Genomic DNA, 144,179 nt, shown 5'->3' on the forward strand with positions numbered 1-144,179 from the left:
TGCAACATCGAGGGCCAAAGGGCCTGTACTGCGCTGTATCATTCTATGATACAGAGGGACATAGATAAGCTGCAGAGCTGGGCTGAGAGGTGGCAGATGGAGTTTAATGCGGAAAAGTGTGAGGTGGTTCACTTTGGAAGGAGTAACAGGAATGCAGAGTACTGGGCGAATGGCAAGATTCTTGGTAGTGTAGATGAACAGAGAGATCTCGGCATCCAGGTACATAAATCCCTGAAAGTTGCCACCCAGGTTAATGGGGCTGTTAAGAAGGCATATGGTGTGCTAGCCTTTATAAGCAGGGGGATTGAGTTTCGGAACCACAAGGTCATGCTGCAGCTGTACATAACTCTGGTGCGGCCGCACCTGGAGTACTGCGTGCAGTTCTGGTCACCACATTATAGGAAGGATGTGGAAGCTTTGGAAAGGGTTCAGAGGAGATTTACTAGGATGTTGCCTGGTATGGAGGGAAGGTCTTACGAGGAAAGGCTCAGGGAATTGAGGTTGTTTTCGTTAGAGAGGAGAAGGCTGAGAGGTGACTTAATAGAGACATATAAGATAGTCAGAGGGTTAGATAGGGTGGACAGTGAGAGTCTTTTTCCTCGTGTGGTGATGACCAACACGAGGGGACATAGCTTTAAATTGAGGGGTGATAGATATAGGACAGATGTCAGAGGCAGTTTCTTTACTCAGAGAGTAGTAGGGGTGTGGAACGCCCTGCCTGCAACAGTAGTAGACTCGCCAACTTTAAGGGCATTTAAGTGGTCACTGGATAGACATATGGATGAAAATGGAATAGTGTAGGTCAGATAGGCTTCAGATGGTTTCACAGGTCAGCGCAACATCGAGGGCCGAAGGGCCCGTACTGCGCTGTAGTGTTCTATGTTCTATGTTCTATGTTGTGTGATTTTAAGAAACAGGTAGATACAGCTCTTGGGGCTAAAAGGATCAAGCGATATGGAGGGAAGGCGGGATCAGGGTATTGAACTTGATGATCAGCCATGATCATGATAAATGGCGGAGCGGGCTCGAAGTGCTGAATGGCCCGCTCCTGCTTCTATTTTCTATGTATGTTTCTATGTTTGTCTCATGCAACTTGGATCACAGTGAGCACTGAAAGTTTACAGCACTCTAACTTTGCTGATCACATTTGTCGCATTGACTGCTGTTGGATTCCTTAGTGGTGACGACCAAGACAACCCAAAAGAGTACCTAGCCCAACAGAAAGCTTACTTAGGTACAGATGAGACTTTGGAATCGCAGTGGTATATTTGACACAATTCCCAGAGGATTCCAGGAAAGCTGCAACACATGAAATTGGGAGAACATATGGGGCTGAAATCTCCATTTCTGAGGCTAAGTGCCGGCGTGAACAGAGAATCTGCAGGAGGTTCACGACAGGAAAGTCGGCACGAACGCCTCACCGGTTCCGGTACCGGTGAGGGGTTAGCACTGGCGCCACGTGAAACCCCCACAGATCACACCTAAAACGACCGGAGAATGGCCGGGTCCCGGGCTGCGCATGCGCAGGGCTGACAACCTGCACTGCTTGCTCCGTAATACATGGCACCGGCCATGCGCGAATCCTAACCCGCCAAACATGAACCCACAACCCACCCCCTGGCCAACCCCCACCAGCCCCTGCAGCCCGAGCAGAAGCCTCGCCAGACAGCGACACGGATCCCTGCAGAGTATGGAGGGGCGAGACACTGTTTTCAGCCAGCACACTGGGTTCCCTACCGTTGGGACCACACATGGACCGCGCTGTCGGGAACTCGCGCTATCGGGGGTGGAGCATCGTGGGTGGGCTGGCCGATGATGCAGCAACGGCGTTAAAACAGTGCATGGCGCGCATCATGATGATGCCGTATTACAGTGGTTGGAGCATGGCGGACTGGCATCAAACCAGCACCGGCCCTAATTCCGGTGTTGGATTCCATTCTCCGCCCAATCGCTGATCACGATTTCGGCGTCGGGCTATGGATAATTCAGCCCATGGAATTTCAGGGCTACTGATATAATTAACTCATTAACTAATTTCCTTAAGGGACTCTACAGGGGGTTTTGAGAAAAGGTGGGGGATGTTTGTGACTGTATTTGAAGAACTGTTCGTAGCGAGGGGAGGGGAGGAGTGGTTGAAAACAGGAAAAGATCTGTACAGCCTGTATAGTTGATTGCTGGGAAGTATGCTTCCCGGGGTGGTAATTTGCTGCAACCCATTTTGATACATGTTTGTAATAAAATACATTAAAAATAATCATTAACTCATTCCAGAAGTGATGGAAACAAAGGTTTATTGGACATAATTTGATCTTTGCACTGGAATGTCCATTGTGATTGTGCAGGATACGGGAGAACCAGGGTAGAGGAAACACAGAAGATAGTTGTTGCTGAGTTTTTTGGGAACTTTATTTTGTACATGTGGACTGCAAGGTCATTAAAAACAAGAAGAACAGCTTGTATGAAATGAGTTTAATGCAATAAAACATTCCAAGGTTTGGCATGAGCACCATTGAGCAGAATTTGATGCCGAACCACACATGAGATAAGATTCACAAGTCAACAAGATAGGTTTTAAGGAACATCTTAAAGGACAAAAGGGAGGTTGAGGTGTAGAAAGTTTAGAGAGGAAATTCCAGTGGTTGGAGCCTTGGCAGCTGAGGTCAACATGGTGTAGCAACTAAAATTGGGGATGCTCAAGATACCAAAGTGAGGTATCTTGGAGGGTTGTGGGTCTGGAGGAACTAAAAGAGATAGGGAGTGGCAGGGCCATGGATGGACAACAGCGAGAATTGTCATATCATGGCATTGCTTAATTGGTGTACGATGCAGGTCAGCGAGCATAGGGTAAAGGGTGAATGGGACTTGATGATAGTATGAAAATGGGCATCAGATCCTATGGATAACCTCAAGTTTAAAGAATGTCATGTGTTGAAGTTGTTGGATAGCCATGTCTAGGATGTAACAAACGCATGGATGAGGGTTTCAATAGTAAATGAACTGAGGCAGGAACATGCTACATTGGTGGAAATCAGCTTTCTTTGTAATGGCAGGGATATCATAGATATCATAGAATTTAAAGTGTACAAGGAGACCATTTGGCCCATTGAGTCTGCGCCAGCCCTCAGAAAGAGCACCCTACTAAAGCTAACGCCTCCACCCTATCCCCGTAAATTAGTAACCCCACCTCACCTTTTGGACACTAAGGGACAATCTAGCATGGTCAATCCACCTAACCTGCACATCTTTGGACTGTGGGAGGAAACCGAAGCACCCGAAGGAAACCCATGAAAACACGGCCGGAATTGAACCCAGGACCCTGGAGCTGTGAGGTAGCAGTGCTCACCACTATGCCACCATGCCGCTCTGCACATACACAAAGGATACACAGATGGAATCTCATTTTGGGAAACCAAGTTTTGCAAACTGCCTGTTTTAAACCTAGGCTATTTCCAGGGAGGTGGGTAGTCAGTGGCTCGGAAATGAAGTTCTTATTGAGGACTGGTGACAGCAGCTTGAACTGTCTTAATATTTAGTTGGTGAAAATTTGAGCCCCTCCAATTTTGGCTGTAAGATAAGCAGCATGATACGTTGGAGGCAATGGAGGAGTCAAGAGAGGTGATAGTGGATTACGCCTAGATGTTTAGATGTTGTCTGTATACATGTGAAAACAGAGACAACATGTAGATGAGAAATAAGACGGGGGGGGGGGGATCCTTGACAAAAAACAGATTTAACAGTGTGGGAGTTTGAAAAGGAATCATTCCAGATTATACACTGGCTCCAATAAGAAAGGAACAGGGCAAGTGCTATTCAGCCAGCTAGTCATGGAGAAGCTTGCATAGTGTGTTCAACTATGCCAAAAGTGGCAGGCGGATTGAGAAGGATGAAGAGGGGTAGTTTAATACTGTCACCATCACACAGGATGTCGCTTGTGACTTTTGAAAAATAACATCCTGGTACTGTGGCAGGGGCAGGGAGGGATTCAAAAATGCAGTTCGGGAAACATGGTTACAGAAAGGAACAATGAAGGATTTGCTAAATGTGTCTTACTAACTGTCTGCCGCATTAGTCTTTCGGGCTACAATGGTGTTTCAGCAACAATGTTCTCACAGCGTACGTTTTCCCTCAGCTCCGGTCTCCTTCTCCTCCCCGGTTGGGGATTTAATAAAATGAAGAAGCATTCAGCAGATACCAATGATCCTAATTTCCTTGCGTCGACGTCTGCTCATGTAGTATTCACCAATGCCGAATAATTACTTTTTGTCATATCGTGAAAAGTGGGAACCGCTTCAAACACATCAAGTTCACACTAGCAACAGTGGGATATTACGACTGCAGATGTTGGGAAATTGAAATAAGAACAGAAAATTCCAGGAATACTCAGTATGTTCAGCAGCATCTGTGAAGAGAGAAACAGAGTTAAAGGGTGAGAAACGAACGCACTCAAAAGCCATTCACTGAGGGCAGCACAGTGGTTAGCACTGCTGCCTCACGGCGACGAGGACCCGGGTTCGATCCTGGCCCTGGATCACTGTCTGTGTGGAGTTTGCACATTCTCCCGGTGTCTGAGTGGATCTCACCCCCACAACCCAAAAGATGTACAGGGTAGGTAGATTGGCCACGCTAAATTGCCCCTCAATTGGAACAATTAAAAAAAAACATTCACTTCCACAGCGTTAAAACTGGCCTCAACATTTCAAACGGATGACCGGACACCAGAACTAGTAAAGGTTAGAGATGTCACAGGTACATAGGCAGGCAATAAGGGAGGGAAGTTTAAAGCAAAATGGAACGTTTGCGATTAAATGACAAAAGGGATAATTGTGCAAGACAAAAGAGAGTTTTAATGGGACAAGTAAAGAAACAAAAGAAACAAGAGCTAAAAATGTCAAAAAGACAATTATTAGCACCAACTGCTGTCCATGAAAAACGGGAGCAGTAGTCATGATTTGAAACTGTTGATCTCAGTGTTGGGTCAGAAAGGCTATAAAATGCCTCATCAAAAGGTGAGATTCTTCTGCTGATCTTCACTGGAACAGCACAGGAAGTTAAGATAAGGGTGGTTAGAATGGAGCAGAGGATGCAACACATCAATGCAGCCCATTCTCCGTCTTCTAATGACGTATCACCCAAGATTGTGTGTTAAAATCCTGCAGTGGAAAACTATGGCTGAACCAGGAGTCACCGAGATGTGTCTACACACCTTAAGTACTCTATCCAGCTATGAATGCTACACTCATTAATGATCATGAGGGTTGCATCATTGTGTCGGCACTTAGTTTGAGCTAAAAAGTTACTTGGTCTCACTGCAGCCTTTCACCTTCCATCTCCTTTTCTTCAAATAACTCTGACATAGGTTAGTGATGCAAAGTGAAAATATCTACACAGTTGGAGCTTAAAAATCAGGGGCGGGCTGACACGGTGGAAAAGTGGTTAGCACTGCTGCCTCACAGTGCCAGGGACTTGGATTCAATTCCGACCTCGGGTGACTGTCTGTGTGGAGTTTGCACTTTCTCCCTGTGTCTGCATGGGTTTACCCTGGGTGCTCCAGTTTCCTCCCACAGTCCAAAAATGTGCAGGTTAGGTGGATTTGCCATGCTAAATTGCCTCATAGTGTCCAGGGATGTGCACGTTAGGTGAGGTTGTGGGGATAGGCCGGGGGAGTGGGCCTAGCTTTGTAGGGTGCTCTTTCAGAGGGTCAGTGTAGACTTGTTGGGCCAAATGGCCACTTTCTGGATTGTAGGAATTCTATGGTTCTATGGAGTGTGCTTTTTAAAAAAAAATAATTTGCAGGATATGGGCATTGATGGGTAGGCCAGGATTTAATGCCCATCCCTTGTTGCCCTTCAGGAGGTGGTGGTGAGTTGCCTTCTTAGACAGGTTCAGTCCTTGAGGATATAGGTATACCCACTGTGCTGTTAGGGAGGGAGTTCCAGGATGTTGTCCCAGCGACAGTTGAAGGAACAGCGATATATTTCCAAGTCAGGGTGGTGAGTGACTTGAGGGGAACCTCCAGGTGGTGAGGTTCCCAGGTATCTGCTGCTCTTGTCTTTCTAGATGGTAGTGGTCATGGGTTTGGCAGGCGCTGCCTCAGGAATCTCAGTAAGTTACTGCAGTGCATCATGTAGATGGTACACACGGCTGCCGCTGTTCATCGGTGGTCGAGGGCCTAAATGTTTGTGGAAGGGGGATCAATCAAGCGGGCTGCTTTGTCCTGGATGGTGTTGAGCTTCTTGACTGTTGTTGGAGTTGCACTCATCCAGGCAAGTGGAGAGTAATCCATTGCACTCCTGCCTTATAGATGGTGGACAGGCTTTGGGGAGTCAGGAGGTGAGTTACTCGCCATAGGATTCCTAGCCTTTGACCTGCCCTGGTAGCCACAGTATTAATATGGCTAGTCAAGTTCAGTTTGTGATCAATGGTAACCCCCAGGACTTGGGAGATTATTGTTTGTGGGAGATTCAGCGATTGTACTTCCATTGAATGTCAAGGGGTGGTGGTTAGATCCTCTCTCGTAGGTGATGTTCATTGCCTGGCACTTGTATGGCACGAATGTAACTTGCCACTTGTCAGCCCGAGCCTGGATATTACCCAGGCCATGCTGCATCTGGACATGGACTGCTTCATTATCTGAGGATATAGAAGATATCTGAGACTATACAACCATTTAGGTTTATTCATTCATTTAATACGACCATGGCTGGTATTCTACCTCAAGTCACACTCTTGTGTCTGTAGCCACCTGGGGTGACCACTGCGCAACACAAAATGGAAGATTGCAAGGAATGCAGGGAAAATGGACATGTTGCAAAAGCAAGCAGCTTGCAAAGCGCTTGTGTATCTGGCTACTGCAGAAACCAGTTCTGAATGCTGCAGAAACCAGACAGCACTGTGAAAGAAAACAAGCTGGCATACTAATGAGGCGATACCGGGCGATCCCCTGGTACAATGGAAACAAGTTAAACACAAATCGATACATTAAATGGAAGGCCAGACTTTTCGGTGCCAAAAGAAGTCCAAAACAATAAGTCCCAAGAACCGCCCAGGGATAGAGGAACTGCCCCGTTATTGGGGAATTCAAATCAATCGACTGGGAAGAGACCCAATCGATTGCGAGTGAATAGAGGGTCCGCCCAGACCCTGAGAGAGGTATAAAACAGAGACCTCGACCCCAGCTCTCTCTCTCTGCCAGCCTCTCCTTGACCAGCCAGCCCTCCCAGCAGAACACCATTGCAGCAGACGAACCTTGAGGAGGAGAGGCCTGGACAGCAGCCGCCATCACATAAGTGTCATACAACGCACGCTACGAGAGTAGACACTCCTGACCCCCCTTTAGTCCATAACTACTGGAAGCCTGCGGAACCAGGACAAAGCGAGAGGCCGTTGTTCCCTGATCCGGCAGTCCCCTTATCCAGATAAGTATTTGGCCTATTAGTGGTAGGATTAGCCTAGTCTTATAGTTTTATATGCATGATTAGTAGATTACTGTAATATAATAAACGTGTCTTGTTTGAACTTACTAACTGGTGTATGGATTTATTGCTTTGAACTTGAACTTGAAACTTGTTGCGGTATCTTAACGATACCTGGCGACTCCAAAGCTAAGGAATGAAACAGAGCCAAATTGAGTGTTAAGCACACTCACCCAGAACGAGCAACATGTCCTATACTCATATCCCTGGATTCCCTTTTAAGGTCAACTCCACTGTAATGGACTATATCGGCCTTCTGTTCACATAAATCATTGAATTTGGAATAGTTGTATGGGCAACAGCAATCACCTCTTATTGTCAAAGGAGGACAACAGTCTAGTAGAATTCATAGAATCATAGAATTTACAGTGCAGAAGGAGGCCATTCGGCCCATCGAGTAGCAATGTCATACTGCTGTTATTGGTCAACAAGAAACAATAAAAATATGTTGGCTGTCAATGAAACAGCAGTCACTTATTTGATTCATTGATGGCCATTAGCTGATGGTAGCTGCACTCCCATGAAAGAACTAGAGTCATCAAAGTCAAGGACCATGGTCACCCTGCCAGCTAATAATGGAGGTCGTCTGCACATATCCCTGAACAAGGCAGTGCTGTACAACCACCTCACTAATGAGCATCAATCCTGGTTGTTTCCACAAATGTATGCTTGAATCTATTTTGCAATGAGCTGCAGGAGTACACACAATGGCCAGAATTTCAACAGGGTCAGAAAGGCTCCATGACTTGTGGAGGGTGGACAGTGAGAGTCTTTTTCCTGGGATGGGGATGACCAACACGAGGGGACATAGCTTGAAATTGAGGGGTGGTAGATATAGGACAGATGTCAGAGGCAGTTTCTTTACTCAGAGAGTAGTAGGGGTGTGGAACGCCCTGCCTGCAACAGTAGTAGACTCGCCAACTTTAAGGGCATTTAAGTGGTCACTGGATAGACATATGGATGAAAATGGAATAGTGTAGGTCAGATAGGCTTCAGGTGGTTTCACAGGTCGGCGCAACATCGAGGGCTGAAGGGCCCGTACTGCGCTGTAATGTTCTATGTTCTATGACTTAGTCAAAATGGAAACAGAGCTCCAATTTCAGAGGTCCTGCCCTCAAACCCAGCACCCACTATTTTTGCCAGTGTGATGGGAGTCGGGGAAATTAGAAGCAGGTTGGGATTTGCACATTTGTGGTTCATGGAGGCAGCTGCACATGCAAGAGTGCAGCTGCCTTCAAACAGATCAACTTTATTTATTTTCTTATTTTATAAATTTAGAGTACCCAATTATATTTTCCCAATTAAGGGGCAATTTAGCATGGCCAATCCACCTACCCTGCACATCTTTGGGTTGTGGGGGCGAAACACACGCAAACACGGGGAGAATGTGCAAACTCCACATGGCCAGTGACCCAGAGCTGGGATCGAACCTGGGAACTCGGTGCCGTTAGGCAGCACTGCTAATCACTGCATCACCATGCTGCCCAAAGATCAACTTTCATTAGTGAGATATCCAAAATATTACATATGGACCTTAGACATTTGAGAAAAAGGGCTAACACTGTCAGAATCATTTGGAGAGCTAGGGTATCTTTGGTGAGGTCCGGGTACTCCTTTAGGAAAGGCAATGTGGTCAGGTGGAGGTCAGGTAGTTTTCAGATTGTCAAAAGTAGACATGAATGCACGTAAAAATAGATTCAGTGGAACTGTTAAGCTGCCAAAGCATTTAAATCCCCAAGCTCTTTAAATTAAACAAAAATGCAATTGAAAATAAAATCAATGTTTGTAATTTTATAAGCTGACCTTTGAGACTGATCATTGCAGGATCAATGCTTCATGACTGATTCTCAACCAATCATTATCATAGCCAACAACTTGTTAATTCTGAGTTTGATTAACTGTTCCAAGTCTTTGGGGTGGGGCTAGGAATACAAATGTGTGTTTTCATGAAGGATTAAGTACTTGAATAAAATGTTTCTTTTCACAAGGGATTAAATACTTGAAGGGATTTAAATGTCTGGAATATTTTTTATCAATTACGTCTGGAATAGACACATAGAAATGTATTTTATTTTATCTCAGTGGTCTGGCTATGGTGGATACTGGGTGAAACGTTCGCTCACCTTATTACATTGCTTTCAGTGCTTCAATAACACTGAGCAGTAGCAAAAGGCAAAAGAATAGTCAGCGACATGAGTTTGTATTAAATTGGCATGGGGCTATAATTAGCAATGGGGATGGGAAAATGTTGGCATGAAAGGTCATGGGGATGGGTGAGGGTCATGCATTATCATGGATGGGGCAAGAGGAGCCTGTGGGCTGTGAAGGAAAATGACGAGTGAGGGCAACAGGGCTGTTTTTGGCTTTATTAATTTTTTTTTACAGCTGGGATGAAGTCACAGACCACTGAAGCAAGTCCTTTGCGCAGCTCTCCTGCCTCTAGCAGCTGCCTCAAAACTCTTTCCGGATGAGGATCTGGCATCTGGCATTGACTGGAAATACTATAGTTCGAGTACTATAGATGGGTCAGTTTTTGTGCAGTGTGTGCAGGAGGGTTTTCTGACACAGTATGTAGACAGGCCAACAAGGGGCGAGGCCACATTGGATTTGGTACTGGGTAATGAACCCGGCCAGGTGTTAGATTTAGATGTAGGTGAGCACTTTGGTGATAGTGATCACAACTCGGTTATGTTTACTTTAGCAATAGGCAGGGATAGGTATATACCGCAAGGCAAGAATTATAGCTGGGGAAAGGCAATTATGAAGCTATTCGGCAAGATTTAGGATGTATAGGATGGGGAAGGAAACTGCAGGGGATGGGTACAATCAAAATGTGGAGCTTTTTCAAGGAACAGCTCTGCGTGTCCTTGATAAGCATGTACCTGTCAGGCAGGGAGGAAGTTGTCGAGCAAGGGAACCGTGGTTTACTAAGGAAGTTGAAGCAGTTGTCAAGAGGAAGAAGAAGGCTTATGTTAGGATGAGACATGAAGGCTCAGTTAGGGCACTTGAGAGTTACAAGTCAGCCAGGAAGGACCTAAAGGGAGAGTTAAGAAGAGCGAGGAGAGGACACAAAAAGTCGTTGGCGGATAGGATCAAGGAAAACCCTAAGGCTTTCTATAGGTATATCAGGAACAAAAGAATGACTAGAGTAAGATTAGGGCCAATCAAGGATAGTAGTGGAAAGTTGTGTGTGGAATCAGAGGAGATAGGGGAAGCATTAAATGGATATTTTTCGTCAGTGTTTACACTGGAGAAAGACAATGTTGTCAAGGAGAACACTTAGGTTCAGTCGACCAGGCTAGATGGAATTGAGGTTCAAAAGGAGGAGGTGTTAGCAATTTTAGAAAATGTCAAAATATATAAGTCCCCTGGGCCAGATGGGATTTATCCTAGGATTCTCTGGGAAGCCAGGGAGGAGATTGCAGAGCCTTTGTCCTTGATCTTTATGTCATCTTTGTCGACAGGAATAGTGCCGGAAGACTGGAGGATAGCAAATGTTGTCCCCTTGTTCAAGAAGGGGAGTAGAGACAACCCTGGTAATTATAGACCTGTGAGCCTTACTTCGGTTGTGGGTAAAATGTTGGAAAAGGTTATAAGAGATAGGGGGCGAAATTCTCCGCACCCGCGGAAAGTCGGCAAACGGTCGTAAAAATCGGGACCGTTTTACGATGGTCGCGAAGGCTTCATTTCCCGACCGATTCACTTCCTGGAAATGGGCTAGCAGCGCGGCCGCGTCAATTACGTGCGTGATGACGACGGAACGCGACGACGACACGAACCCGCCCATGTGACGCCGCCCGACGCCGTAAAAAGGCGCGGGCGACCACAGAATCTGTCGGGCAGGATGTCGGAGCCTAGGCGAGCTGCTCCTCGCTTTATTGATGCAGACGTCGAGGCGCTGCTCGATGCCGTGGAGCAGAGGAGGGGCATCATCCGCCCGCGGAGAGGGCATCGCCAACCTGCCAGCACGGTACGCCAGGCCTGGCGTGACGTGGCTGCTGCCGTCAGTGCTGTGGGGCAGACCCCTCGCTCAGCAGAGCAGTGCCGAAAGAAGCTACACAACCTCACCAGGTCTGCCAGGGTAAGTGCCATGAGGGTGCCCCCTAGTCACAACCATCCCTCCCCCTTAACTGCCCGGGGGGGGGGGGGGGGGGGGGGGAGAGGGATTGGGGCAGAGTTATTTGAGGGTGGTTCACAAAGTTGTCACAGACCCAGCGATCTGGCCCCGAGGAGAGATGCAATCATCTGATGACAACTTGCCCCCCCCAAACTGTGCCAGTATCAGAACGGACTTCTGATACCTACCGTTTTGTAATGATCTACCTATGTTTCCTCCCCCAACAGGCCAAGGCCGCTCATAACCACCAGGAGCGGCACAAGACTGGAGGGGGCTCGCCCAACATGCACCCCCTCAGCACCTTTGAACAGAGGGCACTGGACCTTGTTGGGGGGTCTGCCACCCGCGATATCGCGCAATGCGAGGTTGGCGGAACTGCAGCAAGTGAGACAACCCTCCCTGACAAACACCCCCCCCCCACCCTCTGTCCCTTCACACACCCTGCCCACTGGGACACCTCCCCATCCTCTGTCCCTTCACACACCCTGCCCACTGGGACCGTCCAGCGGCCTGCCGAGCAAATCGAAATAACCCGTCTCATTCTCTTCCCTAGGACGTGATGCCGAACGACCAGGGCCGTCTGGCTGCAGACGGAGACAGGAATCTGCCGCCACCTCACCCGGGGCCTCACAACAGAGGGTGCCCGATCAGCGGGCAGCCCTATCTGCCCCAACCCAATCTGCGGACCAGGACGCACAGAGGGTTCGAAGTCCACCACCACCACCAGAAATGGCCAGGGACAACCCTCCTGTCGCTGAGCAGCCCCACACCCTGGACGAGGACCTAACCATTGAGAGCGTCGGGCTTGCGGCACTGCTTTCTCCCACCACTTCCATCATCCCAGAGATACACACCCCGGCGGGCCTATTTAGTGATGAGTCTCCTGGGGCACAGTCTGGTTGGCACATCACAGATGAGCAGGTACAGCAGGTGGAGGTCGGAGCAACAGAGGGCCCGGACTCGCGGAGGCCAGACCAGGCCCAGGATGCAGCTGGCTCCCAGACGTTTTCGGAGTTCCTGGAGTTTCTCAACCCACCCGCACAGCCGATGCCTCAGGAAACCCAGGGAAACAATGACGGGATGAGGGCTTCCTTCCAGACTCTGCAGACGCTGTTAGAGGAGTCGATCCACGTCCAAGAGCAGGGAGTGGTGCCGCTCATGGCAGAGACCCAGTCCGACACCGCACGGGTGGCATCCGCGGTGGAGGCAATGGGTCAGGTTATGCAAGACGTTGGGATTAATGTGCACGCGTCATCCTCGACCCTGGACAGGGTTGCCCTCTCACAGGCAGCAATGTGCCAGAGCCAAACCGACATTGCCGGCGCCCTGCGGGCCATGGCCGAGTCTCAGCAGGTCATTGGCCAGTCGCAGCAGTCAGTCGCCGAGAGCATCAACCGCCTGACACATGTGCTGGATGGCGTCGTGCACAATCAGGTTGAGATCGCACAGTCCCTGGCGGGAATGTCTAACTCCCTGGACTCCGTCTCTGCAAACCTTCGGATCCTGGTGGATACCGTTGCAGGCCTCCAGGACTGGCAGCGCCAGGTGTCGGTGGTGCGACGGGGAACCTCCCCGCTCGCACCTCTGTCCCAAAGTGAGGCCCGGGGGCCACCGGGCTCCCCGAGGGAGGAGGAGGTTTCGGGGCCCGTCCCATTAACTCCATCACGGGACGTCCCGGAATTCTCGGCCTCCCCCCGTCCCATCCCTGGTGCATCGGGTGGGCAGCAGGCAGAGCAGGGTGGCACAATGTCACCCGAGACGCCCGCAGAGCAGCCTGGCCCATCAAGGCCGGGTCGCCCTAGGAAACGCTTGGCCAAGGAGAAACGAGTCGAGGGGGGCGATTCGCAGCAATCCTCCTCCACTCCTGCTGTATCATCTGGGGATTCACTTAGACGTAGTGGTAGGGCCCGTAAGGCAACTAAGATAGACACTGAGTAAGTTGGCACGGGTGAAGGGCACAGTTTAGTTGTAGGGGCTAGGGCACCTGTAAATAATTGTTAATATTAAACGCACTGTTCCACCTTACTTGTAATACCGTGTGATTGTTCCACAGCCACAGGAATCGTGATGGTGACCGAGTGTCGCTGGGGGTGACGGGTGGTGAAACCTCGGTGCCGGGGGTGCAGTCCCTGCCCCTACCCCCCTCCCACAGCTAGCCCACGCGGGCACGTGATGGAGTGTCAGTGACGAACTCAGCGGCCACCAAGGTTGATGGTTCAGCTATTGCCATGGGTCAGACTCTCTCTAACGATTCTGAGCTCACAGCTCTTCGCAGAGCGGGCTGTCATCATTCCACATGGCACTGATCACACCCGCTGACACAGCCATCAATGTTGTGCCATTCCGTCTGCACCCAGTGATAAGCGTCATGTCGAAGTGGAGCAGTGTACACTGAGAGGGGGTGGGGGGGTTGTGGTGGTGGCAGTTGTGTGGTGACCCTCTGCATGACTAGCAATGCAGGTGGTGGTTTGGTGTTCATCGGGGACGTCACATGCAATGCGTGAACCGTGCTGCCACCATGGCGTCGCGTGCCCGCCGTCCTTGCCGGGTAGGTCGTGCCGCCTCCTGGACATCACCAGCACCTGGGTCGTGTCTGCGTGCTGCGCCCGCCACTCCGCCAGCGTCCTCCTCCTCCTCTGTGCTGGCACCACTGCCACTAGCTTCTCCCTCCGCCTCCTGCAACAGGTCATCTCCCCTCTGCATCGCGATGTTGTGCAGCGCACAGCAGACCACTACAATGCGAGCGACCCTGTCGGCCTGGTACTGCAGGGCCCCTCCGGAGCGGTCCAGGCACCTGAATCTCATCTTCAGGAGGCCAAGGCAGCGCTCCACCACACCCCTGGTTGCTGCATGGGCCTCGTTGTATCGTGTTTCCGCATTGGTCTGAGGCCTCCGTATCGGCGTCATCAGCCAAGACCTCAGCGGATAACCCCTGTCACCTAGCAACCAGCCCCTCAGCCGGGGGGGACGTCCCTCAAACATCGCAGGGATGAACGACTGCGCTAGTATGTAGGAGTCATGCACACTCCCTGGGAACCTTGCACAGACGTTCATGAAACTCATGTGGGGGTCGCATACCACCTGGACATTAATGGAGTATGTCCCCCTCCTGTTTGTGAACACTTCCTTGTCCACAGCAGGCGGGCGCATGGGGACGTGAACACAGTCGATTGACCCCTGAACCCTCGGTATCCCGGCCACACTGGCAAATCCACGGGCTTGTGAGTCTTGACTTGCTTGGTCCTCGGGGAAGGTGATGTAGCGGTCCGCGATGGCATAGAGGGCGTCGGTCACATCCCGGATGCACCTGTGCACCGATGACTGGGAGATCCCAGAGATGTCCCCGCTCGGAGACTGGAAGGAGCCGGTAGCATAGAAGTTCAGAGCGACCGTCACCTTGATGGCTACCGGGATCGCGTGTCCTCCCCCCGTTCCACGTGGGGCGAGGTGCGACAGGAGTTCGCAGATATGTATCACCGTCTGCCTACTCAGCCGGAATCTTCTCCTGCAGGTGATGTCCGGCATTGTTAGGAAAGAGACCCGGACACGGTACACCCTCGGCTTTGGTCGTCGCCTCTGACGCCGTGGCTGCACCCTCACTCTCTCCTCTTCCTCTTCCTCCTCCTCCTCCTCCCCCTCCTCCTCCTCCCCATGCTGCTGGACGACTGGCAACTCCTCGGCCCTTCCCTCTGCTGCTGCAGCTGGCCCTGCAGCCACTCCGGGTTGTGGGTGTGGATGCTGCTGCATCTCCAAATCCAGTAGAGCGGCCCCAACCACTGCGCAGAACATAGGCGTTCTGTTCACAGACATTGTGCTAACCTACAGAAGGGTGGTGGGAGGCAGAGAAACGGAACATGTTAGACGGACGTTAGTCGACACCTCGGCAGCCGCCAGCCATGGGATACCAGTGTGTCCCGGTGGCCTGGTCGCGCTGCTGACACGCGGTCAGCCTAACCCCTGGTCACTTTCTGCATCCAACGGCCAGTAAACTATGGCCTCCTCACGGGTGCGTCAGTGGCCTGTGGCCGGAAGCCACAGGGGAACCAGCGGCCGTGTCCTCGTCACCTGCACACCATGGCATGCTGGCAGACATATTGTTACGGGGTTGGACGGCTCACTCTCTACCTAACCCCGCCCCCTCCGTCGCCCCCCACTGCCCCCTCCGTCTCCCCCACTGCCCCCTCCGTCTCCCCCACTGCCCCCTCCGTCGCCCCCACTGCCCCCTCCGTCTCCCCCCACTGCCCCCTCCGTCCCCCCCACTGCCCCCTCCGTCCCCCCCACTGCCCCCTCCGTCCCCCCCCACTGCCCCCTCCGTCCCCCCCACTGCCCCCTCCGTCCCCCCCCACTGCCCCCTCCGTCCCCCCCACTGCCCCCTCCGTCCCCCCCACTGCCCCCGTTCTGGACCCCCTCCCGTTCCCAGGGATGCCTTCCCCGTTGTGGCCAGTCTCGAGCGGTGCGCTGAACGGTGCGCTGAGCGGTGCGCTGAGTGGTGCCCTGACCTCCTCCAAGCAGTCGTCAGCCAGGCCGACTGGTTGACGAATTTAAAAAGCAGGTGTGTTTCACGACGTCCAAACAGGGCGCCATGACGTCGGGACTTCGGCCCATCCGGGCCGGTGAATAGCGGGGGGGCTCTCAGTGGCGATTCTGGTCGTGTCAGGGGCGGGAAGGAGGCGTTTGTCGGGAAACGCGACTCCGACAATTTGCGGGGTTCGGAGAATAGCGGGAGGGCGTCGGAACAGCGTCGCCGTAAAAATTTCCGACGCCCGCTATTCTCCGAACCGTCGTGAGTCCGGAGAATCGCGCCCAGGGTTTATAATCATCTTGAAAAGAACAAGTTGATTAGCGATAGTCAACACGGTTTTGTGAAGGATAGGTCATGCCTCACAAACCTTATTGAGTTTTTTGAGAAGGTGACCAAACAGGTGGATCAGGGTAAAGCTGTTGATGTGGTGTATATGGATTTCAGTAAGGCGTTTGATAAGGTTCCCCACGGTAGGCTATTGCAGAAAATAAGGAAGTATGGAATTGAAGGTGATTTAGCGGTTTGGATCAGTAATTGGCTAGCTGAAAGAAGACAGAGGGTGGTGGTTGATGGCAAATGTTCATCCTGGAGTTCAGTTACTAGTGGTGTACCGCAAGGATCTGTTTTGGGGCCACTGCTGTTTGTCATTTTTATAAATGACCTGGAAGAAGGTGTAGAAGGATGGGTTAGTAAATTTGCAGATGACACGAAGGCCGGTGGAGTTGTGGATAGTGCTGAAGGATGTTATAGGATACAGAGGGACATAGATAAGCTGAAGAGCTGGGCTGAGAGGTGGCAGATGGAGTTTAATGCGGAAAAGTGTGAGGTGGTTCACTTTGGAAGGAGTAACAGGAATGCAGAGTACTGGGCTAATGGCAAGATTCTTGGTAGTGTAAATGAACAGAGAGATCTCGGCATCCAGGTATATAAATCCCTGAAAGTTGCCACCCAGGTTAATAGGGCTGTTAAGAAGGCATATGGTGTGCTAGCCTTTATAAGCAGGGGGTTGGGTTTCGGAACCACAAGGTCATGCTGCAGCTGTACATAACTCTGGTGCGGCCGTATCGGGAATACTGCGTGCAGTTCTGGTCACCACATTATAGGAAGGATGTGGAAGCTTTGGAAAGGGTTCAGAGGAGATTTACTAGGATGTTGCCTGGTATGGAGGGAAGGTCTTACGAGGAAAGGCTCAGGGAATTGAGGTTGTTTTCGTTAGAGAGGAGAAGGCTGAGAGGTGACTTAATAGAGACATATAAGATAGTCAGAGGGTTAGATAGGGTGGACAGTGAGAGTCTTTTTCCTCGGATGGTGATGACCAACACGAGGGGACATAGCTTTAAATTGAGGGGTGAGAGATATAGGACAGATGTCAGAGGCAGTTTCTTTACTCAGAGAGTAGTAGGGGTGTGGAACGCCCTGCCTGCAACAGTAGTAGACTCGCCAACTTTAAGGGCATTTAAGTGGTCACTGGATAGACATATGGATGAAAATGGAGTAGTGTAGGTCAGATAGGCTTCAGATGGTTTCACAGGTCGGCGCAACGTCGAGGGCCGAAGGGCCCGTACTGCGCTGTAGTGTTCTATGTTCTATGTTCTATCTGTTAATGTCCCTCTGGGATGAAAATCATGTTCTGGGCCACTTACCCTGAGTTGGTTTTGTGGAGTCTGGGAAATTCCACAACTCTACGCTATTGAATTCAGTCCCCTGCCTTTGGAATTTTGGACTTTTCAGGGTGAGGCCTTCTACACTCATCCAACTGCTACTGCTCAGTGTTATTGAGGCACTGAAAGCAATGTAATAAGGTGAGCGAATGTTTATGTCTGAACCTTGACCTCTTAGCTGAGAACTTGGCTCACTGCAACACCTGGACACAGGGACACATTGATATGATGGATGAAGAGTGATGAGCTAGTTCCATAATGAGCCAGTAATAACACGGGTAACATCTCGCACAATAAGATTAATACATGCAGCAGATGACATCCTCAGCAGCAGAAAGCAAGCACTGCACCATGCTGCCCATTTGCTACCAACATAACAGTTTATGCTGATAGGAATTTCTAGGCCTGTACTCTAACAATTAAGATAAAAGAGGCAAAGATTCTGAGGGATTCTACTCAACAATGTACACAGAAAATTCGGCCTGCTGAGAGTCTGTTGCCTGTGTGCAAATAAACAAAATCATGAACAAATTATGGTTTACTGCATCCTTAGGCCAACCGTGATAAATTACTGGAATGAGTAAATCAGCATGATAGCTGGGCCGTTCAGTAATCCTTTTTCTTAAAGACTGATTAAATATTACCAAGAATAGTGATTCTTACTCTTAAATGGCGATTAAAGAATTAAATTTAATTACGCGAGCTGCCCGTCGCTTTTTCAGTCTAAACTTTAAATTGCATCTCAGGGAACAGCATATCTTGAAACAGTGCATCTTCCTGTATATGTGCTTGCGGATTTTGTGATGTTGGAAAACGCTCTGCTTCAGTAACCCGAGCAAATTAGAAGTAACTTTTACCTGCACATTAAAGCTGCGAGCTGTACATATATAAAAAAATAATAGTTCATTGCAAACTGCCGGAACGGGTCTCCAAGCTGGAAATTCTCTCGATAAATCAAACTGATAGCCGGTCCACTTAATCCTCCACCCGGTTGGTTGCTTGCAAAGCGGATCTGAGGTTCCCACAGTGCTGCTGTGATGCCACTGCTATACAATTAGTGCAAAGACTGGAGTCCAAACGCTATTCAGCAGCATGCTAGAACATTTTTGTAATATGATTTCTCATTATATTTCATAGATTCCTCCACGACACCCTGCTGCAAGAGTCCGTGCAATCGCTATTTTTGCTTCTGATAATGCCAGTTTTGTCTATTGGTCTCAGATTTGCACCATTCATAATGACACTAAGTGTCAGGGTAGCAGGCGCCCTACCCCTACACTGCCAATTTACTTTGCTATAAATATTTAATAAGGAAAGCAACATTTTACCATTGTGCAATGTATATTCATTAAATTATTTCTTGCACCTCCTTGGAGATAATCTAATAGGTTGATATAATGCCAACTGAATTGCAAGTGCTCTCACAACCTTCTCAAGTCTCTTGCAATTTAAAATTAGAACTCTGTGATTGTGCAGGACATTTCATGCATGCCTTGTTGTGGAGTAGGTGACCACCGCATAGAAATGAATTAGATGTTGAAGTTCTGTCAAAAAATAAATTTGTAATGTTAATGATAATGGGCAGCAGGGTGGCACAGTGGTAGCACAGCTGCCTCACAGCGCCAGGGACCCGGGTTCGATTCCAAACTTGGGTGGCTATCCGTGTGGAGTTTGTATGCTCTCCCCATGTCTACATGTCGCTTCTGGGTGCTCCGGTATCCTCCCCCAGTTCAAAAATGTGCAGGTGGATTGGTCATGCTAAACTGCCCTTTAGTGTCCAAAAGGCAAAGGTTATGGAAATGGGGTGGAGGATTTTGCCTATGTAGGGTGCTCCTTCGGAGGGTCGGTGCAGACTTGATGGGCTGAATGGCCTGCTTCTCCACTGTAGGGTTTCTATGATAAGAAATCATTTGAAAAACACAAACTCAGCTAGTCCCAGTGGGTTAATGCATGGCATGGTCTGGCTGTCATCAATATAAGATCACCTCCCCCAGGTGGACTGCTACAGATGCATAATTTTTGAAATCTCGGATGTGTTCAGATGGTTGTATTGCTGTGACAACAATTATGTAGTGTAGTGTGGTCATTCGGCAAACCTATAGCACCTTTGCAGTGTATGTTGCACAACTATCTGTGTTGGTGACAAAACAAGGAGCACACTTGAAGTCTTGTAAATTAAGCCAATGAGTAGTGGTCTCAATGTATTGAAAGCCAGCAACTGTCCTCCTTCAGGTTCTGCCTGGCAGGGGTCCTGACAGAAAGTCATTGACTTAAAACGTTAACCACAGCTTTTTCTCTCCACAGGTGCTGCCTGGTCTACTGAGCGTTACAAGCATTTTTATTCTGTATTGAGTCTGTCAGATTAAGCCATGGTGCAGCCTATTGATTGAAACTCAAGTGAGAAAAAAAACATCTATTGAAGCAGCCCTCCAGATAATAGATGCAGTCTAGTATGTAAACACATCCCACCATACTGCTGTTCAATGTCAACACAAAATCTCTAATCTCAGTTCAGTCACCACACCAGCAGCCCCCATCTCCTTTATATCTAACTCCCAACCTACACTGCTCACACCCCAATGACAAAAAAATAATTCTGTCACGATTTCAATCTGCTGCATTTCCCAACGTCTGCATCCATCCCAATTTTATCTGTGCCATGTCTGACATTCAACCTAGGGAGCTTTGTTTGGTTTCCTGGGATATTATTCCGATGAAGATGAACTATTCTGGGTGACCCAGAGCCAGGAATGAACCTAGGACCGCAGCGCTGTGAGGCAGCAGTGCTATCCACTGGGCCATCCTGCTGCCCTCGGGCTGTCCTTTTCTTTTATTACGAATCGAATAAGAGCCTTGGAAACAAATGTGGACATCTCAAATTAGTGACATCCGGGTCATAGAATCATAGAATTTATAGTGCATTCATAACGTGGTCAAACATAGAACATAGAACACTACAGCGCAGTACGAGCCCTTCGGCCCTCGATGTTGTGCCGACCTGTGAAACCATCTGAAGCCTATCTGACCTACACTATTCCATTTTCATCCATATGTCTATCCAGTGACCACTTAAATGCCCTTAAAGTTGGCGACCTGTTGGTGTGCCAACCTGGAAATCCTTCCAAACAATAGCTGGTGGTAAGAATGGGGAGACACCTGGTCAGCCACGCATGATGTTGAGTGATGCCCCTCAACTTCTGAGCTTCTGGTGACAGACTAGTGTTCTCCAGTAATTACTAGCTATGGAAACAGACCGAAATCTGCCTTAGTGCACCACTATGTGTGGGAAGAGAATTGAAATTGAAAGTATTGCATTGGTTTTATGAATCAAACAATTCCTACTGTGACTCAATTATCCAGCAGTGAAAGCCGATGTATGTTGCAACAATAAACACACCCTCAGCTGAATGTTCTGAATGAAGATTCCAGCCAAATTCGTTTAATTGCTTCCATCGGTAGCACAGTGGTTAGCACTGTTGCTTCACAGTTCCAGGGTCCCAGGTTCAATTCCCGACTTGGGTTACTGTTTGTGTGAAGTCTGCATGTTCTCCTCCTGTCTGCGTGGGTTTCCTCCGGGTGCTCCGGTTTCCTCCCACAGTCCAAAGATATGTAGGTGAGGTGAATTGGATATTCTGAATTTTCCCTCTGTGAACCCAAACAGACGTTGGAGTGTTTTTCACAGTAACTTCATTGCAGTGTTAATGTAAGCCTACTTGTGACAGTAATAAACATTGTTATTATCTGGTCGCAATTCAAAGGGTATCATGGTTTTCACACCTTTGCTCATTAGTTACAATTCTGAGTTTGTTTCTGATATTGGGCGAAATTCTCCGACCCCACGCAGGGTTGGAGAATCGGCCGGCAGCGGCGTTAATCCCGCTCCCGCCGGGTTTTTTAATCTCCGACCGGCCAAAAACCGGCGTTGTGCAAATCCCGCCGGCAGCCTCTGAAAACAGCTGGCGCCGGCGGGATTTCATTATATTTTTCTTTCACCAAATCTCCGGCCCGGATGGGCCGAAGTCCCGCCGACGTGGCCATGGGTCGCGTCGGCGAAAAACAGAGTAGCTTTAAAACGGCGTCAACCAGTGTCCGAAGGCGAGTGCGGGGGGGGGGGGGGGGGGGGTTGCGGCGTTGGGGGTGGGGGGGGGGTTGCGGCGTTGGGGGGGGGGGGGTTGCGGCGTTGGGGGTGGGGGGGGTTGCGGCGTTGGGGGGGGGGGGGGTTGCGGCATTGGGGGGGGTGGTTCCGGCGTTGGGGGGGGGGGTTGCGGCGTTGAGAGAGGGGCTGTACCGGCGTTGAGGGGGGGTTTGCGGCGTTGAGGGAGGGGGGGTACCGGCGTTGAGAGAGAGGGGCGGCGTTGGAGGGGGGTAGGGGTGGTGGGGAGGGGGTAGGGGTGGGTGGGGAAGGGGAGAGGGGGGGTAGGGGTGGGGAGGGAGGTAGGGGCATTGGAGGGGGTAGGGGTGGTGTGGGGGTAGGGGTTGGTGAGGGGGGTAGGGGCGTTGGAGGGGGTAGGGGTGGTGAGGGGGGGTTGGGGTAGGGGGGCAGCGCGTGCAGAGGGGGCGACGGTGCATTGGCCCCGGCCATCCGTCGCCCCCCCTTCTGCACGCCGCTGCCCCCTAACCCCAACCCCCCTCACCACCCCTACCCCCTCCAACGCCGCCCCTCCCTCTCTCAACGCCGGTACCCCCCCTTTCCTCTCAACGCAGGTAACCCCCCCCTCCTCTCAACTTAACGCCGCAACCCCCTCCCTCCCTCCTCTCAACTCAACGCTGCAACCCCCTCCCTCCTCTCAACTCAATGCCGCAACCCCCTCCCCCCTCTCCTCTCAACGCAGGTAACCCCCTTCTCCCCTCTCCTCTCAACTCAACACCGCAACGCCCCCTCTCCTCTCCTCTCAACTCAACGCCGTAACCCCCTCTCCTCTCAACGCAGGTAACCCCCCTCTCCCCTCTCCTCTCCTCTCAACGCCGCAACCGCCCCCTCCCTCCCTCCCTCCCTCTCCCCCTCTCCCTCCCTCTCCCCATCTCCCTCCCTCTCCCCCTCTCCCTCCCTCTCCCCCTCTCCCTCCCTCCCTCTCCCCCTCAACTCCCTCCCTCTCCCCCTCTCAACTCCCTCCCTCTCCCCCTCTCAACTCCGCAACCCCCCCCCCACAAACGCCGGGTCTCTCCCTTCTCCTCCCCCCCTCCCCCCAAACGACGGATCTCTCTTCCTCCCCCCCCCCCCCCAATGCCGGGTCTCTCTTCCTCCCTCCCCCCCCCCCCCCCCCAACGCCGGGTCTCTCTTCCTCCCCCCCCCCCAATGCCGGTCTCTCTTCCTCCCCCCCCCCCAATGCCGGGTCTCTCTTCCTCCCTCCCCCCCCCCCCCCCCAACGCCGGGTCTCTCTTCCTCCCTCCCCCCCCCCCCCCCCCCCCCCCAATGCCGGGTCTCTCTTCCTCCCTCCCCCCCCCCCCCCCCAACGCCGGGTCTCTCTTCCTCCCCCCCCCCAACGCCGGGTCTCTCTTCCTCCCTCCCCCCCCCCCCCCCCCCAACGCCGGGTCTCTCTTCCTCCCCCCCCCCCCCAATGCCGGGTCTCTCTTCCTCCCTCCCCCCCCCCCCAATGCCGGGTCTCTCTTCCTCCCTCCCCCCCCCCCCCCCAACGCCGGGTCTCTCTTCCTCCCCCCCCCCAATGCCAGGTCTCTCTTCCTCCCTCCCCCCCCCCACCCCAATGCCGGGTCTCTCTTCCTCCCTCCCCCTCCCCCCCCAAACGCCGGGTCTCTCTTCCTCCCTCCCCCTCCCCCCCCAAACGCCGGGTCTCTCTTCCTCCCTCCCCCTCCCCCCCCAACGCCAGGTCTCTCTTCCTCCCTCCCCCCCCCCCCCAATGCCGGGTCTCTCTTCCTCCCTCCCCCCAAACGCCGGGTCTCTCTTCCTCCCTCCCCCCCCCCCCCCAATGCCGGGTCTCTCTTCCTCCCTCCCCCCAAACGCCGGGTCTCTCTTCCTCCCCTCCCCCCCCCCAAACGCCGGGTCTCTCTTCCTCCCCCCCCCCAAACGCCGGGTCTCTCTTCCTCCCCCCCCAAACGCCGGGTCTCTCTTCCTCCCCTCCCCCCCCCCAAACGCCGAGTCTCTCTTCCTCCCTCCCCCCAAACGCCGGGTCTCTCTTCCTCCCCTCCCCCCCCCCAAACGCCGGGTCTCTCTTCCTCCCCCCCCCCCAAACGCCGGGTCTCTCTTCCTCCCCCCCCCAAACGCCGGGTCTCTCTTCCTCCACCCCCCCCAAACGCCGGGTCTCTCTTCCTCCCTCCCCCTCCCCCCCCAATGCCAGGTCTCTCTTCCTCCCTCCCCCTCCCCCCCCAAACGCCGAGTCTCTCTTCCTCCCTCCCCCCAAAACGCCGGGTCTCTCTTCCTCCCCTCCCCCCCCCCAAACGCCGGGTCTCTCTTCCTCCCCTCCCCCCCCCCAAACGCCGAGTCTCTCTTCCTCCCTCCCCCCAAACGCCGGGTCTCTCTTCCTCCCCTCCCCCCCCCCCCAAACGCCGAGTCTCTCTTCCTCCCCCCCCCCAAACGCCGGGTCTCTCTTCCTCCCCTCCCCCCCCCAAAACGCCGGGTCTCTCTTCCTCCCCCCCCCCAAACGCCGGGTCTCTCTTCCTCCCTCCCCCCAAACGCCGGGTCTCTCTTCCTCCCCTCCCCCCCCCAAACGCCGGGTCTCTTTTCCTCCACCCCCCCCAATGCCGGGTCTCTCTTCCTCCACCCCCACAAATGCCGGGTCTCTCCCTTCTCCTCCCCCCTCCCCCCCAAACGCCGGGTCTCTCTTCCTCCTCTCCCCCCCAAACGCCGGGTCTCTCTTCCTCCCCCCCCCCCCAATGCCGGGTCTCTCTTCCTCCTTCCCCCCCCCCCCAATGCCGGGTCTCTCTTCCTCCCCCCCCAATGCCAGGTCTCTCTTCCTCCCCCCCCCCAAACCCGGGTCTCTCTCCCCCCCCCCCCCCAAACGCCGGGTCTCTCTTCCCCCCCCCCCCCCAAACGCCGGGTCTCTCTTCCTCCCCCACCCCCAAACGCCGGGTCTCCTCTTCCTCCCCCCCCCCCAAACGCCGGGTCTCTCTTCCTCCCCCCCCCAAACGCCGGTCTCTCTTCCTCCCCCCCCCCAAACGCCGGGTCTCTCTTCCTCTTCCTCTCCCCCCCCCCCCTCCCCCAACGCCGGTCTCTCTTCCTCCCCCCCCCCCCAAATGCCGGGTCTCTCTTCCTCCCCCCCCCCAAACGCTGGGTCTCTCTTCCTCCTCCCCCCCCCCCCAAACGCCGGGTCTCTCTCTCCCCACAACACAAACGCCGGGACTCGCCACTTCCGCAGCGGGTGAAACTTCCGCTGCTGGCCCTTTCGGGAACGGAGATTACCGGCTTAAAAGAAGGCCCTGACGCCGGAGTCATCCGCACCGCTTTTTCCCGCCGGAAATGGGCGTCACGTCGGTCCGCGGAGAATTTCGCCCATTGTTTGTTTAATCCTAAAGTTTTATTCTTTCCTAATATTTAAGTGCTACAAGCAACATGATCCAGGCTTTCCTGTCCATTTGAATCCCATCTTTACTGAGAAAGATCCCCGAACTTGTATCAGGAACCCAAATCTAATCTTGACAAAGACAATTAATTTTATTGAGTTATTTCCATAATCATTTCAGTTTTCTATCAATCAGTCAGCATTTCCAAATTTACCCAGAGATTGTTGAAATCTTGGTTGGTATTATGGCCTATTTCTGATCTGTAACCTGTTATGCAATTAGGTTTGGCTTGTTAGTCTGTTCATTCGTTTTATCGATTGAGGAGACTGATGGATGTTCTGATCAAAGTGTTTTGAATGCAAAAATAATTTGTTAGCACAGATAGAAAAAAAACTATTTATTCTCACAGGGAAATCAAGAAGAGAAGAAAATCAATGTTCCGTGTGAGTTGTGCAACCATCTGAAAATCCCCACCCTGGCCTCACACAAGTCGGTCTTTTTATGTGCACATGGCTGTGCAAAGAAAATTGAAAGGGATCACATATTTAAATAAGTCACATGCGCACTTGAAGAAAAAAGTATCAGGATAAACTTTCAAAACCATTTTGTTAGATTTGTGTTTCTATCAATTCATTTTTGTTTCTTCCATTGATCCGTTTTACCCTCACTATTGTCTCCCGTCCCCCCAATCCACTTGAGTCATCTGTCCCCTGCTCAGGTTGTCCTTTGACATACTGTTTCCCTTTGTCTGCTATTAACACATTCGGATCTCTTAATGTGCCAGTGTCAGCACCCTTCTTAGCCAAGATCACCACCACTTACATTCCGTTTCTCTTCTTGTCCACGACATCTTTGTCAACTCCCACCTATCGCAGGGCAGCATGGTGACGCAATGGTTAGCACGGCATCCTCATGGCGCCTAGAACCCGGGTTCGTTCCTGGCCCCGGGTCTCTGCCCATGTGGAGTTTGCACATGGGTCTGCGTGGGTCTCACCCCCACAACCCCAAAAAAAAATTTTTATAAATGTTTTTATTCAGTTTTCATATTTTATATTGAACAAATTACAAATTGTTAGGAGAGAGAAAAAAAAAACAAACACGCAAAAATTAACATACATATTTACAGGTAAGCATCTTCGTAGTAGTAACTGCGCCCCCCCCCCCCCCCTCAACATGTTTATTTAGTTTGGTTTTGGGCCTTAGCTAGCCATCGAACCCCCGTACCGAACCTGTAGCCCCCCCCCCTCCCGCTACCTTCCCCCGACTATTCTTCCTCTTGTACATTGGCCACAAATAGGTCCCGGAACAGTTGCATGAATGGCTCCCACGTTCTGTGGAAGCCGTCGTCCGACCCTCGGATGGCAAATTTGATTTTCTCCATTTGGAGAGATTCCGAGAGGTCGGACAGCCAGTCCGCAGCTCTGGGCGGTGCTGCTGACCGCCAGCCAAACAGGATTCTACGGCGGGCGATCAGGGAGGCAAAGGCAAGGGCGTCCGCCCTCCTCCCCAGGAATAGATCTGGCTGTTCTGAAACCCCGAAGACCGCCACTATCGGGCATGGCTCCACCCTCACTCCCACCACTTTGGACATAACCTCGAAGCAGGCTGTCCAGTACTCCACGAGTCTGGGGCAAGATCAGAACATGTGGGCGTGGTTGGCCGGGCCTCTTTGGCACCGTTCACATCTGTCTTCCACCTCCGGGAAGAACCTACTCATACGGGTTCTTGTTAAGTGGGCTCTATGTACCACTTTTAGTTGCGTCAGGCTGAGCCTTGCGCACGTGGAGGTGGAGTTGACCCTATGCAGTGCTTCGCTCCAGAATCCCCACCCTATCTCCATCCCCAGGTCGTCCTCCCATTTCCTTCTTGTTGCGTCCAGTACGGTGTCGTCCCTATCTACCAGTCGGTCATACATGTCACTACAGTTCCCTTTCTCTAGGATACTTGCGTCCAGTAGGTCTTCCAGTAGTGTCTGTCGTGGCGGTTGTGGGTACGTCCTTGTCTCCTTTCGTAGGAAGTTTTTGAGCTGCAGGTACCGTAGCTCGTTCCCCCCAGCTAGCTGAAATTTCTCTGTCAGTTCGTCCAGTGTTGCGATCCTGTCGTCCGTGTATAGGTCCCTGACTGTCAGTGTCCCCCCGTCCTGCCTCCACCTTTTGAAGGTGGCGTCAGTCAGTGCTGGTGTGACCCTATGGTTGTTGCAGATGGGAGCCCTGTTCGACATTTTGGTCAGGCCAAGTTGCTGCCGCAGTTGGTTCCAGGATTGGAGGGTGGCTGTTACCACTGGGGATGGGAGTGCTGCCGTGGCGAGGGCCCGGAGGGAGGTTCCCATGCAGGAGGCCTCCTCCGCACGCACCCACTCAGCTTCTGGCTCCTGGATCCATCCCCTTACTCGCTCGGCTGCTGCTGCCCAGTGGTAGAATTGTAGATTCGGGAGGGCTAGCCCTCCCTGGTTTTTGTTTTTTGTAAGACCTTCTTTGGGATCCTAGCATTTTTACCCCCCCATACGAACGCCATGATGAGTTTGTCCAGCGCTTTGAAAAAGGCCTTGGGGATGTAGATCGGAATGGATCTAAACAGGAAGAGGAACCTGGGCAGTACGTTCATTTTGATCGTCTGAACTCTCCCAGCGAGGGAGAGCGGGAGTGTGTTCCATCTTTGCAGGTCCTTTTTAACTTCCTCCGTCAGGCTGGTGAGGTTCCATTTGTGGATCCCTTTCCAGTCATGGGCTATTTGGATCCCCAGGTAGCGGAATTTATGTCGGGCTTGTTTGAACGGCAGCCCCTTTAGTGCTGCCCCCCCCCCCCCCCCCCCCCCCCCCCCCCCCCTTGCGGGTGTAATGGGAAGATCTCACTTTTGCTCATGTTGAGTTTGTAGCCCGAGAAGGCGCGATGATTCCGTCCATGCTGCTTTGTGGGTCCGAGATATAGAGGAGCAGATCATCCGCATAGAGTGAGACTCTGTGCTCTCTACCTCCCCTTCGGATCCCCCTCCAATTTTTTGCTGCCCTGAGCGCGATTGCTAGCGGTTCAATTGCTAGTGCGAACAGCAGCGGGGACAGTGGGCATCCTTGTCTGGTGCCCCTGTGCAGCTGGAAGTATTGGGAGTTGGTATTGTTGGTCTGTACACTCGCCATGGGAGTGTTGTACAGGAGCTTTACCCAAGCGGTGAACCCTGTTCCAAGCCCGAACCGCTCCAGTACCTCTATGAGGTATTTCCACTCGACTCTGTCGAAGGCCTTTTCTGCGTCCAGGGAGACAATCACCTCTTGTGTTCTCTCCCCGGAGGGGGTCATTATCACGTTCAGCAGGCGCCTGATGTTCGCGGTAAGCTGTCTACCTTTGACAAAGCCCGTCTGGTCCTCTGTGACCACCTCAGGTACACAGTCTTCTAGCCTCTTGGCTAGGATTTTGGCCAGTATTTTGGCGTCTGCATTCAGCAGAGATATGGGTCTGTATGACCCACATTCCGTTGGGTCTTTGTCTTTCTTAGGTATCAGCGAGATTGAGGCCTGTGCTAACGTGGGTGGCAGTGTGCCCCTAGCTAGCGAGTCTGTGAACATCTCCCGCAGGTGCGGGGCCAGCGCTGTCGCAAATTTTTTGTAGAAGTCCGCCGGGAATCCGTCCGGTCCCGGCGCCTTCCCCGCCTGCATGGAGCTAATGCTGTCCATGATCTCTCCCAGTGCTAGTGGTGCTTCCAGATCCCGTTTTCTGCCCTCTCCCACAACTGGTATGTCCAGTCCGTCAAGAAACCGGTTCATCCCAGCCTTCCCCGTTGGGGGCTCTGAGGTGTACAGCTCTTGGTAGAAGGCCTTGAAGGTTTTGTTAATCCTCTCTGGTTCTGTTTCCAACGTGCCTCTGGTATCTCTGATTTGCGCAATTTCTCTGCTGGCTGCCTGCTTTCTCAGCTGGTGGGCCAACAGGCGGCTGGCTTTGTCTCCGTGTTTGTATAGGGCCCCGCGTGCCTGGCGGAGTTGGTGTACTGCTTTCCTGGTGGAGAGCAGGTCAAAGTTCCTTTGTAATTCTTTTCTCTCCGCCAGGAGTTCTACAGTCGGGGCCTCGGAGTATTTATGGTCTACCTCCAGTATGGAGTCGACCAGCTTCTGCCTAGCCACCCTTTCCTCCCTATCTCTTTGCGCTTTGTAGGCTATGATTTCCCCTCTTAGTACGGCCTTAAGCGCTTCCCAGAACGTGGAGGGTGAGACCTCCCCGTTTTGGTTGATCTCAGTGTACTCCGCTATGGCCTGCGCTATCCTTTCGCTGAAGGCCTTGTCAGCTAGTAAGGCACCGTCCAACCTCCATTTGGGGCGCTGGGCCCTTCCCGTCTCTAGCCGCACATCCATGTAGTGTGGAGCGTGGTCTGATATCACAATTGCGGAGTATTCCACCTTGTCTATCTCTGGAAGCACCGTTTTCCCCACCACAAAGAAGTCAATTCTGGTGTACACGTTGTGTACTGGGGAGAAGAAAGAGAATTCTTTCTCCCCCGGGTGGGCGAATCTCCAGGGGTCTACTGCTCCCATCTGCTCCATATAGTGACTGAGTTCCCTTGCCATGTTTGAGGTTTTCCCCGTTCTGGGGTTTGATCTGTCCGTCGTTGGGTCCTGTACACAGTTGAAGTCCCCCCCCATGATTAGTCGGTGCGTCGCTATGTCCGGGATTTCTGCCATGGTCTTTTGGATGAAGCTCGTGTCGTCCCAGTTGGGCGCGTACACGTTAACTAGAACTACCGGCGCCCCATCCAGGGCCCCGCTGACCATGACATACCGTCCCCCTGGGTCCGTAACCGTCTTTGTCGCCCTAAACATTGTCCTCTTGCCAATCAGGATCGCCACCCCCCTGGCCCTTGCCCCATAACAGGAATGATAGGTTTGTCCCACCCAGCCCTTTCTTACCCGCAGTTGGTCCTGCTCCCTCAAGTGCGTCTCTTGGAGGAAGACTATGTCGGCCCTCATGTTTCTAAGGTGGGTGAGGACTCTAGATCTCTTCACTGGGCCGTTAAGTCCCCTTACGTTCCAGGTGACTATTCTGGTGGGGGGCTTCTGCCCCCTTGCTCCTGTGGGGTTAACCATATTTGTCCGGTGGACGCGCCCCTGCCCTCTGGGGTTTCCCTTTGTTAGGGGGCCGTCCAGGATGTCCACTATCACTGCTCTCCCCATGCGGTCGGGTCCCTGCGCTCCGGGGTTCCCCCTTGTCCCGGGGACACCCGCCATGGCCGTCCACTGTGTGTCCGCCACGCGGGTCGTCCCCTGCACTCCGGGGGGCCCCTTCACCCACAGACCGTACTGGGTGGGTGCTTGCAGCAGTTCCCTGTTTCGAGCCCTTGTCTGTGGCACTTTGTGGCCCTATTCCCTTTCTGGCCTCTTTTGTCCCTTCGTCCCTGCATTTCCCCTCCCTGGTCTCTCGCCCCCCGAGTCCCCCCCCCCCCCCCCGCTCTATCCCTTTCGGGGATACCCCTGTATACCCCTCCATTGCCCCTCTCTCCCCCATTCCTGTCCCCATTTGCTCTCCCACCTTTGATGGGTGATCCCCCCCCTCCCCTGCCTGGAGCCTTCCCCCCTGTTGGGGGTGCGCTGCGGCCCTGCTCTGTTGCGCGCCCCCTTCGCTAGCTTTCCTGCTAGCACGGTGGCTCCCCTCTCGGAGGTTGCTGTCCCGCTTCCCCTCTCCCCTCTCCAGTACTCCCGTTCCCTCGTGCCGGGGCCTGGCCTCCCACCTGGAGCGGGCCCTTGGGCATTGGGTTGTTTTTCGTTCTGGGTGTTCCTGCCAGGGAGGAGGGGGCTGGCTTTGCCTCGCCCCTCCCCACCCCCCCGTCGGCATGACGTATCTCCTTGCCATGGGCCCCTCGTCCCTACTTCCCATGGCGTTTTTCCAGCCCGTGCTCCTCGACGAATCTATTCGCCTCGGCAGGGGCTGTAAAGAAATATTCCTTGTGTTGGTATGTGACCCAGAGTTTTGCTGGGTACAGCATACCAAAACGTACTTTGTTCTTATAGAGCGCTGCTTTCGCTCTGTTGAACTCCGCCCGTCTCTTAGCTATGTCCGCTCCAAAATCCTCGTAGATTCGGATGGCGTGCCCGTCCCAATTGCAGGCTCTATTCTCCTTGGCCCAGCGCAGGATTGTCTCCCTATCCCAGTACCGGTGCAGTCTGGCTATAACTGCTCTCGGTTTTTCCCCTTCCTTGGGCTTCGGGCGCAGTGACCGATGAGCTCTGTCCATTTCCGGTGGGGTGGGAAAAGTTTCCCGCCCCACTAAGGAGCCCAGCATCGCAGCCACGAATGTTGTGGGATTTCTACCCTCTATCCCCTCTGGCAGGCCCACTATCTTAATATTTTGCCTTCTCGAGCTGATCTCCTGGTCGTCTACCCTGCCCTTCAGGCTCCCCTGTGTTGCACTCAGTTTCGCCATTTCCCTCTCCAGGGACATGACCCGGTCGCTCACGTCAGTCGCTGCCTTCTCCAGCTCTTTAATGGTTGCCCCCTGGGCTTCCAGTATCTTCCCTTGGGCATCCACTTTCTCCTCCAATCTGGTCAGAGTCTGCTGCACCCCTGACATGGCCCTGGTCACTGCTGCCTGTGCTGCGGCCTCTGCGTCTGCTTTTAACTCTGCCTTGATTGCCTGCAGCTGCTCCCTTACCACCTCGGCAATGGCTTCCTTCCAATTCACGCCCCCCTCTAACCCCAGGGGAGAGGTTGCCCGCCCGTCCAGCTCTTTTGGATGCGGCGATACATCCTTCCCGCTGCTTCGCGTGTTGACTCGTTCGCCCAAGCTGGTTTGCCCTTTGCCCCGTCTACTTCCGGTGCCCCCTTTCTCTTGGCTCCCTTCTGGCATTTTTTTCTCCCCCTTCCCCTTCATCTTCATCTTTTCTTCTCTCCTTGTTCTTCTTTTCCCCCTTTTCCGCACCCTATTTTTATTTTATTTATTATTATATATATATATATATATATATATATATTATTATTTTATTTTTTTTAAATAAAAATTTATTTCCCCCCTTCTTTCCTTTACCCCTTTATTTTACCCCTTTTCTCTTTACCAGTTTTCTTTTGGGGTTTTTTTTTTAAAAATAGAAATATAAGTCTCTTTTTTTTCTTTTGTTTTCTCTCTCCACTCGCCCAGGAGAGAGAGAGAGAGTCCCTTTGTCCTTGCCACGTGGTGGTCACTGCAGTTGGGGGGGGAGGGGCGAGTGGGCCGGTGGTCGCTGCCGGTAAGGGGGGGGGGGGGGTGTCCCCGCTGCTGGTTGGGGGGGGGGTGTCCCCGCTGCTGGTTGGGGGGGGGGGTGTCCCCGCTGGTGGTTGGGGGGGGGGTGTCCCCACTGCTGGTTGGGGGGGGTCCCCGCTGCTGGTTAGGGGGGTCCCCGCTGCTGGTTGGGGGGGGGTGTCCCCGCTGCTGGTTGGGGGGGGGTGTCCCCGCTGCTGGTTGGGGGGGGGGGTCCCCGCTGCTGGTTGGGGGGGGGGTCCCCGCTGCTGGTTGGGGGGGGGGTCCCCGCTGCTGGTTGGGGGGGGGTCCCCGCTGCTGGTTGGGGGGGGGGGGTCCCCGCTGCTGGTTGGGGGGGGGGGTCCCCGCTGCTGGTTGGGGGGGGGGGGGGGGGGGAGAAAAGAGGGCCCGCCGCTGCCGCACTGCTCCCGGCCCGCGTCTGGGGGGGGGGGGGAGAGAGAAGAGGGCCCGCCGCTGCCGCACTGCTCCCGGCCCGCGTCTGGGGGGGGGGGGAGAGAAGAGGGCCCGCCGCTGCCGCACTGCTCCCGGACCGCGTCTGGGGGGGGGGGAGAGGAGAGGGCCCGCCGCTGCCGCACTGCTCCCGGCCCGCGTCTGGGGGAGGGGGGGGGGGAGGGAGAAGAGAAGAGGGCCCGCCGCTGCCGCACCGCTCCTGGCCCGCGTGGGGGGGGGGGAGGGAGAGGGGTTGGACCTGCCGCTGTTGGGCTGGGGGTGTCGCCGCCGCTCCTCTGCGTCGCCTCTCCGCCTCCGCTCGCTTCTCCTCCGCTCGCTTCTTCTCCTCCGCTGCCGCTTCTCCTCGGCTCGCTCCTTCTCCTCCGCTGCCGCTTCTCCTCCGCTCGCTCCTTCTCCTCCGCTGCCGCTTCTCCTCGGCTCGCTCCTTCTCCTCCGCTGCCGCTTCTCCTCCGCTCGCTCCTTCTCCTCCGCTGCCGCTTCTCCTCCGCTCGCTCCTTCTCCTCCGCCGTCCGACCTGTCGGGGGGGTGGGTCCAACCCCAAAAATGACGTGTAGGGTAGGTGAATTGGCCACACTAAAATGCCCCTTAATTGGACAAAAAAAATTGGGTACTCAAATTTTTTTTTAAATTCCAACTATCGCTGACCCTCTGTCCAGTCCCACTGCTCCCTGCCTCCACCTCCCCTATGTCCCCACCACAGTATAAATCTGATCCTATTTCTAGTTCTCTCCAGTTTTGACAAAGAGTCATCCAGAATCGAAACGTTAGCTCCCTTCTCTCTCCACAGAGGCTGTCAGAGCTGCTGAGATTGTCCAGTACTTTCTGTTTTTGTTTCAGATTCCAGCATCTGCAGTAATTTGCTTTTAATTTATTTTATTATATATGCAAATTATGCATTCTACTAAAGACACTGGACAGTTCACCAAGTTGGGGCAGCACGGTAGCATTGTGGCTAGCACAATCGCTTCACAGCTCCAGGGTCCCAGGTTCGATTCCGGCTTGGGTCACTGTCTGTGCGGAGTCTGCACATCCTCCCCGTGAGTGCGTGGGTTTCCTCCGGGTGCTCCGGTTTCCTCCCACAGTCCAAAGATGTGCAGGTTAGGTGGATTGGCCATGATAAATTACCCTTAGTGACCAAAATGGCCCTTAGTGTTGGGTGGGGTTATGGGGATAGGGTGGAGGTGTTGACCTTAGGTAGGATGCTCTTTCCAGGAGCCGGTGCAGACTCGATGGGCCGAATAGCCTCCTTCTGCACTGTAAAGACTTCCTAAATTTTCATCTTGCAACTCCAAAAAGATATTTTAATTCAGGCATTTTGTTTAGATTAAAAAGGTTGCAGCGCATTGGGTAAGACTGTCAAGGGCTAGAGAGCAAAGGTAGGAGACTGAAATTGAGGAACAGATCCACCGTGATCTAAACGAATGGCAGAGCAAGTCCGAGACAGTGAATTTTTAACGTTTAAGAACAACACAACTTTCATTTATGTCATACCTCAAACATAAGGGCAGAATTCTCCACTCCCTACATGGCGTGGGAGAATCGTGGGAGGGCCTCCCGACATTTTGTACGCCCCCCTGGCGCCCCCAGCGATCCCCCCCCCCTCCTCCGCTCGGAAAAATCACCGCTCGCCGTTTTTCACGGCGAACGCCGATTCTCCGAGCCCGATGGGCCGAGCGGCCGGCCCTTCACGCCCGTTTTACCAAGGCAGCAACCACACCTGGTCGCTGCATTCGTGAAACGGGCGCCAGATGCCCCTTTGGGGCATCTAGGGGCCCGATTGGCACGGGAGCACCACGACTGTGCTCGGGAGTGGACAGGCCCACAATCGGTGCCCACCGATCGTCAGGCCAGCGTCCAAAACGGACGCAATCTTTCTCCTCCGCCGCCCGGCAAGATCAAGCCGCCACGTCTTGCCGGGCAGCTGAGGAGAAAGACGGTCACCGCGCATGCGCGGTCCGCGCGATGAAGTCCTCCGCGCATACGTGGGTTGGAACCGGCAACCCGCACATGCGCGGATGACCACACAAATGCGCCGTTTTGCATGTCATTTCCGGCGCGACGAGGTCGCGGCCGGGAAAGACGGAGGCCCGCTCCTGGCCCCCCGGGTGGGGGTGATTTAGGTGCGGGGAGCGGGCCCCGATGCCGTCGTGAACCTCGGCCGATTTCATGACGGCCATCCCGATTTTTATCGGGAGCGGAGAATTCCGCCCAATAAAACTCCCCTTCAAGCCACAAAAGAAGATACCAAGATAATAAGCAAATTCTTGGCCAAAGAGGTAGATCTGAAGGAAGAGGAAGAGATAAAAAGGTGGAGTAGTTTCGGGAAATAATTTCAGAACATAAGGCCTAAGCTAGCTGAGAGTATGATCGCCTATGATGGAGTAATCAAAATCAAGGATGTGCAAGAAGGCAGAATTAAAAGAATGCAGAGATCTCAGGGTTTTTTTCCTGAATGCACAAAACAAATTATTAACCTTCTGTCCCTTATTTTCCAATTGATAGCTGCATGTGCCTGATAGGTTGGCAGTTTTTGAGAGCACAGTTCAAGAAGGCAGGAACTTAGGTTTATTTCCATCAGCCATCCTCTTGTTTCTTTCAATAGATCAGAAATATTGATCACCAAATTTACTTACTATTTTGTTTGCACTGATCCCTCAGTGGTAATTCATCCATATCTGACCTCTATTTAATGCATGAATGATGCAGTACTTTTTCACAGTATGGTAATGTTATTATTCACACACACACAACAGACCTTTATAAAGCATGCTGCACTGGATCAGGCACTGTGGGATAGAGGAGACAGGTGGGAGGAGTAGAGGTATTTTAACCTTGGGAAAAAAAGTGGGTTTGTTAAACACTGAAAAATCTGTTTGCTGACCCACATCCACCTCCTCCATCTTTACTGAGGCTGAAATGTGGGTGGGCCATCAATTCACTCACGGGAGGGGGAGTAGGAACATATCAATGTGAGGATAATAAGCCTTTGAGCTTTGTTACCATTCAAATTTTCAACTTGAACTCTCGTCAAGCTTCAGGAAAACTGCCAACTTCATCAATACATGGGCATGGTGGATTCTGGAGGCTAGTGCCTTTGCAAATACCTCCTGCATCCAGGGGCTTGCCTGAGCACCCTCCATGATTAGGCACCCCTAACAATCTTCCACCCTCAGCCTCTGTTCCCATTATGAGGCCTCTGACCTCCTCCCTCACCTTGAGACTTCTGATTCCCGCCCCGCAAGGTTCCCACCTCCACAGATCCTGACATTCCCACCCTTCAACCTCCAAAAGGTCTCCCACATCCGTGGATCCCTGACCTTCGCCCCTAATTCCCGCCTCCCCCAACCGCGCCTCATATCTGGATTGCCGATTTGCTTGTCCTGGAGCCTCTGGCTCCACCCCACACACAGGAGTTTAAGATTAGCAGCCCATCCAACTGACCCTGCTCTACCCCCAACCCCGTGATTAATCCCCCAGTTGGCCACCTCCCACCCTGCCATACCCCCCAGCCTGATTGACACCCACCTTACTCCCCCTCCTGATTTTACCCATCTGTATCAATTTAATTTTTATATTGTCTGTAGTCACATCGCATTGTTGAGCTCTTTTGAAGATTATGATTTCTTTAACAGATGAATGTATTTTATGTTGGCTATTTGATATATTTTACATGTAAACATGTCCACGATTTGCCAGTCCCGTTTGTGATGGGAATTGTCAAGGGTGGGACAGGAAATTTGACAAACCAGCCAAAGATCCCTTGACTTTGGGTGGGAATTGCTGGTTCCGTGGAGGACCAGATTCATAATGTAACAACCATTCCTTTTTTCAGATCCATTGGTTTGCATTGGTTTCAATGCCTAATTGATTTATATTTCCCATTTACATTACCCCAATTAAGGGATTGAGTGTTAATAATTTGCGACATGCATTTCAGACCGAGGAACTTTCTGAAATCTCTGCACTCCTTCAATTCTGGCTTTGTGCGCATGTTTGATTTTGATGACTCCATCATTGATGACCATGTTCTCGGCGACAGAGATCTTAGGCCCTGAAATTCCTTCCCCGCACTTCTCGACCACTTTACCTCTCCCTGTTCCTTAGAACCGACTTCTTTAAACAATGTTTTTGTTCATTTATATTAATAACTTCTCGGTGTCAAATTATGTTTTAATTTTGTTTATGAACTTTTCAAAGCAACTGAACTCCAACCGGGCCAGTTATATTCAAGCAGGGCCTAAGAAATGCGTTGCTTACTTTTGTCAATTAAAACTTAAACGAACCTTAGCACTGCCCTTAATTAAATGCCAAATAATCACTTAACAAACCTGTGTGCCACCAGGAGCTTGCAATGATGCAGTTTGGTGTGGAGTGGAGAATGTATGAATCAGCACGGCGTTATTTGATGATGTGGCAAGTGGTTAATTTTTTAAAAAGTGCATTAATGGCATTCAATTAACTCCACATCTGAATTTAAAAATTGTGTCTTGTAAAGCAAAAACATAATAAAGTAGACATCGTCTTTTGCATGCCAAATATTAAAGCATCCCACTGCCTATAAATGTAGATCACATCTTATCTATCTTAGCCATTTTAATTAACATGTTAATACATGCTGAGATGGATTTAATTGTATGTGACAGCTCAGTGGTGAGCATGGAAATCAAATCAAGCACTTCAATGTTGTCACTTGCAGGCACATAAAATATTAGCAACTCTTCAGCCAATCCAGAGCAGAAAATAATTCTGCTTGCAGGGAGAAGATTTACACTTCAGGTAGCATATTAAGGAGAATTAATGATCTGTTTGCCTTGGTGCTGTACATTACCTCCACTTTATCCATCTACTGAGTAAACGGTAAACACCGTTTGGTCAATATGATAGATTTGGAAGTGGGTTTGAATATCAGTCAATGTCAGGAGTTGATTAGTTGTGTGTGTCTGTGACAGGCTCTTCCATCTCCGTGAATGAAAGCCCACTGATTGCTCGCACTTCACTTCACATTTATTTCCCCCTCTCCACCTGAATACTCTCGGTGTTATGCTGACTATGGAGCAGGCTCATGGCAACATTTTGGACATTCTTCACTCTTCCGTTCCCCTCTTTTCCAAATTTTTTTTCATTGTCCACTGATTTGAACTTCTTTTCATTTAGTTTAACTCCCTTTTCCTTGATTTGCGTTGTTTTTCTTTCTGATTCCGCCCCCCCCCCCTCCCCCCACCCCGCCCCGTCCACCCCTTATAAAAACTGGAGTATCATAAAATCATAGAATTTGCAGTGCAGAAGGAGGCCATTCGGCCCATCAAGTCTGCACCGGCCCTTGGAAAGTGCCCCCTATCCAAGCCCAAAACCTATTCCTATAAGCCAGTAACCCCACTGCCACAATACATGGATATTGTAAATCACATAAAGGGTTAATGTAATGTTTCTACTCTAGTCACTAGATGGTGCTATAGAGCAACCATATAAATATCACATGCCTCCTTGACATCTGGGAGACAGATGGAGGTAGATGGGGATAGCTGGAGAGAGTTAGAGAGAGGAAGACAGAGTAGTTGTGAGATAGTTGAACTAATAGTATAGTTAATAGTGTAGATGTTTAGTGTAATCTTTACTTAACTAATCCCTTCGTAATATTTTTGAATCTTATTCAGTGTAGTGCAATAAATTAGCTTTGTTTATTAAACAAAGCTCGCTGTTCTTTGTTACAACCTTCACCATCCTGCAAGAACAAAAACAAAGAACACAGCATCCACCTAACCTTTTTTTGGGACACTAAGGGCAATTGAGTATGGCCAATCCACCTAACCTGCACATCTTTAGACTATGGGAGGAAACCGGAGCACCCGGAGGAAACCCACGCAGATACAGGGAGAACATGCAGACTCCGCACAGACAGTGACCCAAGCCGGGAATCGAACCTGGGATCCTGGAGCTGTGAAGCAAAAGTGCTAACCACTGTGCTACTGTGCCACAGAGACAATAAAATCAAGCTCGATCGTTAAACACTTACCTTTGTCATTGCAACACCCAAACAACTGTGTTCACTTATGGAAGATGTGAGTAAAGGAGTTAATGTATCAAACGTTTTCTTACAAAGGAACAGAGAATGGTTTGGTTATCAGAGAATACTGTTCCAATTACACATCATGCCACTAACCCAAATTGGCAGTGGCAGAACAACAGATTTATACATTAGAGTTCCATTTGGTGGAATTGTGTTCATAAAGGAAAAATCCAGTGAGCTGCCATTAACAGTGCAACGGGGCCCATAGGATTACATTTGATCATTTCAGGAATTTCTTTCCTTTTAACTAGAGCTGAAACAACAGGGCAGATGCAGAGGCTCCTGTAAAAATAAAGAGAATACATTTATCAATACCACAATTAAATTAAAATTGTTCTGTTGCACACATGGTTTTAATTTAATGGCAGTCCTCCCCTAGAATTTTCACAGATGGAACATAGCTATATAATCCCATCGGGGTGCTCTCAGAGGGCTATGTTTAAATATGAATAAAATTATCACCAGATGCATTTGAAGCTCTTCTATTAACATTGGCATGTTGGCCGCACAGTTAGAACAGCGCTCGTGGAAAGCAGCAATGTTAATGGGGTGCAGCATACATTCATGTTGAGAACGAATTGATCCATAATAACAGTTACTGGGCGGGATTCTCCGTTGGCTGACGCTGAAATCGGGAAACGCGATTGGGCAGAGTATAGGTTCCGACGGCAAAATCGCGGCGGGCGCCGATTTGACGCCAAGTCGCAATTCTCTGTCACCTCGACAGCGGCATCAATGTGGTTCAGAACGCATATACAGTAAACATCCTTTAGATATTATTAGCGAGCCTAACCTGGTATTCTCTGGGGCCCCCGCGATTCTCCGCCTCCGATGGGCTGAGTTCCGTTTGGCACGGTTCACATGTGCTTTTAAAAATTGTGAAACCGGCGTTGTGGCTGCTGAGGGAGAGAGAGGGGGTTACGGTAAGTGTCCAACATCGCCACAGTTTGCTGACAGCTGTGCCGCTGGCCGGGAGCTTCTGCCAGAGCCGAGGGGAGTAGCGTGGCTGGTCAGGAGGTGAGCTGTGGGGTCGGGATGTGCGGACATGGAAGACCATTGCCGAAGCTGGAAAGGCAGCAATGCAGCTGCACACGCCGCTGACTGTCCACTGTGAACTTAAAGCCCCGGGTCGTATAAGTGTTCCCCCAGGGCACGATTCCCCTTGTGCCCTCTGGCCCCAGCTGACCCATCGGCTGTATGAACGCACTCCAGCACAACCAGCGCAATCTTGTTGGCTGGGATGAGTGTGTGTGGGGAGTGCAATGTGCATATGCAGCTGCAGCTTGTCAGCCTCCCGAGTGTCAATCACGGACCCGGCGAATCCCGCACCTTTTTTCATTGGAATCGATTGTGTTTCACATGGCACCAGTGCTAGCCCATCCAGAGTCGCTCAATCAGTCCAGGTTCAGCGTCAGTTTTGTTGTTGTGAAAGTCCAGGAATTCTGCACCGGTGCCAACACTTAGTCTCAGGAATGGAGAATCTCACACAAGATGAACTAACATATACAAAGCTAACAGCCCTGAGACAACAGTCTCCTTGATTCCTCTTACTCATTTGTTACATGTTGTATTCTTGCAGTTTCTTTCCTGTTCAAAATTTTGTACCTCATATTCCATTGCTCTATCTGACTGTGTCAATATATAAAACATAATGCCAGTATAAATAATCAATGAGGGAAGCCAAATTAGGGTTGTCGTGAAAGAGAAGAGATGTAGAACGATTTGGATAGATCTTTCAAAACCATGGCACAGGTATGATGGGCTGAATGGCCTTCTTCTGTGCTGTATGATTCTAACCAGACTATCTGAAAACAGGACTTACCAGATTTACTGACCACGGATTGTTTTGCATTGCACCTGTTAATTGCTGATTTTCCATCTATTAAACTGAAAGGATGGAACATTGAGGGCGCAATTCTCCGCCCCCTACGACGGGTCGGAGAATAGCGGGAGGGCCTTCCCGACATTTTTCCTGACCTCCCGCTATTCTCCCACCGCCACGCCCGCCCCCCGACATGAATTGCTGCTCGCCGTTTTTTTACGGCGAGCAGCGATTCTCCCCTATCCGATGGGCCGATTTCCCAGGCCTTTACAGCCGTTTTCACGAACGGCAACACACCTGCTCTCACCGTTCGTGAAAACGGCCGCAAAGTGCCGTTCTGGGTAACCATGGCACCGATTGGCACGGCCGCACCACGGCCGTGCCAAGGGTGCCATGGGCCCGCGATCGGTGGGCACCGATCGCGGGCAGAGGGTCCGAACCCCGCGCACTCTTTGTTCCTCTGCCGCCCCGCTGGATCAGTCCGCGGGGCAGCTGAGGGGCATACCGGCCCGCGCATGCACGGGTTTCACGCATATGCGTGATGACGTCATCCGCGCATGCTTGGGTTGGAGCCGTCCAATCCGCGCATGCGTGGCTGACGTCATCGTGCGCGTCAGCCGCCATTACCCTTGGCGCGCGGGCTTAGTGACGGTCGCTAAGCCTGCGATGCCGTGGTTCACGGGGCCCCGCTGCTAGCCCCGACCGGGGAGCAGAATCGGGTCCCGGGAGGGGGCGTGGAGGCTGCCGGGAAACACGGCCGGTTTCACGGCAGCCTTCACGACTCTCCGCATTTGCGGAGAATCGCGCCCTGAGTTCCTGAAAAGTTAACAGCAAAAGCCCAGTTGGTATGTAAAACAGTTTTGAACTTATTCAGTTCTGGGAATAGGCTCCCACAACACCTCAATTACACTTCCTCAGATCCTCCACCTTCCCTGTAAGGACTCCATTCCATTTTTCCAGTTTATTTGTCGATATCTGTTCTGATGATGCTACATTCCAGAATTGTACTTCTGGCACACCTTCCTTCTTCCCCAACAAAGGATTTGCCCCACTGTGCTTGACAAGGCCCACAACTGGGTCTGACCCATTTTGCATATTTCTGCATTCTCCCCTTGCCCTCCCTCCCAGAACCAGGAAAGCTGGCACGGTGACACAGTGGTTGCACTGCTGCCTCACAGCGCCAGGGACCTGGGGCTAGATTCTCCCCTACACAGCGGGGCGGGGGTTCCCAGAGGGATGGAGTGGCGTGAACCACTCTGGCGTCGGGCAGACCCAAAGGTGCGGAGAATCCGCACCTTTAGGGGCCAAGCATTCACCTTGAGGGGCGAGGCCTGCGCCGGAGTGGTTCCCGTCTTGCCGGCTGGCGTGGAAGGCCTTTGGCGCCACGGCAGCCGGGACCGAAGGGACTTCGCCGGCCGGCGGAAGTCCGCGCATGCGCCGGAGCGTCAGTGGCTGCTGACGCATCCCCGTGCATGCGCAGGGGAGGGGGTCACTTCCGCGTCGGCCATCGCTAAGTCTATGGCCAACGCGGAAGGAAAAGAGTGCCCTCACGGCACAGGCCCGCCCGCGGATCGGTGGGCCCCGATCGCGGGCTAGGCCGCCTGGCCCCCCCCCCAGGACCCTGGCGCTCACCCACGCCGCCAGTCCCGCCGGTAAGGGAGGTGGTTTGATTCACGCCGGCGGGAGAGGCATTACAGCAGTGGGACTTCGGCCCATCGCTGGCAGGAGAATCGCTGGGGGGGGGACCGGCGTGGCGCGATTCCCGCCCCCATCGAATATCCGGTGCCGGAGAATTCGGCGGCCGGCGGTGGCGGGATTCACCTGGCCCCCGGCGATTCTCCGACCCAGCAGGGGGTCAGAGAATCCAGCCCCTGGTTTCTATACCAACTCTGGGTGACTGTGTTGAGTTTGTACTTTCTCCCTGTGTCTGTGTGGGTTTCCAGGTGCTCCGGTTTACTTCCACAGTACAAAGATGTGCAGGTTAGGTGGATTGGCCATGATAAAATTGATCCTTCGTGTCCAAAGAAGTGCAGGTTAGGTGAGGTTACGAGGATAGGACGGGGGAGTGCATAAAGTGCTCTTTCAAAGGGTTGGTGCAGACTCAAAGTGTCAAATGGCCTCCTTAATCACTGTACGGATTCTATGATAAGGTTCCCTTGCCCTCATTGCCCAATACACTAGCTTTCACATTCAAAAGATCATCCTCCTCCATTTCTGTACCCCCAACATGATGCACCGCCAAACATATCTTCCCTTCCACTCTCGAGACATCATTCTGAACATCTTAATTCACTCCTGTCTCCCACCACAACACCTTGTCCCCTTCCAGCAACACCTTCCATGCAATCACACAAGGTGCAACACCTGATTTATCTTCCAAGGCCCCAAACACTCCTTTCAGGTGAACCAGTGATTTATTGATTGTACGTCTTGCAATTTATTTTACCATGTTCACTGCTCATAATGTAGTTTTGGAAGATCGCAATCAATGAAGCTACTGACACTGCAATCACTTCTATTAAGACCCTCAGATGAAAGCTTAGGGGACTTGACAACCTTTCCTTCCAGTGATTTCCCAGAATCCTTTGCCTATTGATTGTGATTGTTTTAGTTTCTGTGGGCAGGCGGTGGTACAATGGTATGTTGCTGGACCACTCAACCAGACTCCCAGGGTATTGCTCTGGAGACTTGGGATCGAATCCCACCATGGCAGATCGTGGAATTTGAATTAAATCAATAAAAAATCTGAATTAAAAGTCTAATGATGACCATGAAATAATTGTTGATTGTCATAAAAATTCATCTGGCTCACTAATGTCTTTCAGGGGGGAAATCGGCCAACCTTACCTGATCTGGCCTACATGTGACTCCAGACCCACACAAATGTGGTTGACTCTTAAATGAGCTCTGAAATTCAGTTGTATCAAAGGGATGAAACCGGAGAAACCACCAGGCTATCATTTAGACACTGGAAACGATAAAAGCAAATTTAGCATGATCAACATTGCAAATTCCTCCTAACACCTGGGAACATGTGACAAAATTGAGATAGCTGTCTCACCTACTAGTTAAGCAGCAGCCTGCCATAGCCAAAGCCACGGAATAATGCCTTCCAGAAAATACCCCAGACACTATCCCCGAGTATGCCCCGTCTCACTTCACCCAAATCGATGAATGCTTCCAAATAAGAGGGGGACAAAGGAAGTGCTTTACAGACACCATGAAGGCTTACCTCAAGAAATTCAACATAAACGTCAAAACCTGGGAGACCCTTGCTCAGAGGAGACCTACTTGGAATAACCTGCTCATTGAAGGGACACAATTCTCTGAGGACACCTGACAATAAGAGGCCCGGAAAGGAGCCTTGGAAAGGAATACCAATGATCTAGAATCCAAGGACCAATCCCACATTCTGGAAACACCTGCTAAGTGTGCGGTCGAAGTGCAGCTCTAGAATCGGGCTTGTAAGCCACGCAAGGACCCACAGAACCCAGACCAGTAACATGGAACTTCTTCGACCATAAGATATAGGAGCAGATTAAGGCCATTTGGCCCATCGAATCTGCTGTGCCATTCGATCATGGCTGATATGTTCCTCAGGTGGACAATCATACACATTAGCGAGCAATCGCTGAAGAAGACTTGCAGAAACTATTGCTATTAATGTTTCTAGCTGTTTTCTCTATTTTTTGAGTCTTTCATTGCTAATTTCTTAACTCTGTTCAGCCTTCTAACCTACCATTAATCTTCACAGTATTGTATGTTTTTTCTTTTAATCTGATACTATCCTTAACTTCCTTCGTTAACCACTGATGGTACATCCTTTTCATTCAGTCTTTCTTTCTCATGGGAATATATCTTTGCTGAGAGTTATGCAATATTTCCTTAAATTTCTGCCGCTGTACTCTACTGTCTCACCTTTTAACCTATTTTCCTACTTTGCATTAGCCAACTCTGTCCTCATACCCTTTTAATTGATTTTATTGACGTTCAAGATATTAGTTTATAACTACACTTTTGACCCTCAACTGGATGTGATGTTTTATCATGTTAAGATCACTGTTGCCTTGAGGTTCCTTTATTTTGATGTTGTTACTTGCAGATGACCAGATCTAAAATATCCTGGTCCCTGCTTGGCACCAGAACTGGTCTAAGAGATTGTCCTGAAGACATTAAATCATCTTTGACCCTAGATTTTCCAATCCGATTCATCCAATCTATGTGAAAATTAAAATCACCCATGCTTTTATGGCACCCTTCTTATATGCTCTCATTAATTCTTCCTGTATGCTCTGTCCTGCAGTTTAGCTATTGTTTGAGGGCCTATAAATTATTCTCTAATCTTTGTTTTTCCTTATCTCTTCTACCCAAACTGATTCTACATCTTGATCTTCTGAACTAAGGTCATTCTAAACTAAGGTTATCCTCACTCGTGTACTAATGCCATCCTTAATTATCCGTGCTATCCGCTACCTTTCCCCAGCTTCCTGTCTTTCTGAAATGACAAATATCCTGGAAGGTCCCAGTTCTGCTCACCTTGTAATCATGTATTTGTAATGGCTATCATGTTGTACATGTTTATTTCTATTTATGCTATCAATTATTCTGTTTTGTTATTAATGTTGTGTGCGTTCAGACACAGCCTTTAATTCTGACTTTTTAACCATTTGCGCAAACTCTGGTTTTACCTTTTGGCACACTATTAAGTTTATTTGGTCTGTCTCTTCCAACCAGACCCTGGCTGTCATTACCCATGTCACTACCTTGCTCTATTGTCTTTCCCTTTTTCTTAATTTCATCACATCTCACCTTACATAATCCATCACCCCCAATATTTCTTCCAAAGCCCTCTCAACCGCCCTAATTATCCTACTTGCCAGAACAGTGGTCCCAGCACAATTCAGGTGAAGAACGATCCAATGGTACATCTTCCACTTTTCCAGTACTGGTGCCAAAGCCCCATCAATTGTAACCCATTTCTCCCACATCAATCTGTGAGCCATGCATTCAACTCTGTAGTCTTATTTGGCTGACATCAAATCACTCGTGGCTCATGTGGTAATCCAGTGGTTCTGTTCTTTAGTTTAGCACCTAGCCACTCGTAACGCACAAGCAGAATCTCTTTCCAAGTCATACCTGTGAGGTTAGTACCTACATGGACCACAACAACTGGATCCTCCCTCTCCCACTATAAGTCCATCTCAAGCCCTGAGCAGACATCCTGAACCCTAGGACACAGTCTTCAAGACTTATGCTGGAGGCTGCTGAGAAGTGTGTACATCTCCCCTGATTATTCTGTCCCCTCGCACCATTACATTTCTATTTATTCCCTGCATTTAAACAGCTCCCTGCACCATGGAGCCATGGTAAGTTTGCTCATTCACCTTTCAGCAACTCTCTTATCCATACAGCTGCTAGAACCAGGAGCTTGTTGGACAATTGGAGGGGTTGACGTTCCTCCACTCTGCCTGCTCAGTCCTCATACCTCTCTTACTCGCTGTCACAACCTCCAGTGTTTGACCACTCACCAAATCAGTAGAATCCAGCCGCACAGTATCTTCTACTGCACAGTATCCAGGGAAACTTTATCCCTCTCTGATGCATCGTAGTGTCTGAAGCTCAGCCTCCAACTCATAAACTCTGAGCAGGGATTCATCAAGCTGCAAAGCTGCTGCAGACATGGTTACCAGGATCACACTGGAGTCCATTAGATCCCAGCTGCAGCACATCACCTTCATTACCACCATTTTTGTGTTTACGTTAACTCATTCATGAGTTAATTCCTTCATTTAATGCCTCTCATCCTGGTTATGCTTATATTACTTACCTTGATTAATTTTCAAAATCTCTTTCATGGGATGCAAATGAGCATTTATTGGCGATCCATAATGGCCCCTGAAAAGGTGAGTCACTAGATTAGATAAGAGAAACAGCGAAAATTCTCACCAACTACGTTACATCCTTTGCTGTTACGTCCAACTTCAATTTTCTGTGGAATGCTCTGAATGCACAGACTCACCCCCAAGCTCTTCAGAATCCTACCTCTCTCTTCTGTTTATCCTCCATTTCTGGAATGTAACTTATATCTTTACCAGCTGCTGGGGGATGTAAAAAAGTAAAAAAACAGTAGCACCTCTTTTTCCTTCTGGATCAAATTCCCAACCATCCACTCCGTCTACGTCTCACTGCAGCCTTGTCTCCTCTCTATGCTTCCCATTAATCTGATTACAATTTCCTGATATTCCAACTTTCAATAGTGGAACCTCATTCTCAAAAATGCACAGAAAGAAATTGTTGCCAATTTCCCACCAAATGAAAACATGCAACAATTTCCTGCTTATGAGCTACCAACAAGTGAGGCTGGATATAATAGAAAATGGATTTAAATGATTGCATGGCTTGTTGCATGGCTTAAATTAAGTGGAGCTATCTGGTTTAATTCTTTAACTAATAAACTAGTTCATTTCTAGATCTTTTATATCACTGATCTTGCTGGAGGAATCTGAAGGGTTTTTGTATGAAAATGCAAAATTGGGAGATTCAGAAAGCTATTGCCAAGATCAAGCTTTTCTGCAAACGTCAGATGAGCCATGAAAAGTTTGTCTTAACTGAAAAGGGGCTGGTTTAGCTCACTGGGCTAAATTGCTGGCTTTTAAAGCAGACCAAGCAGGCCAGCAGCATGGTTCGATTCCTGTACCAGCCTCCCCGAACAGGCGCCGGAATGTGGCGACTAGGGGCTTTTCACAGTAACTTCATTGAATTCTACTCGTGACAATAAGCGATTTTCATTCCATTTCATTTCAAAAGCAGACGCAGATTTCGAGTAGTGGAGCCTACATTTGTTATTAATGTTGTATCGCTCACCTACATTTCTGTCCCTCCCCCCAGCAACCTCACGTCTCCCCCCACCCACTTTCATCCCACAGAACACAAAGGTAGAAACCACAAAACCACACAAATATATCACTGCTTTTCCACTCACGCCTCTGAGTAATGGTTGAATTGTTTAAATTCAAACTTACCTCTTGCTTGTCAGAATGATAGTAAAGATGGTGAATATTGCGATGTGTGTCTGGAGGCGGGCAAACAGGGAACCTGCTGATGAGCAACGAGATTGCTGATGATATTTATTGCAGCACAGGCCAGTGCAGGACAGAATGAGCCGCTCCAGTGCAGGTGCAAATCTTCCAATTGGCAAGGTGCATGCGCTGCCATTCAGTATATTTCACAGAGTCTCCTTTAGTTTCAGGAACAAAGATTAATCTCCTTACTTCCTCTCACAAAATCAAAGAAGGTATTGCCGTAAATTCACCTGAGTAGAGTCCAGTGAGTCCAAGTCTGATATCAGGTGGCTCTGTCTGGCAGGATTCTGTTTTGTGTCCTGGAAGAGAGACTTTCTAAAGACATGGCCTTGAGAGTGATGGTGGTTAGAACTACCAGCATGTGACCAACTGCAACCATTATATCAGACCAGCAATGGTCCATTTTGAAAAACAGAATATTAAGATTTTCTTGCTTCATCCCTTGTTGGCACTGCAATTTAGGTAACTTTTTTCTACTCATTTTCTTTACAAACTTATCAATTGCATAATTATAAGTAAAACCACATAAAGGCGCACTTTCAATCATCAATATTGCTGAAGTTGTCAAATGTTCCTGACTCACAGTATTTCACAAATAATTTTCAATACAGAAAAAGAGTGTTTACCGGAAGAATTTATGACAGGTATTGTTAAAAATATTTTCAGAATAATTTCCCCATTTGGAAAGATTGCCTGCAAAACATCATGTACAAGACTGTACAAATCAGCTGGTGATCTCAAAGCACAGAACTCAGTACTGTTGATGAAATGCATGAATTTTTTTACTTCATCCTCAAAAAGATTTCTGCCTATGCCCTCCCGCTAAAATTCACTGAATTTCATACCACAGTGTCTTTTAGCATTTACATCCAAACTTCTGTCCAAAAGCATGTAAAATAAATCATGTTTTCTTCAGAGATTCAATTCTACTCTGCAATTGCAGCATTGTTGTGTCAAAAATAACATTGGCAGACTCAATGATGATTTTCTATTTCCCTTTTAAATCCAATTCATTGTCTCTAGCTTCATTGAAAAATAACTTCCAGCATATTCTTCTCATCAAATATATCACAGGGACCTATATTTTGTGTTAGTTTAGTACCTCCCCTTCCAATGAGCTAGAGTCATATAGAACTTCCATGGCAAAATGTTTAACTAAGGCTAAAAATTGTGCAGTATTCAATACATTTTTATCAACATTTTGCAGCGATTTTCTTCTGGTATTAATTCTTTGAAGTAAACTGTTTTGCAGGACAGTAAAATCAGCAACATTGCACTTTTCAAACTTCTCTACTAAAGATTTTGCTTCTGCTTACACACGTGTTTTTTCCTGAATTTGATGAGGCTATGTCTAATAATGTTCCCTTTACATCAGCAATGTTGATTTTTGTCATCAGAAATTCTTTTGACTGTGTTATGCTTGTATTCGCCTGCTCCAAGCATGACATTCCACCAATGCATGAAAACTGAAAAAAGGGAATACACATTTTGAACAAAGTCACAACAGTGTACAACTTCCTCAAAGGATTGAGCTGCAGCATTATAGTTCAATTTAAGGAGTGATTGGAACTTGAGATGGAGAATACTTCGGGGCTTACTTTGTTCAGTGTTACTTGTGGACCAGAATATTTTCCTGCTATATTTGCAGCATTATGGAGGCTCTACATGACACATTCTGAATGCAAGCTAAATTTGCAATGATTTCCAAAACAGTTGTCTTCAGACACACAGAATTGAGGGATTTTAGCTGGACAAAACAAAGAAGTTGCTCTACAGCTTTATCATCGCTTATCACATATCATAAAACGAATGTTAATTTGTCCACATGACTCACATCTGATGTTGAATCAACTATTATGGAACTGTATTTGAATCTTTTACTTCATTCAAGGATTGGTTAATGATCTGCTCTGCCATTATAGTGATGATCATCGTCAGTTAGGTGTGTTAAAATGTTGGTCTTCTCTGGGTCACAGTATTACAAATGCTCTTTGAGAAGCTCATCAAATTCACTGTGATATTCAAGGCAGGCTGAAAAATGTCCTCCTCGATTTGAAAATGGTGACTCATTATGCCCTCTTCGAGATAGCTCCTCAGAGAAAACCAGTTTGACCATGGCAACAACACGTCTCAGCATTTTCCTCCAATAAGAAAACTCCTTTTGAAACTGAGTCGTTAGCGCAGAATCAATTCTTCCAGATAATTTGCATTTTTGAACAAATGCACACATATATTTGATATGAAGTTTGGAAGTTTCATGATCAGCAATATCATATCGTTCCATTGTCATTTCAGAGTCCATTTCTTGTTCAACTTTTTCAGGTGATGTTGGTACATCCGGAAATCGCAACGCCTAAGTCATCAGATAATTTACTCATACTTTTGGATGAGGATGAGTATGTGCTGTTCAATACTTCAAAATTTTAAGGAAAGTGGGGATACAGCTTCACAGGGATTTCAGGCTTTCCAATGATGCAAGATGCCATTGACTGCGCACGAATTGCTTTGCAGACACTGCAGGCACAATTTAATGGAAACGTTTCTGAGTGTGACAGCGAACAGGAAGTGACACGGGCTTCACAGTGTTTGACCCGGCGAGGCCGTCACTGCTATCAAACATTAATTGATCCACATAACGAAGCCTAACGTCATCAGATAATTTACTCATACTTTTGGATGAGGATGAGTATGTGCTGTTCAATACTTCAAAATTTTACAAATAAAGTGACAAACTGTATTTTTGCCGATGTGCGTCCGATTGCTTTGCTTTCAATTTTATGCATTTTTGACTGCCAGTTTGATAGTGTCGCCTCATATTCGTAAAGAAACTGATCTTGATTTTAAACAGCGAATACAGTGTTTGAAAGAGAAGGCGTTTGCACAGTCAATCCCACATTTTTATCAGGTGCAAGATTTGCAAAAGTGGGCTTCATCTCTTAACTATGGAGCTGTGATTCTGATTATGGATTTCAAACAATACTCACTCTACTCCTGCTTATTTCCTCCTCACAAAACCTCCCTCCCCGTGGGACCCGCAACCCATCACAAACTTCCCTTCCATGCAACCCAGCCCTCACATACTCTCCCTCCCTGCAAGTCTGCAACTCAACCCCCTCCCGCACACTCTTCCCCACACCCCCATTCCCTCACAGTCTCCCCCCACCCCTCACAGTCTTCCGTTCTCGTTCACCTCGCTCGCTGTGTCTTCGACATCATGGATGCTGCACCTCTCTGTCTCCTTGGGCTTATTTGTGTGCCTGTTGCTGGCCTGGGTGTGTCAGCTCTGCTGCTGAAGCAAACCTGCTGCTCCTCATGGTGATTTGGGCATCATTGTGAGCCTGTTGCTTGCCTGGGTGTTGGGGGAGGAGGGGTCTTTTCTGCTCTGCTGCCAGCTCAAACCTGCTCCTCTTCTGCGCGGCTTTGTCTCTTGAGGGTTTGGGGTGTAGCGCTCCCGTTTCTGGCCTGAGGGGGTCAAACCTCAGCAGCTTATGACATGTCTCTCCCTTGCCTTTTGGTCACGTGCACACCTACTACCAAAACCGTTACTTTCCTATTCTCTTTGAGACTCGGCCAATCAAAATTTGAGTTTGCTCTGCATTTACTGGTAATATCAGCAGCAACTGCAGAGTAATCAGCCTCCGGTTGGATGCTCTGCTAACTGTTGACTCTGGCAATGTCGAGCTGATGTTTACCTGGTCCCACACAAGGCCTCCCCCGTTGGTTGAGGCCCTGTACCTAGGCATGGTGTATTTCAGTGCAAATCCCTGTCTGCCTCAGCGCAGTGCTAGGAATGCAGTGTCAGGGGCTGAGAAGATGTCTGTGATGATGAATGTTTGTGCACGTGTGTCCTTCCAGAATTGAACTGGAGACTTTGGCTGCATCTGGCAGTCTTCCATTCACTGCAGAGCAAGGAAGGCCACGGAGGCTGCTGATTCAAACAGAGCTAATTATATTTCATTCTTTGTTACAAGAGAGACACAAGGAAAGTGGGGATACAGCTTCACAGGGATTTCAGGCTTTCCAATGATGCAAGATGCCATTGACTGCGCACGAATTGCTTTGCAGACACTGCAGGCACAATTTAATGGAAACGTTTCTGAGTGTGACAGCGAACAGGAAGTGACACGGGCTTCACAGTGTTTGACCCGGCGAGGCCGTCACCGATATCAAACATGAATTGATCCACATAACGAAGCCCCATGGGCTTCTCGGCTGATTTGCCATTCCGTGTCCACCAGCTCCCCGCTAACAAGGAGGAGCAGCATTTAAACCAATCCCACAGAGGGAACCCCACACAGCTCGCAGCCGTGCCACCGAGGAGACCAGCCCATGAATGAATGAAATGAAATGAAAATCACAAGTAGACTTCAAATGAAGTTACTCTGAAAAGCCCCTAGTCGCCACATTCCGGCGCCTGTTCGGGGAGGCTGGTACGGGAATTGAACCGTGCTGCTGGCCTGCTTGGTCTGCTTTCAAAGCCAGTGATTCGGGGATGCCGACCTGGACAGATTGTTGGACGCGGTCCAGTGCAGATGGGATACCTTGTTCCCTGAGGGGCCCAGAGGGTCAGCTAGAGGTAAGCCAGTGCCATCTGGGAGGAGAGGGCAGCAGCTGCCAGCTTGGGGATCATTACCAGGAGGACCGGCACTCAGTGGCGTAAGTATATCAACAACCTCCACCGGGTCATGCGGATGGGTAGGCATAGACCCCCTGGCACCAGGCAGCCACCATGGCTGACAGAGCCAGATGATTCCGGGGCAGCCGGTGCTCAATTCAGCTACCCCTCCCTCCCAGCACTAATCGGCGCCCACGTGGCCATTTTCTGGGAAAGTGGTTAGATCATACGTTCATTCCCAATCATTGTACGGAGTTTGGCGTTAAGTGATGATTATTGGTTTCTCGCCACAACACGGCTTGATCCTGATTCCGCCAATCGGAGCAGCCTGGTGTGATGACAAATCGATCGGCACCTGGTACAGTTCCTGATTTTGGCCTCTCCCACAATATAATGACCGCGTCGCGTTTCAGCGAGAGTGCGACCCGACCGTAAAATCGTTCGCTACACATCAACTCTGGCTTATACCAGAACTGTAAGAGATTCCATTTAGTCATAGTCAAAGAACTAACAGTGCAGAAGAAGGTAATTCGACCCATCGAGTCTGCACCGGCCCTTGGAAAGAGCACCCTGCCCAAACCTACACATCCACCCTATCCCTGCAACCCAGTAACCCCACCTTTTTTTTGTCCACTAAGGGGAAATTTTAGCATGACCTAACCTGCACATCCACCTAACCTGCACAAAACACAATCAGTAAGAATGAACAACAACACCTCCTCCATAATAGTCCTAGGCTGCGTACTTAGCCCCCTACTCTACTCCCTGTACACACACGACTGCGTGGCAAAATTTGGTTCCAACTCCATCTACAAGTTTGCTGACGATACGACCACAGTGGGCCGGATCTCGAATAATGACGAGTCAGAATACAGGAGGGAGATAGAGAACCTAGTGGAGTGGTGCAGCGACAACAATCTCTCCCTCAATTCCAGCAGAACTAAAGAGCTGGTCATTGACTTCAGGAAGCAAAGTAGTGTACACACCCCTGTCAGCATCAACGGGGCCGAGGTGGAGATGGTTAGTAGTTTCAAATTCCTAGGGGTGCACATCTCCAAAAATCTGTCCTGGTCCGCTCATGTCGACGCTATCACCAAGAAAGCACAACAGCGCCTATACTTCCTCAGGAAACTAAGGAAATTTGGCATGTCCACATTAACCCTCACCAACTTTTACAGATGTACCATAGAAAGCAACCTATCTGGCTGCATCACAGCCTGGTATGGCAACTACTCGGCCCAGGACCGCAAGAAACTTCAGAGGGTTGTGATCACAGCCCGGTCCATCACACGAACCAGCCTCCCATCCATTGACTCCATCTACACCTCCCGCTGCCTGGCGAAAGTGGGCAGCATAATCAAAGGCCCCTCCCACCCGGCTTACTCACTCTTCCAACTTCTTCCATCGGGCAGGAGATACAGAAGTCTGAGAACACGCACGAGCAGATTCACGCGCGAACAGATTCAAAAACAGCTTCTTCCCCGCTGTTACCAGACTCCTAAATTACCCTCTTATGGACTGACTTCATTAACACTACACCCCTGTATGTTTCATCCGATGCCGGTGCTTATGTACTTACATTGTATACCTTGTGTTGCCCTGTTATGTATTTTCTTTTATTCCCTTTTCTTTCATGTACTTAATGATCTGTTGTGCTGCTCGCAGAAAAATACTTTCCACACTACCTCGGTACACGTGACAATAAACAAATCCAAATCCAAATCTTTGGACTGTGGGAGGACACCGGAGCACCCAGAGGAAACCCACGTAGACACGGGAAGAATGTGCAGACTCCGCACAGACAGTGACCCAAGCCGGGAATCGAACCTGGACCCTGGAGCTGTGAAGCAACTGTGATAACCACTGTGCTATCGTGTTGCCCTTTGGTCAACATTCAGCTGGTGTGTGACCACAGGCAGCATTTTCTACAGCAGTATGTTTCCAGCCCAACGTGAAAGGAGGAACTGCTATTCCTAGTCTCCAGCAATGAAGTGGGCATGTAGATCACGTGTCAATAGGGAATAGTGACAATTATAGAATAAGGTTGAGGTTGGTTATGGAAAAGGATAGGGAACAATCCATGGTACGGATAATTAACTGGGGAAAAGCCAACTTCATTGGGGTGAGAATGGATTAGGCTTCGATCAATTACAATCGAAGGTCATCAGGCAAAACAGTCACTGAATATTGGAGAAGAGACAGTTTGAGTACAGACAACGCTGTTCCCGCAAGTGGAAAAATCACAGAATTACACACAAAATGTTGAAATTTAAATAAGGCCTGAGTTCTATTCTTAAAAGTGAGCTCACAAGCTGCTGGCTGAATTGTTGCAGAGGGATTGTCTAAGAGACAATGGAACTCTGCCCTGTTTCCAGATGAGGTACTTTGAAAAGCATTCAGAAAATAATTGCCATCTCCTGCAAAGACCAAAGGGACAAAATAACCACCTCATCTCAGGTCCTGTGAGTAAAGTCTACACAGAATTGTGGATTCACCTTCTCAGATGGAATAGAATGGGTTTAAAGCCAGCTGTAAATCTGCCCCAGTGCCTGTGTGTGTGTGTGTGTGTGTGCTCTATTAGAATAAACAGCTGGCAGTTTTGACACAGAAAAGAATACAGCAAGCATACATTCAGTGTCCCTGTGAATTAGCCATTTTTAAAGCTATATCTCAAATTTCTCTCTCTGACTGTGGAAGTCAGTACAGTCAGCAAAAGACTGGAATTGAAAAGAGAACAGGTCAGGTTCTCTGCCCAACTACAGAGTGCTAGAATCAAATAACCAACTATTCATCTGCCAAAGACAACTCTGTTGGAACCTCAAAAATTTCTATTCGCCTACTGAAGTCGAATCCACTGGAATCTCGAATCGTAACAGCCGTAGTGCTTCATTATCTACTCCTCGCAAGTCTAGGAGTGTTCTGGGTATTTTCTTTTGCTTAATTAATTCTCATTTCTAATCTGTATGAATTCATATGTATGTATTTTACATTTTTCTCTTGTCTTTAGTAATAAATAAACTCTATCTTCAACTCAACTTCAGCAGCAACGAAGGAAGCCAACAGCAACTAAGGAAGCCGATATTCAGGACGCCAAAGCACGTAGTGATGCAGTGGAGAAGGTAACACTGACAAAGGAGAGTAATTGCAGGCAAGGAGATGGGTTGAAGAGTGTATACCTCAATGCAAGAAGCATCAGGAATAAGGTGGGTGAACTTAAGGCATGGATCGGTACTTGGGACTACAATGTGGTGGCCATCACGGAAACGTGGATAGAAGAGGGGCAGAAATGGTTGTTGGAGGTCCCTGGTTATAGATGTTTCAACAAGATTAGGGAGGATGGTAAAAGAGTTGGGGGGGTGGCATTGTTAATTAGAGATAGTATAACAGCTGCAGAAAGGCAGATCGAGGGGGGTCTGCCTACTGAGGTAATATGGGTTGAAGTCAGAAATAGGAAAGGAGCAGTCACCTTGTTGGGAGTTTTCTATAGGCCCCCCAATAGCAGCAGAGATGTAGAGGAACAGATTGGGAAACAGATTTTGGAAAGGTGCAGAAGTCACAGGGTAGTAGTCATGGGTGACTTCAACTTCCCAAAATTGAGTGGAAACTCTTTAGATCAAATAGTTTGGATGGGGTAGTGTTTGTGCAGTGTGTCCAGGAAGCTTTTCTAACACAGTATGTAGATTGTCCGACCAGAGGGGAGGCCATATTGGATTTGGTACTTGGTAATGAACCAGGGCAGGTGATAGATTTGTTAGTGGGGGAGCATTTTGGAGGTAGTGACCACGATTCTGTAACTTTCACTTTAGTAATGGCGAGGGATAGGTGCGTGCAACAGGGCAAGGTTTACAATTGGGGGAAGGGTAAATACAATGCTGTCAGACAAGAATTGAAGTGCATAAGTTGGGAACATAGGCTGTCAGGGAAGGACACAAGTGAAATGTGGAACTTGTTCAAGGAACAGGTACTGTGTGTTTTTGATATGTATGTCCCTGTCAGGCAGGGAAGAGATGGTCGAGTGAGGGAACCATGGTTGACAAGAGAGGTTGAATGTCTTGTTAAGAGGAAGAAGGAGACTTATGTAAGGCTGAGGAAACAAGGTTCAGACAGGGCGCTGGAGGGATGCAAGATAGCCAGGAGGGAACTGAAGAAAGGGATTAGGAGAGCTAAGAGAGGGCATGAAAAATCTTTGGCGGGTAGGATCAAGGAAAACCCCAAGGCCTTTTACACATATGTGAGAAATATGAGAATGACTAGAGCGAGGGTAGGTCCGATCAAGGACAGTAGCGGGAGATTGTGTATTGAGTCTGAAGGGATAGGAGAGGCCTTGAACAAGTATTTTTCTTCAGTATGTACAAACAAGAGGGGCCATATTGTTGGAGAGGACAGTGTGAAACAGATTGGTAAGCTCGAGGAGATACTTGTTAAGAAGGAATATGTGTTAGGCGTTTTGAAAATCTTAAGGATAGACAAGTCCCCCGGGCCTGATGGGATATATCCAAGGATTCTATGGGAAGCAAGAAATGAAATTGCAGAGCCGTTGGTAATGATCTTTTCATCCTCGCTGTCAACAGGGGTGGTACCAAAGGATTGGAGAGTGGCGAATGTCGTGCCCCTGTTCAAAAAAGGGAATTGGGATAACCCTGGGAATTACAGGCCAGTTAGTCTCACTTCGGTGATAGGCAAAGTAATGGAAAGGGTACTGAGGGATAGGATTTCTGAGCATCTGGAAAGACACTGCTTGATTAGGGATAGTCAGCACGGATTTGTGAGGGGTAGGTCTTGCCTTACAAGTCTTATTGACTTCTTTGAGGAGGTGACCAAGCATGTGGATGAAGGTAAAGCAGTGGATGTAGCATACATGGATTTTACTAAGGCATTTGATAAAGTTCCCCATGGTAGGCTTATGCAGAAAGTAAGGAGGCATGGGATAGTGGGAAATTTGGCCAGTTGGATAACGAACTGGCTAACCAATAGAAGACAGAGTGGTGGTGGATGGCAAATATTCAGTCTGGAGCCCAGTTACCAGTGGCGTACCGCAGGGATCAGTTCTGGGTCCTCTACTGTTTGTGATTTTCATCAACGACTTGGATGAGGGAGTTGAAGGGTGGGTCAGTAAATTTGCAGATGATACGAAGATTGGTGGAGTTATGGATAGTGAGGAGGCCTGTTGTCGGCTTTAAAGAGACATAGATAGGATGCAGAGCTGGGCTGAGAAGTGGCAGATGGAGTTTAACCCTGACAAGTGTGAGGTTGTCCATTTTGGAAGGACAAATATGAATGCGGAATACAGGGTTAATGGTAGGGTTCTTGGCAATGTAGAGGAGCAGAGAGATCTTGGTGTCTATGTTCATAGATCTTTGAAAGTTGCCACTCAAGTGGATAGAGCTGTGAAGAAGGCCTATGGTGTGCTAGCGTTCATTAGCAGAGGCATTGAACTTAAGAGCCATGAGGTGATGATGCAGCTGTACAAAACCTTGGTAAGGCCACATTTGGAGTACTGTGTGCAGCTCTGGTCCCCTCATTTTAGGAAGGATGTGGAATCTTTGGAAAAGGTGCAAAGGAGATTTACCAGGATGTTGCCTGGAATGGAGAGTAGGTCGTACGAGGAAAGGTTGAGGGTGCTAGGCCTTTTCTCATTAGAATGGAGAAGGATGAGGGGCGACTTGATAGAGGTTTATAAGATGATCAGGGGAATAGATAGAGTAGACAGTCAGAAACTTTTTTCCCGGTTGGAACAAACCATTACAAGCGGACATAAATTTAATGTAAATGGTGGAAGATATATGGGGAAATAAATGGGGCCAGCATGGTAGCATAGTGGTTAGCATCAATGCTTCACAGCTCCAGGGTCCCAGGTTCGGTTCCCGGCTGGGTCACTGTCTGTGCGGAGTCTGCACGTCCTCCCCGTGTGTGCGTGGGTTTCCTCCGGGTGCTCCGGTTTCCTCCCACAGTCCAAAGATGTGCGGGTTAAGTGGATTGGCCATGCTAAATTGCCCGTAGTGTCCTAAAAAGTAAGGTTAAGGGGGAGTTGTTGGGTTACGGGTATAGGGTGGATACGTGAGTTTGAGTAGGGTGATCATTGCTCGGCACATCGAGGGCCGAAGGGCCTGTTCTGTGCTGTACTGTTCTAAATTCTAAATATAGGGGGATGTCAGAGGTAGGTTCTTTACCCAGAGAGTAGTGGGGGCATGGAATGCACTGCCTGTGGAAGTAGTTGAGTCGGAAACATTAGAGACCTTCAAGCGGCTATTGGATAGGTACATGGATTAGGGTAGAATATTGGAGTGTAGATTAATTTCTTCTTAAGGGCAGCACGGTAGCATTGTGGATAGCACAATTGCTTCACAGCTCCAGGGTCCCAAGTTCGATTTCGACTTGAGTCACTGTCTGTGTGAAGTCTGCACATCCTCCCCGTGAGTGCGTGGGTTTCCTCCGGGTACTCCGGTTTCCTCCCACAGTCCAAAGATGTGCAGGTTGGGTGGATTGGCCATGATAAATTGCCCTTCGTGTCCAAAATTCTATGATTAACCTCGGACAAAAGTTCGGCACAACATCGTGGGCTGACGGGCCTGTTCTGTGCTGTATTTCTCTACCTATCTATCTATCAAGAAAGCCTGATTAAATTGGCTCCTTTTAAAATATAACCATTAGGTCTGGGAAAATGGAATCGATGTTATATTAAATCGTGTTGCCACCAACAGAGGAGCTTGAAAAAAGCTAGCAAGCCAGTTCATCCCTGCTCACCTGGGTTTCTAAATAAATTAATAAATTGAGGGATCAACAACATTGGGGAACTTCAACTGGGGGGCAGGGGAGGGAGTTGGTGATTCTCGCCAATGGAAGTGAAAAACCAAATAAGGGGTACAAAAAGAGAGTCTGAAATGATATGATCAGCTATCAGAAGAGAATCCAAAAGTTTCCGAGAAGTATATAAACATCAAAAGGATGGGATAGAGTGGGACCAGTTCAGGGCCAAAAAGGGATTCATGCATGGATGCGAGGGGGTACAGCTGAGGTAATACATGAATATTTTGCATCTGTCTTTACCACAGAACAAGATATTGATAAGGCCCCAGGAACAGATGGGGTGCATCTAACAGTTATAATATACATTGAAAGGATAGCAGCATAACATTACTTGAGAGAAAGTGTGGCTTGTGATCCAGTCCCAGTTTAACATTTGCCTGTGCACAGAACACAGCGCACACAGCTCTGTTGCTAATGTCTTCGAGCTTTCTATTCATGCATGTATGCCTAGTCTAAATAAATGAATCCATAATGTGTTTCAACAAAACATTATAAGTGATTGGTGCTTTATATTATAATTGAAACACAACACCAACAATACTGAGGGAAGTGAGTGGAAATTGCACTGGCCATAATTTTCCAATCTTCTTTACCTTCAGGTTTGGTGCTCGAGGACTGGAGAATTACAAATGTATGATTCAAAAGTGGGTTGAAGAAAAACTCAGCATCTCCACTCCAATTAGTTTAACTTCAGTCATGGGGAAGTTTCTCAAAACAATAATCTGGGACAAAATTAATAGTCACTTGGTAAAACGTGGGTTACTTAAGAAGCACGCACAGATTTGTTAAGTGCCATTGAACTCCTTTACATATGCCTTCGCAGGATTCTCACAGGGCATGGGATTCACTGGCCATGTGTGGCAGACCTCGCAAGGGCGCCGTTTAGAACTGGTCCATGCAAACGTGGATCAGTTGTAACTGTACATGGAGGGGTGGTTTCCAAAGCCATTGGAGATGCCCCAGGTGGGCAGGCATTGGGCAGTGTAGCACCCTGGTACTCCCTCTGGAACCTGGGTACCTTGGCATTGTCAGCCTGCCACCTTGGCACTGCCACCCGGGCACCCTGGCAATAATACCCAGGCACTGCCAAGGTGCATGGTTTCTCTTTCCAGGCTTGAAGGGGAACCGCCAGGGTTACAGGTTGGCAGTGCCATAGTGCCCAGGTGCCAGGTTGGGGTCTGAGGGGTGCCATGTCCATGAAAGGGGGGTTGAGGGGGTATGAAGATTTGGGGTGGTGAAGGGTAGCAGTAAGGGGCCTCATGAAGATTGGTGGTGAAGGAGGGTCCTGAAGGGGGGTGGAGGGTGGGTGGGGGCCTGAAAAGAAGTGCCCTCAGTGACGCAATAGCGAGATCACCTCAATTAGAATTAGAATTTAGAATTAGAACAGTACAGCACAGAACAGGCTCTTCGGCCCTCAATGTTGTGCCGAGCAATGATCACCCTACTCAAGCCCACGTATCCACCCTATACCAGTAACCCAACAACCCCCATTAACATTATTTCTTTAGGACACTAAGGGCAATTTAGCCTGGCCAATCCACCTAACCCACACATCTTTGGACTGTGGGAGGAAACCGGAGCACCCGGAGGAAACCCACGCACACACGGGGAGGACGTGCAGACTCCGCACAGACAGTGACCCAGCCGGGAATCGAACCTGGGACCCTGGAGCTGTGAAGCATTGATGCTAACCACCATGCTACCGCGCTGCCCTTTTTCTTAGAACATAGAACAGTACAGCACAGAACAGGCCCTTCGGCCCTCGATGTTGTGCTGAGCAATGATCACCCTACTCAAACCCACGTATCCACCCTATACCCGTAACCCAACAACCCCCCTTAACCTTACTTTTTAGGACACTACGGGCAATTTAGCATGGCCAATCCACCTAACCCACACATCTTTGGACTGTGGGAGGAAACCGGAGCACCCGGAGGAAACCCACGCACACACGGGGAGGACGTGCAGACTCCGCACAGACAGTGACCCAGCCGGGAATCGAACCTGGGACCCTGGAGCTGTGAAGCATTTATGCTAACCACTATGCTACCGTGCTGCCCTATGTCTGCTGGTGGAGAGGATAGCACTTTCCGTGGGTGGAGGGTATGAAAGACTCTCAAGCGCACTTCGAGATTGGGGAACTTTTTCAAAATGTCGGCGAGTTCAGATCCCCATTGGTGAAAACATTTTGAAGTGTAGGCTGGACCGGGGAGAAAGTTCCCAAGGCCCGCTAAAAAAAAGAGGGTGGGTGTATACCGGTCTAGATCTCACCCAAAAAGCCAACAGGAAACAGCCCAAAATTTTTGGTTGAATCATCCCGATCATTCTTAAGCATGCTTTAAATCTCCTTTTGTACCTGTCTGACGTTTACAGGTTGTGTCGACATGGATGTTGCTTAATTGGAATAGAATTTCCTACATCTACATCCGTATAATCTCCTTTGTACTTCCTAGTTTGTTCCCACATACAGCTCTATGTGACTGTATTAACTCTTTCAGGTCACTCTGATTTTCCTCTGGAAGGTAATGCAGTAATGTATCCCAATTCCTTATCACTTCCTCATGTCCAACCTAATTTGAGGAATGTCAAATTCAGAATAATCTGGATTCATCACTTCTCTCTGAGTTATAATGACTAACACATCCTCCTTATGCTTTCCTGCCCCATCAAAATATTTTTTGAGCACACTAACATGACACACTCTGAGTTTTTCATCTGTCTGCCGTTCTTATCAAATAATTCACCTCACTCAATTTCCTTTCAATTTGATAAGGCCCACTAAATCTTGCTTTTAATGGTTCACCTACCACTGGTAATAATATTAATACTTTCTTCCCACTCACAAAACTACAATTTTTTTGATTTCTTATCTGTCTCTTTTTTCATTACATGTTGTGAAAATTTCAAATGCTTTCTTCAAGAAGATGCAGGAAGGATGTTCCCGATGGCGGATGTGTCCAGACCCAATCGTCACAGTCTGAGGATACGGGGTCCACCATTTAGGACAAATATAAGGAGAAATTTCTTCATCCAGAGAGTGGTCGGCCTGTGGAATTTGTTACCTCAGAAAGAAGTTGAGGTCAAAACATTGTATGTTTTCAAGAAGCAGTCAGATATAGCACTTAGAGCAAAGGGGATCAAAGGATGTGGGGGGAAAGCAGGATTAGGCTAGTGAGTTGGATGATCAGCTATGATCATACTGAAGGGTGGAGCAGGCTTGAGGGGCCGAATGGCCTCCTCCTGCTCCTATTTTTATGTTTCTAATCAACACAAGTCTAAGTTAACTTCTGAGCGATCACTTGATCACTCTATCTTTCTCACCGCCACAGGTAAAAACAACTGCAGCTTAACCACCAAATGTGATTGTCTACTATGTACGTTCCCTCGGCCGCAGAAAAATACTTTTCACTGTACTTCGGTACATGTGACAATAAATCAAATCAAATCAAATCAAAAAATCAAATCCAAGAGCTTTATACCCTCTTCCACACCCAATAAATTCTTATGAACGGAAAGAGCCATTTTACCAGTTGCTCCCTATTTAAACCAAGAACATCTAAAAGAAAGCAGCAGTTCCTCACACTCACTGTCTTTAAGTTCAACAACCCCAAACCAAACTGGGAATTATACTTTTAAAACTCACAAGAGCCCCTAATTTTGTTAGGATACTTGACCAGACACCCAACCCCAACAAGATTCGATTTGTAAACTGTGAAGAAAGGATACTTCACCCCGAGAGTGATTCCTCTGACAAATAGCAATGTTTTGTATTAAAACAAACATTATTATCAACAGAAGGTGAACCAATGAACATCCAAAACTTTTCAATTAACAGTTAAACATTCTTATAATGCCAATAGAAGGTCTTTGAGTTTACTTGCCCTTCTACTAAAATTTCAGTTGAAGAAAATCCACGCAAAGCTGACACTCAGTGGCTCACAGATTTATTCACAAAGACTGTGGAGAGAAGCTTTCAGAAGTTAGTCTGAGAAACACAGTTCCTTTCCTCAGAAAATAGAGCAGGACTCTGAAATTAAACTAAAGGCAGGGCTGAAAAGCCAAGCTAAAAACAAACCCAGTCCCTCCCACGAATGGCATATAATCCGGACACCTAACCTATTTTATTCCAATAACATTACTGTAACAGACACAGAAAGAACAAAGAACAATACAGCACAGGAACAGGCCCTTCGGCCCTCCAAGCCTGCACCGATTACGTGTCCTATCTAGACCAACCACGTCTATCCTTCTATAGCCCATTTGTTCATGTGCCTATCCAGATAAGTCTTAAAGGTCGCTAACGTATCTGCTTCAACCACCTCACTTGGCAATGCATTCCAGGTCATTACCACCCTCTGTGTAAAAAACATCTCCACTGAACCTTTCCCCCCTCATCTTGAACTTGTGCCCCCTTGTAATTGTCATTTCAGCCATAGGAAAAAGCCTCCAACCGTTCACCCTATCTATACCCCTAATAATTTTATAAACTTCTATCAGGTTGCCCCTTAGACTCCATCTTTCTAGGGAGAACAATCACAGTTTATTCAATCTCTCCTCATAGCTAATACCCTCCACACCAGGCAACAGCCTGACAAATCTCTTCTGTACTCTCTCCAAATCCTCCACGTCCTTATAGTAGTGCGTTGAACAGAATTGGACACAATGGGCAGGATTCTCTGATCCTGAGGCTAAGTGTTGATGCCGACGTAAATGCTGTTGCGTTTCTCGATGCATCAACATGGCCTCAGGAGCAGCACTTCTGACCCCTACATCCACGGCACCTGAGCGACCCACGCCACTCCAGCTGCTGATCCCCGCTGTCATATGGGCACCGCAGGTCTGTGCATGCGCATTGCTCCCCTATCCGCGCCGGCCCCGCCGCAACATGCGTAGGGCTACAGAGGCCGGCGCGGAACAAAAGAAGCCCCCAGCCCGAGAGGCCGACCAGCCGATTGGTAGACCACGATCGTGGGCCAGGCCACAGCGGAGGCCACCCCCCCACCGGGGTCAGACCCCCCCCCCACCCCCCCCCCACCCCCCCCCCACCCCCCCCCCCCCCCACCCCCCCCCCCCCCCCCCACCCCACCGGGGTCGGACCCCCCTCCCCCCCACCAGTCCATCCCCAGATGGACGGTGCCGGAGGGACTCGGCTATTTTAGCATGACCGCTCGGCCCATCCCGGGCTGAGAATTGCCGGGGGGGCCCCATAGAGCGGTCCCCAACCAGCGCCGAGCCGACCGCACCGGCGCCAATGGCACCGGTTCTCCGCCCTCCGGGGGGGTGTGGCGCGATTCACCCCGGTCCCGGCGATTCTCCTGCCCAGTATTTGAAATGTGGCCTAACCAACATAATTTTAGAGCTTTTATACCCAATACCTCATCCTGTGAAGGCAAGCATGCCATATGCTTTCTTTACCACCATTTCCACCTGTGCTGCCACTTTTAAGGATTTGATACGAAATACATATAAATTCCCTACATTCATCACACCAAGGCTCCTCAGACAGCACCTTCCAAACCCACGGCCACTACTATTTGGAAGGATAAGAGCAACTGTGTAAGGAATCTCTGGTAAATTCTTGTCAGTCTCTTGTTTATCTAGTATTTTCTGTTCTTTTGGGCTTTTATAATTTTTGTACCTGGACAATTGCTTCAGCCTTTAAGATGAACTTCACCTTTAATTAAAAAAGAATTCCCCAGCAGGCTGTGCTGTTGCTCTGACATCAGTGAAGACAGCTTTTGATGGACTTAACTGTTAGCCAATAGACTGCTTTACATTTTGGGGTCTCACTCACACTTGATGCTGATTGGTGCTGATTGTTCCAGAATGTTCCTTACTTTGTGAGACTGTGTGTTTGCTTTCAGATTTCATTTTGATCATGAAACAATAGGACCACAGATCTGTTCTCTCTTTAAAGACCCGAAGAAAAGGCCTTTCTCTCTGCATAGCCAGTTTAACCTGCAGGGAAATCCAGTCCAGCATTAGCTGCAGGCAGGGTGCATTGTTTGAAAACCCTTTTTAAAATCTCATGTGGAGTCTTATCTCAGTGATGCTGGTAGTTAATCTGGTGGAGATGGAAGCAAGTCAGAATTAAACAGACCTGGGGCGGTATTCTCCCCTACCCGGCGGGGCGGGGGGTCCTGGCGTAGCGGAGTGTCGGGCCTCCCCAAAGGAGCGGTTGACACCACACCGACTGGCGCCCAAACCGGCTCCAGCGGCCTTTGACGGCCGCCGCCCGGTGCCAGGCTGGCCGAAAGGCCTTCGCCGGTTCGCGCATGCGCCGGTGTGTCAGCTGCCGCTGACGTCACCACCGGCGCATACGCACTAGGGGATTCTCTTCCGCCTCCACCATGGTGGAGGCCGTGGCGGCGGCGGAAGAAAAAGAGTGCCCCACGGCACTGGCCCGCCCGCCGATCGGTGGGCCCCGATCACGGGTCTGGCCACCGTGGGGGCACCCCCCCGGGGTCCGATTGCCCCGCGCCACCCCAGGACCCCGGGGGCCCGCTCGTGCCACCACCAGAGGTGGTTCAAACCACGGCGGCGGGAGAGGCCTCCCAGCGGCGGGACTTCGGCCCATCGTGGGCCAGAGAATCGCCGCACGGGCCTCGTCGATCGGAGGGGCGTGATTCCCGCCCCCGCCAATTCCCAGGTGGCGGAGAATTCCGACCACGGCGGGGGTGTGATTTACTCTGACCCTGCGGGGGGTCGGAAAATTTTGCCCCTAATGTGGGTCCTCCGAGTGAAAGTCCAGGTTATTATAAGTTAAAGTGACTCCCCAGAGAGGATCCCACAGCCTGATAGTTCTAGCTGAAGGTTCCAGCTGGAAGACCCTCATTAGCATTCCAATTGGTGGTTTTAACAGTCCGCATCCTGGGAAGATAGCCAGCTACAATGAATTTAATATCAGCAGCAAATAAACTCTTCTCTCTTTCTTCAATTTCAATTCCTATCATTCTACTCCTTTCCCTGCCCCTTATGTGTGTCTATCTTGTGCCTGCTTGGTAATAGTATGGGACAGGAAAAGACAGGATGAATAGATTAGCTGGCCAATATCCTATTATAATCATCGCATGACTTATCTCTATTGTTGTTACAAATAAAGTGATTTTGTGTTTAATTTCCAAATCTTGTGCCTGTCAGTCATTGGAGCAGTCAAGGATCAAAGATATCAGAAACTATGCACAATTTAGTGGTTAATTCACTTGTTTTGGGACTTTGGGGCCTCTGGGGCTGGAATTGACTGCGCATTCGCCCAGGGTTTCATAGCAACAGACACATGGCACATCATCGCCTGAAAGTTCCCCTTCAAGCTACTCACAATTCTTACTTGGAAATATATTGGTATTCATTCACTGATGCTGGGTCAAATTCCTAGTTCTCCCTCCCTAAAAGCACTGTGGATGGACCCAACCACAGGGTCTGCAGTAGTGCTGGAAGGCAGCTCACCACCATCTTCACAAGGGCAATTAGGAATGGCCGATAAATGCTGGCCAAGCCAGCAAAACTCACATCACAGAAATCAATTAAAAAAAGACATGGCTATGAAATTGGCTGAGGGACGGGAAACCGAGATTAGTGGTTGTTTTTCGGACTGGAGGGAGGTTTGTCGTGGAGTTTTCCAGGGGTCGGTGTTGGGATCCTTGCTTTTCCTGATATATTTTCATAAGTTGGACCTTGGTGTGCAGAGCACAGTTTCAAAATTTGTGAATGACCTGAAACATCAAACATCGTGAAACGCGAGGATAATGTAGAACATCAAAAGGACTTAGGCATGTTGGAGATTTAGGCAGATGAAATTTAATGCAGATTTGAGGGGGGGCTGAAGCAGTTGGTAGGATAAACCATTTGAAGATATGTTCATTGATCTTGACCCTTCATGTGGCATGATTAAACTTCTTCCAGCTCTGGTTGCAAATCTGCTGAACTGCTGCCTTGGCCCCCTGGTTATCTGCTCCCACTGCCTTTTGACCTTGTGATTGAGGAACCTCCTGTGGATACAGGAACATCACTCTTTTTTTTCCATCTCCTCTATCAAAAAGGAAGCAGTTACCTTCATGCACGACATAAATGTGGAATAGTTGCCATTGATATGTCTAATGTTAACACTCCAACCTCATTGAGAATCTGGCCTGTTCTGGTTTATGCAATGATTTGCTTAATTACACATTTCATTATCTCATGAAACATTGACATTTTATTCGGCCAATTGGGCATTCATCCAGTTATCTCAATATCTATGCAAGGAATTATCAGGGAATCTTACTTGTTCCCAATTTGCTTCCCATCTTTTGTAATCAGGTAGATTTTTAAAAATAAATTTAGAGTACCCAATTATTTTTTCCAATTAAGGGGCAATTTAGCATGGTCAATCCACCTACCCTGCACATCTTTGGGTTGTGGGGTGAAACCCACGCAGACACGGGGAGAATGTGCAAACTCCCTGCGGACATTGACCCAGAGCTGGGAGTCGAACCTGAGACCTCAGCGGTGTAGGCAGCAATGCTAACCACTTTGCCACCATGCTGCCCTGGTAATCAGGTCGATTGAGCCTAAACTGATATTATTGTCTTTGTTTCTGACAATCGTTTACAGAGTGGGCAGCTCCAATTTTAAAGATAATTCATGATGATATTATTGCGGGTGAATATCATAGGATTGTACAAGGAACTGAGAAACACTTTGTTACATTTCAGGCTGAGGCACCTGTCAGCAGCTTTGTTTCGGAAGATTAATTGTATTGTTGTTCACCCACCTCTAAAATCTAGGGCTGGATTCTCCGCAGCCCCGTGCCAAAATCGTGTTTGGCGCAGGGGCGGAGAATCCAATTTCACACCGAAAACGGGCCCGCTGCCGGTTGTTCTCCGAGATCGAGAATTGGCATGTTTGCGGATGTTTGCCGACGGCGTGGTTCTAATCACCTATTGCCACTCGGGAAGCTCGCGTGACGGCTGCGGACTCAGTCTGCCGCCGTCCTGATTGGGGCGCAGGGGGATCGGACACCGGGGAGGGCCTTATGGGCGGCGGGGGGACAGAGTGGGCCAGTCGGATCTATGGGCGCGCGGCCGATCAGGGGGGGTCGCTGGAGGCCGCCGCCGTGCGCATGCTTGGACTCAAAACCAGAAGTGCGGGGGACCATATCCGCAGCTAAAGCTGCGAGAATCACTCCGAGTCCCTGCTAGCCCCCTGCAGGTGAGTGAATTTTTATCGGAAACTCGAGAGGGAAACGCCAGCTTTTTAATGCCGGCGTGGAGACATAATCCCATTTTGGGAGAACCCAGCCCCTATTCTTTTAAAAATCTCTTAACATTGGCATCTCTTGGCATAACATCTTATCTACTCGACAACTACACACGTAGTTTAAAAAACTGGTAAAGAAAAAGCATTGAGAGCATTCACCTCTTTTTGCCATCGCCTTAGATTTAGCCAGCAACAAAGGTTTGCTGAATTGTTTGTGAGATTTCAAAAACCATTACTTGCTCCAGAAATCAATCACTGATGCAGATTTCCCGATCCTTTGAGGATGTCTTGTTTCATCCTGCTGTCCAATTTCTTCAGCATCAAAGAAATGCTGAGAGGGTGCCAGCTGACAACAAAATGAAGACGACAATGCCACCACAAGGGTTACTAATGTCAACATCAGGTTCTCAAAGCCTGTGAAAACTACATTTTGATATTCTGAGTTAATGTAATAAGTTCCCTGCAGAATACCAGAAGTGAAGATTCGCACACAGCTCTTCCCTCTGTGTGACACTCCCAGTTGTGAATGCCACCTGGAGGTCAGCCCCATCTACACAGGAGTTTAAGCACAGAGTTAACTATCACTTGCTGATTTAATCAAGGTTGCTGGAGGATACTTTCAGCTCAAAGAAATCTGTTGCACAGTACAATTTCTCCAAGTTTATTTCTGCTGCCAGAAGCCACCAGGATTACATTTGTGAGACATCTGTTCCTGTTAAACTTGTCTCTAGCTGCACCCTGTTGTTTTGGCACCTATAATGTAAAAAAAAAAGTGTTATGCAACAGTAGATGTGTGTAGTGCTACTGGCAAAGAACAAGCTGTTCCTTCCCAAAACACAGTCACAATACTCAGTGAGCTCATTTGCATCAAGGATGTTTTAATTACTGTTGATTCCTACTCAAATCTGTTGTGCGTGAATCATGAAGTCAATACTTTTGCATTCACCCGAATACCAGTTTGTATGGAGTTGAAAGAAAAGCAGCAATTATTTTTTGAGTCGACATTATAGTTTGGCTAACTAGCCAGACTTAGCAATTCGGCTTGCAATTAAAATTAAGATTTTGGAAATAAATTCGCACCCATGAAAAAAACGACCTCACAAAATGCTAATACAGTCGGTGTAATCGCATTCTTTTCTGCAACACAATAAAGCTATTTTTAGTCATTGCTCTACCATTAGCTTTAAGTTGAATGATGAATTGTTTTGTACTGTACTTTATTTTGCCCTTTTTATTGCAAAGTGATTTCCAATATTGCACATAGAGACATGACCGGTGGCAGTAAACACTTTCATGAATCCGTTTGCATTGATAAGTGCCAGGTCTGTTATTGGGAACATGCTTTGTTGTTCCCAGCATTAATGCAAACTGAATCACATCAAGTGTAACTTTGCTGTTTAACGTGTTTTAAAATGGTAGAATACTTATTTTAATTCGTCAGTAAATGAATGAAGAGAATAGACTCCACAAGTTGATAAATGGCTGAGATTCCCATTGAGTGAAGGTAGTTTTTTTTCTTCTCTTTTCTTGGCAGTATTTTTTTATTTCCCTTCCATTCCTTTCCTAAATGTACTGACTCAGTTTAGAGATGCCAATTGCATTCTGGTGCTTCCCCATATTAGCCACTGAATGTCAGCAGGTCATCTCACCAAGTTGGACATCACAGTGGAACTATCATCAGATGTCAACACAGTGTATTTTGTAGTAGGCGCTGCTGGATAACGATCAGAAACAGAAGTTAGAGTGTCTTAATTGTCACTCAGGTAGACATCAACAAGCAGAGCCACTGATCAGAGTTCAAACACAAAACCTTCTGTGTTTTTACGGTTTAGTTACCCATCAGCTAACCGAGCTGAAATATTGAGGGTTGGCGGAAATATCAAATTCAGATCACAAAATACTTTCAAAGCTGTGAGATCTTTACATTTCCCTATTTTTAATCATGAGACGTTTGATTTAAATTGATAGTGCATCAAAAGATCATGGAATTATAGAATCCCTACAGTGCAGAAGAAGGCCATTTGGCCCATCGAGTCTTCACTGAACCTCTTAAAGAGCAGCCCACCCAGGTCCAATGCCACCAAATCCCTGTCACCCCACCTAACCTTTGGACACTGAAGGCCAATTTAGCATGGCCGATCCACCTAATCTTTGGGCTGTGGGAGGAAACAGGAGCACCCAGAGGAAACAGACACGGGGAGAATGTGCAAACAGCACAGTCAACCAAGGCCAGCATTGAACCCGGATCCCTGACATTGTGGGACAGCAGTGCTAACCACTGTGCCACCATGCTGTCCTGCGTAATCATAGAATCATAGAATTTAAAATGCAGAAGGAGGCCATTCGGCCCATTGAATCTGCACCGCCTATGTAAAGATCACCTGACCTAAGCTCATACCTCCACCCTCTCCCCGTACTCCAGTAACCCTACCTAAGCTTTTTGGACACTAAGCGCAATTTATCATGGCCAATCCACCTAACCTACCCATCTTTGGACTCTGGGAGGAAACCGGAGCACCCGGAGGAAACCCACGCTGACACGGGTAGAACGTGCAGACTCCACACAGACAGTGACCCAAGCCACAAATCGAACCTGGGACACTGGAGCTGTGAGGCAACTGTGCTATCCACTTGTGCTACCGTGCTGCGCACTTTCAACCGAAGACTGCTGGATTCTCTGCACCCCGATGCCGAAATCGCGGCCGGTGTGGGGGCGGAGAATCCATTTCCCCGCACGGAATCGGGACCGAGTACGCTGCGCCGCCTAACGCCTACCTGCGGCCGTTGCTGGGGGCACACGCCGCCATTCTTCACCCCCGACCGGCCAAAGTCCCGACGGCGTGGATATAATGTGGTCCAGCCGATCGGAAAACTACCGTGACAGTCCGCAGCCGCCGTGGTTGGGGGCGGGCCCGATTGGAGGGCAGGAGGGGCCTTATATGCGGCTGGGCAATGTTTGTGCGGGCTGTCAGGGTCGGGTGCGCGGCTGATCGGGGCGTTTATTTTCAGAGTCCAGCTCCGCGGTCCAAGTTTGCCATGGAGCACGGCACAGTCGCTGGAGAACGCCACCGTGCGCATGCACGGCCTCCAACCTGGAGGTGCGGGGGCCCGTATCTGCAGCAAAAGTTGCCAGATTTATGTCGGGTCCCTGCTAGCCCCCTGCAGGGCTTCGAATATGTGGTCCTTTCACGCCAGTTTTTCTGGTGTGAAAGTCCACAGTACTGATGCCTGCGTGGGAACATAGTCCCAATAACGGAGAATCCAGCCCAGGGTCTTTGAGCCTGTGAAATATGATGGGTAGCTCACATCTATTATATCTGCATAAGTAGTCAAGAACAGAGTCATCAAAATGGATTATCCTTCTGGAAAAGCACTAATTTTATACATTGTCTCTTGCTGTATTAATATCAAGGCAAGAGATAAGCTCCTGCTCCACCTAATTCTTGACTGAGGGAAGCAATAAATTAAGTGCCCAATGGTTTCTTTGGTGGAGACACATTTTGAAATAACTTTCTGTTGTGCTTTTACTTCACATTTATAGTGCATTTGAAATAGTCTTTTGACACTCATCGGGGGACTGATGGAGAGCTCCAGACTAACAGGGGGGCAGTGCAAATAAATCTGTGGGATTCGCTACCTCAGAAAGTAGTTGAGGTCAAAACATTGTGTAATTTCAAGAAGGAGTTAGACTTAGCTCCAGGGGTTAAAGGAACCAAGGGATTTGGGGTAAAGTGGGATCAGAGTATTAAACTAGATGATCAGCCATGATCATAATGAATGGCGGAACAGGAATGAAGGACCGTATGGCCTCCTTCTGCTTCTATTTTCTATGTTTCTAAACATCCAGCAATTTGTGGTAAATCACAACTCAGTTTATCTCTTCCTCATCACAAATTCCTGGCTTTGTTTGCAATAGAATTGTCCCGTGCTATGCCTTTTCAACACATTTTCCCTTAGAATTTCTATTGAGGTTCTTCTGATTCAACCAGCAACGTGTCACCAAAATTCCGATTGGAAATTTGTAATACCAAAGATTTTATGTACTATAATCCTGTGCCAAATTGAAAAATATGGTTTTGTGAAGTTGCAACAAAACGTATTGGAAGTCCGGTGGAAACACGAGAGTAATTGTGAAAATAGTCATTCACATTTGCTTTCCAGGGATTCTGATAAAGATGTGACGGGATATCGAGGAGCACCCATGGAATTATCATTTCCATGTACCGAGGTGTAAATAGCACAGGGACATCTTTTCACTGATCAGTTTGTATGAACAGATATAGTAGAGGAAATCTTCAACTCTGCCCAGTGGGCATTTCCCTGTCGACACTAGCAGATGACAGAAAGCATTTTCATGGTCTGCCTTCATATACCTCGGGCTGGATCTTTTCAGAAACTAAATGTTGAGGCTGGGACTGAATCGGTGGTGTTCTACAACCACGGAAGCAGCACCGGTCCAGGAGCAATTCAGGATCCATTAATGGGCAAGCACCTGTGCCACGTGAAACTGGAACAATTTCAATGAGAAATGGTGTTGGATACTCCGGAGCAGGGATTGGCACTCGAGGGGCTGACAAGCTGCAGCCGCATATTGGCACTCTACTCCCCAAACACACTCATCCCAGCCAACAAGATGGCAACCTGGTTTGCAGATTCAGAGCTGGATGCCGGAGAAGAGAGGCACCCTGTAACTGGCAGGAAGAGCTTCTGGTCCTGTCCTTGGCAATGGCATTTCCTGTTGAGGACACCCCTCAGCGGAAGCACCATCGTTCGGATCATAAGGTCCAGCCAACATGAACAGTCAGAAAATTCCAGCCAAATTTCCTACCTTTTCACTGGGATTGAAAAACAAAATCAAGGAGCCAGTGAGTGGTTGATTTTTGTTAACAATTGTCTTTTCCTACATTGTTATTTTCCATGGACATATGAAAATCCCAGTCATGTCTCTTTAACTGCTGGGTGGCCAATGTTTAATGGGTGGACCTGTCCTGATCCCGGGTTTTTCTGGGTGTACAGGTCTTGCTTCTGTATGAATTATACTTCTCTAAATGTTTTCCAGGTATAACAATGCACTTTCACAGACTTCATTAGTAACAACAAAGGTATTTATTAATAAAAAGAACTGTACAGCAGCACAGCAGCCACACGGCTACCATTAATCCCCTCCAATATAATAGTCTTTTGACTTGACAGATCTTTCACAATCTTAGTCGGCCATGAGTGAAGAACTGGCTGTGGTGTACTGCTCCTGGTATTTCGGTCATGTGATAAAAATTTGTCTCTTTCCAGAATTTTTATTCTGCATCTTTTTCACCAACCATTAGAACGTTGTGGTTCTTGTGCTTTAATATTAGTGTGACAATTTCAGCAACCTTGTTTTGGCATTGAATCTCAGTTTCTTTCTGTCTGAATTGCTGATTCTCACTGTCAATTTCAATGATTTTTACCTCTTCAGTTTATTCCTCATTGCGAGGCTTCCTTCGTCAAGATCCGGGGCGGATTTCTCCGAGCCTCCATGCCGAAATCTCGCTTGGCGAGGGGCGGAGAATGTGGCTTCAGACCCACGATCGGGTCCGATGCCTTCCCGCAATTCCACGCGGACAGGTTGCCGCCAGTTGCACGGTCAAAGCGGTGCCGGTCGGGGGCCATTGAAAGAGGCCCCCGCGGTGATTCTGCGCCGCCAACTGGCCGGGTTCCTGCTGGCATGGTTCACTCATGGTTCCACCCAGTGGGCACTCGGAGTGGCGGCTGCGGACACGCAGCTGCCCTGGTGGGGGTGGGGTGGATCCGTCACCGGGTGGAGCCTCCAGGACGTCCAGGGTTCCGATCAGGGGCCAAAGATCGGTGGACACATGCGATCTGGGGTGGGGGGGTGCCTATATTGTTGGGGCCAGCTTGCTGTGTGGGTCCGCCATGTTGCGCAGGGCCACCGCCACAGGTGGCTGGCGCGCGTATGCACGGAGCCGCGGCCAGAGGTGCAGGGCCCCGTATCGGCAGCCGGAGCTGTGTGGACTACCCAGGGTCCCTGCAAGCCCCTGCAGAATGGAGAATCACTCTGGACTGCGTCCTTCACAACATTGTCCAGCAGAGGGACGATGCGCTGGAGGAGGACAATGAATGCGAGGCCTCATCTGACGAAGAGGTTGCAGGGGAGGGGGGAGGATGGGCAGGACATGGGGCCCGGGCATGCTTGAAAAATCTGATCAAACTGAAACACTATTGGCAGACTGGAACTGCAGAACTCGGCAATTACTATTACAAATTGGTGAACTCCAAAAGAGAAATACTGACTCAGAATCCACAGTTCAACAGTTAAAAACAAAAAATGATGGGCTAAAAACAGAAAACAGCCAATTACTTGAAAAAAACTGTACTTTGGAGAATAAAATAAACACCATGCAATGTCATAACAAATTGCTGACAGAAAATTTAACAGCTCAAAATTCAACAAATCTGTTTTTAAAACATCAGCTATATCTCAATTCTCCAAAGCAAACAGCTTCACCACAGGCGGCTGCAGAAATGATTTTGACTAAAACTGTACAAATACAGCTCCGGCATTGTTGCAAGCTACTACTGACATGAAAACTATGAATACTCTGATAGGAACTCCACAAGGGGAGTCTGGCCAAATAGACTATCAGTCTGTTCCGGGTTCAAGGACCCTTACCCCGAAAACAAACTGGTATTTCACTCTAAGACCGACCAAGACATGCTACTGGCCCCAATTCAAAAGCCTCTCTTGGCAGCTTTAATAGCCTCTGAGATTGTTAAACAAAGAAAGCCTGTTCAATTGAACCATGATAATTACAAAAAAGACGCACCTAGTGGCAGACAAAGTGTAATACAACTTCACCCATTAAGCACCAAACAGCTTAAAGTTGAAGTGGCAAAAACAACAGCCTGTGCTCAAAACCATTAAAAAGATCTCACAGATTATGATGAAATGTTTGAAACAGTTTGGAAGGAGTTTTCTGGAATGGTACTCCAGCCAAGAGAGGAAAACGGGGATATGAGTACATCAGGACCATTTAAAACCGCTTTTGTCGCTGGTTTAACCAAAACCGTCTACAGCTTTGAACTGGGAGCTAGAGGACTTTCATAGAACAAGGCATTAAACCGGACTGTAGCTTAAAAGTTAAAAACCGTAACAGACCTCAGCCCCAGTCTGAAACTGCAACTTCTAAAAATAGCACATCAGTCGCAGCAGACATTACTTCTTTTCCTCCTCCAGTAACCTCAACTCCGACCCCTGTTTTTACTCCGATATAGAATTCCAGAAAAGGTAAGGAATGGCTTTTCTGTTGTTGAAGACGGCCATTTCATGAATTTGTGCACTTTCAGATTTCATAACTACAAAATGGATTCCTGCAACCAAGACCCGCCCCGTAACTACAGAGATACGTCCCAAGACACTTATCGCTAAAAAGGCTATACCTACCCAACACAATAGTTCATTGCCAGGAACTATTGACTTAAGGGCAAACTGTCATTTGATGAATGATGCTTTATTAATTATTGTAAAAAGATTAAAAAGTCTTGTTAGTTCTGTTTGTCAACAGATTATGGCATGGCAAGATTAATAATCCATCGAAAGAAAACCAAGTCCATTCAGAGCAAGATTGATTCAGTCATATATTTGACAAGTTATTGTGTTTGGTATTTTAAAATAATGTTTAAAATTAAGTTTGGATATTAAATTAAACTTTATGCAATGTAACACTCTGATTTAATTTTCTTTTAAAGCATATCCATGTTAAGGACAGACAGTACCCAATGCAAAGATAAGGACGAGTTTGTCAGCAATCTAATTTTAACTCACCCGGACCCACACAGCAAGCCGGCCCCAAAAATATAGCCCCTCCCCCCCCCAGATCGTGTGCACCCGCCGATCTGTGGCCCCTGATCGGAATCCTGGACGTCCTGGAGGCTCCACCCGGTGACGGATCCACTCTGCCCCCACCAGGGCAGCGGCCGACCATGTCGGCAGCCGCCACTCCGAGTGCCCACCGGGTGGAACCATGAGTGAACCACGCCAACCGGAACCCGGCCAGTTGGCGGCGCAGAATCGCCGCGGAGGCCTCTTTCAATGGCCCCCAACCGGCTCCGCTTCGACCGCGCACATACGACTGGCGACGATTCTCCGGTCCGTCGAGAATCGTGGGAAGGCGTCAGACTCAATCATGAGTCTGCCACCTCATTCTCCGCCCCTCGCCAAGTGAGATTACAGCGCGGAGGCTCGGCGAATCCCGCCCCGGATATTGACGAAGGAAGCCTCGCAATGAGGAATTAACTGAAGAGGTAAAAATCATTGAAATTGACAGTGAGAATCAGTAATTCAGACAGAAAGAAATTGAGAATCAATGCCAAAACAATGTTGCTGAAATTGTCACACTAATATTAAAGCACAAGAACCACAACGTTATAATGGTTGATGAAAAAGATGCAGAATAAAAATTCTGGAAAGAGACAATTTTTTGTCAGCAGGCATGATTGATTTATTTCCAAAAAAGTTTTGAGAGCCAGTTAACAATTCAGTTTTAACAAGCCTGCAGAATCTCACTAGTAATCAGACATTTATGGAAAGATGGCACATGCGCCCTGATTGTTGTAGAGTGTTGTACCTATATCCCAGATAATTCAAAAGAAGTTAAAAATTTGACATGACATATTCAGGAAGAAGTCAGGAAAATTGACCAACCCTCTGGTAGCTCTCTCTGGGGATAGCTTTCCGGATGGTTGGGTGCCAGAGGAATGTCCATAAAACAGGGAATCATCTTATTTTGCGCAGCCCGATTTATCGTTTGCATGACGCTCTGGCTGATCAAATGCGCTAGACAAAGAATGGCCAAACACAATGCCCCACCAATTCAAATGGTTTACAATAATTCAACCGCACCACCAGCCAATGAGATTGAAATGAATTATTATTGTTAAACTGTTACTTACTGTATTACTGATGTATTGTTAACTAATTAATACTGAATCAGTAGAATCAAATTCAATTAATTAATTAATTGTTAGTGTATTGCATAATAATTCTTCAAGAATATTTCTGTAATGTTTGATATGCAAAGCTGTGCCCACTCTATTGTTGAAGACTGTTTTCAAACAAGTAAAACATCAAAGACAATGTGAATAGGTTCCGCTTTGCGCTTATACCTACCCTATCGCTTTTCTTTCTCATTTCTATTTTTATTATAATTCATCTCATTCCTTCGAGGAATCAAAATGGGGGACTGAAAGAGACTAGCTGTTTATTTTTGTTAAAAGAGGGTTAATTAATAATTGACTTAAAAAGCTCAATCAGAAACCATTTAAAATGGATTCCATCATGACTGTGCAAAATGGATATTGCTTGTCATGATATGCAAACATGCAGATAATGATATACAGACAGGCAGGCAATGAACACCGAGAACAGGACATGACCAATGAGCAGGCAGGACACTCAGGTGTGGTATCTCACTATAAAAGGCACGCGGCACACACACTCCGCCTCTTTCCACTGATGAACATCTACAGAGTGAGTCAGGGTGTATGTACAGTATCACACCTCCAGCACTGGTCCAGTCAGACAGACTAACCACACTTAGGTTAGCAGAGTCGGACTCATAGAGAATTGTGCTAACTGTGCTACTGATTCAAAAAATCAGATTGAACTAAATTCAAGGGCTGGAGTATCTTTTGGTCAAAGCTGCATCCAGTTGCAGCCTGTGTTATCCCAGAGTACATAACACATCATAGAACATAGAACAGTACAGCACAGAACAGGCCCTTCGGCCCTCGATGTTGTGCCGAGCAATGATCACCCTACTCAAACCCACGTATCCACCCTATAGCCGTAACCCAACAAACCCCCCTTAACCTTACTTTTTTAGGACACTACGGGCAATTTAGCATGGCCAATCCACCTAACCTGCACATCTTTGGACTGTGGGAGGAAACCGGAGCACCCGGAGGAAACCCACGCACACACGGGGAGGACGTGCAGACTCCGCACAGACAGTGACCCAGCCGGGAACCGAACCTGGGACCCTGGAGCTGTGAAGCATTTATGCTAACCACCATGCTACCGTGCTGCCCAATGATACCAGGAGACTGCTTAATCTAGGTGGTTTACCTTGGTCCATTCCGTGATGACCAGAGAATGTGTCCCTGCACCATGGAGAAGATGCAGACTCCTCACCAGCTCAGGACCTCCGACCTCAGTCCTGCAACTGGCGGACATTCAAGAAAAAGTTTGTGCTGTACATCGTGGCTTCAGACCTTGTGGGTGCGTCTGATGCAAGGAAGATCGCGCTTCTCCTCTCAAGAGCAGGTGATCAAGCCATCGAACCCTTCAACTCTTTTCACTTCACCGAAGGCCAGGACAAGACAAAGTTTCAGACCATCCTGGACAAGTTTGACAGTCACTGTTAAGTGGACACCAATGAAATCTTCGAGCGCGACATATTTAAACAGCGTCTACAAGTTAAAGACAAATCTTCCAACTCCTTCTTAACTAACCTCCGCCTCCTAGCGCAATCTTGCAACTTTGGTGATATTGCTGACTCCATGATCAGAGACAAAATCGTTTTTGGAGTTCACTCTGATCCTCTGAGAGAGCAGCTACTGAAAATCAAGCATATGACCCTGCCAGTTGCGATTGAAACATGCACAGTGCATGAGCACGCCAAAAATCGCTATGCCCAGTACAAATCGGCTGAAAATGAGAAACTTGCCTCCCACGAGGCAGAGAGTGTGCAGGCCATCTACCGAAATCAGCGCCTCAGCATTGATGGAAGTGGCCATTCCGCACACTTTTCCTGGGGCCGCACGCATGCGCGATGTGATTGGGATAACGAAGTGGCCGACACCCGCACTGCACATGTGTGACGATGCATAGAGTGTCAGGACGCTGACATCATGACGTGCTCGAACTGTGGCAACGCCCACTTAAAGAAACACTGCCCTGCAAGAGGCAGGCGATGTTTAAACTGCGGGAAGCCAGGACACTATGCAGCCTTGTGCAGGTCTGCACCACCAGTCAGGGGCCAGCGCTCCAAATTCCGCCGACAGCGCGTTCAGAGTGTGCAACAACGATTCCTGGATTCTGATCCTGGCAGCACAACGGATCCAGAGGCAGAATTCCTGGACTCCGCCTACTGTGTGGGCATCATTACCAAATGTGAATATGCCACATCCAACTCATCACAAATTCAATCCATCCTCGCTGTGGATTCTGCGGACGAATGGCATGCGGTTAATCAGGTCAACCACTGCTCCATCCAATTTAAGCTGGACACACGTGCTTCTGCCAACCTCCTCTCACAGGCAGATTTCAAAGGCATCAAGAAGCCCCCCACGGTCCTTCCAGCAGCCTGAAGGCCCCTGGACTACAACGGAAATACCATCACAGCACTCGGATCCTGCCATCTACTCGTCTCCAAGCAGCTGAATCTCGTGCAGCGGGTTTACACAACGACATCCTCCAATGTGTACCTTCAGGCCGGTATTGATGACATCCTCACTCAGTATCCGGATGTGTTCGATGGGATGGGCACGCTGCCATATCGATACAAGGTACTGCTACGACCTGATGACAAGCTAGTGGTCCACGCACCACGCCGGGTCCCGGTTCCGCTGAGGGAGCGCCTGAAGGCACAGCTCAAGGATCTTCAGCAACAGGGCATCATTTCCAAGGTAACCGAACTGACTGACTGGGTCAGCTCGATGGTATGTGTTAGAAAGCCTTCGGGAGACCTGCGCATCTGCATTGACCCCAAGGATCTCAATAACACTACCGCATCCCGAAGCAGGAGGAACTCACCAGTGAGATGGCTCATGAACATTTTTTCACCAAATTAGATGCGCCACATGGTTTTTGGCAAAGCCAGCTGGATGAGTCCAGCAGAAGGCTCTGCACCTTCAACACACCATTTGGAAGATAGTGCTATAATCGCATGCCGTTTGGCATTGTCTCGGCATCGGAGATCTTCCATCGCATCAAGGAGCAGATGATGGAGGGCATTGAATGGGTTCGTGTGCACGTGGATGACATCATCATGTGGTCCACGACCCCGAAGAGCATATTTCCCGTCTCCAGCAGGTATTCCGCCGTGTCCATGCCAATGGCTTGAAGTGAACAGGTCCAAATGTTGCTTTGGCATGTCGACACTCAAGTTCCTAGGTGACCGGATCTCTCAGCAGGGCGTGCGCCCAGACACAGACAAGGTCAAGGCCATCAAAGCCATGAAGGTCCCTGAAGATAAGAAGGTGGTGTTGCGCTTCCTGGGCATGGTCAATTTTCTGGGCAAGTTCATCCCAAACCTGGCCTCACACACCACGGCCCTATGAAACCTGGTGAAAAAGTCCACTGTCTTTGAGTGGCAAGCAGCACATCAGGCAGAGTGGATGGAGCTGAAAGCCAAGCTCACCACGGCACCCGTCCTGGCATTTTTCGACCCCGACAGGGAGACAAAGATCTCAACAGATGCGAGCCAGGATGGCGTCGGTGCGGTGCTGCTCCAACGTGATGACACTTCATCCTGGGCACTGGTAGCCTATGCATCGAGGGCCATGACCCACCTGAAACACGGTGTGCGCAAATAGAAAAGGAATGCCTGGGTCCTCTCTGGAATTCTCAAGTTTCGCGACTATGTCAACGGCCTGCCGACATTCACTGTTGAGACGGATCATAGGTCTCTGGTCCATATTATCCAGAAGGACCTGAACGACGTGACGCCTTGGTTGCAGCACATCCTCCTCAAACTCAGAAGGTATGACTTTGACATAGTGTAAACGCCTGGCAAGGAGTTCATCATCGCTGATGCATTGTCCCACTCCATCACCTTGCCTAATGAACTGCTGGAAATCATCCGGCAGATTGAATCTCAGGTGCAGCTGTGTGCTAGCACCCTCCCGGCGTCTGATGAGAAAGTGGTTCGTATCCACGAGGAGACAGCCAAAGACCTCCTTTTGCTACATGTCATGCACCACCTTGCCAATGGCTGGCAGAAAGGGCAGTGCCCTCAATTTTATAATGTAAAGGACGACCTGACGGTGGTTGATGGTATCCTCCTCAAGCTGGACTGGATTCCACTCACTGTCATGAGTGACAGGGTCCGTGCTTCAGCAGCCAAGACTGGTCTATGTTTGCCAAGTCATACCATTTCAAACATGTCACTTCCGGCCCACACTATCCACAGTTCAATGGGAAGGTTGAAGAAGGGGTGCACATTGTGAAACAGCTCATCTGCAAGGCCGCGGATTCTGCTTCTGACATCCACCTCGTGCTGCTTGCCTACAGGGCAATCCCACTGTCCACTGGCATATCGCCGGCTCAGTTTCTGATGAATAGGGACCTGCGGACGACACTTCCAGCCATACACTTGCCCAACCTGGATCACCTCCCGGTGCTGCAGAAGGTGCAGCAGCTCCAAAACCAGCAAAAACAGGGCTATGATGCTCATGCCACCGATTTACCCATGTTATCCCCGGCAGACACTGTCAGGATCAAGATACCGGATGGTCTGCTCCAGCTGTCATTGTTCGACAGGCTGCGCCCCGCTCGTATGTCGTTCGTATGGCTGATGGTTCTGTTGTGCGACGAAACAGACGGGCACTGCGCAAGGTTGCCTGAACTCAAATGCTTTCTTCTCTGTTTCCGTCTGTTGGTTTGCCACCTCCTGATACCTCAAACAAGAGGCTACCAGTCAGGCTTCCATCCCGCCTGTCAAGGCGCCATTGTTCCCACCACGACCTCTCCGGCGGTCGACAAGGATCAGACGCAAGCCCCAGAGACTGGACTTATGAACATTTGTTTTGTTTGCTATGTTCTGTTTTCTCGCATTAGTCAACTGTCTTAACATGTAAATACATTCACATATGCCACCACTTATAAATATGTTAGTATATGCCACCACATGTAAATATGTTCCTACATGCCAACAGAACATACAAAAAAAAGGGGAGATGTCATGATATGCAAACAGGCAGATAATGGTATACAGACAGGCAGCTAATGAACACAGAGAACAGGACATGACCAATGAGCAGGAAGGCCACTCAGGGGTGGTATCTCACAATAAAAGGCATGCAGCACTCACACTCCGCCTCTTTCCACTGATGTACATTTACAGAGTAAGTCAGGGTGTATGTACAGTATTACACCTCCTGCACATGGCTAAGAGCTAGTCTGACAGAATAACCACACTTAGGTTAGCAGAGAGTTGAACTCACAGAGAACTGTGATACATGTGCTCCTGGTTCAATAAACAAGATTGCATTAACTTCAAGGTCTGGAGTATCTTTTGGTCAAAGCTGCATTCAGTTGCAGCCTGTGTTATCCCAGAGTACATAGCACATCATTGCTTGCTTCTGCAAAATGGATATCTGTTTGCAAGGAACAGCTTGCAACGAGCTAAGCAAATGCAACATTTCTAATGAAGGTCAGGTTGACATTCGAGTTCATTTGAGCCATTCTTTGTCCAAAAGAAAGGATTCCCTAGATAAAACGAATACCAACATACGATAAGCACAAACATGAAATGAAATGAAAATCGCTTATTGTCACGAGTAGGCTTCAAATGAAGTTACTGTGAAAAGCCCCTAGTCGCCACATTCCGGCGCCTGTTCGGGGAGGCTGTTACGGGAATCGAACCGTGCTGCTGGCTTGCCTTGGTCTGCTTCCAAAGCCAGCGATTAGCACTGTGAGCTAAACAGCCCCTGCTAAACATCAGAGCTAAACATCAAAAACCAATAAGTGATAAAGCCCTACTGAGGAATTGATGGATGCAACATTTAATGTTAACTTTAAGGAGGAGCGGACCTGCGCAGGACAGTACTGCAGGGGAGAGGATAAAGGCAGCGCCAGGCTCGAGGCCTTCACTTACCTTCCGGGAGCAGAGAGGAGGGGACCTGCATGGGACACTGTGCTGTAGGTAGGACAGCCGGAACATTGAAAAAAAACCCGGTAAAGTGACATCACATGAGACTGTGACCTGATTGGCTGAAAGGAAGACTGGGCTAAATTTGAATATTTGTGGAGTTACTAGTTTTAATTTGATTCAAATTACTATTTTTAAGTTGATTTGAATTACTATTTCTTAACTTTTAAATCTCACTTAAATAAATATTTTGGGTTGGTTAAATTACTATTTTTAAGTTGATTGATTTAAATAACTTTTTTAATTTTAATTAAATAACATTTTTAATTTCAATTAAATATCTATTTAATTTGTCGTAAGATCAAGCAAGATAAATACTCAGGGATAAAGCTAATTAAATAGTACACGGGGATTGGATTCAATCTGACACAAAAACATCTTAAGTTTAATTTTAAAGGTTTAATTTAAAGGAAAACATCATGGCAGGACCGCTCCAAGGTGTGCTCCACTTGCTCCATGTGGCAGGCTGGGGACAGTTCCAGACCCCAGAATCAGCATGTGTGCAGGAAGTGTCTCCAGTTTCAGCTCCTGGAAGCTCGAGTTTCAGAGCTGGAGCGGCGGCTGGAGACACTGTGGAGCATCCGCGAGTCGGAGAGCATCGTGGATAGCACGTATAGAGAGGTGGTCACACCGCAGGCTCAGACTCCGCAGGCAGGAAGAGAATGGGTGACCACCAGACAGAGCAAGAGAGTGGGGCAGGTAGTGCAGGAATCTCCTGTGGCCATTCCCCTGCAGAACAGATGTACCGCTTTGGATACTGTTGAAGGGAATGGCCCCTCAGGGGAAAACAGCAACAGCCAAACTTGTGGCACCACAGTTGGTTCTGCTGCAGAGGGGAGGGGTGATACGTGTGACAGTGCAATAGTTATAGGGGATTCAATTGTAAGGGGAATAGACAGGTGTTTCTGTGGCCGCAAACGAGACTCCAGGATGGTATGTGCCTCCCTGGTGCTAGGGTCAAGGATGTCCTGGAGCGGGTACAGGACATTCTGGAGGGGGAGGGTGAACAGCCAGTGGTCGTGGTACACATCAATACAAACAACATAGATTTTAAAAAGGGATGAGGTCCGAAAAGCAGAAGATAGGGAGCTAGGAAGGAAGTTAAGAAATCGGACCTCGAAGGTAGTGATCTCAGGATTACTACCGGTGCCACATGCAAGTCAGAGTAGAAATGACAGGATATATAGAATGAATACGTGGCTGAAGGGATGGTGTCAAGGGGAAGGTTTCAGATTCCTGGGGCATTGGGACCGGTTCTGGGGGAGGTGGGACCTGTAAAAACCGGATGGGTTATACCTGGGCAGGACTGGAACTGATGTCCTATTTGCTAGAGTGGTTGGGGAGTGTTTAAACTAATGTGGCAGGGGGATGGGACACAATGCAGGAAGTCGGAAGGTAGTAAAACAAGTGCAGAAACAAAAGGCAGTAAGGGGGAAAATGTAAGGCAGTGAAGCCATAGTCAAAAATTAAAAAGGGCGACAGTACAATGTACAGTGACTGAGGGGAGCTCAGTGAATAGACCTAGTAATACTAAAAGGAATAAAACGGGAAGTAAAAACATAAATGGAAAGTGACACAGCAGGTTGTTACATGAAGATATGGGTTCAACGACAAGGTAAATTAGGAGAAACGTTAAGAGGAAAATAACTTAGGAGAGGTTACTGATCAAGGTGTTAAGATTCAGAACAGAGGTATAAAATCCAACATAAGTGTACTTTACCTGAATGCTCGTAGTATTCGGAATGAGGTAAATGAGTTGATGGCGCAAATCATCGTGAATGACTATGATTTAGTGGCCATCACTGAAATATGGGGCGCGATTCTCCCAAACCAGGAGAAATCGTAAGGCTGGCGTCAAATCCGGGCGGGTTTGACGCCAGCCCCCCCCTTCCCGACCGGGAACCGATTCTGGTCCCCGGTCGGGGCTAGCAGCCCGACGCCGTAAACTCTGGCATCACGGGCTTAACGAATTTCGTTAAGCCCACTTGCCAGAGTTAGCGCCGGCTGACGCGTCATATGATGTCAGCCGCGCATGCGCGGATTGGAAGACTCCAACCCGCGCATACGCGGATGACGTCATCGCGTATTTGCGCGAAACACGCTCATGCGCGGGTCGGGATGCCCTTCAGCCGCCCCGCGAATGGATACTGCGGGGCGGTGGAAGGACAAATAGTGTGCGGGCATCGGGCCCGCTGCCCGCGATCGGTGCCCACCGATCGCGGGCCCATGGCACCCTTGGCACGGCCGTGGTACTGCCGTGCCAATCGGTGCCATGGTTATAAAAAGCGAGAGTTTACGGCCGTTTTTACGAACAGCCAGACCAGGTGTGTTTGCCGTTCGTAAAAACAGCCGTAAAGGGCTGGGAACTCGGCCCATCCATCAGCTGTTTTTTTACGGCCGGCAGCGATTCGTGTCGGGAGTTGGGCGTGGGGGGGGGGGGGGGGAGAATAGCGGGAGGGCGTCGGAACAGCGTGGCCGTAAAATTTTACGAGCCACGCTACTCTCCGCACCGTCGGGAGTGCGGAGAATCTCGCCCATGGTTAAAGATGGTCACGACTGGGAGTTAAATATCCACGGGTATCAAACTATTCGGAAGGACAGAGTGGATGGTAAAGGAGGTGGTGTAGCTCTGTTATTTAAGGATGACATCTGGGTAATAGTAAGGGATGACATCGGTGCTATGGAGGATAAGGTTGAATCCATTTGGGTGGAAATCAGGAATAGGCAGGAATAGGCAGGTATGGGCACCACGGTAGCATAGTGGTTAGCACAATTGCTTCACAGCTCCAGGGTCCCAGGTTCGATTCCCGGCTTGGGTCACTGTCTGTGTGGAGTCTGCACGTTCTCCCCGTGGGTGCGTTGGTTTCCTCCGGGTGCTCCGGTTTCCTCCCACAGTCCAAAGATGTGCAGTTTAGGTGGATTGGCCATGCTAAATTGCCCTTACTGTCCAAAATTGCCCTTAGTGTTGGGTGGAGTTACTGGGTTATTCTCCATGAGAATAAGACGAAAAAGTCACTGATAGTAGTAGTCTATAGGCCACCAAATAGTAACATTATGGTGGGGCAGGCAATAAACAAAGAAATAATTGATGCATGTAGAAATGGTACAGCAGTTATCATGGGGGATTTTAATCTACATGTCGATTGGTTTAACCAGGTCGATCAAGGCATCCTTGAGGAGGAGTTTATAGAATGTATACGCGATAGTTTCCTTGAACAGTATGTAATGGAACCTACTTGGGAACAAGCGGTCCTAGATCTGGTCCTATGCAATGAGACAGGATTGATTAATGATCTCATAGTTAGGCATCCTCTAGGAAGGAGCGATCATAATATGGTGGAATTTAAAATACAGATGGAGGGTGAGAAGGTAAAATCAAACACTCGTGTTTTGTGCTTAAACAAAGGAGATTAGGGGGAGATTTGTGGGCAACACGGTAGCATGGTGGTTAGCATAAATGCTTCACAGCTCCAGGGTCCCAGGTTCGATTCCCGGCTGGGTCACTGTCTGTGTGGAGTCTGCACGTCCTCCCCGTGTGTGCGTGGGTTTCCTCCGGGTGCTCCGGTTTCCTCCCACAGTCCAAAGATGTGCGGGTTAGGTGGATTGGCTATGCTAAATTGCCCGTAGTGTCCTAAAAAGTAAAGGTTAAAGGGGGGGGGGGTGTTGGGTTACGGGTATAGGGTGATCATTGTTCGGCACAGCATTGAGGGCCGAAGGGCCTGTTCTGTACTTTATGGTGAAACAGTTGAGGAACAGTGAAGAACCTTCTAAGCAATTTTTCACAGTGCTCACCAAATGTTTATACCAACAAAAAGGAAGGATGGTAGAAAGAGGGAAAATCGACCATGGATATCGAAGGAAATAAGGGAGGGTATCAAATTGAAGGAAAAAGCATACAAAGTGGCAAAGAAGAGTGGGAGACTAGAGTACTGGGAAATCTTTAGGGGGCAACAGAAATCTACTAAAAAAAGCTACAAAGAAGAGTAAGATAGATTATGAGAGTAAACTTGCTCAGAATATAAAAAGACAGTAAAAGTTTCTACAGTAAAAGTTTCTACAAATATATATATACCCCGGCGATGTACTAAATGAATATTTTGCACCAGTATTCACCAAAGAGAAGGAATTGGTGGATGTTGAGTCTGGAGAAGGGTGTATTGATAGCCTGGGTCACATTGAGATCCAAAAAGACGAGATGTTGGGCGTCTTGAAAAATATTAAGGTAGATAAGTCCCCAGAGCTGGATGGGATCTACCCCAGAATACTGAAGGAGGCTAGAGAGGAAATTGCTGAGGCCTTGACAGAAATCTTTGGATCTTCACTGTCTTCAGGTGATGTCCCAGAGGATTGGGGAAAAGCCAATGTTATTCCTTTGTTTAAGAAGGGTAGCAAGGATAATCCAGGGAACTACAAGCCGGTGAGCCTTACGTCAGTGGTAGGGAAATTACTGGAGAGAATTCTTTGAGACAGGATCCACTCCCATTTGGAAACAAATGGACGTATTAGTGAGAGGCAGCATGGTTTTGTGAAGGGGAGGTCATGTCTCACTAACTTGATAGAGTTTCTCGAAGAGGTCACAAAGATGATTGATGCAGGTAGGGCAGTGGATGTTGTCCATATGGACTTCAGTAAGACCTTTTACCAGGTCCCTCATGGTAGACTGATACAAAAGGTGAAGTCACACGGGTTCAGGGGTGAGCTGGCAAGGTGGATACAGATCTGGCTTGGTCATAGAAGGCAGAGAGTAGCAATGGAAGGGTGCATTTATAATTGGAGGGCTGTGACTAGTGGTGTTCCACAGGGATTAGTGCTGGGACCTTTGCTATTGGTAGTATATATAAATGATTAGGAGGCAAATGTAACTGGTCTGATTAGTAAGTTTGCAGACGACACAAAGGTTGGTGATATTTCGGATAGCGATGAGGACTGTCAGAGGATACAGCAAGATTTAGATCATTTGGAGACTAGGGCGGAGAGATGGAAGATTAGTTAATCCGGACAAATGTGAGGTAATGCATTTTGGAAGGTCTAATGCAGGCAGGGAATATACAGTGAATGGTAAAACCCTGAAGAGTATTGAAAGTCAGAGAGATCTAGGTGTACAGGTCCACAGGTTACTGAAAGGGGCAACACAGGTGGAGAAGGTAGTCAAGAAGACATACGGCATACTTGCCTTCATTGGCAGGGGCATTGAGTATAAGAACTGGCAAGTCATGTTGCAGCTGTATAGAACCTTAGTTAGGCTACACTTGGAGTATAGTGTTCAATTCTGGTCGCTACACTACCAGAAGGATGTGGAGGCTTTAGAGAGGGTGCAGAAGAGATTTACCAGGATGTTGCCTGGTATGGAGGGCATTAGCTATGAGGAGCGGCTGAAAAACTCGATTTGTTCTCACTGGAACAACGGAGGTTGAGGGGCGATCTGATAGAGGTCTACAAAATTATGAGGGTCATAGACAGAGTGGATAGTCAGAGGCTTTTCCCCAGGGTAGAGGGGTCAATTACTAGGGGGCATAGGTTTACGATGCGAGGGGCAAGGTTTAGAGGAGATGTACGAGGCAGGTTTTTTACACAGAGGGTATTGGGTGCCTGGAACTCGCTGCCGGAGGAGGTGGTGGAAGCGGGGACGATCGTGACATTTCAGGGCACCTTGACAAATACATGAATGGGATGGGAATAGAGGGTTACGGACCCCGGAAGTGTAGAACATTTTAGTTTAGATGAGCAGCATGGTCGGCACAGGCTTGGAGGGCCAAAGGGCCTGTTCCTGTGCTGTACTTTTCTTTGTTGGTAAAACAAAAAAGAGTGGCTAAGGTAAATATTGGCCCTTTAAAGGATGAGAAGGGAGATTTAATAATAATGGGAGATGAGGACATAGCTGAGAAACTGAACAGGTTTTTTGGGTCGGTCTTCACAGTGGAAGACGCAGGGGCAGCACGGTAGCATTGTGGTAGCACAATCGCTTCACAGCTCCAGGGTCCCAGGTTCGATTCCGCCTTGGGTCACTGTCTGTGCGGAGTCTGCACATCCTCCCTGTGTGTGCGTGGGTTTCCTCCGGGTGCTCCGGTTTTCTCCCACAGTCCAAAGATGTTCAGGTTCGATGGATTGGCCATGATAAATTGCCCTTAGTGTCCAAAATTGCCCTGAGTGTTGGGTGGGGTTACTGGGTTATGGGGATAGGGTGGAGGTGTTGACCTTGGGTAGGGTGCTCTTTCTAGGAGTCGGTGCAGACTCAATGGGCCGAATGGCCTCCTTCTGTACTGTAAATTTTATGAAACATGCCAGCGACTGATGGAAATGAGGCTATGTCAGGTGAGGACCTTGAGATAATTGTTATCACTAAGAAAGTAGTGATGGGCAAGCTAATGGGGCTGAAGATAGACAAGTCTCCTGGCCCTGATGGAATGCATCCCAGAGTGCTAAAAGAGATGGCTAGGGAAATTGCAAATGCACAAGTGATAGTTTACCAAAATTCACTAGACTCTGGGGTGGTCCCGGCAGATTGGAAATTAGCAAACGTGACACCACAGTTTAAAAAAGGAGGTAGGTAGAAAGCGGGTAATTATAGGCCAGTGAGCTGAACTTCGGTAGTAGAGAAGATGCTGGAATCTATCATCAAGTAAGAAATAGCGAGGAATCTGGATTGGAATTGTCCCATTGGGCAGACATAGCATGGGTTCATAAAGGGCAGGTCATGCCTAATTAATTTTGTGGAATTTTTTGAGGGCATTACCAGTGCGGTAGATAACGGGGAGCCAATGGATGTGGTATATCTGGATTTCCAAAAAGCTTTTGACAAGGTGGCACACAAAAGATTGCTGCATAACATAAAGATGCATGGCATTAAGGGTAAAGTAGTAGCATGGATATAGGATTGGTTAATTAATAGAAAGCAGAGAGTGGGGATTAATGGGTGTTTCTCTGGTTGGCAATCAGTAGCTAGTGATGTCCCTCAGGGATCCGTGTTGGGCCCACAATTGTTCACAATTTACATTGATGATTTGGAGTTGGGAACCAAGGGCAATGTGTCCAAGTTTGCAGATGACACTAAGGTGAGTGGTAAAGCAAAAAGTGCAGAGGATACCAGAAGTCTGCAGATGGATTTGGATAGGTTAAGTGCATGGGCTAGGGTCTGGCAGATGGAATACAATGTTGACAAATGTGAGGTTATCCATTTTGGTTGGAATAATAGCGAAAGGGATTACTATTTAAATGATAAACTAGTAAAGCATGCCGCTGTGCAGAGAGACCTGGGTGTGCCAGTGCATAGTCGCAAAAATTTGGTTTACAGGTGCAACAGGTGATTAAGAAGGTAAATGGAATTTTGCCTTCATTGCTAGAGAGTTTAAGACTAGGGAGGTTATGTTGCAATTGTATAAGGTGTTAGTGAGGCCACACCTGGAGTATTGTGCTCAGTTTTGGTCTCCTTATCTGAGAAAGGACGTTTTGGTGCTGGAGGGTATGCAGAGGAGATTCATGAGGTTGATCCCAGAGCTGAAGGGGTTAGATTACGAGGCGAGACTCAGTCGACTGGGACTGTACTCGTTGGAATTTAGAAGGATGCGGGGGAGGGGGGGGGGGGGGATCTTATAGAAACGTTTAAAATTATGAAGGGAATAGATAGAATAGATGTGGGCTGGTTGTTTCCACTGGCAGTTGAAAGCAGAACTAGGGGGCATAGCCTCAGAATAAGGGGAAGTAGGTTTAGGACTGAACTTTGTCGGAACTTCTTCACCCAAAGGGTTGTGAATCTATGGAATTCCTTGCCCAGTGAAGCAGTTGAGGCTCCTTCATTAAATGTTTTCAAGATAAAGGTAGATGGCCTTTTGAAGAATAAAGGGATTAAGGTGTATGGTGTTCGGGCCGGAAAGTGGAGCTGAGTCCAAAAAAGGTCAGCCATGATCTCATTGAATGGCGGAGCAGGCTCGAGGGGCCAGATGGTCTACTCCTGCTCCTAGTTCTTATGTACTTATGTTCTCTTATGATGGGTTGGCAGCTCAAAGATCAAATCAAAAGCATTAGAAATTGACTCAAACCAATCAACACGTTACAGAGGCAAGGAATAAATTGATTTAGATTGATAACAAATTACTTAAAAAAGCCATAGTTTCAGATTATAGCTCTTTTCTAGAATCATCCTATACTTTCTGCTTAGAAGCTATCTTCAGTCTAATATCCAGCAGTCTATATTCTACAATCTATTTTAACCTGTGCAGCTGCCTTGCTTCATGCAAAGAAACAGTTACTGTTACTGTATTTTGAAATCAAGTCATCTGTAAGTTACTGAGGATAATCTGATTCTCAAGTCTTTTGCAGGCAAGTGCTGAACTGAGAACCTTGTAAATTCTGTAACAAGAATTTATTTTATAGATACCAAATAAAATTACTTTGCACCGAAAAGTGGTCAAAGATTCTGCATTTTTAGTTACATGGTGTGGCGTCACAGGATATGCAATAACAAAAAGTGTAGATCTATCAGCGAGGTACTAAATGAGTACTTTGCATCAGTATTCACCAAAGAGCAGGACATGGTGGATGATGTGCCTAGGGAATGCTGTTTAGATAGTCTGGGGTATGTCAGTATGAAAAGGGAAAATGTGTTGGGTGACTTAAAAATCATTAAGGTAGATAAGTCCCAGGGCCTGATGTGATCTACCCCAGAATAAGGAGGAAAGGCAAGGGAAGAAATTGCTGGGCCCCAGACAGAAACTTTGGTATCCTCATTGGCTACAGATGAGGTCCCAGAGGACTGTAGAATAGCCAATGCTGTTCCTTTGTTTCAGAAGGGTAGCAAGGATAATCCAGGAAATAATAGGTCTTACGTCAGTGGTAGACAAATTATTGGAGAAGATTCTTAGGGCAGGATTTACTCACATTTGGAAACAAATTGACTTATTAGCAATAGGCAGCATAGCTGCATGAAGCTGAGGTAGTGTCTCACCAACTTGAAGGAGTTATTTGAGGAAGTGACAAAGATGATTGATGAAAGTAAGGCAGTGGATGTTGCCCACATGGAGTTCAGTAAGGCCTTTGACAAGGTCCCTCATGCAGGCTTGTACAAAAGACGAAGTAACACAGGATCAGAGGTGAGCTGGCAATTGATGTGTTAGGCAGGTTGGTTCGACGTTGACTGCAACTGAATGCAGGGAAGCTAGAAACAAACGTCTGACACCGGAGATGATCCAACACTGTTTTATTTAACTATGGACTGCTGTACATGCTTAGCTGTGGGTTCTAATAATCCAACTGATGACCTTTTACTGGCTTGACCAGACTTACTAGCTACCACATGGTAATAATGCCCACTAACTTGTGCACTCTGACTGTCTCATTATCTGGGTCCTGAAAGAGCGGGAGTCTTAATGCCCTGTGGGCTTTATAGTGGTGGTGTCCTGTCTGGTGATTGGTTGTTCTGTGTTGTGTGTTCATTGGTCATCCTGTATGTCAATCACTGCCTGTCTGCATCTCTTTATATATATGAGTGGATATTATGACCTCTCCTTTTTTTTTGTTTTTATTAAATAAGTTTTGGAACGTGAAGGTATATACATGCCTGACTATGTGCAAGTGGTGAATTAACAAACATATGTACATGACCCATTTGTACATGACTCACATTATGTATCATGCAGATACAGAGCAAACTGAACAAAATTTACAAGAGTAAAGTCTATAGATTCCGTCTTTGAGGCGGGCGACGAATTATTGTCAATCGCCGCAGAGGTGGAGCAGGAGACGCCGGCACTTGGACAGGCGGGATTGCTGGCATTGCGGCGGTGTCGTGGACATGGTGTGGACTCATTGGACCAGATTCAGGAGTTGCAGGCGCGAGCACCGAGCAGGGACGCCCTGTCAGGCTGGACGATCTCGAATCATAAAGTCGCCTTGATTTCCTTGTGAGATACCCCTAGCCGACACAATCCACTGGCAGCTATGGCATTGCCATTGTAGTCAAGGAGCTGGCAGGCTGGTGGAAGAATGTTTGGTTGGTCACGGATGCTGTCAAGTTCTGACTGTGATATGAGGTTCGCAGACACGCCGGTGTCCAGTTTAAATCGGATACGAGCCTAGTTGACTGTGAGGACAGTACACCACTCGTCGTCGTGATCCACACTGAGGATCAAAAGGCGGTTTGCAGGTGCAGTGGAGTCCAGCTCGCGTGTGGTTATGATGCCCACTCGATATGGAGACTCGAGGCAGTCAGCATCGGGGTCTGTTGGGCTGTCGGGATAAGAATCGTGCATGACTTGTACCGAGCGGACACTTCAGCGTCATGTCTGGGATCGCTGGCTGATAATCGGTAGAGCGGACCTGCAGCAGGCCGCGTAATGGCCAGGCTTCCCACACTGTAGGCATCGCCGCCTTTGGCTGGACATTGCCGCTTTAAATATGTGGAGACACGATTCGGACACATCATGACACTGACATCAGCGCGTTCCATACACCAACGCGCATGCGCAGTGCGGTCGGCCACCGTACACACCTGCGCATTAGGGCTTTCGGCCTCGTTGGCCACTCGGTCATGGCGCGCATGTGTAGGGACCTGGGAAAAGTGGGAAAAAAGGCCACTCTCCTCGATACTCAGGCCTTGCATTTTTGCAATGGCCTGCACCCGTTCTGCCTCGTGGGAGGCCAGCTTTGCAGTTTCTGCCGTCCTGATGTGGGAGTAATGATTCTTGGCATGCTCATGGATTACGCACGTCTCAATAGCGACAGAGAGGGTTAGCTGTTTGATTTTGAGAAGCTGCTGCTGCAGGGAATCAGAGTGGACCCCGAAAACGACCTGATCCCGGATCATGGAATCAGCCGCTGAGCCGTAATTACGTGACTGCGCCAGGATGCGGAGATGGGTCAGCAAGGACTGAAAAGGTTCATCCTTACCCTGAAGCCTCTGTTGGAAGATGTACCGTTTAAAGCTCTCATTCACTTCAATGTCGCAGTGGCTGTCGAATTTTAGCAGAACTGTTTTGAACTTCGTCTTGTCTTTGCTATTGGCAAACGTAAGCGAGTTGTAGATGTGGATAGCGTGATCCCCGCGGTCGAGAGAAATAGCGCGATATTCCTGGCATCCGATGCTGCCTCGAGATCTGAGGCCACGATATACAGGAGGAACTTTTGCTTGAAGATTTTCCAATTGGCGGCGAGGTTGCCGGAGATGCGGAGCTGCGGAGGAGGCTGGATGTTTCCCATTTCGCTGGATGGCCGCTTGCTGGTCGTTGTAGATTCACTTGAAGTTGGTTCGGCAGGATTAATAGCACTCTGGTACCATGATGCGTTGGGCGAGTTGGTCCGACGTTGACTGCAACTGGATGCAGGGAAGCTAGGAACAAACGTCTGACACCGGAGATGATTCAACACTGTTTTATTTAACTATGGACTGCTGTACATGTTCAGCTGTGGGTTGACACTCTATTAATCTAACTCATGATCTCTTACTGGCTTGACCAGACTTACTAGCTACCGCATGGTAATAGTGCCCACTAACTTGTGCGCTCCGACTGTCTCAGTATCTGGGTCCTGAAAGAGCGGGAGTCTTAATGCCTGTGGGCTTTATAGTGGTGGTGTCCTGTCTGGTGATTGGTTGTCCTGTGTGTTCATTAGTCATTCTGTGTGGCAATCACTGCCTGTCTGCATCTCATTATATACATGAGTTGATATTATGACAGCAATATGGATACAGAACTGGCTCGGTCATAGAAGACAGAGAGTAGCAGTGGAAGGGTGCTTTTCTGAATGGAAGGCTGTGACTAGTGGTGTTCTGCAGGGATCAGTGCTGGGACCTTTGCTGTTTGTAGTATTTTTTTTAAAAATAATTTTTATTGAAAAATTTTGAATTTATACAACAACATCAAACCATACTAAAATACCAACAATAACAATAATGACAACAATTATGAACGTTCGCCCTCCTCAATGAACGACCCAACATATTAACAACTTAAATTAACACAATGTTAAGTTACATAACCGTAGCGAGAAAAAAAATAGAAACTATAGCAAGGAACACCCCCCCTTTCCCCACCCCCCTCTCTCTCTCTCTCTCCCCCCCCCACCCCCCCCCCCCCCCCCGGGTTGCTGCTGCTATTGACCAAGATACCCATCTTTGAGCCAGGAAGTCCAGAAAAGGCTGCCACCGTTTATAGAACGCTTGTTCTGATCCTCACAGGGCAAATTTGACCCTTTCCAACTTTATAAATCCCGCCATGTTATTGACCCAGGTCTCCACACTCGGGGGCCTCGCATCCTTCCACTGCAGCAAGATCCTCCGCCGGGTTACTAGGGACGCAAAAGCCAGGACACCGGCCTCTTTCGCCTCCTGCACTCCCGGCTCCACCGCAACTCCGAAAATCGCGAGTCCCCACCCTGGTTTGACCCTGGATCCAACCACCCTCGACACCGTCTCCGCCACCCCCTTCCAGAATTCTTCCAGTGCTGGGCATGCCCAGAGCAAATGAGCATGATTCGCTGGACTCCCCGAACATCTGGTGCACCTGTCCTCACCCTCAAAGAACCTACTCATCCTAGTCCCGGACATGTGGGCCCGGTGCAGCACCTTAAATTGGATGAGACTAAGCCTCGCACATGAAGAGGAAGAGTTGACTCTCTCCAAGGCATCCGCCCAAGTCCCGTCCTCTATCTGCTCCCCAAGTTCCCCCTCCCAATTAGCCTTCAGCTCCTCCACCTCCTGCATTACCTTATAGATGTCAGACACCTTCCCCTCTCCGAACCACAACCCCGAAAGCACTCTGTCCATTGTCCCCCGTGAGGGCAGCAAAAGGAATCCCTCTACCTGTCACCTAGGAAACGCCTTTACCTGCAAGTATCTGAACATGTTCCCATGGGGAAGCCCAAATTTATCTTCCAGTTCCCCCAGGCCCGCAAACCTCTCGCCAATAAACAGGTCCCTCAATTTACTGATGCCCACCCTTTGCCACGCCCTAAATCCCCCATCCTTGTTCCCCGGGATGAACCAATGATTGCCACCCAATGGAGCCTCCATCGAGCCCCCTGTTTCCCCCCTACGCCGTCTCCACTGTCCCCAGATTCTTAGGGTGGTCGCCGCCACCACCGGGCTCGTGGATACCTCTTTAGGGGAGAGCGGCAACGGCGCCATTACCATGGCACCCAGGCTCGTACCTCTACATGACGCCATCTCCATTCTTTTCCACTCCGCCCCTCCCCCCTCCATCACCCATTTACGCACCATTGACACATTGGCCGCCCAACAGTACCCCAAAAGGTTGGGCAGCGCCAGCCCGCCTCTATCCCTCCCTCGCTCCTGGAAAACCCTCTTCACTCTCGGAGTCCCATGTGCCCACACAAAGCTCAAGATACTGCTAGTCACTCTCCTAAAGAAGGCCCTGGGGATGAAGATGGGCAGGCACTGAAAGAGGAACAAGAACCTCAGAAGCACCGTCATTTTGACGGACTGCACCCTCCCCACCAACGACAATGGCAGCATGTCCCACCTCTTGAACTCCTCCTCCATCTGATCTACAAGCCTGGTGAAATTATGTTTGTGAAGAGTCTCCCAGTCCCTGGCCACCTGCACCCCCAGGAACCTAAAACTCTCCCCTGCCCTCCTAAGCGGGAGCCTACCAATTCCTTCCTCCTGGTCTCCAGGGTGCACCACAAACACCTCACTCTTGCCTAAATTTAGTTTATAACCTGAAAAGGTCCCAAACTCAGCTAGCAGCTCCATCACCCCCGGCATCCCTCCCACCGGGTCCGCCACATACAGTAACAGGTCATCGGCATACAACGACACCCTATGTTCCTCCCCACCTCGCACCAAACCTCTCCACCTCTCTGAATCCCTCAACGCCATCGCCAGCGGCTCGATTGCCAATGCAAACAACAAGGGGGACGGGGGCAACCCTGCCTGGTCCCTCGGTAAAGCCGGAAGTACTCCGACCTCCTCCCATTCGTGGCCACACACGGCATCGGGGCCTCATATAGCAGCCTCACCCATCTAATAAACCCTTCACCAAATCCAAACCTCCCCAACACCTCCCATAAGTACCCCCACTCCACTCTATCGAAGGCCTTCTCCGCATCCAGTGCCACCACTATCTCTGCCTCCCCCTCAATCTCCGGCATCATGATGACATTCAACAATCTCCGCACATTCGTGTTAAGCTGCCTTCCCTTCACAAACCCTGACTGGTCCTCGTGTACAACCCCTGGCACACAGTCCTCTATCCTGGTGGCCAGGACTTTTGCCAGCACCTTGAACATAGAACATAGAACATAGAACACAGGCATCTACGTTGAGGAGAGATATGGGCCTGTATGAACCACACTGCTGGGGGTCCTTGTCCCTCTTTAAGATTAACGACATCAGTGCCCGCGACATCGTCGGGGGCAAAGTCCCCCCTTCCCACACTTCATTAAGTATCTGCACCAGCAAGGGGCCCACGAGGTCCACAAACTTTTCATAAAATTCCACCGGGAACCCATCCGGCCCCGGTGCCTTCCCTTACTGCATCTGCCCGATCCCCTTAACTAGCTCCTCCAGCTCAATCGGCGCATCCAACCCCTCCACCTGCTCCTATGCACCTTCGGCAAAGGAAGCCCGTCGAGGAACCTCTCCATTCCCTTCCTCTCCCCCGTTGGCTCCGACCGATACAGTTCCCCGCAAAAGTCCTTGAAGACCTCATTCACCTCTACCCCCTTCCGCACCACATTCCCACACTTGTCTGTTTGTAGTATTTATAAGCTATTTGGAGGAAACTGTAACAAGTTTGATTAGTCAGTTTGCGGACGACACAAAGATTGGTGAAGTTGCAGATAGTGAAGAACATTGTCAGAGGATACAGCAGGATATAGATCAGTTGCAGACTTGGGTGGAGAAATGGTAGACGGATTTTAATCCGGACAAATGTGAGGTAATGCATTTTGGAAGGTCTATTACAGGTGGGAATCATACAGTAAATGGCAGAATCCTTAGGAGTATTGAGACAGAGAGATCTGTGTGTAAAGGCCCAAAGATCACTGAAAGTGGCAACACAGATGGATAAGTTAATCAATAAGGTAATCATCAGTCGGGGCACTGAGTATTAAAATTGGCAAGTCATGCTGCCAGAACCTTAGTTAGTCCACATTTGGAACATTATGTACATTTCTGGTCACCACTCTACTGGAAGAATATGCATTCTTTGGAGAGGGTACAGAAGAGGTTTGCCAGGTTGTTGCGTGGTCTGGACGGTATTAGCTATGAGGGGAGGTTGGATTAACTTGGTTTGTTTTCACGACGGAGGCAGAGGGGCGACCTGATAGAGGTTCACAAAGCTCTGAGGGGCCTGGAAAGAGTCAGAAGCTATTCCCCAGGGTGGACAAATGAATTACTAGGGGATATAGCCATGATGTGAAGATGCCGGCTTTGGACTGGAGTGAGCACAGTAAGAAGTCTTACAACACCAGTGTAAAATCCAACAGGTTTGTTTCAAACATGAGCTTTCGGAGCGCAGCTCCTTCCTCAGGTGTTGAGGAAGGAGCAGTGCTCTGAATGCTCGTGTTTGAAACAAACCTGTTGGACTTTAACCTGGTGTTGTAAGACTTCTTACAGGGGATATAGGTTTAAGGCGCGAGAGGCAAAGTTTAGAGATGTGTGGGGCAAGTTTTTAACAAAGAGGGTGATGAGTGCCTTGAACATGCTGCCATGGAGGTGGTGGCAGCAGATACGGCAGCGATGTTTAAGATGCATCTTGACGAATACATGAATAAGTTGGGAACAGAGGGATATGAACCTCGGAAGTGCAGAAGGATTTAGTTTAGACAGGCATCATGTTCGGTGCAGGCGTGGAGGGCCAAGAGGCATATTCCTGTGCTGTACTGTTCTTTGTACTTTGAAATATTTAATTTGGATCTAGATTCATTGCTGGGTTAATGGTGAGCATTGCAATGAAATGCTTTCGATCCTTTTATTTCTTTCCATCTTGCCTTTCTTGTATCAAAATTGTTTGTTCATCCTGTTTCCTCTGGTTCAAGTCATTATCTTAACAGTCTCTTGGTCAGTTATTGGTTTACTTACATCCAGAGATCCATTTTCAACAATTCTCACCTAGATAGGCAATATTGCAATCGCTTCCTGTCATAGAATCCCTGCAGTGCAGAAGGAGGCCATTTGGCCCATCGAGTCCACACTGACCCCCTGAAAAAGCACCCTACCTCGGCCCACTCCCCCGCCCTATCTCTGTCTCACCACCTACCCTGCCCATCTTTGTACATGAATGGGCAATTTTATTATGACCAATCTACCTAACATGCACATCTATGGACTGTGGGAGGAAACCCGAGCACTCGGAGGAAACCTACACAGAGACAGGGAGAACATGCAAACTCCACACATTCACCAAGGTTGGAATCAACTCCAGGTCCCTGGTGCTGTGAGGGATCAGTGCTAACCACTGTTCCACAGTACTGTTGTCGCTTCCAGTGATTAAGTGGACGTTTTGATTTACAAGGAGGCATCTTAATTTAGTAACTTCATTATACGCTACTGGATGCTTGATGGACACCCAATAACTCAGACAGCTCAATTAGAGGGACGATTTGCCCAGGCAAAGATTCATTCCTTAAATATCCAAATTGGAAATCAGCTAGCTTAAAGAAGCACTATAGATCAGGGGTGTTGATTAATATGTGTGATGCTTCGGCAATCCTGAAACAGATTCATTACTGGAGGAGCAAATGGCAGGTCTTTAAACAAATGAATCGGCAACTGATTACTTGAGTAGGTTTTGTAACGATTTGGAATGTTGGCATACAGTTAATTTATTCTTACGAAATTCCGGGGATAGCTTTAAATCTTCCCATTACACATTGTAACTATCCTGTTAATGATATGGAAATGAAATTTATGCTTGGGCAATTACAGTGTACGTTACTGCTGAGCAATGTGTTTGTTGGATAAGATAACACTGGGATTTTGCTTGGCAAAATGAGAATTTGACTGGACAATTGTCAAGGTTTATTTTCCATATTTTCAGCCATTTTTCTCGTGAAGGCTCTTTATTGCAGATTGTCCTCCACTACGTTACCGAAGCAACCAACTTTCACATGTCAGCCCACAGACTGCGGGCAATATTTCCCTCCTATTCAGTATTCCTTTGGTCACTGTGGCACATCTGTCCACAGGACTGGCCTTGCTGAGATCAGGGTATCAGTATCTCTACTCTACTTTGGGAGTCGATACTATTGGAGAAGGAAATCCAATGCTGCTGCAGTATTCCTGTCTCAACAGCAGAGTAAACAAACTCCTAATGGAGATGAGTGTTAGATGAGACACAACATCGATTCTGAGTTCCCCACAGATTCTGCTTCAAAGAATTGTTAAGGTGAGAACAAAGAACAAAGAAAAGTACAGCACAGGAAAAGGCCCTTCGACCCCCCAAGCCTGCATCGACCAAGTTGCCTCTCTAACCTAAAACCTTATACACTTCCGGGGTCCATATCCCTCTATTTCCATCCTATTCATGTATTTGTCAAGATGCCGTTTAAATGTCACTACCTGTTTGCACCATCTCCTCCGGCAGAGAGTTCCAGGCACCCACTACCCTCTGTGCAAAGAAAGTCCCTTGCACATCTCCTCTAAACTTTGCCGCTCACACCTTAAACCAATGCCTCCTAGTAATTAACTCTTCCACCCTGGGAAAAAGCTTCTGACCATCCACACTGTCTCATGCCCCTCATAATTGTGTAGACTTCTATCAGTTCGCCCCTCAACCTCCATCATTCCAGTGAGGACAAACCAAGTTTATCCAACCTCTTCCCATAGCTAATGCCCTCCATACTGGCAACATCCTGGTAAACCTCTTCTGTACCCTCGCCAAAGAGATAAAGAAGTATGAGCTGTAACGTCCCTACCTCTATGGGTGGAATCTAATGCACTCAGAATCTGGTGGAGCATACAAACCGTACCCAAGTGGGAAGCGGACGTTGTGTGTAGCTGCCGTTCCAGATGAATTGCTGCAGGGAATTGAAAGGGAGCTTCCAAGTTTGACTTCCTATTAGCAGGAAGTGGGTGGGCAGGACAATCACGAGCCCAATTGAGGACACAGTTTATAATAGGACACCAACAACAGGCACAGTAGAGGGGGAGAGGAGTGATATGTTCCTTTTGCATAGCATAGGTACAGAAGTGAGAGGAGGAAGATGGATGACAGAAAGGAAAGGACAGTCCCAAGATTCTTCTGGGTAGTCCTTCAGCTGCTCTTTCCAGGTGCAGTTCCACCTTTGTCATATGCTGGAGTTGCTGGTCCTTTATGAATTTTTGGAAATTGTCTCTCCCAGAGGTTTATCGATGCTCCATTATTCAATACGTTTACGGCTGCGAGTGTCAGTCTTGTGGTCTCTCAGGGAATCAGGAGATACAGGGAGCAGCCAGGAAAGTAGCCTTGAAGTCCAAGAGCAGCCATGATGGTACTGAATGGCAGAGCAGACTCTATGGACCTCCTGCTCCTATTTCTTGTGTTTGGTGCTCACTGTCCTGTAACTGAGCTGCAGAGCGCTGCACATCCTCATCCAACCAATCTCAGAGGACATGAAACACATGTCCCTGTGGAAGGACACAGCTTTAAAGGTCGATGCATCCTCTTTCCTTCCCAATGCCCTCAGAACAATGCAAAACCCGCATTACAAAATCCTGCAATCCAATTAGCTGACGCAGGTAATAGCTTCCATCAGCACTTACCTTGCCCATTAGCTGGGCCATTTGCTGCTGTTTCCCCCTTTATAGTGTTGGAATGATGGCGACTTGATATGTCAATGCTTACCCTCTATGCGCCCACCATCCTTAACCTGCTGCCTTCCTGACATGGCCTGCAGCCTGTGCTTACTATGGAAGAAGCATTGCCTTGCAAAATTGCTCTTTACTTGCATTTTAATTGCCTTAGTAGGCCATGTGTTTCCAGCCACTCGGCCTCCCGACCTCGCTATCATCCCGCCCCTGGAAAACCCTGGGGAGTTGGGAGGTCATGTCCTTACTGGCCTGGCATCTATTTCTGAGATTTATTTCCAGCTTGTCCAACATCAATTCCACGTCTAACTGCCTGATTAAATTCCACTCTACGGAATTTAATGTAGGGAATAGAGGTCCCGCCAGCCAGCTGGTGAGCCAATACAATCCTGCATTGTCTCAATTCGGGAATCCTGCTGCTTTCAGCACACATCAGGCACTTAGTGGGACACCGGAGTTTGGACGAATGAGAAGTGACCTTATTGAGGCATATAGGATTCTCAGGGTGCTGACAGGGTCAATGCTGAAAGGCTGTTTCCCAGGGGCCATACTCTCAGAGTAAGGGTCGCCCATTTCAGGATTTTATGAGAAGGATTTTATTTCTCTCAGAAGGCACTGAATCTGAGAATTTCTTTACCGCAGAAAGCTGTAGAGGCTGTGTCGTTAAGTATGTTCAAGGCTGAGATAGACAGATTTTTAATCAGTAAGGGAATCGTGGTGTGGTGATAAGGCGGGAAAATGGAGTTGAGGATTATCGTATGAGATTAGTCATTATGTCATTGAATGGCAGAGCAGACTCAATGGGCTGAATGGCCTACTTCTGCTCCGATGTCTTATGGTCCTGCCCAACAAGAGCTGCTGACCATAAAGGCCAGCAGCTCTTCATTGCCCAGTAGCGTCACTGGGGAGGGGGGTGAAGGATGTCATTAGCAAAGATGTCATTAGCAATGGGCACACTCTTCCTGATCACGCACTGACCAGTAGGATCAAGCTCTTTGTTAGCATAGTGGTTAATATCCCCGCCTGTCACGTGGGAGACCGGGGTTCAATTCCCCGACGGGGAGGGTATGCATATTTTGGGCAGCACGGTAGCAGAGTGGTTAGCACTGTGGCTTCACAGTGCCAGAGTCCCAGGTTCGATTCCTGGCTTGGGTCACTGTTTGTGCGGAGTATGCACATTCTTCCCATGTCTGGGTGGGTTTCCTCCGGGTGCTCCGGTCTCCTACCACAAGTCCCGAAAGACATGCTGTTAGGTGAATTAGACACTCTGAATTCTCCCGCCGTATATCCGAACAGGCCCTGGAATGTGGCGACTAGGGGATTTTCACAGTAACTTCATTACAGTGTTAATGAAAGCTGACTTGTGACAATAAAGATTATTATTATTACTAAGTGGGCCTTAACTGCCAATGTAAGGGCACTACTTGGTGGTGGGGTGGGAAGACCATTCGCAAACCTTCCCATCCTGGATTTAACCAAGGCAGATGTGGAAAAGCGACAGGGTCGCCTGCTACCCTCCCCCCAGATGAAAGGCTCCCCGCCACCAATACACCATTTTAACTAAGGTGACTAATGTTTAAAATCGCGTGAATATAAAAATCACAGAAATGAATAAATCCACACTTTACAGATTTCTGGATTCACTCAATATTGCTTGTGCCTGTCTGTTGTACACAAGCACATTGTAAACGTTATCAAAATTAATTTCAAAATGTGTTGTGGTTGATGGCTATTGATTAGTGGGCAAATTTGAAAGTATCTGGGCTTACATTCGGGGAAGCTGAACATCTGACTCGGTAATCCGACTGCTGTCCTATATATAGAAGCTGAGGATAAGGTGTACAGGACCAGCAACTGAATCAAAGTAAAGTATTTGCTGTTAAATGTGAACTAATCCCAAGATCCTGACAACATGAACAATGCAGTTATGAGAATAAACGAGAGTATTCATTAATTTTTTTGTACTCCAACTCAGAACATCTTTTTTTTGCTTCTTCACTGGCACGGCTTGTTTTTTTTTGGTCCTATCTAAAATTCAAGCCTTTGCGTTTTCTCTCACCACAGGTTCTGACAGTTACTGGCCAAAAGTATGAAAGTAAAACGTGTGATTCATTGAGAGAGAGACAAGGAAAGCTTGCGGTCATGTTCTACTCTTTCAGATGATATGGGCAGCACGGTAGCATGGTGGTTTGCACAATTGCTTTACAGCTCCAGGATCCCAGGTTCAATTCCCCCCTGGGTCACTGTCTGTGCGGAGTCTGCACATTCTCCCCGTGGGTGCGTGGGTTTCCTCCTGATGCTCCGGTTTCCTCCCACGGTCCAAAGATTTGCAGGTTAGGTGGATTGGTCATGTTAAATTGCCCTTAGTGTCCAAAATTGCCTTTAGTGTTGGGTCGTGTTACTGGGTTATGGGGATAGGGTGGAGGTGTGGGTTTGGGTAGGGTGCTCTTTCGAAGAGCAGGTACAGACTCGATGGGCCGAATGGCCTCTTTCTGCACTGTAAATTCTATGATGTAGCCTCTCCACTACTTACAATGTTTTTACATGGAAACATGCTTTCGGATGCCTATATTTGCTCAGCTTCCCTCCAATAATCATGTGGCCTGTTGGTGTTCTGAATGAGGCGAGTGATATAAATAAACTTATATTTAAAGTGGACATTTCAGGATTTGAAGGAGGAGCATTTGAATCCTCACTTATATTAATATTGGGTTTGAAAAACTGTTATCCATGTTCCCATTCCCTTTATTTAACTTATTCTTGGCATGGCTGCACTCATTGTTCACCCCTGATTGCCCTGAGGAGGTGTTTGTGGGACTTTACATTGAACCACTGCAGTCTTTGTGATGATGATATTTACTCAATCTAAGGCATTGTTCATTCACACTCAGGTTTAGTAACCGTTAAATCGTTACAGTGACATATTTCCACTTGGAGGCGCCATTCTCAATCATAATCCACAAAACAAAGCACATGTCACCCCATTCTCTCAACCTCTTTTCTGGTTTATAGTCAGTAATGATCAGCCCAAGAATTCAGAAATCTCTCTGCACCGCCTGGGTAACACAATTTGAAACAAAATGGCCTCGTTACCCAGCACTGTTAACCCTCACCTAAAGAATCTAATCATCTCTGTAAATGCCACTCAGCAATGGATGGATATTTCTAACAATCCTTTCAAAAAGATTCAGGGTGGGATTATACTCCACTCCCCGCTGACGGGATCTTTCGCGGTAGGTTCCTCAGTTGTGTTGCTGGCACGCACGCAAATCACCATTGACTTTGACGAGACCAGAAGATCCTGCCGGCGGCCAATGGTGAGTCATCTCCGCCACTGGAAAATCAGCCATGAGGGGGGTGTGATGATAGGTAAACTATCATCTGTATATAATATGAGTAGTTCACCATCACTGTAAATTCTATGATCTGCATGTGCATTACAAATTACATATTTTACTGTTGTAGTTCTAGCATCCGACCAGTAGGCGGGGCGAGTGCAGAGTTCCGGGACCCAGATGCGCCATGTGTTTTTTCAGAAGGTGTTTGTAAAGAGTTGATAGCTGTCGTATATTAGAGCAGCTCTGTTGTATCTTAGTGTAAGTTAGTGTTAGACATTTATTTCCAACTGTATTCACCTGAAACATTTTAGTTATTCATTAGTGCAGTGTTAGGTATAAATAGTTTTGTTTATAAACAATATCACATGGCAATATCGAGATTCCACATCAACCCAATCAAAGAACATTACGGGGGGCGGGGGGTGGTGGAGGGAGGGAAGGACTCGGTATAGTTTTCCAGTTCATCGGTGCGAGGGAGTGACAGTGCTGGCTATCATTTACTGTTAGACAAATCAGCTCTGTCTTCATGCATCTCACTTTAGGGCTGTATCTTTCTCATCAAAAAAGGGTCATCTTTCCTGTTACCCTGCCACTAAGTACAATACATTAGATGCAATATTTTTGCAAAAAGAATATAAATAGAAATATGGATTTAGCTGTTAATGCACCGGGCTTATCGATGGCAGGAAAGCTGTGCATGAGCTATAAATGATTATCTGATAAAAGCACAATTTCACTTTGACCTTCCACTGCGTTCACAGACGCAGCAGCACTAATAGCAATTTTTAAAAGAAAATAATAAGGCCGACCCTCTGCAGTGCAATTAAATTTCACGACTCTTTGAATGCAGCACTATTTATACAGCTAAATTAATTTGAAAGGGTATCAGGGTTTATTGAAAGCTCACGTATTACTGGTTGGTGGACGGTGCTTAACTGCCACCAGACAAAATGATTAATTATTGCTCTTCTGCAGGAAAGCGAGATGGAAAGTGATTTATTACTTTGTCTCATTAAAAGAAGAAACTTAAGAGCAGGCACAATCAGAGGAGCAGCTCTGTCTCCTCATTGCAGTTGCCAGTCATGACTTGCAGCACATCAAATCCCTTCAGGAATAACTGCAAATTGATTTGATTTCTTAACCATATCAATGATGCAAAGGAGATTAGGAGAGAGAGAGAGAATGAAAGAAGATAGTGGCGCCTTTGATTCTGAATGTGCTGGGACGAAGCTTATGGCCATACTTAGGATCCCCTCAGTTACCGGAGCCAGCCTGTGCCAAACTTTCATATTCAGTGGTAATCTCGCAGTCACGATCACAATCTCCGCCTCTCCTACCTCAAGGTCACGATCTCACATAGGTACCAGATGCGCTGCTAATTCCCAGTACTTTTCTTGCTTTATTTTGTCGGAGGGCAAGGAAAGAAAACAAGAGAACACTAGGGATGCTCAGCTGCCTCTGTTTTGTTGCAGAATTGAAAGCATGCTATAAATGCTACAAAACCTCACAAATAGGTTTTGTCAATTGTTGCCAGTCCTGTTGTCAGATTGTAGTATTTGTTCTGGCAGTGAGGATGGGGTCCTAACATTTTGTGAAATTTCATTGGCTTAGACGTTGAAAGACAATTTATCAAAATATGTATATTTTTTCTTTATTCTTTATCCGTTCATGGGATGTGGGCGTTGCTGGCCAGGCCAGCGTTTATTGCCCATTTATTGCCCATCCCTGAGGGCATTGCTGTGGATCTGGAGTCACATGTAGGCCAGACCAGATAGGGATGACAGATTTCCTTCCTTGAAGGACATTAGTGAACCAGATAGGTTTTTACAACAGTCGACAATGTTCGTCATTCGACTTCTAATTCCAGATTTTTATTGAATTCAAATTCAAATTCCATCATCTGCCCTGCTAGGAATCGAACCCATGTACCCAGTGCATTACCCTGGGTCTCTAGATTGCTAGTCCTGGCAGAGACCTTGCCAACCTCAATGGACGATAAGATAGTCTCTTTAACATCTGTCGCACCATGGGCTGGATTCTCTGGTCTCCCAGCAGCGTGGTTCTTGGAGGTGCACTGCTAGTGGCAGGATACTATTTTTCCTCCGCTGTCAATGGCATTTCCCAACGAAGCCACGCCGCCCGGATACCCACAAGGAGAAGGGGGGGGAGGGCGGGGGGTGTGCTGTCAGTGGGAGAATTCCGGCCCAAATCTCACCATTCAGCATGTCAAATAGACACATTGGAAAGGTCTGCGACAATTGGGAGGTCAGAGAAACCTGTGATGAGATTGGGAGGGGGGTGCGGCGGGGAGGGGGGGGGGGGGGGGGGGAGAGAACCCTATGAGACTGCAATGGAGGCTGCAGACAGGTTGGAAATGGGATATGAGGGGAGTTGGTGATTGGACTGGAGGAATCAACATAAGAACCAAAAGGAGGATTAGACAATTCAGCCCCTCGAGTCTGGTCCGCCATTCAATACTATCATGGCTGATCTCATCTCGGCCTCAACTCCAATTTCTTGCCTGTTCACCATAACCCTTCAACCCATTAATAATTAAAAATCTGTCTCTCTCCTCCTTAAATTTGCTCAATGTCCCGGCATCCACCGCAATCTGGGGCAGTAAATTTCTCAGATTCACGGCCCTTTGTTTTAAATCTGCTACCCCTTATTCTGAAACTATGACCTCTCATTCTAGAACGTCCCGTAAGAGGGAACATCTGCTCTACGTCTACTTTGTCAGTACCTTTTTTGATTATAAATCGCAATTATATCTCCTCTTATTCTTCTAAACTCAAGAGTGTATAGGTCTAAACTGCTCAACCTCTCTTTATAAGGCAAACTCCTCATCTCTGGAATAAATCTAGTGAACCCTCTCTGAACTGCCTCTCATGCAATTACATCCCTCCTCAAGCAAGGGGACCAAAACTGTAGACAGTACTCCAGGTGCGATCTCACCAATGCCTTGTATAGTTGCAGCAACACTTCTTTGCTTTTATACTCTATTCCTTTAACGAAAAAGGCTGAAATTCCATTTGCCTTCCTTATTACCTGCAGTGCTGAAAACTAGTTTTCTGTGACTCATGCACAAGGACACAAGGGGCAGCACGGTAGCATTATGGATAGCACAATTGCTTCACAGCTCCAGGGTCCCAGGTTCGATTCCGGCTTGGGTCATTGTCTGTGCGGAGTCTGCACATCCTCCCCGTGTTTGCGTGGGTTTCCTCCGGGTTCTCCCGTTTCCTCCCACAGTCCAAAGATGTGCAGGTTAGGTGGATTGGCCATGATAAATTGCCCTTAGTGTTCAAAATTGCCCTTAGTGTTGGGTGGGGTTACTTGGTTATGGGGGTAGGGTGGAGGTGTTGACCACGGGTAGGGTGCTCTTTCCAAGAGCCGGTGCAGACTCGATGGGCCAAGTGGCCTCCTTCTGCACTGTAAATTCTATGATAATCTATGACATGCAGATCCCTCTGCATTGAAGCACCATGAGGTTTCTCTCCATCTAGATAATAAGTTGCCTTTCCATTTTTCTGACCCAAATGGAGTACCTCACATTTATCTGCGTTAAACTCCATCTGCCAGATTTTGGCCCACTCACCTAACCTATCCAAATCTATTTGTAAATTTCTTATTTCCTCATTGCAACTTACTATCCCAACTATTTTAGTGTCACCTGCAAATTTCGCTGTGCAACCTTCTATCCCTGATTCCAAGTCATTTATACAGCAAATAGTTGGGGCCTGAGGACTGAACTCTGTGACACACCATGAGTTAAATCTTACCAACAAGAAAAAGACCCATTTACCCCGATTCTCTGCCTTCTGTCGGTGAGCCAGTCTTCTATTAAAACTCAAAGGGGGTTTTGGAAAGAGAAAGGAAACAAAAGAGTTCAGATTTGCAAAAACAAAAGACACCAGAAGTGCCCTGAAGTTCAACAAGCCATTGCAGTGTTTGTTTTAAATCAGGGAATATTTGTACAAGTTAAAGAAAGAAATGCATTGCTGCAGAGTTGACAGCCCGCAACCTTTTTAAAAAAAGAACGTCTGCCATAATTTCAAAAGTGTGGGAAGGTCACAGACCGAGAAAGCAGACAGAATTCTAAATAAACCCGATCCGCAGAGAGAAAGAACAGGAATAAATGTTCTTATAATAAGATATTTGTCAAAGATGGCCCAGGATCGCTGGGGAGTTTGCGCCAATTTGTTATGGGCCAGTGTTTAGAGAACCCCAAAGTGGATCATGGAGTTCACCTGACCCACAACCTTTAATAGATTGTGGTATGGAGAGCACACGGCCCACTCTACAGGTGTGGTACAGCAAAAATAGAAAAGTAATTTTTAAAGCAAAATAATGTTTATTCTATGTTCTCAAGTTGACCTTTTTAAAACATACAGTGAACATCTAAGCAACCATCAATTCAAATATAACCCCCAAAGAATGTCCTTTTAATGTCCATAAGACTTGAAAAACCTTTCAAACAGAAACACATCAGGTTAAAGTCACTACAGAGAGCAGTTATTAGTTTTAAATCATCAAAGGATCGATTAACAATATTTAGATTACAGAGAGAGAGACTCATACACCTTCCGGTTGTGACTGTAGCTATCCAGCTCTGAAAACGAAACTAAAACACACCCTGCAGCAAACAGCCTAAAACAAAAGGGAATAGTGTAGATGGGCTTTGGAGGGGTTTCACAGGTCGGCGCAACATTGAGGGTCGAAGGGCCTGTACTGTGCTGTAATGTTCTATGTTCTATGTTCTAAAAGTAAAAAACTAACAGACAGACCAGCTCCACCCACACTCTGACATTACTCATCAACACTAATTTCTTAAAGGTACATTTATAAACACTCATTTCTTAAAGACTCTCACATGACACCTCCCCCCAAGAAAAAAATAAACCATCAACTTCAAGATGGTTTTATTTTTCACCTTTTCACTATTCTTTAAGAAATGCAACAGTAAATATACTTTTTTGTTTCAAAAAACACAACACACGAACATGTATAATAATATAATCTATTTTTGTTCTTGTCCCTCCAACTGAACCTGCTTCCGTTCATTAGATTTGTGACAAACAATCGGCTGTCACATTTTCTCGTCCTGCCGCATGTACTATTTTAAAATGAAATAGCTGTAACTATGAACTCCAGTGAAACAGCCTTGCATTGTTATTCCGGAATCGCTCCAAAAACGTCAACAGATTATGATCAGTATATATAATGGTGTCAGACGGATTGCTGGTCACATAAATGTGAAAATGTTGCAAAGCTAGCACCAAACTCAAAGTCTCCTTCTCAAGCGTTGAATACTTTTTCGGGTGAGAATTCAATTTCTTTGAAGAATAACCAATAGGCCGCTCTAGCTCTTCATTGTCGTCTTGTAGAAACACCGCACCTACACCCACATCACTCGTATCAACCGCCACATTGAATGGTTTCGGATAATTTGGGATGGCTAACACAGGAGCAGTGGTTAACACAGCCTTCAGGCTGTCAAATGCCTGTTGACACTCCGCTGCCCACTGGAATTTGTTACGCTTCTTGAGCAAGTCCATCAGTAGAGCGACCACACTGCTAGAATTTGGGACAAATTTCTGGTAAAATCCATGCATACCAAGAAATTTCATTATTTCCCTTCGTGTTGAGGGTATCGGAAACTCCCCAATAACTTTTGTTTTCACATCCCGTGGGACCATTCGGCCCTGTCCGATTGTATGGCCAAGGAAAGTGACTTGGGCTTTTCCAAATTCACTTTTGGCTAGTTTTACCACCAAACCCACATCCTGAAGTCGATCAAATAACTCCATCAGTTGTTTTAAATGTTCTTTCCATGCCTGGCTGAAAATTGCCAATTCGTCGATGTATACCGCACAATTGGATAATCCTGAAACAACTTAGTTAGTTAACCGTTGAAATGTGGCTGGGGCGTTTTTCATGCCAAATGGCATAACTTTAAATTGGTATATACCATCTGGAGTCACAAAAGCTGAAATCTCCTTCACCCTTTCGGATCAAGGTACCTGCCAGTAACCTTTAAGTAAATCCAGTTTGGAAATAAAAGCTGATTGTCCCACTTTCTTAATGCAATCCTCCAAATGTGGGATTGGATAAGAGTCCATTTTTGTAACTGCACTAACCTTTCTATAGTCCACACACAACCATTGGGTGCTGTCTGTTTTTGGTACCATCACTATGGGTGAGCTCCATTAGCTGCAACCCACTTCAATTATGCCATCTTTAAGCATACACTAAATCTCCTTGTTAACCTGTGCCTATTTTAAAGGGTTAAGTCCAAATGGATGTTGTTTGATTGGAACAGCATTTCCCACATCTACATCATGTGTCACCATTTTACTACTTCCAAATTTATCTCTACAAACTTGCCCACGTGATATCTCTTTCAGGTCAGTCCGTTTTTCCTCTGGAAGGTAACTCAACAATTTATCCCAATTTTTAAGAACATCCTCATTTTCCAATTTAATTTGAGGTACGTCAAATTCACAGTCATCTGGATTTGGTTCGTCACTTCGAGTTAGAATCATTAAAACCTGTTCCTTTTTCTCTCCTCCCCTTTCAAAGTACCTTTTAAGCATATTCGCATGACACACTTGGTGAGTCTTCTTACTATCTGGTGTTTTTACCACATAATTCACCTCATTTAATTTCCTTTCAATCTGATAAGGTCCACAAAACCTAGCTTTTAAAGGCTCACCTACCACTGGGAACAATATTAAAACTTTATCTCCACTGGCAAAACTACGAACTTTGGATTTCTTGTCCGCGGCCCGTTTCATCACATTTTGTGCAACTTTTAAATGTTGTCCAGCCAATTCACTTGCTCTGTTTAATCGTTCCCTAAGATTTGACAAATAATCTGACTCACAAATTTTTCCTTAATCAATTTAAGTGGTCCTCTTAACTCATGACCAAAAATTAGTTCAAAAGGACTGAATTTAGTTGACTCATTAAGTGCATCCCTAATTGCAAACAGTACGAATGGAATTCCTTTATCCCAATCCTCTGGATAATTGTGGCAATAAACCCTCAACATTGTCGTTAAAGTCTGATGCCACCTTTCTAATGCTCCCTGCGATTCTGATTGGTAAGCAGTTTATTTAAATTGTTTTATTCCTAAGCTATCCTTGATCCGATTGTATTTCTGTGGGTAGTCCATATCTAGTAAAGAATTTAAGTAACTCTTTCACAATCTTTTTCGATGTAATATTGTGTACTGGAATGGCCTCTGGAAACCTAGCAGACACATCCATTATAGTCAAAAGATATTGATTCCCACTTTTCGTTTTATGAAGCGGTCCTTCGCAATGAATTAGGACCCTTGTGAAAGGATCCTCAAATGCTGGAATGGGTATTAAGGGCGCTGGTTTCACCACTGCTTAAGGTTTCCCTATCACTTGATATGTGTGACATGATTTACAAAATTTAACGACATCTTTATGTAGGCCAATAAAAATGTTTTTGTATTTTAGCTTGAGTTTTCCTTCTGCCAAATGACCTCCCACTGGTACCTCATGTGCAACGTGCAACACCTCCTTTCTTTACCTTAATGGCAATACTCCTTGATGAACTTCTGTCCACTTTTCATCCGCCTGCATATGTAAACATAGAACATAGAACATTACAGTGCAATACAGGCCCTTCGGCCCTCGATGTTGCGCTGTCCTGTGAAACCCCTCTAAAGTCCCTCTACACTATTCCCTTATCATAAAGGTCTCCATTTTCTCATCAAGGTATCACTTTTATGGTAATAACACTCTGGTATACACTCAGATTCCTCTTCCGTGTATGCTTTCTGATACATCCGTTTTATTTCTACAACTTCTGTTGTAACTCCGCCAATTTTCCTGAACTAAAAATAACCGCCTCATCCTCCATCTGTTCTTGTTCTTTTTCAACTATCTGATCAAAAATCATTTCTGATAATTTCATTTCAACTTCATCTTCACTCTTTGACTTCTCTTGTCTTAACCTCTGACTTGGCGACCTAGTTGCTACACAATCCGGAAAAATCCCAGGATATTCGTCCTTCAACACTTCAGTTGTCTGATTTTCCACTGGCTTCTCAAACACAGGAGGCATCACTCCCACCTGCAATCTAGCTACATCATTACCCAAGGTAAACTGTATTCCTGAACAAGATAGTTTCTCTATTACTCCAACTACCACTTCACCACTCTTCACTGGACTTTCCAACCTTGCTTTAAATAATGGAACACTACTCCTCTCACCCTGAATTCCACATATTACAACCTTTTCTGGCAACATTCTTCCCAAACCAGATACCTCCTCATCTCTTACCATTAAAGATTGACTAGCACACGTATCTCTTAGAATTGTGACTTCTTTACCTGCTCCTCCTGATACGCATGAGTAAACTTTATCCACACGAGTAAGTTCTTTAAAGAGATCTGGCACCTTCTTATCAATCACCTCTTGATCAGGCTGTACAATCTTTTGCACCTCCTTTATTTCACTTGTCCTTTACCACTTTAACAAATCCCACTGTCTGGTCCTCTTTTACAACATCAGCCTTCCCAGTGTGTTTCTAGAACCACCAACACTGTGGCTTTACATGGCATCTTCCATTTACAGCAGAAATAGAAAAGTAATTTTTAAAACAATGTTTATTCTGTGTACTCAAGTTAACCTTTTTAAAACATACAGTGAATATCTTAGCAACCATCAATTCAAATACAACCCCCAAAGATTACAACACTAAGTAACGCTTAAGCTGTCCTTTTAACATCCATAAGACTTGAAAAACCTTTAAAACAGAAACACATCAGGTTAAAGTCACTACAGAGAGCATTATTAGTTTTAAATCATCAAAGGATCGATTAACAATATTTAGATTACAGAGAGGGAGGCTCATACACCTTCTGGCTGCGACTGCAGCTATCCAGTTCTGAAAACGAAACTGAAACACACCCTGCAACAAACATCCTAAAACAAAAGTAAAAAGCTGACAGACAGCCCAGCTCCACCCACACTCTGAACAAAAATGTAGAGCTTATTATCTTGGATTGGATTCGGCATTCTGGAACTTGGCAACTTGAGACCTTGGAAATCTCCTCTTTCCCTTCAGTAGGTGGTGCTTCCTGCGACGTTACTCCAGTGTCCGTCTCTATAGGTATTGAAAAATCCACAGAAACAGAATCTGAACTTGTCGCTGTGTCTGGTCTCTGTTCCAAAGTATCGCTGTCTAAAATTTCCAAGAGAATTACTTTTTTTTTTATAAATTTAGAGTGCCCAATTATTTTTTCCAATTAAGGGGCAATTTAGCGTGGCCAATCCACCTATCCTACACATCTTTTGGGTTGTGGGGGTGAAACCCACGCAGACACGGGGAGAATGTGCAAACTCCTCACGGACAGTGACCCAGGGCTGGGATTCAAACCCGGGTCCTCAACGCCGCAGGCAGCAATGCTAACCACTGTGCCACCGTGCTGCCCTCAAGAGAATCACTTGAGAAGTTCCAGTAATTTCACTCTGTGAAGCTAGCAGCTGATCAGTATGACATCGCCAAACTCTTTCATCGCCTGTCTGTACGGTGTATGATATTGGACCTGTCTTTGCTAGGGTCACAGTAAGTACCAATTTCTCATTGGTGTTGTAGCTTCTGGCTAGCACTCCCTCTCTTTGATTAAATACTCGCTTCTTAGAGTTTTGTTCCATCCCAGCCATATGTGCTTGTTGTTGTCACCTAACGATCTCTGAAGTATCATGCGGAATTAACAAATCAAACTGTGTTCGCGGTTTCCTTTTGAACAGCAGCGTTGCTGGTGAACTCTGTATTGTTGTGTGCGCGGTTTTCCGATAAGACATTCGGACGTTCTTCACTCATCTTGCTAATGTCCCTTGGTCCTTCAAAGCTTTGATGGAATGGTTTAATGATTGAAAAAAATGCTCAGCCAATCCATTCATTGCAGGATTATATGCAGCTGACTTGATGTGGTGGATATCGATTTCCTTCAGAAAATCTGCTCCAGTGTGCCAAATCATGCAAATATTTCATCTAGCTTCTCTATAGCCTGTTCAGTCATTGTAGACTTCATGATACTGAGTGTCTTTAAGATTATACTGATTAAAACAGAGATAGATAGGTTCTTGATTAATAAGGGGATCAGGGGTTATGGGGAGGAGGCAGAAAAATGGGGATGAGAAGATATCAGCCATGATTGAATGGTGGAGCAGACTCGATGTGCCGAATGGCCTAACTCTGCTCCTTGTCTTACGGTCTTATGATTACAACTTCCGGCCATTTTGAGTGTGCATCCACAGCCACTAAGAAGGTGTGTCCCTCCACTGGGCCTGCAAAATCGATGTGTATTCTATGCCATGGCTGTGTCAGCCATTCTCACGGATGTAATGGTTGTACTGGTGGAGTAGTCCTTAGTTTTAAACAGGATTGACGATTGACGTGTCTTGACAAAGTATCAGCATATGTTGCTCTGATTTACGATATTGCATCTCATAAGTGTGCACCAATAATATCAAAAACCATCTCTGTAGCTTACTAGCTGCGAGAGAATTAATACCTTTATACAGCTCAAAGATTGTCGTCAAGGGTCGATGATCCATGAAAAGAGTAAAATGACATTGGTAATAGTGGACCATTCTTAATGAAGTCCTGCTAAAACTATACAAGGCACTAATTAAACCATGTGGAATACTATGAACACAGAACATAGAACATCGAGCATAGAACGATACAGCGCAGTACGGGCCCTTCGGCCCACGATGTTGCACCGACATGGGAAGTCAAAAACTAAAGGCCATCTAACCTACACTATGCCATTATCATCCATATGCTTATCCAATAAACTTTTAAATGCCCTCAATGTTGGCGAGTGCACTACTGTTGCAGGTAGAGCATTCCACGGCCTCACCACTCTTTGCGTAAAATACCTACCTCTGACCTCTGTCCTATATCTATTACCCCTCAATTTAAGGCTATGTCTCCTCGTGCTAGCCACCTCCATCCGCGGGAGAAGGCTCTCACTGTCCACCCTATCTAACCCTCTGATCATTTTGTATGCCTCTATTAAGTCACCTCTTAACCTTCTTCTCTCTATCGAAAACAACCTCAAGTCCATCAGCCTTTCCTCATAAGATTTTCCCTCCATACCAGGCAACATCCTGGTAAATCTCCTCTGCATCCGTTCCAAAGCTTCCACGTCCTTCCTATAATGAGGCGACCAGAACTGTACGCAATACTCCAAATGTGGCCGTACCAGAGTTTTGTACAGCCGCAACATGACCTCATGGCTCCGGAACTCAATCCCTCTACCAATAAAGGCCAACACACCATAGGCCTTCTTCACAACCCTATCAACCTGGGTGGCAACTTTCAGGGATCTATGTACATGGACACCGAGATCCCTCTGCTCATCCACACTACCAAGAATTTTACCATTAGCCAAATATTCTGCATTCCTGTTATTCTTTCCAAAGTGAATCACCTCACACTTCTCCACATTAAACTCCATTTGCCACCTCTCGGCCCAGCTCTGCAGCTTATCTATGTCCCTCTGTAACCTGCAACATCCTTCCGCACTGTCTACAACTCGACCGACTTTAGTGTCGTCTGCAAATTTACTCACCCAACCATCTGCGCCCTCCTCTAGGTCATTTATAAAAATGACAAACAGCAACGGCCCCAGAACAGATCCTTGTGGTACGCCACTCGTAACTGAACTCCATTCTGAACATTTGCCATCAACCACCACCCTCTGTCTTCTTTCAACTAGCCAATTTCTGATCCACATCTCTAAATCACCCTCAATCCCCAGCCTCCGTATTTTCTGCAATAGCCGACCATGGGGAACCTTATCAAATGCTTTACTGAAATCCATATACACCACATCAACTGCTCTACCCTCGTCTACCTGTTCAGTCACCTTCTCAAAGAACTCGATAAGGTTTGTGAGGCATGACCTACCTTTCACAAAACCATGCTGACTATCCCTAATCACATTATTCCTATTTAGATGATTATAAATCGTATCTCTTATAATCCTCTCCAAGACTTTACCCACAACAGACATGAGGCTCACCGGCCTATAGTTACCGGGGTTATCTCTACTCCCCTTCTTGAACAAAGGGACCACATTTGCTATCCTCCAGTCCTCTGGCACTATTCCTGTAGCCAATGATGACATAAAAATCAAAGCCAGAGGCTCAGCAATCTCTTCCCTGGCTTCCCAGAGAATCCTAGGATAAATCCCATCAGGCCCCGGGGACTTATCTATTTTCACCTTGTCCAGAATTGCCAACACTTCTTCCCTACGCACCTCAATGCCATCTATTCTAATAGCCTGGGTCTCAGCATTCTCCGCCACAACATTATCTTTTTCCTGAGTGAATACTGACAAAGTCATTTCTGTCCCCTTAATTATGGAAGGAAATACCGTCATTGGACACAGACTAGAGAAGCTTCATTAGGTTCATCACGTCTATGGAAGGGCTTTCTTATGAGGGGAGTTTGAATAGATTGTTTCTATACTCATTGGAGTTTAGAAGAATGCGAGGTAACCTTATTGAGAGATATAGTCCCACGTTCCCTTCAATTTGAGCATCTAAACTTGACCACCAAAAACAACTTGTGTGCCAGTTTCTTAATCGACACAACACCAGAGTGTCCCTCATGTAGTTTGTCAAGGACTTTATTATGCAAGCATGGAGGAAGAATCACTCAGATTTCCCCTAATAAAACTCAATTCTCAGCTGTCAACTCAAGTCTTAGTGTGATGTGAGGGCTTGAGGTCTGGACGTTTCCTATGAACGTCTGACAGCATTCCTTTTTGGACCAAGTCAATCACCTTCCCCATCACTGGATTGGATCTTGTGCATCTCTGACCTTGAGAAGAAGTCATCGGTACATTATCCATGAGTGAGAAATAGAGCACGTTTAAAATACATTCTTCTGAGTCATGCTTGACTGATAACGGCAATCTGGACAAAGCATCAGCATTTGCATGTTTCTCTGAATTACAACATTGGACATCGTAGGTGGGTTTCCTCTGGGTGTTCCGGTTTCCTCCCACAAGTCCCAAAAGACATGCTGTTGGGTAACTTGGACATTCTGATTTCTCCCTCCGTGTAACTGAACAGGCGCCAGAATGTGGCAACTAGGGGCTTTTTACAGCAACTTCATTGCAGTGTTAATGTAAGCCTACTTGTGACAATAAAGATTATTATATTATTATATGTGTGAGCTGACAATATCAAAATCATGTACAACCCAGATTGTCATCAAGAGTTGATGATCTGTGAATAGAGTAACATTGTTACTATTGTTTAGCAGATAAAAAGGTGTGTAACAGCTTCAATTGTGTTGCTAAATTTAATAATTGATCAATCCTAAAATGACCTTAATTGTGTTACATTTTGAGAACATGGTGCTTCTAAGATTTCTGTCATCTTATTCAACTCCTTGCGTATCAATGATATGACCCAGTTAATTTATGGATGACTTGAAAAAGTCGCACTTTTCCTTTTTAACTAACTCTCAGTTGTGGCTCTGTAAATGCTTTAGAGTAGCTTTCGGGTTCTTCAGTGTTCCTGTTTACTTGAACCGCTGTTGAGAATGTCACCTAAATTATATCGCACCCCATTTACGTCACTCAGAATTTAATCCATGTGTAGTGATCTCTGTATTCAATAATACATGATCAGACTATGTTAAGCAAGTACAGGTAAATGAACACTAGGTGGCCTCACTATCAGGACCTATCTAAATGTTTTCCCGTTCTTTGTTAGAGGAGTGTGTGTCAGGATTGCAGAGAAAACAGAAGTGAGAAAGCTAGATAGAAGAAATTATTAGTTATCAGTTTTATATCTACTTATTTAATATTCTATAATTGTTTATTTGTTTTACTAGTTTAGTATAAACTGGTAAAAAGAACTCACGAGATTAGTTTGTAGTACTCAATAAATTACTTAATCATTACTGGAAGATTACGGCTATCATTTAACAACTCAGTTTGATTAAGGAAGTAATAAATATATTACATATGGTAATATAACACCATGGACCTCTGAAAAAGAGCAAGAGCAGGTATTATTCCAAAAGGAAGTCTTCTGTAAGTCTTGAGTTCTCGTGGCGCAATCAGTTGTCATGCAGAGCTATACATCAATGCAGTCAGTGGGCTCCGTTGAAGTTGTGAGTTCAAACCTCACCTGAGCCATACATTTTCAAGGGTGGCACAGTGGCTAGCGCTGCTAACTCATAGCGCCAAAGACCCAGGCTCGACTGCAGCCTTGGGTGACTGTCTGTGTGGAATGTTCATGTTCTTCCCATGTCTGCATGAGTTTCCTCTGCGTTCTCTAGTTTCCACCCACAGTCCAAAGATGTGCTCGTTAGGTGGTTTGGCCATGCTAAATTGCCCCTTAGTGTGCAGGGATGTGTAGGCTAGGTTACCGGGCTACAGGGGTAGGATGAGGTGGGCGGAAGAGTGGGCCTGGGTGGAGTGCTGTTTCGGAGGGTCAGTGCAGACTCAATGGGCTGAATGACCTCCTTCTGCACTGTAGGGATTCTATGATTCTATGAAACAGATCTTTGTGCATCACTGTGGTGAGGAGGGGCGGTAATTTTGCAGCCCAATTGATTTGTAGATATGGCTGTGAAAGATCAATTTTAGAAGCATAGAATTACTAAAGTGGTAATGACTGAACTTCTGCCCTCCAGGAAATTCAGCAAACAAGTCTTCAATCAGCAGCAGTGGATAATGATCTGCACACAATATTGGGGAAATAGTTGTTTTTAGAATACCCCATATTCTCACTGAACCATCACGTTTCAATACAGTAACTATTGGTGTTGCCCGATCACTTGTAGCGACGACTCCTATGACTTTTGGTCTAATGACATATGCTATGGCTCTAGCTCTGAGACATTTGGGTGTACTGTTTGGCTTGATTTTTAGCTGCACTTCAACTTCAGTCATTCAGCATAGTAAATCTTCAAACACCCTCTCATACTTATCAGAAATTGTTGTAAGTTTCTCTTGGAATCCACAAGTTGGTTTCCTGCTCCACAGTTGAGTCTAATCTTAGCCAACCATGCTCTACCAAATAAAGCAAGAATATTTCCACAGACAACGTGAAGAGCAAACTTCTATTTTCACTATAGTGTATCCATTTAATGGTAAGATCTTTTCAGTTTACGTCCTTTGGATTTTGTTCGACCATTTTAAAGGAAGATGCTTCAGCTTTTGATTGTAAATTCATAGTATCAAAGAATCCCAACAGTGCTGAAGAAGGCCATTCGGCCCATCGGGTCTGCATCGATCCTTCGAATGAGAACCCTACCCATGTCCACCCTGCCCTATACCCATAATCTAACCTCTACATCCCTGGACACTAAGGTGCAATTTATCATGGCCAATCCACCTAACCTACGCATCTTTGGACTGGGAGGGGAAACCAGAGTACCCGGAGGAAACCTACACAGATAGGGGGAGAATGTACAAACTCCACTTAGAGAGTTGACCAAGGACGGAATTGAACCTGGGTTCCTGCCGCTGTGAGGCAGTTGTGTTAATCACTGTGCCACTCTACCGCCCTCATATATTGTCTCAGGTATTAACGATACAGCTACTCCTGTACCAACTTCCATTTTGATTTTGTGTCCGTTGAGTTTTGTATATGCCTAAAAATGTTGTTGACCGCACTGACAAGACACTGCTGTTTGTCATGAAGCACTCTTATGCTATCTGTAAGAGTATCGCAACTTGGAACACTGGTTTGTGGGGGTGTATAGTTTTGTTTTTTGTAATGGTGTGAGGAGTCATGTGAAACCCCAGTGAGAATAAATAGCCCAGTCATCGTGCAACAATTATTAAAGACCATTTATTAACGGAAAGGCAAATACACATTGACATGACTACTCTACTCTCTGACAATTACGATATATGAACTACTACTCACACATTTTATTCAGAACGTATCCCTTTCCCCAAAATATAGCTACGATTTCTGAACTCAGAGTTCCCATTTTCTCAAACAACATCCAAATTAAATAAATCTGTGAGATAAACCCAATTTATAATCCACACACAATACAGAGATGATAATCAATTCTTGGAAACATCTTGACTTGGCCCAGCCTTTATGAAGATTTTCTCCACTGCTTGGTCCGAAGAGTTAAGACTGTTAACAGGAAACAGGCATGTCTGCTTCTGCCTGCTAGGTAGCAACTGGTCTACCTTGCTTCTGAAGGTTCAGGAATTATACCTTTGTTCCACTTTGAATTTGCCTTCTGTCTATTTGGCTATCTGCCCCTATCAAATTCTTTCACTCTAGATAGTATTTGTACACCACATTGATCTTTCCAATCATCCAGGTGAACTATTTCTATTCATAATCTACATTGCTGGGCAGGCCACGTCCCATTATGTTTTGTTAAATTCATTTTACTGCTGTTGCTTGGCACATTTATGACATGTCCCTCCTTTTTAAAAATGAAATGTCATAATTTGAAAGATGTTTCATTTCTCAACCATTTTCTTATTAATTCTATCTTATTAAAGGTTACATACCCCAGAGAATTTCCCACTATTCCCAACAGTCTTCTTTTATATTCATCCACAATGACGTTTTCTCTCCTGGGCACATGAAATATTTTTAGTTACGTGGTTGCTATAGCAAACTCCATCAGACTAATTAAGTGTTTCCGATCTTGAAATTTCTTCAGAGATTTCCGAAGGGTTGTGGACCCTATGTATGGTTGTCTCTGCTGGGTTGCTGGTGACATAAATCTCAAAATGTTATAATGCCAGGAGCAGGCTCAAAGTTTCTTTTCTGGTGATGGGTTACAAGAAGTTCCAAATAACATATATTTATGCATCTCGTGATGACATTTGATCATGTCCCACCATGTGTCTCAAGATATGAATTTTTGGGTCTTAGCAAATTCATTTTTCACTCAATTCTTCACAAGATTGGCTTCTTCTAAGTGGCCTAACAGTTACTTTTGGTGGTGTGGCTAAACACTAGTAAGTGATTAAGGTATACGGTATAGTGACTGAATTCTCGAATCACTGTTTGTGAGCCTCTGAAAGATTGTGGGGCGTTCTTCATTCCAAACTCCTTAACTGTGAATTGATAAAGTCCTTGTGTTATCATACAAATGGCAACATTCTTTGCCCTCTCAGTCAGAGGTACTTGCCAAAAGCCCTTCAGCAAGACTGAATTGGTGATGTATTGTGACCGTTCAACACTTTTGATGCAGTCTTTCGGATGTGGAATATTAAATGAATCCCTCTGAGCTTTGGCATTCACCTGCCTGTCGTCCACGCAGTCTTGCATTCCATTCGGTTTGGGTACCATGAATTGAGGGGACTTGCAATCACGAGAACTCAATTCAATCAGATTATCCTGGGGATATACACAATTTCCTTCTCTGCTTGCGATAACTTAACTGGATTTAACCTAAATGGACGCTTGTTGATTGGAATGGCGTCTCCCACATCTATGGCATGCATTGCTATCCCTGTTTGACCAAGTTTATTCCCACATTATATTTATTGGACTGCAGTAACTCTCAGTTTGCTCCAACTCTTATTTGGGACATGACCTAATCACTGTTTGAAATGGTCCAATACTTCCTCATTGTCCAAAACAATTATAGGGAAGACACTGTCAGAAATGTACCCCGCATCTTCCTCCTGCTTCGTTACAAACAAGATCTCCTGACCAACGAACCCAATATTTCTTTGACATGTTCACCTGATACACTGATTTGCATCTATCTGGGATAGTTTTCCTCACTCAGCTTCATTTAATGTAATATGGCCCATTGAATCTAGATTTCATGATTTCACCTAACATAGTTAACAATGACAATCCTGATTCTTTTGCTGTCAGTCTGGTCTCAATAAAATTTGAGACGGATTTGCAGGTATCAATTATTGTTTATTTTAACCAGCTAGCTGGCATGACTCACTCTATTGGGAGAGCAGGACACAACCAGTCTCCTGAATCTTTAACAGCCAGAGTTAACAAAGGGACAAAACATTTCTGGACAGATACATTCAAGTTGCATCAACTTTCACATACAGACGACCAAATAAGGCAACAGTAATGAATGCAAAATTCCCATAGGCTATCCCTATACACTTCTTGACCTGGCCATATATCCTGATTGGCTCACTTCACATTCTTCAGCTCTTGGGGGGACGGGGGGGGGGGGGGGGCTTTCACTCAGCATTCTCGTCCTAGCAATTACCCATTCCCCCATCCAAGCCATGCTTTGCCCAGTTCCTTTGTTCCGGCTCCTGTACCCGGGTATTCTCTACATTATCCTAACTAATTATCCCATTTGGTATCATATTCATTTGTTCAATTCCTCAACAACACAGGCATTCTTTCACACAACAAAAACAGAAAATACTGGAAAATCTCAGCAGATCCGACAGCACCTGTGGAGAGAAAAGGAAGCTAATGTTTCGAGTCTGAATGACTCTTAGTCAAAGCTGACAAGCATTCTTTCTCCATGTATAAAACTCTGAGTCTGAGCCTTCATAATCAGGCCCAGCTTTTACTCCTGGCTGGGCTGTTTTCAAATGTTTTACCTATGAGTCAGCCTGCTGCAATTCAATCAACCTCTTTGAAATTAATATATTTGTCTCATTCTCATTTAAATTGCTAAAGGAGGTACCAGATAACCTGATCTCATTGGCTTCAAACTCTGCTCTCAACTTCTCCCTCTTTTGTCTTAGTTTCTGAGCCTATGATCACATTAGGGGTTGTTTAGCACAGGGTTAAATTGCTGGCTTTGAATGCAGACCAAGCAGGCCAGCAGCATGGTTCAATTCCCATAACAGCCTCCCCAAACAGGTGCTGGAATGTGGTGACTAGGGGCTTTTCACAGTAACTTCATTTGAAGCCTACTTGTGACAATAAGCGATTTTCATTTCATTTCATTACCATGCAATCTTGTTTAGGCATCACTGCCATCTGGGATCCTGCAAAATCATTCCCGAGAATGAATTAAAAGCCTGCAATGGGAAAAGTTTCTACCATGCCTTGCACTTCCCCACCCTTCAAGCTACTCTCTAAACTTATTTGAACTAAAGGAATTTATTTCCTTTCTCCAAGAATGTTGTTGACCAGAACCTTTTCCTTTAATGTTCCTTCTGACAACAAATATCTTTATCTCACAACATTAAGGTTTGACTAGCACCTGTACCTTGTCGGAGTTTAATATCTTTTTCCAGTCCATCTTGTTACACAAATTCTTGAAATACATCCGCCACCTGCTGGTCTCTCTGCCTCTGTACTAGATGTACATAGATGTTCCTTCCTATTATCTGTTCCTTTACTCTGTATACAACTCCTATCTGCTTCTCCTGTTCTCCAGCCTCTGGCTTCATATTTCCTGTTTTAAATTTGTAACCTGAACTGGCCGGTTGTATAAATTTCAGTATAGTGACAGTGAAATATCGGCAGCGGAATTCTCTATCAGCAGGATCCTTTGGTATTCCAGCAGTGCACCCATGCCCACGGGTTTTCCGACAACGTGGGGTAGCCACAATGTGAAACCCCATTGGCTGGCTGCAGGAACAGGGAAACCTGCTGCTGGCAGGGGCGGACTGCACCAGAAAACATGGCAGGCGGAGTGGAGAATCCCACCCCTGACATTTTTAATATTTCTCACTCCTCTAGAAGGCTCGCTGTATTTTTTGGTGAAACCTCCTTGGAGTTTATGACCACTCCCACTCCGACTGGCCTCTCCTCTCTTGTACCTTCCAAATTTTTAGCTTTCCCTGAATTAAAATTGGGTCTAAAGAAAGACTTTGGTCTATGAACCAGTTCATAGTCATCCCCAAGCTTGTCTGGCAGTTCTAACTTTCTGTTCCTCAACATGTTCCTAATCATTGTGGGCAATGAATCTTTAAATTCCTCCAACAGAATTATCTTTCTTAATGCTCGCATCCACCTATCAAAATGAATTCCATTAACCCTTTGGAATTCAAGGTAAGTCTGTTCAGAGTGTTTTCCCACAGCTTGAAATTTCTGTCTGTACGTCTATGGCAGTAGCTCGTATGCCCCCAATACAACTTCTTCACTATCTCATAGACCCCAGACCTTTCCTCTGACAGGGACCTATGGAGTTCACTAGCTTTACCTAGTTTGTAAGAGTAGGGTCCAACAATCTTCCGGCAATTTCATTTCTTTAGCTATTTTCTCAAAAGCACAGAACGAATCCTCGGCATTTCTCTCTTAGAATTTTGGTAGAGCTTGTACATAGCTGAACAGCTCCTCACTAGTTTCCTGTCTGGAACCAACTTCCTCTGCCGTCTGTTCTAACTTTTCTGTTGCTGCTGCCTGTGTGCAAAGTTGGAAGTCTTTCTCTCTCTCTCTCTCTTGTTCTCTAGGGGCTGGTTTAGCTCACAAGGCTAAATCGCTGGCTTTTAAAGCAGACCAAGCAGGCCAGCAGCACAGTTCGATTCCTGTACCAGCCTCCCCGGACAGGTGCCGGAATGTGGCAACTAGGGGCTTTTCACAGTAACTTAATTGAAGCCTACTCGTTACAACAAGCAATTTTCATTTTCATTTTCTTTCCTTCTGTGTGGCTTTCTCCATTTCCATTTTAAATTCCCTCTCCTCTCCTTTCCGTTGAAACAATCTCTCTCTCTTTCCTGCATCTCCAACAGCTTAAATTTCTATCTCTTTGTAAGTGAAGCTTAACTAATTCGAAATTCTCACTTCTCGAAATTATGGGTCCTGCTAATCCTTTCCGTATATTTAAATGTGTTGTTAGGCTTTCAATTATCTGAACCTTCTTAGCGCCTGTACATAAGACTACTTCCAATTTGACTGCCAATTCCATCGATTTAGTTTTAGGCACACTTTTCAAACTTGCTATGATTATGTTGCCTACGTCCAGATAAGATTGAGCTAGATCAAGACCCATGGTTGCAGCCTTCTTTTAATATAACACGTTCTTACTTGGCTCCACTTGTTTCTCACTCTAGTTACATTCAAAAGACACGACACCCAAGGAATTAAGCTTTTTGAGATCCCTGACTAGAACCCCCAATTTTCTGTATTGAAGCACCCTGATGTTATCTGCGAGTCTATCTCAACTTGAAACACCAGTTCATGGGGGGTATAGTTTTGGCTTTTGTGATGGCGTGATGGGCAGGTGAAACTTTAGTGAGAATAAATAATCCAATCCTCATGTAACAATTATTTAAAACGGTAAATGAAAGTAAAGAAGAGGCAAATACACACAAACAAGACTACGCTACGACAATTAAGATATGTGAATTACTGCTACTGCACACATACACACAAACACACACACAGTTTATGTCGAACATACCCTAGAACATAGAAGGCCATTCGGCCCACCGGTTCTGCACCGATCCACTTACCTCACTTCCACCCTATTCCCGTAACCCAATAACCCCTCCTTTTTGGACACTAAGGACAATTTAGCACGGCCAATCCACCTAACCTGCACCTCTTTGGACTGTAGGAGGAAACCGGAGTACTCGGAGGAAACCCACGCAGAGAACGTGCAGACTCGGCACAGACAGTGACCCAGTGGGGAATCGAACCTGCGACCCTGGCGCTGTGAAGCCACAGTGCTATCCACTGTGCTACCGTGCTGCCCAAATGGAACCCCTTGTTCCAAAATATATCTACCATTCCTCAACTCCTTAAGATTTCCCTGCCTTCCCAAACTACACTCAAATTAAATGAATCTACCACAAAATACAGGAATGATGATCAAATTTGAGAAACGTCTTGTCTTGGTCCAGCAAAGACATTTAAACTGTTTTTACAAAGGTTTTCTGCACTGCCTTGGTTCTAAGACTTAGAGGCTGTGATCTGGAAACTCATTGTCTGTTTCTGCCTTGGTGTTTACTGGCCTGCTTTGCTTCTGAGGGTCTGACCAATTATACTTTTGCTCCACTTTGATTTTGCTTTCCGTTTCTTTGGCTGTCTGCCTTATTCCTTGACTCTAGATATTATCACATGTATACATCATTGACCTTTTCAAATATCTTGGTAAACTGTTTCTACTCATGATCTATTCAAATCTGATTTTTATCTATACAGGCCTTCTAATCTCATTATTGGGGGAGATGCATCTAATCTGATCTTTGGAATACTGGCTACTGCTGTCTCCAGGCAGATTTTTGCGTGTTGCTAAGCAGGTCGCGTCACATTATGTTTTGTTAAATTTATTTTACTCTGTTGTTTGGCAAATTTATGGAAAGTTGCTTGGGTACATCGTCTTCAGTGTTTTTTAAAAATTATTTCATGGGACGTGGGCATTGCAGGTTGTGCCGGCATTTATTGTCCATCCCTCATTGCCCTTGAGGAGGTAGTTAAGAGTCAACCACAGTGCTGTGGATCTGGAGTCACATGTCAGCCAGACCACATGAGGATGGCAGATTTCCGTCCCTAAAGAACATTAGTGAACCAAATGGAGTTTTCCGTCAATCGACAATGGTTTCATGGTCATCGTTAGACTTTTAATTCCATATTTTTTGTTGAGTTTGAATTCCATCACCTGCCATGGTAGGATTTGAACCCGGGTCCCCAGATCATTATCTTGTGTCTCTGGATTACTAGTCCAGCGACAATACCACTATGTCACCGCCTCCCCTTGTAGTCTTGAATGTTTTCTACTAATTTACAGACTAATCTAGTCATCTTAGATGTGTTTTTTCTCTTACAGTTTCATGGTGTTGGAGAGGCTTTCTGAGCCCAACATCCCTTGTCAATATGGCCATTTTCACCACAGTTCTTGCATTTAGTTTCTTACTCCAGCATTGCCCTGCAGAGTGTCTAACCTTAATGACATTGTTGCACTCTTGCAGTCTTGCTTCTATTTGGTATCAATTTGTGGATCTTCACCCACCCACTTTCTATGAAGCTTATTTTGTTGCCCATAGTTGTGCTAACCTCCACAGCAGCGCTAAGCGTTAAATCACTTACAGAAAGTCATTTTCTTTGAATACCTTCACTGCGATGTCCACACATCAACCTGTCACAAAGAATGATCAAGTACTGCACCAAACTCCCAGTATTTTGTTAATCTTCTTCAAGTTGCTATGAATTGTAAACTGCTTTTGACTTTTTCCAGACTTTGGCAGTGGAACCAAAATCTTTCTGCAAGTAAAAATGGTCGCGTTGGGAAATGCCCTTGTACAATTTTCACTAGTTTGCTGTAGGTCTTTTCTCCTGGTTTTGCTGAATGAACCAAATTTTGGAGCAACGCCAAAGTTTTATGTCCTACCGAACTGAGACATGTTGCAACCTTTAGGTCCTCTGGCGTTTGAGATTTTCTATGAGATACAATTGGAATCTTCCTCTTATGAGTTCCAAGTCTCACAGGCTTCATCAAATGCATCCGTGACACTAGTTTTTCCTGCCTTTCCGTATCCTGGCTTCCAGGGTCTATAGAACATAGAACATAGAACAGTACAGCACAGAACAGGCCCTTCGGCCCTCGATGTTGTGCCGAACAATGATCACCCTACTTAAACCCACGTAACCCGTATACCCATAACCCAACAATCCCCCCATTAACCTTACACTACGGGCAATTTAGCATGGCCAATCCACCTAACCCGCACATCTTTGGACTGTGGGAGGAAACCGGAGCACCCGGAGGAAACCCACGCACACACGGGGAGGACGTGCAGACTCCACACAGACAGTGACCCAGCTGGGAATCGAACCTGGGACCCTGGAGCTGTGAAGCATTGATGCTAACCACCATGCTACCGTGAGGCCCCAACCAACTTCAACCAACTCTCACCCTTCCGATTCTTTTGATGTATGACACAAACGATCCGCTTATCCACAAGCAAGTCAGAATTTTTTGTTCCTTTTGCCTGACTGTGGTTCAATCTTTTCCCGAATGCTATCCTGTACAGAGTTGGCAGACTTCCAATCCCCCGTTGTTTGCAGCCCATATCTTCACCACATGCAGGGTCCATGTTGTCCAGACTCTACCCACTTTAACGGAAAACAAGTTACCTGAGTTGTCGTTCTTCTTACTCACTGTTGCAGTCAAATTTTGTTCTAAACTTTCAGTATCGGCAGCTGTGCTTCACCCAATGTGTGTGCATGAGTCCGTCCCCGAGAATCTTTCACAGTTCTCAATGTTGTCTCCTCCATTTTGTTGATGAATGTCTTCCTCCAGCGATTTGTTTTTGCCTTAGTCCTCGTCGGCAGTTTTCTCTTTTGTTATATCTCTGAGTTTGCCACACATTGAAAAGGTCTGGAAGTGCCCACACACTGGATTCTTTCAGATTTGATGAGAGGTTTATTAAGGGTTGTTGCTCAAAAAATCTAAGATGGGGAACTGCGAATCTCACGCAAACACTCTGCTGACATCACTACACATCACATGATGCTTCCCCAGCGGGGATGTATTCTGATATATTACATGTAGTCGGCAGTTTAATGTGAGTGGGATGAATAGAGAGCAAAAGTCACAAATGTGTTCTAAATCAGTGTGAAAGACCAGTTCAACACACCTGGAGCATTGTGTTCAATTCTGGGATCCACACTTCAGGAAGGATGGGAAGGTTTTGGAGAGGCTACAGTAAAGATTCACGAGAATGGGGATGAAGGATTACTGCGACAGAAACTGGGGTTATTCTCTTTCGAGAAGACCACACTAAAAGGAAGTTTGATAGAAGTACTTAAAGTCATGAAGGGGTTAGATAGGGACAATAAAAATTGTTTCCAATAGCTGAAGGCTCGAGAACCAGAGGACACAAATTTAATGAGATGGACAAATAAAACATGAGGAAAAACCTCTTTTTGCAAGGAATGGTTTGGAATGCTCTGCCTGACAAGGTGGTGGAAAGAGGCCCAATGGAAGTTTGCAAAAGGGAACTGGACAAGTATTTGGAAGGAGAACAAGAAATTACAGGGATATGGGGAGAGAGCTGTGCCAATTGGATTGCAGTTTGAAAGAGCCTGCCCAGACTCAGTAGGTCAAAGGCCTTCTTCTGGGCTGTACTATCCTGTCGGCTTTTTAAATGCCATGGTGCATATGGTTCTCTTCATGTGGACGGATGCTTTTGACTCCAAATTACAAAGGTTAAACTCTGCAAGTGACAGATGGACTGCCATTCATCTTCCTCTGACTCAGAGGATGTGCACTGAAAGATTTAGCTTCTCGGATGATTTCTGGAAAGACTTTTCAACACATGAAAATGAATATGGTGCAGGGTGTTTTGATGAGCTGATTGCGCAATCATTGCTGTATAGTTTAACATAGAACAGTACAGGCCCTTCGGCCCTCAATGTTGTGCTGAGCCATGATCACCCTACTCAAACCCACGTATCCACCCTATACCCATAACCCAACAACCCCCCCTTAACCTTACTTTTTAATTAGGACACTACGGGCAATTTAGCATGGCCAATCCACCTAACCCGCACATCTTTGGACTGTGGGAGGAAACCGGAGCACCCGGAGGAAACCCACGCACACAGGGGGAGGACGTGCAGACTCCACACAGACAGTGACCCAGCCGGGAATCAAACCTGGGACCCTGGAGCTGTAAAGCATTTATGCTAACCACCATGCTACCCTGCTGCCCCGTCACTGATTTGTGACTTAACATACTATATTCAAATGTAATACAATATGTATTGGGCGCATAAGCAATTGAATCTCCAGAACAAACAGAATTGTTGAACGTGTGCAAATTCAAGATTTAAAATTGTGACATAATATGATCGGTCGACTGAAAAACAGGAGAAGAGGCAAGGCTCATGATTTCTCTCCCCGGTCCTGTGTTACAGAGTCAATTTTGCCATCCAGCTCTTATCAGAGAATAACTTCCTGTTGCCAAATAAGTTTACATGAAGAGAGTGCAACAAGACCCATGTTGCATTTCATTCAGACAATGGAGCTATGTTTCGTTTTATCTGTGAGACACAAAGCTATCCGCCAGCCCTTGTGAGCGGGGGTATCATCTGCTTTGGCACTGCTCTGTACCGTCGGCGCCTGGTTTGATCCCTGGCTCACACCAAATTAACTGATTTCAGCCACAACTGCATCTGGGGGAGCCACAGTTAGGGTGTGACAACGTGATTCCTCTGAAATAGTTTAAATTAACCTCCTTTAGCCTGTATGTGAGTCACACCAGCAGACCTATATATTTCAGACTCTGTCTGAGTCTGCACTCAGGAAAAGATGGAACTATCTGCTTCTGTGAATGCAAGTAAAATTCTTCATGATAATGAAAATCAGACTGTCCAAAATGTGAAAGCAATAATTGTGGCCAGGGGGTAATTACAGGACCAGAATATCCCAGCCTGTGTCTTTTTAAACTATAAATCACCCACGATTCTGTGATTCGTAAATTGATAACTGTATCCCGTCAATGCTCGAAGGGAAGTATTCTGAAATCAGTATCCTTTATACAGCCGATGCTGCTGTCATACATTTTATTTGCTGCTATCACCTTCTTACTTATAATTCGGAACATATTACATGTCCAATTTTTCTTGATGTATATGGCAGCAGTAACAATTATTAGTTTCAGCGTCTTTTTGTTCCCACCTCTGCTCCATGGCAAATGCCTTATCAGAATGAACAAGGCACAGGGGTTAAGGATCATTTGTTTCCCAAAAAAACACAAAAAGCAATCCTCTTCCCAAAGCAGATACCTGTCTGCCGTTGGGAGAGGAGGTTCAACCCGGGGACATGATCACAGCCGTTTGTGGCAGGCGTATTCCAGCCTGAGAAACCCTGGGGTATCAAACTGGGACATTGGTTTTCTGTTTTTTTTTTATTCCTTTGGGGTGAGAAGTGAACATTTCCCAGGCACAGTGGGAGGGAGCTCAGCTGTTTATCAGCAGTTAAGTTGGAAAATTGGTCAACTTTAAACTGTCATCATTGTAGGGCTGCCAGGTGAGTATGTTTTAGGCATTGTCAAGGGAGGGTGAGAGTGACACCAGCTAACGCTGTGAAAATTGTATTCCAACTTGAGTTGGTTTCTTTACCGGTGTTATGCTCCTCGTGCTCAATGTGGGAATTCAGAGATGCGGCCGATGCCCCTGACTCCTTCATGTGCGGGAAGTGTGCCCAGCTACAGCTCCTGTTAGACCGTATGACGGCTCTGGAGCTGCGGATGGACTCACTTTGGAGCATCCGCGATGCTGAGGAGGTCGTGGATAGCACGTTCAGTGAGTTGGTCACACCGCAGATTAGGGTTGGTGAGGGAGACAGGGAATGGGTGACTAAAAGGCAGAGAAAGAGCAGGAAGGCAGTGCAGGTGTCCCCTGTGGTCATTTCCCTCCAAAAAAGGTATACTGTTTTGGACACTGTTGGGGGAGATGACTCACCAGAGGGAGGCAGTAGTCGCCAGGTTCATGGCACCGTGGCTGGCTCTGCTACACAGAAGGGCAGGAAAAAGACTGGCAGGGCTATAGTCCTAGGGGATTTAATTGTAAGGAGAGGGGACAGGCATTTCTGTGGTCGAAAACGAGACTCCTAAATGGTATGTTGCCTCCCGGGTGCATGGGTCAGGGATGTCTCATATCGGCTGCAGGACATACTGAAGGGGAGGGTGAACAGCCATTTGTCATGGTGCATATTGGTACCGACGATATAGGTAAAAAATGGGATGAGGTCCTACAATCAGAATTTAGGGAGTTAGGAGATAAGTTAAAAAGTAGGACCTCAAAGGTAGTAATCTCAGGATTGCTACTAGTGCCACGGGACAGTCAGAGTAGAAATTCAAGAATAGTCAGAATGAATACGTGGCTTGAGAGATGGTGCAGGAGGGAGGAGTTCAGATTTTTGGGACATTGGAACCGGTTCTGGGGGTGGTGGGACCATTACAAATCGGATGGTCTACACCTGGGCAAGACTGGAACCAATGTCCTCGGGGGTGCTTTTGCTAACACTGTTTTAAACCAATGTGGCAGGGGGATGGGAACCAGATTAGCAAATTAGAGGTCAGTAAAAAGGCAGCAACTAAAGCCAGTAAGGTACTAGATAATAAACTCATTGTGACTAAGGGGAAGAGTAGACAGGGAAGAGATGATGAACACAAAGGGACAGGTGGTCTGAGGTGCATTTGTTTTAATGCGAGAAGTGTAGCAGGTAAGGCAGATGAATTTAGGGCTTGGATTAGTACCTGGGAATATGATGTTATTGGTATTACTAAGACTTGGTTGAAGGAAGGGCAAGATTGGCAACTAAGTATCCCAGGGTATAGATGATTCAGGAGGGATAGAGAGGGAGGTAAAAGTGGTGGAGGAATTGCATTGCTGGTCAGAGATGATATCGCAGCTGTGATTGAGGAGGGCACTATGGAGGATTCGAGCACTGAGGCAATATGGGTGGAGCTAAGAAATAGGAAGGGGCAGTAACATTGTTGGGACTTTACTACAGGCCTCCCAGAAGCGAGCGTGAAGTAGAGGTACAAATATGTAGACAGATTATAGAAAAATAAAGGAGCAATAGGGTGGTCGTGATGGGAGATTTTAACATCCCCAACATTGAATGGGAGTCATGTAGTGTTGGAGACATGGATGCAGCAGAATTTTTAAAGAGCATCCAGGAGAGTTTTTTAGAGCAGTATGTAAATAGTCCAACTCGGGAAGGGGCCATACTGGGCCTGGTATTGGGGAATGATCCCGGCCAGGTGGTTGAAGTTTCAGTCGGTGATTACGTTGGGAATAGCGGTAATAATTCCGTAAGTTTTAGAATACTCATGGACAAAGACGAGAGTGGTCCTAAAGGAAGAGTGCTAAATTGGGGAAAGGCCAAGTATAACAAAATTCGGCAGGAGCTAGGGAATGTGGATTGGGAGCAGCTGTTTAAGGGTAAATTCACATTTGAAATGTGGGAGTCTTTTAAGGAAAGGTTGATTAGAGCGCAGGACAGACATGTTCCTGTGAAAATGAGGGATAGAAATGGTAAGATTAGGGAACCATGGATGACAGGTGGAATTGTGAGACTAGTTAAGATGAAAAAGAAAGTATACATAAGGTCTAGACGACTTAAAACTGTTGAGGTTTTGGAGGAATATCGGAAAGTAGGACAAATCTCAAACGTGCAATAAAGCGGGCTAAAAGGGGTCATGAAATATCTTTGGCTAACAGAGTTAAGGAAAATCCCAAAGGGCGCGATTCTCCGCTCCCCACGCGGCGTGGGAGAATCGCGGGAGGGCCCCCTGACAAAATTCAAGATCCCCCTCCCCGCTCAGAAGAATCGCCGCTCGCCGTTTTTCACGGTGAACGCCGATTCTCCGACCCGGATGGGCCGAGCGGCCTGACGTTCGCGGCCGTTTCACGACGGCAGCAAACACACCTGGTCGCTACCGTCATGAAACGGGAGTGAGAAGCCTGTTTGGGGCTTGTAGGTGGCCTAGAAAGGAAAGAGCACCACGACTGTGCATGGGAGGGGACAGGCCCGCGATCGGTGCCCACCAATCATCGGGAAGGCGTCCAAATTGGACGCACTATTTCCCCTCCGCCGCTCCGCAAGATCAAGCCGCCACATCTTGCGGGGCGGCTGAGGGGAAAGACGTCCACCGCGCATGCGCGGGTTCGTGCCGTCAGCGTCATGACATCAGCAGCGCATGCGTGGGTTGGAGCCGGCCAACCTGCGCATGGGAGGTTTACGTCTGTGGTGGTATGGATATGAGCACTGCCATTGGTGCAGAGCACTGGCTTCCCATTGGCTCTGGCTGGTCATGTGCCTCTCGTCCGATTGGTTGGGACTAGTCATGTGACTGCTCTCCAATTGGTCGAGAGGCAAGTAGGCCCCACCTCCGAGGTGGGGTTTAAGTACCCAGAGTTCCAGGCGGTCGGTCATTCTCTGTAGTCGACCACCAGGCTAACAACTAGCTGATTAAAGCCACAGTTCGGATCCTAAATGTGTCTTGAGTCGAATTGATGGTACATCAATTTAATCAGCTAGAATTTTGGAATGGAGCTTCGCATCAAGCCTGACTGCCTCCGCCCCACCCGCATGCTGCAAATGCGTCTGTAATCTTTAAACATTGGCAGGCGTGTTTTAATAGCTACCTGACGACTGCAGCTGGCAAGCCCACCAAGGAGCAGAAACTCCACATCCTCCACTCATGCGTGGGCACATCGGTCTACGCAATGATCGAAGACGAAGGCAATTTTGATGCGGCCATGGAGATTCTGAAAGGACACTTTCTCCGGCCGGTCAACGAAGTTTACGCACGGCATCTCCTGACGACCAGACAACAGTTCCCTGGTGAGTCCCTCAACGGGTTTTACCAGGCCCTCGCAGCTCTAGGGAGAACGTGCGCATGTCTCCAAGTTTCGGCGACGGAGCACATGGAACTTCTAATCAGAGACGCTTACATTGCTGGCATACATTCTCCTTCTATACGCTAATGATTGTTAGAAAATAACTCCCTCAGCCTAGCTGAGGCACGGACTCTGGCAACCTCCCTGTAGGTTGCTGACCTGAACGCCACGCATACGCCCCTGGCCGCGCAGAAAACCCCCTGGAACTTCATGGCACGCGCCACCCCCATCCTCCGTGGATCCCAACCCCCGCCCCCCAAACCTGTGCTGCGGGTCACTCCGATAAACTAGCGGGGCCCCGTTGCTATTTCGGTGGCCTCGCAAAGCACCCCCACCCGCGCTGCCCGGCCCGCTCCGCTCTGTGTAAGAGCTGCGGGAAGAAGGGCCACTACGCGCTGGTCTGCCAGACCAAGTCGGTCGCTGCTGTTCCGCGCAGCGACTGCGGATCACCCCCCCGGGCCCCCCCAGGGCCCCACGCTGCGCACCAACCTCTCCGGCCCACCTCCTGGCTCTAGCAACGGCCCCATGGTCCTCCCGACCCACGCCCCCAGCTGCCCCGACCGGCACGCGGACGCCGCTGACTCTGCCCCCAGCCGCCACGAGGCTCCCACGGGTGCAGCCATCTTGGGCCCCGGATGCCATGTGCAGGCCATGGGCGCCGCCATCTTGGGACTCCGACTCCACGTGCGGGTCCTGGGCGCCGCCATCTTGGATCAACTCGGAAGGCCCTGCAAGCGAATACTCTGCTGCCACTGAAGAGGATCTGGAACTCTCACCACGACTGGCTTCCATCAAGCTCAACCAGTTGCAACCACGCTCGCTCACCAAGACTACAACGACGGTGCAGCTTAACGGACACAAAACGAGGTGCCTGCTGGACTTCGGGAGCACGGAAAGTTTCGTCCACCCCGATACAGTAAGACGCTGCGCGCTCCCCATCCACTCAGTTAAACATAAAATTGAATTGGCCTCAGGTTCGCATTCCGTCCAAATCACCGGGTGCTGCATAGCGGACCTCACAGTCCAGGGGAGAGTTTTCAAAAATTTTAAACTCCTCATCCTCCCCCGCCTATGCGCTCCGGCACTCTTGGGCCTGGACTTCCAGTGCAACCTGCAGAGCTTGACCTTTCAATTCGGCGGCCCTATTCCTCCTCTTACTGTTTGCAGCCTCGCGTCCCTCAAAGTGGATCCCCCTTCCTTGTTTGCTAATCTTACCCCAGATTGTAAACCTGTCGCCACTCGGAGCAGACGCTACAGTGCCCAGGACCGGACCTTCATCGGGTCCGAGGTTGAGAGGCTCCTTAAGGAAGGAGTTATCCAGGCCAGCAACAGTCCCTGGCGAGCCCAAGTGCTGGTAGTTCGGACTGGGGAGAAAAACCGGATGGTCATTGATTACAGTCAGACCATCAACAGGTTTACGCAGCTGGACGCGTATCCTCTCCCCCGTATTTCCAACCTGGTTAACAGGATCGCGAAGTACAAAGTCTTCTCCATGGTGGACATTTAGTCCGTCTACCACCAGCTCCCCATTCGCGCGAGTGACCACAAGTACACCGCGTTTGAGGCAGATGGGCACCTCTACCACTTCCTCAGGGTTCCATTCGGTGTCACAAATGGAGTCTCGGTCTTCCAACGGGAGATGGATGAATGGTCGACAAGCACGGTTTATGGGCCACCTTCCCGTATCTCGATAACGTCACCATCTGCGGCCACGACCAGCAGGACCACGACATCAACCTCCAAAGATTCCTCCGAACCGCCAAACTCCTTAATTTAACTTACAATAAGGATAAGTGCGTGTTTAGCACCGACCGTCTAGCCATCCTTGGCTACGTAGTGCGTAACGGAGTGATAGGCCCCAATCCCGAACGCATGCGCCCCCTGATGGAACTCCCTCTCCCCAACTCCCTCAAACGCTGCCTGGGCTTCTTCTCATACTACGCCCAGTGGGTCCCCAACTACGCCGTCAAAGCCCGCCCCCTCATCCAGTCCACCTCCTTTCCTCTGTCGATGGAGGCCCGCCAGGCCTTTAGCCGCATCAAAGCGGATATCGCAAAGGCCACGATGCATGCTATCGACGCGTCCCTACCATTCCAGGTCGAGAGCGACGCGTCTGATGTATTTCTGCCGGCCACCCTGAACCAAGCGGGCAGACCCGTGGCCTTCTTTTCACGAACCCTCCACGCTTCCGAAATCCGCCATTCCTCGGTGGAAAAGGAGGCATAGGCCATAGTCGAAGCTGTGCGATACTGGAGGCACTATCTGGCCGGCAGGAGGTTTACCCTCCTCACAGACCAACGGTCAGTAGCTTTCATGTTCGACAATGCAAGATCATTGCCAAGAACGACAAGATCTTGCGGTGGCGGATCGAGTTGTCCACGTACAACTACAATATCTTGTATCGTCCTGGGAAGCTCAACGAGCCTTCCGATGCCCTATCCCGCGGTACCTACGCCAGCGCGCAGATTGACCGCCTCCGTTCCCTCCACACGGACCTCTGCCACCCAGGGGTCACCCGTTTCTACCATTTTATTAAGACCCACAACCTGCCCTACTCCGTCGAGGAAGTCAGGACGGTCACCAGGGACTGCCACGTCTGCGCCGAGTGCAAACCGCACTTTTACCGCCCCGAACGAGCGCATGTGATCAAGGCATCCCGCCCCTTTGAACATCTCAGTATAGACTTCAAAGGTCCCCTCCCCTCCAACAACCGTAACACGTATTTCTTGAGTGCTATCGACGAATACTCTCGATTCCCTTTCGCCATTCCCTGTCCCGACATGACCACAACAACCATCATAAAGGCCCTCCTATCCATCGTCTCCCTGTTCGGTTACCCCGCGTACATCCACAGCGACCAGGGTCCTCTTTTATGAGTGACGAACTGCGTCAGTTCCTGCTCAGCAGGGGCATACGGTCAGGTCGAGCAGGAGAATGGCCATTTGGAAGACCATCCTGCTGGCCCTACGGTCCAGATATCTCCCTATTCCCCGTTGCCAAGAGTTCATCCCCGACGCCCTGCATTGAATCCGGTCTCTCCTCTGTACTACCATTAATCAAACACCTCATGAACGTTTTCTTGTTTTCCCCAGGAAGTCGTCCTCAGGATCCCATCTCCCGACCTGGCTGGCCACTCCCGGGCCCATCTTGCTCCGGAAGCATGTGCGGGTGCACAAGCCCGACCCGTTGGTTGAGCGAGTCCAGTTACTCCACGCCAACCCGTAATATGCGTACGTGGAGTATCCCGACGGTCGGCAGGATACGGTCTCGCTCCGGGACCTCGCACCCACCAGCATGCGGCCTTCTTGCCCTACACCAACACCTCCCCCGCAACCCCAATTCCCCCCCAGCGCCCCCCCAACCCAGTGCACATGCCCCCTCTTCCCCGATTACAGCATCTCCACCAGCGGCCCGGGGTACGGAGACACATCTTCGACCGACGCTCCCGAAGGCAAGGACGACCATCGGCCCGGCGTCACCGGCTCCACTGCGATGGTCCTCCAGAACACCACGGGCACCCGACAGGCTGATCGTCTCTATCTGATGCAACCATGGGACTTTTTTTTTGACATTTTGTGTTATTCTGTTTTTATTAGTAATAATAGTATTATTTTGCCACGAGCCAGTGGGCAGCTCACTCCTATCGATTTTCGCTGCTCATACCACCAGTCCTCGGACCCCCCCCTCTCTCCCACTTACCCCCCCCCTTCTTTCTCCACAAGGGGTGAATGTGGTGGTATGGATATGAGCACTGCCATTGGTGCAGAGCACTGGCTTCCCATTGGCTCTTGCTGGTCATGTGCCTCTCGTCCAATTAGTTGGGACTAGTCATGTGACTGCTCTCCAATTGGTCGAGAGGCAAGTAGGCCCCGCCTCCAAGGTGGGGTATAAATACCCAGAGTTTCCGGCGGTCGGTCATTCACTGTAGTCGACCACCGGGCTAACAACTAGCTGATTAAAGCCATAGTTCAGATCCTAAATGTGTCTTGAGTCGAATTGATGGTACATCAACGTCATTAGGCGTGCCGGCCGCGTCATTCTCGGCGCGCGCCCCCGCGGCCAAGATTTACGGAGCACCGCTCCTAGCCCAGCCGGGAGGGGAGAACAGGGGATGAGGAGCGGCCTCCGAGGCCGTCGTGAAACTCGGCCGAGTTCACGACGGCCCTCCCGATTTTTCCCGGGAGCGGAAAATTCTGCCCAAAGCCTTTTATTTCTATATAATGAGCAAGAGGGTAACTAGAGAAAGGATTGGCCCACTCAAAGACAAAAGAGGGAATTTATGCATGGAGTCAGAGTAAATGGGTGAGATTCTTCATGTGTTCTTTGCATCGGTATTCACCAAGGAGAGGGACAGGATGGATGTTGAGGCTAGGGACGGATGTTTAAACACTCTAGGTCAAGTCGGCATAAGGAAGGGGGAAGTTTTGGGTATTCTAAAAGGCATTAAGGTGGACAGGTCCCCAGGTCCGGATGGGATCTATCCCAGGTTACTGAGGGATGCGAGGGACGAAATAGCTGGGGCCTTAACAGATATCTTTGCAGTATCCTTGAGCATGGGTGAGGTCCCTGAGGACTGGAGAATTGCTAATGTTGCCCCTTGTTTCAAGAAGGGTAGCAGGGATAATCCAGGGAATTATAGACCTGTGAGCTTGATGTCAGTGGTTGGCAAACTGTTGGAGAAGATACTGAGGGATAGGATCTATTCACATTTGGAAGAAAATGGGCTTATCAGTGACAGGCAGCATGGTTTTGTGCAGGGAAGGTCATGTCTTACAAACCTAATAGAATTCTTTGAGGAAGTGACAAATTTAATTGATGAGGGAAGGGCTGTAACTGTCATATACATGGACTTCAGTCAGGCGTTTGATAAAATTTCCCATGGCAGGTTGATGGAAAAAGTGAAGTCGCATGGGGTTCAGGGTGTCCTAGCTAGATGGATAAAGAACTGGCTGGGCAACAGGAGACAGAGAGTAGTGGTGGAAGGGAGTGTCTCAAAATGGAGAAAGGTGACTAGTGGTGTTCCACATGGATCCGTGCTTGGACCACTGTTGTTTGTGATATACATAAATGATCTGGATGAAGGTACAGGTGGTCTGATTAGCAGGTTTGCAGATGATACTAAGATTTGTGGAGTTGCAGATAGTGAGGGGGACTGTCAGAGAATACAGCAAAATATAGATAGATTGGAGAGTTGGGCAGAGAAATGGCAGATGGAGTTCAATCCAGGCAAATGCGAGGTGATGCATTTTGGACTGACACACCGCTGCAAAGTGGCCTTTCTTTCCACAAGCTTTGCAGGTCGCGATGCCGGCAGGGCAGCGTTGGCGGGGATGCTTCTGCTGACCGCAGAAGTAACAGCGGGGACCCCCAGGGAGCGCGGTGCATCGAGCAGCGCAGGCGCGGGGTCGGCTGCAGGGGGGGGGCCATTTGCTGGGGTCCACGAGGGGTAGGGCGGGTGGGCCGAGTGGCTAGCGTAGTAAGATTGCGCACTACGGGAGGCGGCCGTCATTGAAAGCACCAGAGTCTTTGTGGCCGCGAGGTCGAGGGCGGCCCCTTCCATCAGTCGTTGCCGGATGGGGTCCGATGCAATGCCTGTAACAACGGCATCGCACATGAGTAAATCAGAGTGTTCTGTGGCTGTGAGGGCCCGGCATTCGCAGTCTCGTACCAGAGGTATAAGGGCCCTCCAGAAGTCCTCAATCGACTCACCCAGCTGCTGGACACGAGTAGAGAGTAGATGTCTCACAAACAGGGTTTTTGTCGACTGTGCATAGTTCTCCTTGAGCAGTTCCATAGCTCTGGTGTAGTCAGGCGCATCTCGAATTAGCGGAAAGACACTGGAGCTAAGTCTTGAGTACAGGAGTTGTCTTTTTTGAGCCTCCGTCGGGGGAGGGTCCGCTGAAGAGATGTAGGCCTCGAAGACTGCAAGCCAGTGAACAAGTCTTTCCTGGCGTAAGGCGACTGCGGAACCAGCTGCAGATGGTCAGGCTTGATCCTGATGTCCATGGTGTAAGGAAAATCACACAGCTATAAATTGTGGTGCTAACAATTGCACACAAAGACTCGAGACATGTATAATCGAGGCTTTATTGCTGTGTGGTGCTATTCCTCCGGCGGCAGCTGTAGAATAGGATCTCAGTGACTCACACGCATATTTATACACAAGCTCCCTCTGGCGTAGCTAGCTGGCAGGGGCTTACCGGAGGAACCTGTATTACAGGTACAGCCATACATCCCCCTACTGCAAGTACACATATCTACAGTGGTTATATTACCACAGATAGCAACAAGCTTTTTCCAAGAGTGGAGGTGTCAATTACAAAGGGTCACGATTTCAAGGTGAGAGGGGGAAAGTTTAAGGGAGATGTGCGTGGAAAGTTTTTTACGCAGAGGGTGGTGGGTGCCTGGAACTCTTTGCCAGCGGAGGTGGTAGAGGCGGGCACAATAGCTTCATTTAACATGCATCTAGACAGATATATGAATAGGCGGGGAACAGAGGGAAGTAGATCCTTGGAAAACAGGCGACAGGTTTAGATAAAGGATCTGGTTCGGCGCAGGCTGGGAGGGCCGAAGGGCCTGTTCTTGTGCTGTAATTTTCTTTGTTCTTTTTTTAAAAAGGAGGGGGAAGACAGAATTTTTCAGTGGGGTGGGGAAGGAGTGACTGCTGGGGACACTGGGGAAGGAGAGGCTGCTGGAGATACTGCGGAAGGAGAGGCTGTTGGGTAATGCATGAAGGAGAGGCTGCTGGAGCCCAACAATGAGCTGGCTTCTATGTAAGAGAAAGAGAGGGTAAGTGTGTGAAAGTATGCGAGTATGTGAGAGAGCGCAATTGACGGGGAGAAAGAGTGAGTGTGCATGAGAGATCATAGAATCATAGAATTTACAGTGCATAAGGAGGCCATTTGCCCCATCAAGTCTGCACCGACCCTTGGAAAGAGTACCATACACAAGCCCACACCTCCATCCCATCCCCATAACCCCATAACCCAAGAACCCCACCCAACACTAAGGGAAATTTTGGACACTAAGGGCAATTTAGCATGGCCAGTCCACCTAACCTGCACATCTTTGGACTGTGGGAGGAAACCGGAGCACCCAGAGGAAACCCACGCACACACGTGGAGAACGTGCAGACTCCGGACAGATGGCGCAAACACAAGTGGGGATCAGCAACGACGAGGACACGGACAGCGATGGGGCCCTTGACCTGCATCCCGAGACACCCCAGAATCTGAGTCCAGGGAAGATCCCGACTTTCCATCACAGCTGTCTCCAACACCCTCCACCATCCCAGAGATACACACCTTGGTTGAGCATTTTAGTAAAGAGTCTCCTGGAAACCTCTGAGGAGGCAGACATTTGGAGGGCAGGCGGACCACAAGGACTAGATGCCATTCAGATGGGTTTTGGGCTTCTAGAACGGACAATCCCATCGATCTCAGAGATGCAGTCACAGAGCCAGGGACTGCATGAAGCTTGCAGCGCATGCAAGTGCAGTTGGAGGAGTCCAACCGGGCGGGTGCAAGAGCAGGAGGTGATGATGACTATGCGTGCCACCTAGGCGAACACGGCATGGGTGGCTTCCATGGTGGATGCCTGGGGGGGGGGGGGGAACAAAGGTTTCGGCCATGGGTCAAGATGTCTAAGGCATGGAGCAATCTGTGAAGGCAGTGGCCGAGGCTCTGGATAGGGCTGCACTGTCATAGGCAGCCATGTACCAGAGCTACCTGGACATTGCAGGGGTGCTTCACAGCATGACTCATTCACAGCAGGACAGCACTGAGAGCGTCTGCGACACTGCCTGATCACTGGCCGACATGGCACAGACACAGAGGGAGGTGGCCCAGTCCCAGAGAAACAAGGCGCAGTCACTGGCTGATGTGACACAGACCCAGAAGGTGGTGGAACCGTCACTGGGTGAAGTGGCACAGTCCCAGAGGGAGGTGGTCCACTCGCTGTGTTCCAGGGCCACGTGCTTGGAGACCCTAGACGAGACAAGAGCACCAGGTGGCATTTTTTGACCCGGCGAAAAAGACCAAAATTTTGATCAATGCGTTTAAGGATGGCCTAGCTGCATGGCGGCAATGGTGTTCTGTGCCCGCCCACCCTGACTGCACAGCCCATCTCCTGGCCACCCCCACAACTCTACTCGGCCCTGGCAGAAGCCCCCAGGCCAACGGCACAACTGTCAGCAAACTATGGCGATGTTGGATACTTTCCGTACTCTCTCCCTCAGCAGCCACGACACCAGTTTCACCGTGATTTTGGCATTGGAACCTATTCTCCACCCAATCGCGTTTCCAGATTTCAGCATCAGCCAATGGAGAATCCTGTCCATGATTTCGGC

General features: G+C 47.8%; 1 long non-coding RNA gene across 1 annotated transcript; it reads right to left on the reverse strand.

The window, feature by feature from the left end:
• Nucleotides 1-38,908: 38,908 nt before the first annotated feature.
• LOC119970163 lies at nt 38,909-83,448 on the reverse strand. Its single transcript, XR_005461550.1, has 3 exons — nt 83,396-83,448; nt 46,606-46,673; nt 38,909-39,238 (listed from the first exon to the last, which is right to left on the reverse strand). It is a non-coding gene; the product is annotated as an uncharacterized LOC119970163 (long non-coding RNA).
• Between the last annotated feature and the right edge of the window lie 60,731 nt (nt 83,449-144,179).

The sequence above is a fragment of the Scyliorhinus canicula genome, chromosome 8, assembly GCF_902713615.1.
Source record: "Scyliorhinus canicula chromosome 8, sScyCan1.1, whole genome shotgun sequence".
Taxonomy (NCBI): domain Eukaryota; kingdom Metazoa; phylum Chordata; class Chondrichthyes; order Carcharhiniformes; family Scyliorhinidae; genus Scyliorhinus; species Scyliorhinus canicula.